At 46.2% G+C, this 144,179-nt stretch overlaps 2 long non-coding RNA genes across 2 annotated transcripts; both read right to left on the minus strand.

Moving 5' to 3' along the window:
- Positions 1 to 299: 299 nt before the first annotated feature.
- LOC138527752 (uncharacterized) lies at positions 300 to 89,630 on the minus strand. Its single transcript, XR_011284032.1, has 3 exons — positions 89,410 to 89,630; positions 37,955 to 38,132; positions 300 to 1,274 (listed from the first exon to the last, which is right to left on the minus strand). It is a non-coding gene; the product is annotated as an uncharacterized lncRNA (long non-coding RNA).
- LOC138527751 (uncharacterized) lies at positions 59,473 to 78,693 on the minus strand. The gene is made up of 2 exons (XR_011284031.1): positions 76,980 to 78,693; positions 59,473 to 61,738 (listed from the first exon to the last, which is right to left on the minus strand). It is a non-coding gene; the product is annotated as an uncharacterized lncRNA (long non-coding RNA).
- Positions 89,631 to 144,179: the final 54,549 nt, after the last annotated feature.

Consider the following 144,179-nt stretch of genomic DNA (forward strand, 5'->3'; position numbering starts at 1 on the left):
AAAAGATGCAAAAGTATAATTTGCCCCATTCGCCAGGCTATTGACTAAAACACTTATTTCCTCTCTATCCCTCACATAATCTTCAGTACAAAGGCCAAGCTCTTATGAATCTTGATCATCATCCCTACCCCTTTTATCACTATGTGAGGAGTGAAACTGCATCACTTCTTTCTCATTTGTTCTTGGGCTTTGAGACGAGTTTCTTGAAGAGCTGCCACTGATACATTTTCTTTTCTCAGCTCACAAAATAGTTGTACTCCATTAGGCTTATTCACCCCCTTAACATTACATGACCAGGCAAGAAATCATATACCTTTATTAGCTATACTCCAATTTGATGGTACATCGATAGGCGTAATCATGTCTTAATAAATCAGTAATGTAACACTTTCACTCAAGAATAGCCAAAGCCAAACCTTCTCCCAACCATATAAATGCATGCATACTACATGTCACAGGGTAATGAAAATACCTTTGCCGCACCCTCCAACTCCAGTGTCCATAAACACACAAACAGTAAAAGATTGTAGTGAAATCCAGGCCCACACACAACCCTCCCACCACTATCTTACACCAGAACGTACAGATTCATAATATGGAGGGTAGATGTAATAGATTCCCTTTCATGACCATAGGGTTCCAAGCCTTCATAGTAATTGCTTGTGCATTCACAGCTACTCAACCAACTAACACCAAATGTTGACCACCCTAATAACATTGCTTTAGGTGGCCTCAATTGATTCAGAGCTACAGTCTTGGCAATGTTCAAAGCATTGTTGGTTATTTCTTTTAGCTCTCTGGAGAAGAGCGCCCTACCACCGAAGAGGTGGTAGTGGAAGCAACCCCCTTGTCTTGTAAAGCAAGATCTCCTTCAAGCTTTGTTGCCCCCTGTTCTAGAGATGATCATCGTAACAATCTTTCCGCTAGAATTGCAGCCCGAAGGGATATGTCCACTTCTAGTTGATATTTATCTTAACCAGCGATTCCTTGATGGGCTTCTTAGTCTTCCATCTCAGCAGTGTGCTCTGTGCCAGGTCTTGAAAGATCATCACTTTACTTGCAAGAAACACGATTCAAGCCATCTTTCCTACCTTGGTCAGGACGACTTCCTTAACTGAATAGTCATGTAATTTCACTAGAATATGACAGGGGGAGCATGTTGCAGATTTCCTTCCACTCCTGCGCAGTGAGCTCTTTCAATGATTAACTCAGAGTGCCACATTTTTCAGAATCTACGGAATTAGTCCTGTCACAGAGTCCAACATACTCTCCAACTGAAAGATAAATCAAATGGCATATCATACATCATTACAAACAAAACATTTTCATTATAGATGATCAAAGTAACAAGGAATAAGTGTTGATTAAAACAACAGTGTTAACTGATAAACCCTCAAGTATTTAGAAAAAATAAGACTAAGGATTACATGTTCCAAATGTTCACACTTCATCAAAATAAGCTATCTTCACATTTAGTTAAGTTATACAGTTGACCAAAAAACCTTGGCATTTGAAGACTGGTATTTGGGGGGCTGTCGAATGCTTCGAGACATGTTTGAGGGGGATAGGCTAAAGGATTTTGAACAGTGTAAATCCGAATTCGGGCTGCGGGAAACCCACAGATATGGGTATATGCAGTTGAGGCATTGGTTGTCCCATCCAGACCAAAAACAGGCAGGCACACGTCCCTTGACTGCGTTTGAGAAATACCTGGATACACACGGGGGAGACAGGGGCCTCATGACAGCCATCTACAAGGCTATTAAAACGGGAGAGGATCTTCCACGCAGAGCATATATGGGGAAATGGGAGGAGGCCACTGGTGTGGCAATAGATGAGGGAGAATGGCAGGAACTGTGGAAACAGATCCCGAAACTGACTAGATCCATCCAGACCCGGGAGATGTGGATGAAGTTAATCCATCAATGGCACCTAACCCCTGTCAGACTCAATAAAATGCTTGAGCGCTCATCTCCGCTCTGTTGGAGGAATTGTGGGGAGCGGGGCTCGTGGGCCCACATATGGTGGGAATGTCCACCGTTGACCACTTTCTGGGGTGTTATCCATCGGGCCATAGAACGGGTACTGGGGCTCAAGCTGAGTGGTAATAGAGGTCTTTCAATGTTGGGCCTAAATCGGACCATGCTAGGTATCCCCACGAAGGCAGGCCGTATAGTATATGTCACCATGATGATGGCTGCAGCAATGACGCTAGCGCGTAGGTGGCAATTGAAGGAACCCCCCTCCCGTGAACATGAGTGGGTAGCAAGATTGTGGTCGATTGTGGCCATGGAATGGCTTTCACACTCCTTGCGGGGTCAACACAGGAAATTTCTGTCTGGGTGAGCTCCTTTGTTGAATTATTTGAAAGAGAGTGCACGCAGGGTTTGGCTCCCTAAAAGCATGGAACTGCTTGGTATCGTACTACCTCAAGAGGACACTGATCCAGAAGCGGACTAGAGACTAATAAAAACACTGCCTGCTCTCGAGCAAGAGCTTAGGGAGTTACCTCTCTTGGCTATTACTCCTCTCCTATAAAGAAGATATGACTTTGTGGGTAATGCTCCTGAGTTTCTGGGGGTAGGGGGACGTGGGGGGAGGGGGGTTTTCTATTCTTATTTTTGTTGATTCTTGATCATTCGATCTTTACTGTTTTTCCTGTTGTGTTTGATCTTTTTTTTTCTCAAAATCTCAATAAAAACTAATTACAAAAAAGATCCAAGTGAAGGGTCAGGTTTTTATTGGGAGACCGGTAGATATTAACTACCAGTAGGTGCACAGTGCAAGAGGAGGAATCAATATCAGTCCCGATTGCCATAAATCCCTGCACAATGTAAGTACATTTCACAACTTTGAAGTTACTATCCAATCGTGCAGCAATGATCAAGCCACCCGATGGTCGACTAAAAAGGCCCCTTATTGCAGGTTCATTAAAACACTCAAAACCATCAAGGATTTATGGGCACAACATCCCGGTTTCCTGAAGACATAGGAGCGAATAAGTAGCAATTCTATCGCATAAATCAGAAGAGTTGGATAAACGGCGATAGCCCAAAGTATTCCATGAAAGGATCGAGATTTCGCTACTATTAAAAGGTAAGATTTTAATTCCTTTAACTGATGAATGGAGTCTCATATGGGACAATGCCAACCAACGCCAACTGGAAATGTCCTCCCCAGATGCCTGAGATCGAACAGGGTCCAGAGGGTGGGTGGGGGGGCTCCCGTGGCATTAGCTTCTCTTGCAGTACACATTATGTTAGTGGTATCCGTTTTAGAAAAACCGGGAGAAAATGACAGCAAGTCATAGCCCATCTTATTAACGACCTCAACTTGCTCTCAAAATGCATCAAACAGATCTTGTATTAAAAACTACCCGAACACAATCAAATCGCTCCGGATGGCGGAAGTCCACCTGCTTTATGTCAGCTGAAGATAAAGTTCTTAATGCTGGAATTTCATTCAATAGTGCGAGTAATCTCTACCTGTTCAAAGAGTCTGGTCCCCCCTCAAACAGATAATATAGAAGGACACTTGGATAGTCAAGATGACACAGCTGCCTCCAAGGAACTGCCCTTAAATCACTGTTATGAACTGTTTTCGGGATGTCAGACCTCCAATCCAATGTAGTACTGCATTTTATAGTGTGGGCACGTTCTTCGGACTGATCCCATATATGTTGTTCATTGTTGTGTGTAGGATTTGCCACCAAAGGCTTGTTTATAAGACTACTAATTTGGTTATCCTTATATATTCCTTCCTTCATGGTTATTTGCTTCAGCAATGGGTTTTCAGCCTGACAACCCACTTCAGTGGTTTTAGACTCCCGCAAACTCAAAGTATTAACCGAAACGGCTTGTTCCAATAGTTCTACGCCTTGTGCATCCACTTCTATAGTTGTAAGATCTTGAACGCCCAGTTCAGGTACTTGCCCCTGACCAGATGAGATTTTAGGTTCATCAGAACAATCAGCCATTATTTCTTTTACTGCCCTCCTAACAATCTTTTCCATTAAGAGGTCAGTACCCAGCTGCAAGCCCGGAGACCCCTGATCTGTTGTAGTCCTGGAGTTATGTGAAGGTTTAATCAGACTGATGCCCTGTGTTGGTGCCAGCTGCATAAGAGCCTTACGTGAAAGATCAGTTAAAGCCACAAATTTCATAGGTGTAACTATTGTGGAAGGGCAAGCCTTGCTTAGCTCTATCTCTTTTATATGCGTACCCACACTTACTTTGTCATGATTTTTCCCTCCGTCTGCATCTATTTTATCTTTAAAATACACAGCAGGCTCCCCGGGGACAACTCGTGCAGCAGCCGGTTTGTCCGTAGCCAGTATCTTGGGAAAATAATTCAGGGGGATACCTTTCTGTTGCTCAAAATTCTTAACATAGGTTTGTCCCTTTATATTTCCAGTTAGACTCTTGTTTTTTGAGGTTTTCTTTTTTTTTTCATATTGTCCGTGATGGTATCAGGAGATAAGACTCCTCTGTCTCGATTGCAAATAACATCACCTTCCTCTGACGTGTCAAGGTAGGACGATCAATCCGGATAGATCAGGTCAGTTTTTATCAAATTACGACATGAGTTTCTAGCAGTCTTATTTGGGCCTTTGTTGTATGTACGTTTACCTTTATTTCTTTTTTACCACTGGGGCCCTGGTTGTTTTTTTGGGAGAAGAGCAAGCTGAGGTACTTTCTTTTGCCCGAGGGCAATTGGACGAAGGTGGCTCGGTACCCTTTGGCTTGGTCACATGAGTTGTCAGTAAACCGGCAGGGGGGGGAGCTTACTAGGGGTATCAATGAAAATGGTACAAGAATCTGTCTGTTTGGAAGCCCATGTTATGACATTTCTCAGTTGTATCACGCTTGTTCGGGTGTCTATCCATTTCTGACGCCCCTAAGGGCGTATGGACTTTTAACTCAGATAAGATGCTCCCAAATATGTGGTCTTCCCAACCCCTCCCTGTAACCTCTGGTCCCCTGTGATCTTCTCTTTGTCTTGACGTTCTTTCCCACACACTCTCCTGACTTTGGGGGTATTGGGAAAGGGACATTAGGGCACTGTGCACGATGTCTCTCGCAACAGAGATGGAAGGTGGTGCTGGAACAGTCCTGATTGCCCTATCGTCATCTTTTAATGGCAAACCTACGTACTCAAGGTGCGGTGCCATGTGACTTTCGTCCAGGGGTCCAGACTTGATTAGTAACGGCGAACATTCGCCAGTCGTTGCAGCAAATAAGACAGTATCGGAAGGGGTGGGAGGAGAAGGAGGTAAAGGCAATGCTAATGCCATTTTCACAGTGCCTTTAACTGGAGTAAAAATAAGCAGGCTGATATAGGTCATCATAGCACCTGGTCCCTGACATGCTTTCTTTCCTGGTGACAGGCCCTGTATGAGTATAAGTGTACCTCTCAATCTTCTACTTGGTCCAAGCACTCCTAGATTTAGAAGGGGACATAGACAATCAAAAAACTGCCCCCATTAGAGAAAAGAAGAAACAGCAAATATGAGATCCAAAACGCCTACCCACTCACTCACCCGTAGGATTACAAGGCACCTGCCTCCCAACAGGGCAATTCTACAGAACGGCCGGAAGGGCTAAAAAATGCAGGATCACCTTCAAAACAGATGAGCAAACTTCAGGCAGAGCACTAAGCTAAATAGAGCAACAGGCTACCATGGATACAATGGCAGGTCTATAGATATCCAAAGAAAAGTAGTTGACTTACAAAGTCGCAGTATATCCGAAAGACAGATTACAACAGGACCATTACCATGCACACCACGCACAGCCAAACGGCCCACTTGCGTGTGCGTACCCTGGGATTTTGTAGGAAGACCAGGTGGGGAAAGGGGTGGCGTTACCTTGTCCCAAAGACGCTGGGGAGAAAGAACAAATACGCAGGTAAGCTGTAGCTGTAGAAGCAAAAACGTCCCATCACAAGTCCCAGCGTGCCAAAATTCACAAGTCCCTGTTGACAGTCACCTGTTCAAAACAGAAAGCGAAGTTCCTCTGTGTTTCCATGCAGCAATGAAGTGGCTCTTCCTCTTGCCGACGCAAGCATCACGAACAGGCAGCAAAGAGCAAGGATCACAGGCGGCCCAACAGCAAACTTGCGGGCCACTTCCGGGTGGGGGCAGTTATATGAGGGAGGATCACATGGGAGAGGACAACTACTGAAGAGAAGATTCAATTGAATGAGACAGTATTCCTCCTTTGTCCCTGTCAAAGACCCTATAATACCCAAGTTCTTGATGGCTTGTTGTTACGCCACTGATCCCTCTGTGAAGGCATCATGAAGTAAGACACAGACAACAGTCTTAAAGTTCAAAATAAAATACTAAGTCAAATATCAGAACAGTAGAATGCCTAACTTGCCCTATGCTAAGGTGGGATTTCCCTACCGGAATGAAACTAACGAAAGTCTGAGTCAAAGAGTTCAACTTGAATGTCTGTCTTTGTCCAAAACCTACACTTGCCCTGACAACTAAACCTAAGCAATGTGCAGGGATGTCAATAACAAAAGAAATAGGGCCTCATTATAAGGCTGACGCTCCCGGAATGAAGGGAGCGCCGATTACGAGCTCCCCATCGCGGGACCCGGATCGCACACCTGGTAAAACCAGGCGTGCTTTCCGGGTCCCGCAAGGAGAAGAGGGAGGCAATAACGGGCCAGATGTAATCTGCCCGTTATTACCTCCCTCCCCATTCCCATTGAGCCCTATGAGGGCTCAAATGGGAATGGGGAATGGTTCCTGCAAGGAGGATTTACCGGGTCCTCCTATGTTGGAGTAGCCCGGTAAGTCCCCATTGAAGGAACCCGGTAATGGAGCCCGGAACGGAGGCAGCCATTGAGCTAATAGCGCCATGGCTACCTCCATTCTCGTAATGAGGCCCATAGTGTTTAATTTAAAGTCCTGAGCTTTTTCCAGCTCCAGGTTCTCTTTCAGCTCCCATTCCCCAAGTGTAAGAAAGTTCCACAAAAAAGTCTCAAGATTACCTTTCTCCAGTTCAAGGCAATACAGTTCCAAACAATCCTGAGGGTTCCCTTCCCCAAGTTCTAAGCAACACAGTTCAAAACACCACCTTTGGTTTCTCAAGTTTCAGGGTTCCCTTCCCCAAGACATTCTTTTCATCACTTATACTTGCTTCAGTCTTTCAAAATGTTTCACCCCACTTAAGGTCCACTTGACCCTTCTTTTGGTTTGCTTCAGTAGTTCACCAACAGTGCTCTTATGGGTTTGTTTCACAATGTCTTTGGTTTTCAGCATTCAGGGTTCACTGGTCTAGGTGCAGTTGTTAGACCGCACAGTCCACCCATCACAGGTCACGCAACCAGGATTCCCTGGGCTCTTCAACCCACAGAGGTTCCTTGGCACTGGTTCCTGTGTACCAAATCACCTGCAGTTTGGTTTCTACTTTATCAGCCTTTGGCTTTATATGCTGCTTTACACTCTTCTGGCTTCCATTTTGTCAGCCTCATGGCTCTGCAATCACGCGTCACACACCTCCTGCCAGTCTTTGGCCTTGCCGCACTGCATTCACTCATAAAGGTTCTCTTTGGGGTTATTTCTGTCATTCACTTTCACGTGGGTGCTTGTGTAGTTCTATTGTATGCTTTGACCATAATGTTTTATTCCATTTAATATTCAATGTTTAGTTTCAAGGTTTTACTCAATTCGTTGTTCAATATGTTGAGTATTCAATATGTACTCATGTTGCTTAATTTAACGTTTCCATTCAGTTCGGTATTGAATAGGCATTGGTTTGGCTTAATCTGACAGACCATTAATTTATTTATGATTTATTTATTGGATATTTGTATGGCACCTATACACAAGTGTTTCCAGACACCACAAGTCATTCATGGGTTGGGGAAGGAGGGGAGAGGGAAAAACCCAACAGTAACGGTCATTCGAGGGCTTGTGACATTCTGACCATGCAAGTGCAGTGACAAAAGTAAAAAGGGAGGGTGAAGGTCAGGGCGGAAGGGCTTGGATGAGGGAAGGGAGGAAGGTGTTAAGACTTGATGGTCGTGTAGATGATGAAACTTCCGTCCCCAAGTACCGCACGGACAAGTATAGAATATAACTGCCTGTGCAATCTTTGGGGCCACAGGTGTGGAGTAGCGTCAGCCTGGAACCAGGGACGCCGGAAGTGAACCCCCTGACCACTGTAAGGCAAGCAACTAGGTTAGAGAAAGCAAGGCAAGACAGTGAATGGTTACAAGGACAAGTCACACTCTTTCTTACCCCAATGGCAGTGGTCAGATACCCTGGGTGAAGTACTGGGCAGGATTCTATTATGGTCGACGGCGGTAGGCAGCAGATGGTAATGTGGCACTCTTGATGGAAAGAAATACCTGATTTTGCCAAGAAACGTGAGCAAAGTACTGTGATGGGAAATCCTTAATCAGTCCAGGATGAAGTCCGTGGTCAGAAAACCGGCCGGTCACGCCAATAACAATGGATGATTCAAAAGCAATTCCGAGGGAAAAACCAAGTTCGTATTTTGATCCAGGAAAGATTGCCAAAGCAAAAGGTACCAAGGAGAAGCAGGGCAGGTCCATGAAGGCAGTCCGTGATCAAGGATTCCAAGAAACAGAAGCAGGGAAAGTGCTCTACAAAACTTGCCGTAAGCAGCTGTGAAGCCACGTGTGAGTGTTCGCTCAAACCTTTTGAAAGGCAAAAAAAAAAGTCATGTGAGCGCATCACGTGTTACGCTCCGTGTCACGCGAGCGTGTCGATGCTTTCCTCCTGATCACATGATGCGTGCTCCTCATCTCGTGTAACGAATTGAGCCTGTCATTTCCTGATCACGTGTCGCTTAACGCGATGGGGCCCAAAACCAATCCGAAGACCATGAAGTGGCGTGGACAGTCTCCATGGTAACCGCCACTGGAGGTAAGGGGCTCGTGTTGGAAAGGAGTTTATCTTGAGTCGTTTGCTATGCCAACATGAGCTGTAGTCCAACCGCCGTCAGGAATTACATGGGGACATGGTGGTAGTGCGATGTGTGACCAGGGACGTGACAGAAGGGGGTTGGGGGGGAGAGTGCCGGAGGCTGGGGCCAAAGGGGCTGAGCAAGTACTAAGGGGAGCCACAGAGGGTAGCTGCGAGGGGAAAGCAAGGGGAAAGGGAAAACAAGTGCGAAGGACAGGGTGGACCAGATTCAGGCTAGTCCAGGAAGGATGCCCGAGGGCAAGTACTGGTTAGGGATGCTTGGGTAGACTGGTTGAGGTGGGCCAACCCCTGTAAGACTCATAAGGTACCAGACACCAGTCTGAGTGGCAGGGGGACATTAGCATGGGAGGGGGAGAGGGAAGGAGGAGGAGAAAAGGAAAGTCTTGAGACATTTCCAGAACTTAAGGACATCTGGCTCAAGTCTGAGGGGGGCAGGGAGGCCATTCCATAGGGAGGCTCTTGCCGAAGGAAGAGATCTACCTCCCACTCTCTGCTTGGAGAAACGTCTGGTCTGCAAAGAGTTGGAGCTAGAGGTCTGAACTCTAGCAGGAAGCTATTTAGAGAGAGAAAGCTGGATGTACCGAGGCCCCAGACAGCCTTGTGGATGACATAAAGGGTCTTGAATTTGATCCTTGCAGACACTGGGAGCCTGTGGAGAGATTTTAGAAGTGAAGAGAGAAGGTGGAAGGTGGAGATCAAATGGGCCAGAGGGGCAAGGTAGATATTGAAGAAAGTCTGATAGGAGCGCCCCGGTATTCAGGCGTCCTCCAAAGACACTCACTGGCTTCAGGGGTCTCCTCATGGTGGCTCCTGCGGCTTCTCTGCACTTCTGAAGCCAGGACATCCACTGCCATGAGCCCAACTCGTCTGCCGGGTGTTTCGCTCTGCACACTGCGGCACCCTGTAGGCCTCTTCCCGGACACAGGCTGCATCCATTCTTCTCCTGGCATCCTCGGAGCTCCTGCTGCTGGCTCAATATCACAGAGGTTCCCAGGCCTGCAGCAATGACATAGCCTGCTCCTTCTGGGTCCCGCAAGTCCTCTGAGATATATGCCGGCATCCTGGCTCCTTTTACAGTACCAACACGGCTGCCACCTTTTCTGAAGAGTCCCCTGCTGGTCTATCCCCTGCAGGACCACCTGTTTCTTTTTGTCTCTCCTTTTATACAACTGAAACCAATCAACAGGTTGAAGGTGTGCTCTTTCAATTGGGTCTGCCCGACTTTGATTAAGAGGACATGCCTGATTCTTACAACACTCTACAGGCATCTTCTCTGTCCCAGTACTAGAGTGGTGAAATGGTATAGTGGTCACTACAGTGTCCGGTCAAAGATTCGAATCCAAAAGGATCGAATGCCATAGGATCGAGTCAATTTGACCTAAAACAAAAGAGTCGAATATTTATTTCTTTTAACATAATTTTTTTGGGGTTTCCGTTTTGGAAAAGAAGTGGTTTTTACCACAAAAAAAGGGAGTTTTTGGGAAGGAGACCCTCCCGCCCCCAAAATAAAAAGTTAAAAAATCCAAAAAAAAATCAACCCTTTTTATTTTAGGTCCTTTTGATTCGACCCTTTTGTCATTCGATCCTTTGCATTCGATTCTTTGACCTATAACCGGTCACTACTCTTCATTGCCCCGTCAACGTCCCAGTACTGTCAAGTGTAACATGAGGGGAACGCCTTTACAGTAACCCATAAAGGCTGGGAGAGGGTTAGGTTGGTCCTCAACAGGAAAAGGGGAATACCATGTCTCGCCTATATGTACCCAACTCTAAATCCTCACAGACCCTCCACCCAGGTGGTCCTCCCTCTCTTCTCTATGCCCAGGGTCGGGATCCGAGATCGATGCCTTTCCCTGGCCACCTGAGAAGAGGTTCCAGTGGTTTTAGAATTGAGAATACCCTCGGGTTTCTCACACCTCCTATTGTTAAAATCCCAAGCCCCATCAGTTGTCACTCTAGACAAAACCCCATGTATACTTCAAGCATTCCTAACATAAAAAACATCTGACATTTCTGTATTTGAAGTTCTTGAACACCAGGATGTTGGAAATCCAATTACATCTATGGATTTAGTTCCCATAAAGCCTCAAGTACTGGGGGGGGGAGGAGGGGGGGAAAGAGTTCATGCAGATTAAGCAAAGACCAACGTGCAGACTAGTTATATTGGCCTTCGATTGCCCGGACATTTAAAAATAGCAACCGTGGCGTTCACAGAAACAGTACAGGAGAGAACTGCAGAGGATAAGAAGGGCACATGTCTGTGGCGGCTCACGAATACGAGCTACAGACACTGGCTTGGCGGGAGAGAAGGGGAAATGCTGCCAGCTTCCCTGAAGGACCGCAGGAGCACTGAGAAGCATGGAGGAGCTCCTGGAGATATGGACACGTCGGGAGACGGCGTTCTTCGGTTCTGGATGCAGTAGGAAGCTTGCCAGTAGACGCAGAGTCGCAGGAACCACTAACGAGATACCTGCAGAGGCACACTGATTTGCAGACACCACAAACCACCGGTGAGTCAGCCAAGTGCCATTGGGGACCCGGGGGTGTACCAAAAAATGAGAAACCAACTGAATGAAGTATGCGAGATTGGCACTCATGACAATACTCAAAACTGATTCAAACACAGGCAAAACCTAATGTTAGATCAAGGTTTAAGAACAAAAAGATGTATTTATTTATTGAACATTTGTATGGCGCCTATACAGAGAAAGTGTTTCCAGGTGCCACAAGACGAAGGGGGGGGAACAGAGGGGGGATAAAAAATATACAGTCCTACTAGGTCTTGTGACCTTCGGATCATGCAAGTGCAACAAGCATGAAGTGCAAGGGGGAGAGGTGCATGTCAGGGCAAATGGGGAGGTGAGGGGGGGAGGGAGGTGGCCCCAGGGGCTGGGTAAAAGCTAGGGGAAGCCAGGAGGGCAAGTGCACTGGGGGAGGGGGTGAGGGTCAAGTGCAAGGAGGGAGGGGGGCAGACTCAGTAGTCTAGTCAAGGAAGGGTACCCGGGGGAAGTGCTGTTAAGGGGGTGCTGAGGCAGACTGGTCGAGGGAGGGCCAAGCCCGTGGATTACTCAGACAGGACCAGAAAGCCAGTCACAGCAGTACGGGAAGGGGGAGAGGGAAGGAGGAGGAAAGGGTTGAGAAGCTTCTGGAATTTAAGGAGATCCGGTTCAAGTCTGAGAGGGGCAGGGATGCCACTCCAGAGGGAGGCTCCTGCCGAAGAAAGAGATCTACCCCCACTCTCTGCTTGGAGAAATGTCTGACCTACAGAGAATTAGAACTAGAGGACCGAAGGACTCTAGCAGGGAGGTTTTTATGGAGAGGAAGTAGGATGTAGCGCGGTCCCAGGCCCCAGAAAGCCTTCTGGGTGATGCAAAGGATCTTGAATTTGATCCTTGCAGCCAGCAGGAGCCAGTGGGGAGATTTTGGGGCTGGATAGATGTGGTCCCTGGGCTTAAGGCCAAGGATAAGTCTAGCAGCCCTATTCTGGATTAGTTGGAGAGGGCGGAGGGAGAAAAGAGGCAGGTTGGGGAAGAGGCATGTTACAGTAGTCCAGCCATGAGGGAGCCAGAGCTTGAAAGACATTACGTTTCTGGGCGAAGGTGAGGAAAAGGAGAATGCCTTTGAGGTGGTGAAGCGGAAAGTGATATCATTAAAAAATAGACCCCTCTGGAATAAAGATTGGTTTTAAGATAACAAACCAAATCTCTATTAATATACCTCCTCGTCAAAACAGGACAGCTGTTCCTGAATTATGGAATTAATCAAAGGCAGACCACCTTCAAAATCTAAAAAGTTTTTTAATCAAAAAATATATTTCTTTAAAAACACATTTTATTCGCAATTGACATGTGCATCCCAAAAGTGACTTGTTCATCAACATCAAGATATAACAGGATCATAAAATGAATGATGGTACATGGCTAACGTTTTTTTGGTTATACAAAACCACTGTATTGTAGTTCATGTATGGAGTTCTTCCAGGGAATTATGCTATCTTCATATAGCCTATAATATTACCATGCTGAGAGTGAGCCTTCTTGGCAAGGTCAGCGATATGAAGTGAGAAGGAGAGAGGAGTTGAATATAACACCAGGTTTTTTGCCTCACAAGATGGTGGGAAGCTTAAAAGGAGAGCCGCGTGTCATGCGCATTACACTGGAAATGAGGAGAGAAGGTAGAGATCAAGGTAAATGTTGAAGAGTCACAATGAGAGGCTAGAGCCCTGAGGGCCACCGCAGGTAGAGAGCGAGGCAGAGGAGAGTAAAAGGCCCAGATGAACCTGGGTCTAGAGGGGAGGATTCAAAAGGAAAGACGTCAGCCTAGCCATTGCCTGGTACGTGATGCCCAGGGTATCATGGAGTCGATTTAAGAGGGTGGCGTGATTGACAGTGTCAGAGGCAGAGGACAGATCAAGGAGGATGAGGACAGAGGGAGTTGAAGTCGAGGTTAGAGAATTCTTCTCAGGAGTTCAGGAGAGCAGTTTCCGTGCCTCTGGCTGCTCTGAAGCCAGAGTGGTGCTCATGGAGACAGCTAACAGATTCAGTGTGGTGGATAAATTTGGAGATGACCAACTTCTCCAAAGGTTTGCCCCAGAAGGGGGTAGTGGTGATAGGGTGTTAGTTGGCAAGCCAGGAAGGGTCCGCAGACAGCTTTTTTATGAGGGCGTGCACAAGGAAGTGCTTGGAAGGTAGTTGGAAGGAGCCAGTGGCAAAAGAGTGGTTACATAACTCAGCCAGAGAGGGAGGGCAGTAATATTGTCCTCGAAAGTTCTGGAGGAGCAGGGGAGCACCCGTTTAGAATAGATTTTCATAGAGCAAACAGTCTTGTGACCTCATCAGGTGCTATTTGTGAGATGGAGGGATGGACAGAGAGAGAGGGGCCAAGGGAGGACTAGGTGAAGGAGGGATGGGAGTAGACGAGAGGGAGGACAGGATGTCCTGAGTATTGTTTGTGAAGTGGGAGGCCAACGCCCTGCAGAAGGCCTGGGAAGGAAGAGGAGAAGTAAATACTGCAGTAGGAATTGGAAAGTTCCTTGCAGATTTTCAAGAGTTTAGCCGTGTTGTTGGTGGCCCCAGAGATGCAGGCTTGAATATGGGCTCACTGCTTGGACCGGATGGACTCTGTAATTTGCAAAAGTGCAACAACGAAATCTGAATAATTACATATGTGAGAAATGTCAATATGGGGGAGAGTTGAAGCAAGTGTTACCCTCAGCAAATATATTGGACAGAACAAATGCAGATGCTAATTTGACTTATTGAAAGTAACAGAAAAACTAATAGAGAAGTCCTGGTAGGGAGAAGACACCAGGCAGCATTGTATGCCAGGGGAATCTGTAATACCTCCATTGAAAAGACTACCAGTGTGAAAGGATTCCTGCTAGGGGAGTACACCAGGGGATACTCTTGAAACACTTGTATATAGGCGTGTTATAAATGCCATATCCAAGAAGGCCATAAATAGAGGTCCTGGAAATCAAATATACCAGGCTTCTGAAAACTGTATAAATAACTTTAACACTTGGGGGAAGATACCTGGCAGAGAAGTATACTAGGGTATCTGAAGAAGACTTCTGGCAAAGGAGTATACCACATAGTCCTCTAAAGAAGAGATACACACACAAGGTGCCCTGGCAGTCAAAACTACTAGGCATTTTCCGAATTGTGGGAAGATACCTGGCAGGGAATTATACCAGGGGATCTGAAGAACCCAGGAGAGGATTCCTGGCAGAGGAGTATGCTGGGTAATCCAACAGAAGTTGTAAAGAAAAGCTTAATAGTGATACCAAATACCTGGCAAGGAGGTTAACCAGGAAGTCTGAAAATTACACCACCTAAATCTTTAAGTTTATATAACGAGAACATTGTGAAGTCAATACAAAGACATCAACTTTCTGAATCCAGGAAAAAAGCATTAAGGAACTATTGTTTAAAGAGAAGCACTTTTCGGTGACCTCGAGGAACTCTTTTAAAGAGAGACATTTTTGCCATCCTACTACAAATCCAGGGGAAGGGAACTATCCTCTGGTTTTCAAGGATTTCTCTGTTTAAGTAGGGAACCTCCTTCCTTAGGATAGGGCTACAGAGGCGTTTTTGCAACCCTTTTATTTTTAATAAAATGTCTGACAATGAGAATACTGCAACTTTGTGTCCACCTCTCATTACGACCCCTCACAGAGGCCCGTTTAAAATTTTCTAATTATCTTGCCTCACACGGTTTGCAAGATCTTCACATTTAAGCTTAAGTGTTGCATTAGAGCCCCTTAATTCTTTGTGACCCTGGACATCTTAGGAACTGCACTCTTGATAAGCCAAGAGTGGTCTCCATTATGGTCAAGTCTTTCAACCATGGAAGAGATTTCTACCCAATTTTCCACTATTGCGGAGTTCAACTCAGCGCTAGGTGTGGAAATCTCACTTGTTATAGTATCGTCATCCTTCAACGACCGAAGTGTGGTAATCAGAAGTGCTGTCTTTTAGATACTGTTACTCTCTCTTTATCCATCTTTGAGGCCATGTCATTTGATACTGGTACCTTCTTAGCGGCATGCAAAATGTTGTAAATGGAGTGTCTAGTCATGGTGAGGTGGAAGGAGAGCTGCTGAAATGGAAGCAACTCCGTCCAAGTGGTGGGCCTAGTGCCAAGGTCCCCAATCCAAGATGCCAGACACGCCCGCAGAGCCCCGACAGTCCCTGTAGATGCCTGTTGCCTTCCTCACTCTGTGCCTGTGAGATTCCCCAAGGGATGACCAACTAAGCTGCTCCCTCATCTCAAAGTCTGGCTGCTCCAAAAATGGGGATGCATCAGGGAGTTTCTTGAAGGTTAATGTCCGGCACTCCAGAGCAACAACCACAGTACCCCGGGGAGTGTCCAGCTCAATGAATGGCATTGCCACACTTTGGTGGCCGGCGTCCCTCCCCCACACAACTCCTCCGGAAGGCGCTGCCCACCCCAGTCAAAGCTGTACCCACACAGTCATAGGTAGCCTCTTGCTGTTCACATCCCACACCAGAACGTTCAGCAGTAGTCAGTCCACTCCACAAGGCCCCACCAGAACTCCATCTCACTCCCCGGCCCAGGGGTCGGCAGTAGATTAGCGGTGCAGTAATCACTGCCGGAATCATCCAGGATGCACACACCATCCTGCAAAGCCTTCAGGCGGCAGCGGTCTCCCATTCGCAGGACCAGTGATGTTTGTTTGGGCATCAAAAAAGTCTACTACCCCCTTACAAGAATGCACAGGTTTTCCTGACAATACGTGAGAAGATCGGGATTCAAGAGACCAAAACACAACTATGTGTCATGAAGGAGCTAAACCAAAGCCCAAAAGGTATTCCTGCCCAAATAAGCACCTAGGACAGCGCCTCTCATCGCTGTTTCACTGCCCATTCACAATGTGGAAAAAAGTGCATGTTGCCCTTGGAAGGAACAGCAGTCCATTTGGCCCTGGCTGGATTCCAATTTGCCCTTTGTCTAAGAGGAATGCTTAAATTGGGAGCCATCATCCTGGGTGAGTATAGAGATAATAAGGGTGACTGGTGGTGAAGGAAAGTGGGGTTTCTGGAAGGTGTTTAAAATGACACATTGTAGGGTGGAACGGCGCAGTAGTGCATGATGAAAGGTCAGTCGAGGAAGCAGGAGTGGGGGTCAGGGAAAGTTTGAAGAGAAAGAACGGGTGGAGGGAACGGTGGGGGAAATGTTTAGTGAAAGGCAATTGAGAGGTGGAGGGAAAGGGTAAGTAAACATGTGTAAATGCCAAGAAGTAGTGGCTAAAAGGAAGAAGACAGGATAAAGGTAAGAAGAGGCTGGAAAGGCAGATGGCGGGAAAATGAAGGAGGTGGAGGCGTGAGGTTGGAGCAGCATACTTTGGAAATCTGGTGGGGTGAGATGGAGTTAGATGAGGTAGGGGTATTTATGGGTTTAATGGAGAGGGTAGGAGACTAGTGGTAAAGAAGAAATACTTAAAGGGGGTGGAAGGTGGCAAACTTGTGGGAATGGAACAGGAAAGACTAATTGAAGGAGAAGTTACTTTGGTGAGGTTTAGTAGTCTCATTGCAATTGGAAATATAAAGAAAAGAAAACGAGCAAAAAGTTAATTGAAAATTGGGTAAAATGGCTTGGGTGCAGTGGGTGGCAGTATCAGCTTGGGGGGGAGAGTGACGTAATTAGGTCACTATTTCTGTTGCATAATAGCTTGTCAGTCCAGAAAAAAGTAGACACCCCCCAATCATAAGGCCATGTACTATACTGGCCGAAGACCAACCGCCTCATGTGTTTAGTATTAGAAATATATAGCCATAAACTTGGCTAAAGTGCGGCCATTTTAAGGTGACTGAAATCGCCATTTTGTTTTCTCTCTAACGTTTGCTTTTTGTCTTGTGTTAAACTGCTTTGCTGAAATATTATTCTGCTCTACTTGTGCATAACGCAAGGCCGCGAGAGACATGTTGAAACATAACGTAGCAACCCAGACAGAAATGCACAGTCTCCTCCCTCGCATATCCTTGGAAGTAAGCAGCAAGGCATCCCAATCAGTCCAAAGGTGCCAGTTAGTCTCAAAAACACAGTAGAAATGCTAGAAGCGAACATTAAATGACTTGAATTATGCTCTTCTTTGCGGCCCCCCTTTCCTGAGCCCTGTAGAGCCCTGGAGAGCAAGTTGACCCCCAGTACACGAATAGAAATTAGGAGATAGCAAGGCCTGGAATGTGTCTCTCCCCTGCATGCAGCTTGCTTGAAAGAACAGAAGCATTGTGTTCTTTTAAACAAAGACTTGTGTCTGTAAGCTCGTGAAAATTGCAAACTGTTGCTAAATGAATGTTCGAAGGTGTCATACTCATCATCATTGTCAATCATCGTGCCCAATTCAAAGGAAATGTATTAGGGGCGGTATTGGATGTGTCACTACTGATTACAAGATGCTTGATTTGTATATATGTAACTGTTGTACAATTCTCTCTGCTCTTGCGTCCCCCAAGGTCTGGAAACGCACGTCGCGGGGCGTGGGACCCAGTTGGCCAACTGAGACTATTTGCTTTGCAATAAACCCTAGACTTTGGGAATACAACCTTGTGTCTGGCGTATCAGTTTGTGTGGTGATTTTGCCTTGTTTCCATATGCGAGGGTCCCTCAGGGGCCCCTTCAAGCTAAATCATTGGGTGTGTTTAGAGAGGGACAAGTGAGTGGAGAGGATCGCAGAGTAGCAGGGCAGGAGATGGTAGATTAGGGTCAGACCTATGATGAGATTGACGGGTGATTTGGGTAAAGAGGGATGTTTAAGGGGGGGGTCTTTGGGTTGATTGGGTGGGGTGGTAGAGAGATACATTAGTGTAGAAGGTGAGGAGAACAAGAGTAACAGGATAGTTGGCTGGCTGTAGTAATAGATGGCATGAAAAAGAGAGGATCTATGCAGAGAGGGTGTCGTTTTTAGGGACATACATTTGTATATGGACTTGCAGCGATGACAGTTGTCTCCTCCATTTCCTAGAGAGATATGTAAAGGACAGCCAGGTTTTAAAATCACCAAAAATTGGACAGAATGCAGTTATCTTTTGGGAGAGTTCAATTGATTCAAAGGAACGCATGTCCTTCACTGTACACTGCACATTAGGTGATGCAAAGCGTACTGAAGAGGAGTCAGTGGCTGATAGGTAACCAGTGCAGGGCTGTGGGCCTAGGTGAGGTAAGAACCTAGTGGCAGTGTGGTGGATTCACTGTTGTCTTGCAGGGAGTAGGTTGGAGTGGAGCGAGATGAGGGTAGGGACCCTATCTGAGATCAATCGGAGAACGAAACAGAGAGCCAGAAGAATACACTGTGCCAGTTTCCAAGCTGACTAGAGTAAGTGATTTGCGTCACATTTTGCTGTCCGTTCAGCATCTTCCCATTTAATCGGGTCAAGTCAGATTAAAACTCAGATTGTGCCTCTGCAGGGTCTTTAACATGCCGGGATCGCATAGAGTAAGTTGTGGTATTCAACATGCTAGAGGGAGCCTGAACTATTAGCCGGTTTTGCAGTGAAACTACAGTTGGTAGTTCGTCAGTAGGTTGGATTGGAAGGGGCTATGGTCGGTTTCAGGGTAAGGTGCTTAGGAAATGAAATTTCCTGCAGGACAATCCCTGCAGAGTGGATGAAAATTGTGCAGACTATGGCCACTGTCAAGGTGGCTGAACACTCAAAGGCAAAGGTCAGCCGCAGAGCCTGCTGTCCTGCTCAAATTCCATCAACTTTCCAGCTTAAAGCCCAGGTGGTTGATAGATTACAACAAAGTGCCCTCCAACAGCTACTCTCGCTCACAGCCCAAAAAAGCAGGACTACAAATTCAAGTTCTATTCTTCTCTCTGGAATAACACATTTCTACAGCATTGGGTTGACCCTAAACCCACTTCAATACGCTCTGCGTAAACAGAAGGAGAGATGGCAGTACAGCTGGAAAAAAGGGTAGGCAGGAATAGGTAGCTCGAAACCTTCAAAGGCCACAAGTCAAGTCAAATATACTTTATTTCAGAAAACATTCCATAAAAGAACATTTTAAAAACAGCAATACATCACACATTGGTTATTCACATAACATTAAAAAAGATGTGGGGGTTCCAAGATTGCGGCCGGCGCAGGAGGATGTGCTTGAGTGTCTCTCCCCACCGGGCCGGTTGGTGGTCAACTTATGGTCATAAACAGGGACAACTAAGTCGCCATCAAAGCACAGAGTCACCTCGAACGTGGCATGATCATTAACATTTCCCTCCCCTATTTGAAATCTTGAACAACTCTGAAAGATGTTTCTGGAGGCAAATAGATAGTCGATTGTTGAGAAAGATGTTCCCCTGTGCCAAGTCGGTACACTCAGAATGTTCTGCCAAATGTTACCATTGAACAAATAAAGATCCCAATCCCGCATGAAATCAACCGAGGTTGTGCCATTACTGGTTTTAGGACGAACATTTCCTTTAGATGGATCATTTATGGAGATACACTGAGTTTAAATCAGCAGCTATAATAATTTCATCTGCTGGATATTTAGAGGAGCACTCAACCAGACAGTCAGAGAGATTGCAGGCATAGGCGTAATTTTAGGGGGGGGCGGGGTGTTTGTCCCCCCCCAACTTTATTGGCACATTATGTTGTCCCCATTCATTTGAATGGGGCACCTTTTCTTCAGAGGTCATGTCCCCCCCAACATTTTCAGCAAAGTTTCTCCACTGATTGCAGGTACTCATTAAGGGGGTAAGCATGGGGGTTCCAATACAAGTTTAGAACTATCCAGCTTGATCCCAATTTACTGCTTCTTTTCGTTACCCTTGCTATCAAGATGCCCTCTCTTTCATTAGATAGTATACCAGAAACATTAAAGGCATCATTGTTACAAGCCATAAACAATCCCCCCCATTGGTATGCCACCCACCGAGCCCTGTGCCAGCTGTTGAAAGGAAGAAACCCCATCAATCCCCACCAGACAAGTTAACCAAGTCTCCTGAAACAGAATTAAATCAAAGGTCTTAAATATTTGAGTGTTTCTAGCCTCTTGAGAAAAAGAGGCATATCCTCTGGTATTCCATGAGAATACATTAATCTGGGTCTTTACTAGAGCTTCTGCTGAGTCATGCCCATTTTTAGGAAGACTTGCGAGATTATCTTGGGTACCATTTCCCACATATTCAGTGGGACCGGTGCATTGCCCTCCTTACTTTGCGTAGACAATGATGGATCCTGGCTTTAGAGATTCATCGATTGTACATTTGTTGATAAATCAGGAAAGGCTAAGTAAAAAATGAGAGGCCAAGAAACAGAGAAAGTATCAAAAGGAGGGACTTGCCCATATTGGGTAACCCTACCCAGGGAAAAGAGAAACAGTTTAATTGATATAGAAATTCGAAAGGAAAACAAGAAAAGAACAGAAATCTATAACCAAAGAGAAGAGAGAGGAAAGTCCCAGAAAGTACTAAATGAACTGTGTGAATTGATAAATGCAGTCACCAGAGACTATTTGAAGATAACCTATTGAAGTTCACAAGAAACAAATACACTTGGAGAAGGGAGTCATTCTCCTGTCCTTAATTATTAGGTTAGTGGTAGGGTCAGATAGGGTTAGTTTGGAAAGTGGAAAGATGCTTTTAAGACTTTCACTGACAAGCACCTTAGTTAGCTTTGTTACATAGGGATGCCTCGTAATTTAGGGAAAGATAAACATGTATCCTTTTCTTTAATAAAAAAGCCAGTGAAATGAATCATCAGAGTCCACATCTTTCTGACCCACCACAGACCACAGGTAGAGTAGTTGTCGGATCAATAATTGCAAAATCAGATTGAGGCCTCAGTTTGGGAAAAGACTGTGGATAATTACCTAATTCACAGGCCGTACCAAACTTTTTGTGACTATCTTTTGAACCTGCCATTGAAGAGTTGATTGCTCCTGCAGATGTCGAGAGGTTTTGGATGCAAACAGCTATAGGTTTCTTGCTTTATCTGTGCTAACCACCACATCACAGAGACCACAATGTTCAGGTGTGTTGTGTAACAATTAGCTTGTCCGATTGCAGGGGGTCTGAGGGAAGGGGACCACATGGGCTAGACACCATCACAATAATACTTCTGGCTCTTACAGAATGCTCAAAATATAGAAAGAGACATTGCTGGTAATACTAGCTCTGTGGGCTGTTTACCACATTCCCTGTGGTGGAGAAACATTTATTTTCCTCAATCAAAATGTAATTCCCAAATAATAACTACATCTCTCATCGGTATTCAAATAGGCATGCGGTTCTCCAGTGGCAGTGGAGCAGCACTGGCTCTGTCTGCTCAGCATGGATCTCTGATGCTTCCACAAATATCAGAGTATTCAACATGGCAGATCAGCGTGGAGGAAAGATTCAGATACATACAAATGAATGCCTAAAAGAATGTTGAAGCGGAAATGTAATTGTAAATGAATTTAAATATAAGTGGAAGACGAACCAATTACTTACCTCTGGTAATGTTCTTTCTGATGGATGTTCCTCACAGAGAAGCCTCTTTTTTTGATATATTTGTATCCTGTTTTGCAGTTTCGGAAAGGGTTGCTGTGTCGCATCGTCGTCGTTGATGATAGTATAAATATCACATACTGGGCCCACTGCCTCAGGCCATCATTTTGTTTTCCTGTTTCTGCTCAACCGCCTTGAGGAATAAATAACCTGCATGGGCATTGAAAGAGTAATAATACAAAATGCACCCACAGTCAGAGGGGTGGGCTGGGAGGGTGATAAGGAACATCCATCAGAAAGAACATTACCAGAGGTAAGTAATTTGTTCTTCAAATGAATTGCGTCCTCCACGGATTCCTCACAAAGCAATTTCGGAGATGGAGGTGGGAGAAGTGGATTTTTTGTGGAATTCTTATTAACACATAATATTGTGCAGAACACTTTTCCAAAGCAAGCACCCTCACCCAATAGGGTGTCTAAGCAGTAATGCTTTGAGAATGCATGGAGTGAAGACCAAGTTGCAGCATTGCAAATGTCCGGCACTGGTACACCTCTCTTAAGAGCCAAAGTGGTTGACACTCCCCTGTTGGAATGGGATCTTAGAGTTTCAGGGACATCTTTTCCAGCAATAGAGTAGCACTCTGAAATGCATAGAATGATTCAACGTGATTGAGTTTGTTTGGTTACGGCTTGATCCAACTCATGGCCAGTATAGTCGATAGATGGATGGTAATCCTGTCAGACATTTGACATTCTTGAAAAGTAAAGGTTTAGAGCCATTTTCGGGTCAAGCATGTGTAACCGCTCTTCTTCCTTAAAAGGGGGAGGGGGACAAAAGCTGGCAGTGCGAGCTTCTGTGTTAGATGAAACTCAGAGACCAACTTGTTGAGGAAGGAGGGACGAACAATCAAAACTACCTTCTCCTTACAGAATACAGTGAAAGGTGGTTTGCATGATAGAGCTTGTGCCTCAATCACTCAAGGAACAGATGTAAACGGAACCAAAAAAGGGACCAGTGGGAATGTATTCGTCAGTCTGTTCAATAAGTGTATCAAAATAGGTTTCTTAAAGCAATAACCTTGTTCTGGTGATCGTTTAAAAATGGATAACGCCGCAAAGTACCCCTTAACACTAGCCACCTGCAGCCTCCGATGGGCTAGGTGCAGCAAAAAAAGATTGCACTGCAGGTGTATTGGTGTATTGCAAGAGAATGGATCTACATCTTTAGCTCTTCACCAGCTGCAAACTGTGCTCTAGTGGCTGCAGTATAATGCTATAGTTGCAGGTCTTCTGGCCGAAAGCAACACCTCCATAACGTCTTCCGGGAGGTCGCAATCTTGATATCTTAGCTTCTCAGAAACCAGACGTGAAGGTTCAGTGTTCCTATTCCTAGGTGAAGAAGTCTGCCTCCCTCTTCCGAGAGTAGGTCCGCTCTCTGCAGAAGATGGGACAGAGGGCAGATGGAAAGGTCCTCATCCAGATTAATTAGCATCATGGATTTCCTAAACTTTCTCAGCCTCCTGATGACATGAGGCATGACTGGGACTGGTGGGAACGCGTACGGGAGTGGACATTCCCAGTACACTGCGAACACGTCCCCCAGACCACCTCTCTGAGGGAATTACCTGGTCGCACTTCCTGTTGATACTGGATGCCAACAGATCCACTTGAGGGGTTCCCCCAAATGGCAAAGATCTCTAAAAGGACATCCTGAGCAAACTTCCACTTGTGGGTGATCGTGCTCTGCCTGCTCGGAGCATTCACCTTTGTATTCTTTTCCCTGGTTAGGTGAACAGCTGACAGGAGCCAAAACCGGAGCTGCGTTGCCCCCCTGCACAGTGGTAGTGGCCCTACACCTCCTCTCTTGTTTAGGTAATGCATGGCCACTGTGTTGTCCATCATTATCAAGACATTCTTTCCCTGGATGGAAGGCAAAAAACCCATCAGTGCCAGTCTGATCACCCTCAGCTTGACAAAGTTTATGTGTAGCCTTGATTTTGAAGGGGACCAGAGTCTACTCATGTGAGCTCCCCATCCCTTTAGGGAAACATCTGTGACTACAGTTATCTCTGGCCAGGGCTGCCAAAAAGGTTCCCCTATCAAGTTTTCCTTGCAGGCCCACCACAGGTGATCCTGTGCGACCTTGCTGAGGACTTGAAGGTCTGTTATCCTGCCTGAGAACAGTGACCATTGGGATCTGAGGGCCCCACTGGAGGGACCTCATCCTCAGGCAGGTCTCTGGCACCAGGAAAATACAGGATTGCTTAAGGCCCAGCAACCTCAGAAAGTCTAATGCCGGTAGAGACGGAGCGTTCTGAAATCCCGTTAGCATCTGCAAGATACGTTAAGTCCTCAACTCGGGAGGCAAAGCTTTCCCCGGGGACGTATCCTGGAAAGCTCCAATAAATTGAAGCTTCCGAGAAAGTGTCATCTGGAAATTCTTGAAATTGAGGGCTAGGCCCAGTTTAGGGAGGGAGTGGCAGGTGTGTAGAGATGTTCCAGAGCCTGTTAGGGGGAACAAGCTCTGATCAGCCAATTGTCTAGGCAGGTTAAGATGCGACTCCCTCCCCTCCTGAGATTTGCTGCCACCACCACCATAAATTTGGTAAAGACCCTCAGGGCAGAGGTGAGCCCAAAATGAAGAAATCAAAATTGATAGCGAGAACTGACAAGGGCGAACCTCAGGTATTTTCTGTGTCTAGGACGCATAGGCACATGAAAACAAGCATCCTGAATAAAGAGTGACACCATCCAGCCCTGGATTTAAAGGGCCTGGAGGATCTACAAAAGAGTGACCATCTTGAATTTATCCTTACTGAAGATGTTGTTTAAGCGCCTCAGGTCCAGGATGGGTTGCAGTCCTCTGAATTTCTTGGGAAAAAGCAAATAGGTGGAGTACCAACCCTGGTTTTGTTCCGCCACAGGTACCTCTTCTCCACAGCACCTTTCTCCAAAAGGGAAAGACTCTCCTGTAGAAGGAGCAATTATGGTTCCAGAAGAGATTGTTCGTTTGGGGGACAATCCGGGGGTCTTTGCAGAAATGGGAGACATTACCTTTGGGTCACTGTCTGTAGGGCCCATGCATCTCAAGTAATAAGATGCTATTTTTGCAGATGCTGGGTCAACCTGCATCCCACTGGGGTTCTGTGAGCAAAGCACTTTGAGGTTTTGGGGCTGTGGCAGAGGGCAATGAGGAGGTTGTTGACTGAACAATGTTTCCACCAGGGCCCATAGGGCCATGTGCGAATCGTCTTTGTCCTTGTTTCTGGGTAGTCTGACACTTCCCCTATGGCCAAAGAAGCAGTCATCTCAAAAAGACTGTCCTCCCAAGTCCTGCGAAGGCGGGTGTTGTTGCAGTTGGCAAATGGCTGCCCCCAAAGATTTTGCTGCAGCCTTTGAAGCCTGTAACCTCTCTAGGCTCTCGTCAGCATTTGGGCCGAGTAGGTTGACCCATCAAAGGGCATATCTAGGAGATGTAGGGGTACACGTTCAGCTCCCATGGCCTCCTTAACTATTTTGGCTGTGGAAAATATATTAGTACACAGGAAAATAAGGAGATGGCAAATGTATTAATCTTATAGTAGTTATAGAAGCAGAGGTAGGCGCATATATAGGGCACAGGTGATTGTGTATAGCAATAGTGTAATATGATGTGTAACTACAATGCAGATACAGGGCTAAGGTGCAGGAGATACTGAAGCACCGACATGTTACAAGTAAGGCCTAGCACTGTGCATTGTCTAACGAAGGTGTAGCAGCATAGCAAGGAAAAGCCTGAATCAGTCCTCCTTTCCCAAGCCCCAGCAGTGGAACTGAGAGCAGAGGCCTTCAGGCAAATGAGATAAACATATAATTGTATCAAAAAGTAGGTCTGCAAAACCAAATAGGAAAGTAAATGGCCAAGCACAGGCAGGGCTGAGCCTGTCCTGAAGGACAAACTCATGGGAGCAGGGGCAGACATCTTGAGCTGCCAAAATGCCCAGCCTAGATTTAGGGCACTAGTGCCCACCCTACAATAATGGCAATCCCATTTGAAATAAAATGCCTAAATCCATCAGAACTTGGTTGATTAGTGTGGTACTAGAGAGGCAGCTGACAAGGGGGGGGGGAGAAAGGAGTGAAGCATCTCATGATATATGAGGAGCAAGAGGTGACGTCAACAAATTTAGTCCTGCGTCAGGGAGACACGGTTGGGACGCCCGCAAGTCTGGTTTCGGGAGAATCATACCATTATTCCAAGGAGCCAATTTGATCCTGGAGTTATCCGCTGAGCTCATGTTAACAACCAGGTGCACACCACGTGACTAAGGCAATGGGCAGGGTAACATTCCAGGTACCTCGCCAATCAGGTAGCAGAGAACCAAGATGACAGAGTAGGGGGAACCACGTGTTCGAGGGTAGATGAGGATGTGGCCAATCGGTCAAGGGACCATAGGGAACTAGTAGTATGTGTATAGGTGGTAGCCAAAGAGGGTGGGTATGAACACTGTTTATCGTGTGCATCATTGATGGCAATAGCTTTCCTTATAAACTTGTGTTTACTTTGAACTAACAGAGAGCTCTGTGGCAGTCTGGTTCTACTGGACATTTTATCACACTTTTCCTTACAAAATAAATCTTGTTTTCCTTGCAAAGAGGTGCACCAAACCTTTTTTCCTTAGAAGGGTTTTTTCTTGTACGGTTGTCTGGCCTTACACATTTCGTGACCTCAACGTGATCTGAGACCCTCCCGATGATGGGGAATTCCCTGGCCACACATCCAGAGGGGCTGTGCCCACCTGCATTGACCAGTCACTGAGCACAAACTGGAGAGACTTACAGGATCCATGTTGCCTGAATTCCTGTCTGCTCCGGAGGGGGTGCAACTCCCAGATTTGTGCAGGCCGTTGATGGGACCCCGGGATGAAGGAACTCGGGAGAGCGTGAACATGTAAGTGCTTCTTTGGCGGGAGAAAACAACACGGGTGCGGGGACTAAGAGTGTTGAGGGTGAAGTGTATGTGGAGTAGAAAGACCACATGTCACTATATATTTTGATTTGTATTATATGAGGATAAAGGACTAACAGGATTCTCTACTATGGGGGGGGAGGGTGCAGCACTGTACCATTAACAAGGAAAAGAGGATTAAGGGAAGAGACCCCGTATATTGAGAGGTCCTGGGACCCCTCCACTCAATATAAAGGGGGTGTGAGGATGAACAGTCAGTGTTTGTGTTTTATTGGTGTTTTTATTGTGGTGGTGTGGTCCGGTTTTGTTGTGTGTATTGTGGTAGAGTGAGACTAAGGTGTTTATGGCTAGTGTGGAGTGTGAGGTAGCAGTGAAGGGTGTGCATGAAGAGTGATGAAGGGAGCGTTAAGACACAGCTGGACCGGAGCCTGGATTAACAAAGTAGGTCATAATTGAGAAAGGGACGTTAAAATGGAGCCTTCAGCCCATTGGAGTATATGTGTACAGCCCTCCCATTGTAACGGAAGAAAATAATGAAATATCATCAGGAGTGGGTGGCTGAGAAGAGGGGAGGGGGATGTTTGTTTGTTTGTTTATTTATAGTGCGCTCCAAACCTGAGGGTATCTGGGCGCATGTATAAACCATGGCCAGAAAAGGGAACAAACACCAAGGAGGATTTGGGTCACATGTATATGTTTTAAATTAAAGAACAGAAAGGAAGTGTTAGAACTATGGCAGATAGTGGAGGATTTAGAAGACGCCCCCCCCAGCTCCTAACCCTGCAAAAGACAGCAAGTGGGCCACCTGCAATGTGTCCCGGCCCCGCGCACACACCCCAAACGTCCAGCGGTACCACGCCCCACTGACCACAGCCCAAGCAGCACAGCCTCTCCCAAGCAGGGTGCTACCCCACACGCCCCACATCAGGGTACACAAATCCCACCTATATCCCGTTGCCTGCCACCACTCATCCTCCTTCAACATTGGCAAAGTATGAAAATATCCCAAACCTCATAGCATCTGCAGCTGCTCGAGCAGTGAAGAGAATGACGCCACAGGAGTAGTTAGGTGGCATTAAATAGGACAGAAGAAGAGTCAGCAAGACTGAAGTTAGATGGAGAAGATGGGCAGTGAGCACCTATCGGAACAGATGAGTGGACATTTTGTTTAGAATTGACAGAATGGCAATCAGGGATGTGCATGTGGAAAAAGACGGTAATGGACAGTATTCTGTAGGGTAGTATCATAGGAGAAGGCGCAGGTCGGAAGATTGGATTATGGGTCGGTTCGATCTGACGCGGATATTGGCACAGTTGCAGAAGAGGAAGAATGGGATACAGAGGATGAGTAGGGGGAGGAGACCCTGACCATAATATTGCAGCGGGTGGAGAGTTTGTGGGGGACCAGGTTGAGAGCATGCCATGGATGCATGGCAGAAGTGAAGGGAAAGCAGGGGGGGAGGAAGGTGGGAAGGCTGGTGCAGGCAGTTTCATTGTTACACAAGGGTCATTGGAGGCCACTATATGTATCCTGGCCACATATGTACAGAAATAATGTATTAAACGCATCACTATACCTCACCATGGGCAAGTGGATATACGCATTCGAGAAACAGACAGCAGGCATTAATTAGCCTGGTTGTGGGCACCATGAAGAGTTTGTTTGCTGCAGTGTTAGAGACCAGGCAGACAACATCTGGGTCATGGCAGGGTATCCCAGGGTGCGGATGGAGGATGACAGCCATGACAGGTCCGATTTAATGATTGTAGGGGCAGAGTGTGGACAGCACAGGTACCCTGACACACCTGATCTCCTGTCGATTATGGCACAAACTATGCAGAATGATGAGGACCCAGCCTAGTACACATCACAGATACAGGAGATATGGAAGGCAGAAACAGGGGTCCCTAGTATGTTTCTACTTGATGGTTAAGAAAGGCCTCTCTCAGGAAGTTCAGAAGGGGCTTGATAAGGTAGTGGGGATTAAAGCGAAGGGGTGGGCGGTGATACAATCTATCATTGTAAACAGTTGAGAGAGAAAGCAAAGGAAATGGTAGAGAGTCCAGACTGAGGAAGCAAAACTAGCGCAGAAGAAGCTAGCAAAATTGACGGTGGGGAGAGCTGTAGTAGCTGAGCCACAAGGAGGGCAGATGACGAAGAGGACGATATTGGTAGAGATACGATTGGAATGCTGCATACCAGGGACAGTATCAAGGGGTACCCTAGAAGGAGGGAAGGATTTGCAGGATTTCAAGGAAATAGAGGAGGATTTGGAGGGATGGGCCCAAGTGGGGGAATATTGTGCAATGTTGATTTGTGGGAAAATGTGTAATTTCTCACGGGAGTGTAAAAGCAGACAAGCGGCTGCATATAACCCTCAAATGCCCCCATATGCACAAGGCGCACCCGCCCCTTTCCCGCAGCCTGATGCTATGGCACCACCACCAATGGCCTCCCTGTACCTCCACCCCAGTTCCCACAGCTACCTTAAGAGAAGAGTTCAGAGGATATTTGCATCAGTTAACAAGATGCATACGTTATTTCTCAACCGATCTCTCAGAGAAGAGCAGCAGTGGAAGACAGCACAGCGCCAGAAAGTGACAGCTCATCACCACTATGGCTACTGCCTCGAACACCACCTACATTCACAATTTTGTCCGCAGATGGAGGGAGCAGCGCTTCAGCAGCCCTTACAGTGTGGTATTTGCCACTCCGTTTGCAGTTACAGTTAAGGAGTTGCAGTATTGGGTACAACTTTCTGATGTTCGGAAGGCACCCCATACAGCTCCCCCTTTGCCTGATTCACAGCACTCGTTAGAATAGAGCTTTCAGTAATATATTAAAGCAGCCAGCTGTTACTATTTCTGTACTTTGAGTTCAGTGAATGAGACGTTTTCCTTTCAGGACGATCTTTATCCAGTGGTATACAGCACTTATTTTCATCTTGGGTAACATGAAAAGTAATTGTTGCATGGTTGTCATGTTCTCACCCCCTGCAGATTTCTCATCACAAGCATCACCTCATAATGTCTATATTATACATGTTTAGGATTTATTGTAAGATTATGCATATATTTGTTAAGTAGGTTCATATGGTGGGGACATAAGGTGCTGTGTTATTATATGGTATGCAGAACGGTTTATAGTGACATTTTCGAATGCCTTTTCTCGAATGAAAAATGCTGGAAAAAAATGTCAAAATATATATATATATTTTTTTTAATGCGGGGGTTCCCCGAAACCGTTTTTTTTTTTATTGACCACTTTTTTTTACTAACTAAACCAAAAAAAATATATATAAAATAAAAATAATAATATTCCAATTTTTTTTTTCAACATTTTTTTTCCGACATAAAGGCATTCGAAAATGTGCATGACAATGTAAATGTTAATTTTTAGAATGAACTGGCCAATGTAGAGAGAACCCAAATTAGTGAGAACATCACATGGTTTTGGAAACCACACGTTGAGAGGGGTTGAAGAGGAGAAGGAGTACAATCAATATAAAGGGGTAGCGTTTGACACAATGACCAATGTGCACTATCCAGAATTCAGTAACTTATGGTAAAGTCACATGCGCTCGTTGGGGAAGCAGAGGTCAACTGAGAACGGTTATGTTTGCTCTCTCATCTGCTTCTCATCCCACATGCGTCAGGGGCACCCAAAATGTTAGTACCCAAAGAAATGCCACCTTTGGAAGCCCAGTGTTTGGTGCCTTTGTCAATGTGTCGGATACACAGCATGTTCCAAGGGCACGCTGCATGTTCTGTATTGATGGACAAAGGCAAGGAAAAATGTGCAAAGTATACTCTCTGCAAAGCACGACCGTTGCTCAAAATTCAGGGAGTACGGTTTGTATCCAACAGATGGGAGGAGGAAGTAGTAAGCTATGCAGCAGGGGGGTTGGCGGGGTTCAATGAAGAAATCATATGCAACATAAAAACAAGAACTGTCTGACCACATGGGCTACGTATGTGTCGAAGTTAACGTGGATCCAAGCAAAAGAAACTCCAGTGAAGGTACAAGCAGCGGATGAATATGCATTCTGCTTCCAAGGGCATGCCAGGTTCCTCTGAGCACTAACAGCAAGTACAACAAGACCATATTAATTTCTGACCTTAGCAAAATTACAGCTGCTCTCATGGACATCTATTGGGTGCGTGGCCAGCAAGCGTATATGCATCTCCAGCCATCATGGAGAGGAACTTGTTAAGTTACGAACCTGCATTCAGCTCTTCAGTAGTTTGAGGCCCACCTGTCAATAGTAAACATGTCAAGAACAGAACCACAGCAGCCCCAAACCTCGCAGGTTAGAGGAAGAAGCGTTCAATAGGGGGAAATCAACAAAGGCAGACAGATTACCTGTCTCCAAACTGTTGAAAGCAATTCCAGACAAATATCTTCCTTACACCAGTTTAGCATCACCCCACCGAACTCAGAAAATTATATAGAGTACTGGGTCGACCTGGCAGGAGATGGAGACTGCCTTTTTCTCCCCTGTACCCTGGAAAAGTATGCCCAGTATGGGGGAAGTCTACATCGCAAATGTAGGACCTGGGTGCCCAAAGATGATAATAGAAGAGAAACAGCTGGATTAGCTAATGAACTCTGGGGCACTTGTAAATTGTTTTTTTATTTCCCTGGTGTGCTGAGTGAGCGCCGTTATGCTCGTGGTCTCCCTACCGGTTCCTCTCCCTTCCATGTTGCCTGGCCTCTCCCCTTGTCCTGCCCCTCCCCCATTGGCGGATTGTGCTTTGTGTGTTTGAGTGAGGACCTAGTCCTGCACTCGCCTGCCTCGCGGTCGCCACTTGGCATCCAGGCACCCCAGGAAGGCATCCACTGCATCCTGCTTATTGTTTAACTCTGGGGCACTTGTAAATTGTTTATTTCCCTGGTGTGCTGAGTGAGCGCCGTTATGCTCGTGGTCTCTCTGCCGGTTCCCCTTTCTTCTGTGTTGCCTGGCCTCTCCCCTTGTCCCGCCCTCTTCCCCCCCATTGGCTAATTGTGCTTTTTGTGCTCGAGTGAGGACCTAGTCCTGCACTCGCCTGCCTCACAGTCGCCAATTGGCATCCAGGCACCCAAGACCGCCCACCCCCTTCGATTGGTGGCTGGTTGGTCATCGCTGCCCTCCCCAGGGCAGTCCCCTTTGGCAAAGGGCCCCAAGGCAAAGGGCGCTCCAACAGAGGCGGTTCCAGAAAATGTCAGCAGTTGTTCGCAGGGGAAGCCAGTGAACTGTGGTTCAGTTGAACTTAGAAAGTGTGAATAATCTAACCCTATTGGTATAGTTCAACTTAGAAGGTATGAATAATATCATCCCGTGGCATAGCTGAACCTAGAAAATGTGAATAATCTCACCCAGTGGTATAATTGAACTTCGAAAGTGTGAATTATATCATCCTGTAGTTCAGTTGAACTTAGAAAGTGTACCTAACGGCGGTATGGGGAAACTTAGAAAGTGTGACTAACAACATCCTGTGGTATAGGTAAATTTAGAAAGTGTGATTAATCATCCTGTGGTGTAACTGAACTTAGAAAGTGTGAATAATATCATTCTGTGGTATAGTTGAACTTGGAAAGTGTGAACAAAGCATCCTACACCAACTATAGCATAGTTCAAACTTAGCCACGCCATAGGTCCACCAGGCCCACCGTGGTCTGCCAAAAGAGACCCACTTGTGCCTGCCTCCCTTCCCCCTCTCCCTACTTCCCTTCCCCTCTCCCCAAACCTTCCCGCCCTCCACCACATCCTCAGCCCACTCCCTATCCAACTCCCAAGACAGAAGAACCAACCCTGCCACCACATTCTCAGCCCACTCACTGTCCACTATGCCCCCTACCCAAACCCCAAGCCAGAGAAGCCCGATGGCGAGCCGACCATCCTAAGACCCCTGCTCTTCCCATCCCCTCCACCCACCCGCCCACTAGCATCCTGCCTGCACCCCCTGCCCCGCCAACTAATGGCCAACCCAGCCTCCCAGACAAACCCAGCCCCTCCACCACCCCCTCCCCCGCATCAACTCCCCTAAACATCCTCCCCCGACCCCACTCCTTCCCCTCTCTAAATTCTGCATGTCTCGCCCTGACAAGAACAGTAGCCGCATCCCTTTCACACTCCGACCCCCCCTACCCTCTCACACTCCAACTGCAGCAAAAACCATGAAAAGAAAATGTACCTGGTCTCCCTCAATCTCTCATTAGTCCTCGCCACTCCTGTCTCGACCTACCACCTCAATCTCCCAATCTCGATCACCACCACCCTCCCCCACTTCCTCACCCTGCCTTAAACGCCTCTCCCTTGAATTCTCACCAAACACAACCGGAACTCCTAACCCACCCACACCCCACCTTAAAATCCCTTGACCCAAATCCAACCCCCCCCCCCCCCCACAATCACCACCTCGACCGCCCGCCTACTCTTCCCCATCAACCACCCCCCTCTCACCCGTTTCCACTCTCTCCCCTCACAACCCCGTCCAGCCACCCACACCACCCCCCAACACACTTCTCCCCTCCCAAACCCCACCCCTGCAACCTCCACATCACCCTCCTGCACCGAAGTAAAATGCATCCTTTTTAATGCCCGATCTGTAGCAAGAAACAGACGCAGCATCCTTGACCTCCTCACATCAGACAAACCAGACAGTCTTTACCACAGAAACCTGGTTCTCCAACGACTTTGCCCCTGTCGCCAATGAAGCCTTCTCCCAGACTACTCCCTCATCCCACTTAACAGACCCTCTAGAGGAGGAAGAGTAGCAATCGCCTTCAAGTCACACTTCTCTGCCTCAATCATCGACAGCCAGCCAGCCAACTATCCCTTCCTGCGAATCGCTTCTCGTCAAACTATCCTTCCCCCCCAACGTTCTCCCACAGCTTCCTAATCATCTACAGACCTCCTGGCTACAACAGACAATTCTCAAGCAACCTCTGCGATTCGACAGCCACCATCCAATTAAACCATCCCACCCTCACTCTTCTAGGGACTTCAATATCTGTCTTGACATCCCCACCAACCCAATAACCCACTCTGTGGTCGACTGCCTAGACGTGATTAACCTATGTACCCACATAAACGGGCCAACTCACTGTCAAGGACACACCCTTGATGCCATTTTCAGCTCGCACAACCAGATATATCTAAACCCCCCCCCTCCACCCCTATCATCTGGTCCGATCAATTCATTGTCCCTTTCAACATTCGCTCGCCAGCCTCCTCCCCCCCTACCCGAAGGACTTAGAGACGTTGTCAGAGTCGAGAGTGCATCCATGTTTTTTTTTAGGTTGTCGGGGGGGTTGCCCATGGATGATGGCCAGGGTAGAGGGTGCGGAAGAAGTTCGGTGTTGCCACACACCATGATTTCAGATTTTGTGGGGTTTAAAAGCAGGTGATTTGCAGTCATCCAGTGATCAATGTCAAGGAGGCAGGCAGCCAGGTCGGGCTGGCAGTTGGGTTTTGAGTTAAGGAGTTTTAGGATTAGTTGGGTGTCGTCGGCGTAGTTGTAGCACAGGATATTGTGCGAGCGGATTATTCGTGGGAGGGTGGACATATAGAGGTTGAACAGGAGGGCTGATAGGCACACCCCTTGTGGAACTCCTGTGTTGACTGGTCAGGCAGCGGAGACAAAGGAGGAAAGTGGATGGAACGGATGAAGTGGATAGGAACAGATGAGCCGGATGGAGTAGATGAAATGAAAAGTAGATTGAATGCGTAGAAAGGATGGAACGGATCGATAAAGTGGATAAAAGAATGAAATGGATGGAAAGGGAGAACGAATTGAGCGTAGGGAGTAGATAGAACAAAAGGAGTGGACAGAACGAATGCAATAGATGGAACGGATAGAGTGAATGAAACAGATCGAACAGAGAGCTTGTTGGACTGAATCTACTTGTCAGAACGAACAGACGGAGTGGATGCAGCAAACGAAACAGATGGAACGGAGTGAACGTACTGGTTGGAATGAAGAGGACGGATGGTATAGATGGAACAAAAGGAATATATGGGACAAATGGAAGTTGGAATCAGATGGAGCAAATGGAAACAGAAGAAATGGATGAAGTGGATAGAACGGATGAAATGGATGGAACGGATGCATTAAAGAAAAAATGGACGGAATGGTTCAAACATGAGAGTGGATGGAACGGATGGAGTGGATGGAACGGATGGAGTGGATGGAACGGATGGAGTGGATGGAACGGGAAGAGCGGATGGAACGGGAAGAGCGGATGGAACGGGAAGAGCGGATGGAACGGGAAGAGCGGATGGAACGGGAGGAGTAGACGGGAACGGGAGGAGTGGATGGAACAAAGAGTGGAAAGAACAGACGGAGTAGATGGTAGGGAGGGAACGAATAGTACGGATGAGTGGATTGAACGGATGTTACGAACGAGCAGATTGAGCGGATGAAAAAGATGAGTAGTTTTAACGAATGAAACAGATGGAATGAATCGAGTGGATGAAACGGACACAGTAGACTGAACTGATGGAGTGGATGGAACAGATGGAATGGGTGGAACACACGGATCTGATCGAATGAATAGGAAGGATGAAACGGATAGAACACATTAAACGGATGGGAAGGATGAAATGGGTCTACGGAATGGATGCAGTAGACTATGTGGACAATGGGTTGAGTGCATGGAATGTTGGAAGAACTAATAGATTAAATGGATGAAACAAATGAAATGGATGAACAGACGAAGTGGAATGAACGGACAGAGTAAATAAAACGGATAGAACAGATGGTACAGATGGAATGCTCGATCTCAAGCCCCTTACTGATAACCACCATATCACACTACCACACTTACTCTCTCCTGTACACCAACACTCAACTAGAACACAGCGATACTATGACAAATTCGGTATAGCTGTTCTCATACTAACATCCGCCACATTCTCCTCACCATCCTAATTAAACACAGCTAGCTCAGCACACACCGCTATCCTAAGCGTCTCCTCAGGCTTAACACAGCCACAAATCAGTCCGGGTGTCATCCCGCCATAATTAACACATATACCTGACCTCCCAACCACCACACTTACTGCTAAGAAGCAGCTATCAGGCAACTGCCACACAGGCTGGATACATATCCGGTGCACCCACGCACCTTATGACTCTTTCTCTCTACTGACTTGAACTACGTTTTCCGAGGGCATTCAACCTATCAGTGCTTTGAGATCATACCAATGATACATAAGGCGCTATATAAATGCCAAGTAACTTAACATTAACCAAGTGGGGAATGTTGGGATGCACGTTCAGCTCCTATGCCCTCCCTAAAGATTTAGGCTGCAGAAAATATGTTAGTGCACTGGAAAATGAGAATCATAAGAGGCGTAGCAAATGTATTATTATATAGTAGTTAAAGAAGCAGAGGTAACCCCACATGTAGGGCACAGGTGATTGTGTACAGCAATAGTGTATTATATGTAATAATGCAGATATAGGGCGAGGGTGCGGGAGATACTGAAGCACCACCATGTTACAAGTAAGGCCTAGCACTGTGTATTTTCCAATTAAGGTGTAGCAGCAGAGCAATGAAAAGCTGTAATTGTTCTTCCTTTCCCAAGCCCCAGCAGTGGAACCGAGAGCAGAGGCCTTCAGGCAAACGAGATAAACATCATTGAATCGAACAGTCGGTCTTTGAAACCAGATAGGAATGTGACTGGCCAGACATGGCTGAGCCTGCTCCGAAGGACAAACTCATGGGAGCCGGAGACAGGTCGTGAGCTGACAATATGCCCAGCCTAGATTTAGGGCACTAGCGCCCCCAGAATAAGGGCTATCCCAGTTGAACTGCCAGATGACCATGAAAATACTTGCAACGGGGAGGCACCCGCATGTCTAGTATCAAGAGAAGTGTAACATTATTCTAAGTAGCCAATTTGACCTTGGAGTTATCCATGGGGCTCATGTTAACAACCAGGTGCACACCAAGTGACTAAGCCAATGGGGAGTCTAACATTCTATGTGCTTTGCCAAACAGAAAGCAGAGAAACAAGGCGATAAGAGTAGGGGGACCACATGTTAGCAGGGCAGGGGTAGATGAGCATGTGGTCCATCGGTCAAGGGATTATAGGGGACTGGTGGTATGTGTATAGGTGGTAGCCAATGAGCGTGGGGATGAACACTGTATATTGTGTGCATCATTGATGACGATTTCTTTCCTTGTAAACTTGTGGTTGCTTTGAACTGAAAGATTGGTTCTACAGGACCTTCGGTCACCTTTTTCTTTTTTGTGTACAAAATAAATCTTGTTTTCTTTAAAAAGGGGTGCACAGAGCCTCTTTCCTTTGGAGCAGTGTGTTTTACTGTCTGGAGGTCTCACCTTACAGAGCACACCGGGTGCAAACCCACTTACGTAGCCAAGCAAATCTCCCAATTACTGTGCTAGCCCATACATCTGCCATCGCAGTCCGATACATATTGGACAGACTAAAGGGATTGACAAGAGGCCCGTTTACTATCATTAATGAGGTTGTTGATGCCACCTCACATCTCACCTTCAGGAATGTTTTCTGCGGCTTGCGCAACTGCATAGTACAAAAGATGTATTAATGGCTTTTAATGTCATGCTTCCACTGGAAAATACTTTTTTTTGCAAGAGTGTCAGATTTCTTGCTGTCCTTATCTGGAGAGATGGTCGGATAAGCTGCAGTCTTTGAAATTGCTGCATGTACACCCATGCTCTCTGAAGTTGGGTGCATCAAGATGAAATTAGGATTCACAGAAGGAGGCCTATACTGCACCAAATCTTTGTTAACAGCCAGAGCGGTGTCTGGTTTTTGCCAGGTTTCCATGTGCTCCGAAATCGGCATCATAGGTCCCTTCAACTTCGACTCCGAGGAAGTTACAGAAGCTTTGTTGTTATCTCATCAGTCAACGTCACTCGAGGCATCGGAGCATTTGGGCACATAGGTCAAGGCCTTACTTGCCCGGTCTTTGAAGACGCAGTGGGATTATTACCCTTTTTTGGATCTTTCAAGGGAACATGAGGGGCCACCTTCGAGAACACTTCCATAATTTTCTCACAAAGATTTTCTGATTCTACCGCCGGAGCAATCTTTTGGGGGAAACGTACCTGATGTTTGTCAGATGAGGAATCTGAAGATAATGAACGACAGCTTAGTTCCTTGACGACGAAGAGTGACGGGAATCACTCTTGGATCTCGATCGCTTTGAATGTTTGGAGCATTTTTCTGGGCCTTTCTGAAGACAGATTTAGAAACCGACCGACAACCATGTTCTTTGCCAAGGCACTAGAGAAAAATCATGTGCGGATTAGTGATCAATATCTTGAAGATATTGTTCTAAATCACAAAGTATTACATTAGTCAAAGAGAATCACTGAGGCAAGTCATACTGTCCCAAGATCATGCCGTGCATGCAGAAATACAATTGCATATTATTTATACGATCATCAACCTCACGTCCGGACACGTGAATGGTTACCGTCAAGGAACATAGACGATGATGCTGCCCAGCAACCCCTGTCGAACGTTTTACAAGACTGCAAAGCAGCATACAAAAATATCAAAGATGAGGGATCCGCAGAGGACACAATCCATTAGTATACTTTGAGAAGGAGGAGTCTCTACATTTTAAAGTAAATCTAATGTAGCTTAGATTTTCCATTTTTAATTGTAGAACTGGCCAACTAATGTGGTTTGCTCATGCATTTGTATCCTGATGGCTTTGCATTGTTATTTAGAAATATCCTTACACTGCCAAAAATGCATCCATGTTTCTGAAACACAAATTACTTCAAACGAATACTGATAGAGGATTGAGTATTAATGGTACACACCTTTGTTGGTCATCTCTTGAAGATGACATCATTGACCTTGAGTGTCTAGGTTTGCTTGGCTCCTCATAGAGGATCAGTGTACTAATTGGCAAGGCTGAAACCCTCCTTAGTGAGGCAATACAATCCTCCATTCTTTGCAGTGAAGTCAACGTGCTGAGCATGTTAGAAAGCAGATGAGGGGGTAGGGTAACATAGCTTGGGACAGTTTGGGGCTCGTGTGCTGCCTATTCCCACCCTTTCAGTACTGCTATTAAAGATTAACCAAACCAAAAAAAACTTGCCTCGCAATTTGAGTCCCATGTTTGTTTTCCACAACAATTTTGTGTTCAGATTCATTAGCTGAAAGGCACCACAGAGGAATCGAGGACAAACCCATAAGTGATGCCCTGGGCCCATGAAGGTAGGGAAGGTTCTTTGTCATAATGGGAATCTGACAGGGGGAAGCTTCTGTGGGCTGGGAGCCTCTGATCAACTGAAGAATAATGCCGTTTAATTTAGCAGACCGCTTGGTAAATATTTACGAGAATAGTCGTTTTGTCTCTGTAAACTGTTATTCTGGGTCTCTTAGAAAGAGTACTCTTAAAAGTAATTTCAAAAATCATCTAGAGACAGTCAACTATCAATAGTAAAAATCACTTCCATCTATCCACCATGTTTCAGAGAGGTTCATCCACCCATTCCAAACCAGATTTATTTGTGCAGCCATAGAGCCAATGCTTTTTTTTTTCTTTACATGTGTGGCTTTGGTGAATACTTTATTTCCGTCAAGTCATCTCAGTTCTGGTGTTCTCTATTGTGCGTACCACTGACAAGGACATCCATTTGGGCCACCCCAGTTCCGTCAGCTTTCATAATGGAGACAGTAATGACGGTCACTGAACTGATGCTCTTCTATTTCTATTCTTTCCATAGTAGCAACACAATCTGTTAGGCTCATCTAGCTTCGCCTTTATGTGACTTTGTCACAAAGCAATTCCCTAAGGAAGGTACAGTTGATCTTGAGAAGACTGTAGGATCTTTGGGAACAAAAGTTCCCCAAACACGAGGGCATTGCTTTGATTGGTAGAGGCCACTTCAAAGTGCTCTTAATGCAGGACCAGCGCTCTGAAAGATGGCAAGTGAACACTCCAACAGCAGCTGAAAGAGCAAAAAGGTAGAGAATGCCAATTCAGAAAACAGAAAAGATTACAATAGAATCTTTGGCGAAACTCTGGGGGAAAAAAACTCCAGAAGCTACTTAATACTCATAAATGCTGCTATATCGAATCAAATCCATCACACACCCCATCAATCTCCTCTCCCCCAAGCAGCCACACTTTCCCCACCATCTTCAAAATTTGGGGTGGCAGGTTCAGAGCCCACATTCACTCTTCGTTGAACCGCCAGCATATAGTCAATCCACTCCTATACTCACTGGGAGACTCCACACCACAGTCACTTTCAGCTGAGGCATTGCTCTATACTTGGCCAGCCCCAAATCTTTTTTACTCTTCATATGCTCTTATATGGCATTTGTATAGCACCTAATGCCATTGGTATTGCCTCAAAGTACTGTGGAGTGAAAGCCCTTGGAAGACCAAAGTCAAAGGTATGAAAAACTAGGAGGATTTTGGAAATGCGTGTGCGCATTTGAGCCAGCATGAAGGCAAGGAGGGAGTGGTAGCGAAGTCCCTGCTAGCAACCCATGGAAATCTGGCTAGTAATAGACTGTCAGGAGAGAAGGAGAGTCAAGGAGACTGATTAGGTACCCAGCTGGACCTCATTTTATTTCATAGGACTTGGCTGCATCTTAATGGCAGAAGTGAAGTGCATTATGAAGTCAAGTAGTCCGTTTTTTGCAGGTGTATTCTCCCCTCCGTCCCCCCAATGAGGAATACAGCTATGATCCATTGAACAGGAGAGCTATACATACAAGAACCAGTGCAGATATCTAGTTGCAACAAGTGTATGCAGATCATATCATACGGGTCAGTTGGAAGCCTTTTCAGCACTGGCTTGTTATCTCTTCAAGCCACTCATTAGTGCCCCCCACCTACCTGTCTGATGGGTGATCGTTCACCCAGGAGGTGGACTAGGTCAGTCAAGAGGCAGGAGGGAAGACCCAGGTACTGATAGCCTTTTGTAAGGCGAGGGGAATTCTATGCAGCAGATGCTAAATGGATACAGTCCCAGGTAGGAGGCGCTTTGACAGCATAAGAAAAGATGCCCCTAGTTTAGTCGATTTTGCAACTGGGCTGGCAAGGAGGAGAGCTGTGCCTGATCTCAGGTTTCTAGTGGGCCTGAGCTTGTGTTGTAGAGATTCTGGTCCAGTGTTGTGCAGAGCTCAGTGGGAGATGCACATTGCCTTCAAGGTGGATTGTCAGAGGATTGGCAGCCAGTGAAGGAAACAGATTGCAGGTGCAATGTGGTCTCTGTGGCCTAGGGCAAGCAGAAGCCTTGCTGCAGTGTTTTGAACCCTTTGGAGTTTTCCCGTCATGATTCAGGGGCACCCAGGTATAGGGCATTATCATAGTCTTTGCATGAGAGGACAATAGCCATGATCGCTGCAATTCTGAGGGAAGGGCAGGTAGGTATGGAAAGATGCATCAGAACATGTAGCTGTAGAGTGGTCAATTTCTGAGGCATGATGCAAGTTCAGGGGTGGTGTTTGAAGGGTCCTTTGGGATCTTGAAGATGATTTGGGTATCATCTGCATATTTGTAGCAGGACAGGCCATGTGAGCAGATAGCAGAGAAGGGGCTCAAGTAGAGGTTAAAGAGCTACAAGGCAAGAGGCACGCTGTGGAACTCCATAAGTAACAGGGCTGGGAGTCAAGGACGCATGTGTGTTATTTGAAATCTGTTGGACAGAGATCACTTCAAGGCTGCAGCTCAAAGATCCTAGAGATCCTCCTCATTGGAACTCCTGCTCCCGCTTTGCCTCTGGCCGCTCTCCTTGCACCTTGCTGTGAGGCAAAAAACTTCGGGGTCAGCTACAACTCCACTCTCCTCACATCACAGAGCTCTCAAAGTAGTGCCCCTAGCAGCAGCACCTCCTCAGAGGTATTTCTTCCATTTTCTCACTTTCCCCCAGAAGCTCAACCTGCCTGCCTCTACTCTCCGTCCACTGCAACTCATCCAGAACAGGGCTGCAAGATTTGTCTATGGCCTCTAGCACAGGGATTGTATCCTTCCAATCTTTAAATCCCTCCGCTGGCCCCCGGTGGTTGCCAGGATCAATTTCAAGGGACAGCACTACATCCAACTCTCCCTTCCTAAACATCTTCCATCTCAAGCCCTTCACTTGGCTACCTCTTAACTCTCTGATGGTCAGGCACTTCTCCAGGCAGATAGGGAGGTAGATCTCTCCTCTGCAGGGGCCTCGAGCAAGACCACCATAGGTTCCAGAAGCAGCTCAAGACCTTCCTTATCGCTTCTGCTTCCTCTCCCTTGCAGACCCACCCATCTGTTGCGTTGACAGTCACCTGGCTACCGTATGGGCACCAGGCTCCTCCATGACCTGCAGGCACCTGTACTGCCTCCAGGCCCTGGCCACTTAGGGGCTGTAGCTATTACCCTAGTCCCCCCACGCACTAGTCAGAGCTGGCTGCACTTACTCAGAACAATCGCTGCCCTAACCACCCCCCGCTATTCCCCCACCTCCTGCACAATCTGAATGACACAAGGCGTTGTATTCAAACCCCCCCCCCCCCCATCTTCCTACCTTGTCTTGTCACTTGTGTACAAGCACAATATAAATGACTCATATCTCTGATGCCCAGACAGCAGTCAATCCATGAGGGTGCAGTGGTCAAAGGCAACACAAAGATCAATGATTAGTGTGGCAGAGCCATCAGAGGTTCCTTTGAGATCATCCCACATGGAGACTAGGCACAACTGAATTCCTAATAAATGTCAGTTAAAAAAGTATGAGACCAAATTCCCGTAAAACACCTATAAAGTATACATGGTTCATTAACAATAACGAGATACTTGGGATTTCCCATCTTTGGTAAAAATTTGAAACAATACTATCAACAATGTGTAAAAGAGAAGCTTCAAGGCATGATGCGCAAAATCGAAATAAAGTATGGGAAATTTTCATTAATTCCCACATTGCAGTTCAATATGTTAAAAGTGTTACCGGAAATTGCCTACGGTCTCAAATTATTTCCTGAATGCTATCATGGACAATTTAAAAAGTCGAAAATATGGAAAAGTGTCTTATACTGCTTGCCGAGATGTCCATCTCAGCGATAAGATATGAATTGGTCCTCCAGTCATTAGAAATTGTTACTTGGCGATGCCGGTCTCTTTTTAGAAAGCTGCTTTTAAGCAGCAGTCAACCCCTTTACTATCTATTGGGCACGAATCTTAAAAAACAGAAGTACAAGATCAGTTGTGCTATTGAAAGTGGAGCACTTTTGCTTGTCTGAATTAGCGTTGCTGGGTTTAACTATTGATTCCCTTATAATAACCCCACACGTGTTAAGAAATGTATTCAATACGCTGATTGGGAAGGGACTATGCAAACAGTGGGGAATTCGACATTATTTCACCATCTAATTTCTTCCTCTAGGTACCTGTGATAAGGTGGAAGAAGAGAAGGGAAATCAGAGCCAAATCAAGTCCCCTTTTGTTGATCATCAAAGCAGGGAGAGTTAACGAGTGATGTCATGAAGGGTGGGTCTGCTGTATCCTGAAAGACACTTGGATGATCCAATGAGAGATAATGCTTTGTCCATGGGAGGTGCTTTTCTGATGATGGACTTCGTTTTGTTTTAAAAAGGGACCGGAATTAGGGTCTCGTGAAGAGGAAGGTTTATACAAGTGGGCTTATTAAGAAAACTGACGCCGTGAAAGAGAAGCCAACGAAGTGCGCCTTTTGTGCGGTATAAGAAGGACCCTGTTGGCCTGGTTTGCGGCCAAGTTGAAGCGTTATTGTTGAAGTTAGCGTGGGGGAACACGCGCCGCCCAGCTGAAGCAGAGAAAAAGCTTTTCAACCTACTGCGACAGCTGCAGCTGTGTCCGCGACGCCACTCATAGCCCCACCTTCACAGAGGAGGAGTCACGGCTAATCACTTCCCTGAGCGTTGGCCGTATAGAAAAGGGGGGCCCAACCGGCACGGCCTGCCTATCAACATCGAGGAGGTCGTATGAGACAAGACAGCTGATCGGCTCTGACGGTTATACGTCAGTGGGGCCGGAGCCATCATGAGACGAACAGAAGCCAGGAGAAACAAAGCAACAAGCGATTGAAGCAGGTGAGCGACCAAAGGCTCAAATGGTAGCCGCTGGGGGGGGGGGGGAAGGGGGGGTAAAGAAAGAATCGGAACGCGGGGAACGTATAGACTGTTATGAGAGCTGGAAGCAGAGTGGCATGTTATAGCGAGATGGAAGCATTAATGGAACCTTATTAGACACATAAGCAGTAAGAATGTGAAACAAGACTCATTAAACCTGAACTATATTAAACAAAGAGAGCTAATAAGGAGGTAGTGGAACATCAGAATTCAAGTCCTTATCCCTTCTGAAGTATAACACAGAATTCTTCTAAGGTTGCACACAGACTGTCAGACCACTACCACATTATTTCTATGTGTGCACAAGCGAGAAAAGAGAGAGGGCCAACAACAACTGAGCCAAGGAGCCCCTCAGTAACCTATTCTTTTCTTTATTTGTAATTTATGATAGATCTGTGGAAAATACTAATTTGACTGAAATAAAGCCAGTTCTGAGTTACAAGTTTGACAAGGGGTCTGTCCCCAACCACACTGGTAACAATCGGTACCCCAGAACCGAATCTTGTTAAATTTCCGGATAAGGCTGTATGTAATAGGTACATGCGGTTCAGATTTAATGTGCAACTTACAGGAGCGATAATGGAAATGCACAGGGGATTCCGGAAGTCTGCTCCCTCATGTAGATTTTGTGCATGTACAAGTGAGAAAGAAACATTAAAACATCTATTGGATTGTGAGGCTCTTAAGCCAAAGCATGGGTTATACTTCAAAGATTTGTAATGGACACGGAGTCAACCTTGCTGGAAGATGCTTTCTTCAGTGCATGGTCTGGACCATAACGGCTCAGGATCTAGTTAACCCTGGCTTCTTGCCCCACTATGCTATCGCAATCTGAATTACTGTTTTCTTTTTCTCATATTTTACTGAAGAATGTTTGTTCGGACAATGTTAATGTTAAAGGTCATTTGTACCGCGCACTATCACCACCGAAGTGGTCCCCTGGCGCTCTGGCGGCTCTGAAAAGGGGAGGAGGGGGGGTGGGTTAGTAGGAATAAGCTGGAAAAGTGCAAGAGAGCAGTGATGTGCTGTTGGCAGCCTCAGCCCGGTGGGTCCGTCGGCTGGGCTTGGGGTGTTTTATGGTCCGTAGTCGTCGTGTGCTGTTGTGCAAGTCTATGTGTGGTTTGTTTTGTTGTTGCATTGTTGTGAAGTTTGTGCGGATTGCTGCGTTTAAGGCTTGTGGTTGTGTTTGGTTATAGTTTGAGAGGTGTATGCAGAGGGATGGAATTGTTAGTTAGTTGGTTAGTTGGCATTGCTGTCCATGCAATTGTGGGATTCCATCTAGGTCCGGTACATGCTAACAGTCACATTTCTATCTAGATGTCGCGCAAGCTAGGTTCATAATTCTAAGTGTGGTGCATGCTAAGAGTCACATATGCTAATAGTCACATTTCTGAAATTCTATCTAGGTGTGGTATTTGCTAACAATCATATTTCTATTTAGATGCAACGCGGGCTAAGTTTGAGAATTCCGTCCAAGTGTGGCACATGCCAACAATCATGTTACTGCCTAGATTTGGCGCAAACTAAGCTTGAGAATTCCATCTAGGTGTGGCATATGCTAACAGTCACATTTCTGAAATCCCATCTAAGTGTGGCATATGCTAACAGTCACATTTCTGAAATTCCATCTAAGTGTGGCATATGCTAACAATCACATTTCTGAAATTCCATCTAAGTGTGGCATATGCTAACAGTCATATTTCTGTCTAGATTTGGCGCAGACTAAACTTGAGAAATTCCATCTAAATGCGGCATATGCTAACCATCGTATTTCTATCTGGATGCGACGCGGGCTAAGCTTGAGAATTCCATGCAAGTGTGGCACCTGTTAACAATCACATTTCTGTCTAGATTTGGCGCAGACTAAACTTGAGAAATTCCATCTAAGTGTGGTATATGCTAACCATCGTATTTCTATCTAGATGCGACGCAGGCTAAGCTTGAGGATTCCATGCAAGTGTGGCACATGTTAACAATCACATTTCTGTCTAGATTTGGCGCAGACTAAACTTGAGAAATTTCATCTGAGTGTGGCATATGCTAACCATCGTATTTCTATCTAGATCCGACGCGGGCTAAGCTTGAGAAATTCCATCTAAGTGTGGCACATGCCAACAGTCACATTTGGTGCTTCTATCTAAGAGTGGACATGCTAACATTTAAAGTTCTATAAAGAGTGGATGTGTTAACAATCACAATTCTATAAAGAGTGGACATGTAAGTATTATGGCAGTCTATGTTCTTGGTAGGTAAGATAGAGTGGCGGGGGTTTTCTGGAGTAGAGTGATTGCTCCATACCACACTCACGGTTTTTGTTGGTGTCTGTTGGCTGCTGGCTTCCTTGGCGTCCCCTGCAGACACATCTTGGAGCCGCCAATGTCGGAGCCGCCCTTGGCCTTGGGGCCCTTAGCCGCAGGGGCTGCCCTGGAGTGTTCCTTATGGCCGCGCAGAGCACCAATCCGGTCGCGGGGGCGGTGCGGGAGGCGGGCACAGGGAGTCAGGAAGCGGTGGGGCTTGCTGGGACAAGCAGTCGCCGAGTGCGCTGCACGTGCTTTTTAAAGCACAGGTAAAATAAAGATGGGATGCTCTGGGGGCCTGGGCCTACTCACCACGCCAGGGGAATTCGCAAATGGCGCGGGTGCGGCGAGCCAGCAGGGTTTGTATACTTTATGACACTATTTTTTTTAATTATATAGAGATTGAATTTTGGATATATCTATCATTAAATGTTATGGATACTTTCATTTTCTTTTGTACTCGAGTACATTTCTTTTCTATTCAATCTATTGTTTTTAATTCAGTGTGAAATTTTAGATCGTTATATTGTAAAGGTGTTTTTCCTTTTTTTAAAACCACTTACAAATAAAGAAAATGACATTAGAAGTCTGAAGCCAGATTGGGTGAAGGCGGCAGTTGGTTTCTTATTGTAGGCTGTTCAGTCCATTAGTTTAGCTATGAAACAGTCGGTAGTTGGCCTGTAGAAGGGGGCTGGGATGGTGCCTGAAGTAAAATTAATCGAGTTAATCAATCTAGTGGGGCTGCCAGTGCAGGTTGAGGATGGGATTTATTTTAGAAGAGGGCAGGTGTCTCCTGAGGGTGAGCTGTTGGCTTTAGAAATTCCGGGAAGGAGAGAGCAGGTCTGGGCATTGAGCAACGCTATTTTGGTACCAATTACAACACTTTGTCCTAGGCCTATGTTGTGGAAGCAGTCAAATGGTGGGTGCAGTGAAGTAGAATAGGGCAGGAATTTATGTTGGGAGACAAGTGCCTAAATCCCAGCAGAAACTAAATGCACGTTTACAACCCTACCCCTGAGAAGAAGCACAAATCAGTGACAAAAATTGCAGGCTTATAGCCCTATCACAGTACCAAATGCAATTTGATGGGTTGCCCAGTGTAACCTTTAAGAGATTCCTGTGACAGGTAATGCAGTAAGGACTGTGTATGCACCATGGAGCTCCATTGATCTTATTTAAAATTGTGCAAATATTTTCCAAAATCTGAAGACCTTGTTAATAAGAACAATTGCAAGTTATTGTTGGTGAGCAGCACACATAGCATTGTAACAATCATCTCTAAGAGACGCCATTCTTCCAACACGTTTAATTTATTGAAGCGAAAGTGTGGGTGCAGATAATGTATGCCTTTATGATTGGGCCATGTGGAGTTCAGTTCACTCAATGCCAAGGTTTTCTTTCTCAGTAACAGTACACTTTCCAGCACTTTGTTCGATTGCATCTAAAAATGACCATTAATGTTAGTTTGGTGCCCATGTTGCATTTCTCTGCAATGTGCAGATGATAAAGGGAGGAGGCATGAAAGGCAGGGTTAATCAACTCCTTTAAGCAGAAGCAACTGTCATGTTACTGATTTGATGGTCATCAAATTCAATGATAGACTACTAGGTAAAGGCGTTATGGGGTGAGAGACCCTTTCCTACCAAACAAACCTAAAAGTTTCAATTCTAGAAGATTCTTGTTAAATTTGTTTTGTCAAGGGATCGTGCGGTCTGGAGGGCAGGTTATTGCAGTTTGTCCAGTAGATGCAGATAATTGTTTTTCAAGACAAATAAGCTCTCCATTGATAAGTGTGAAACGTATTTCTCTGACAATTCAGCACTGTGCATCAGCTTGCTCACACTCTCCTGGACCAGTGCTAACTTACAAACCACATTTCCAAACCACTTCTGGTGCGCCTAAGAGGTACACACCCCCCTTTCAAAATTCCAGCAGCATGGTCAGGAGGAGACCGAAAATGGGGCTGAGGGTTTTCAGGTCTGGAGAGTGATCACCCTTAGCTCCAAAAAGGTTGTGCCCGTCAAAATGTCAGCAGCAAAACCAGACACCTGAAGTCCCAAACTGCAACAGACCAACCTGCTGGCCACAGACCTGTCCAGATCACAGTATCTACTATGGCACCTCCTTGCCAATCCAAGATAAAGGCCAGAAACCCATCCATCATCTCTTCCTCTGGGATGTACTCCACCGCATTTGTTAGACAACGAAAGGCCAAAAGAAACGGTACATTAAGTGTTCACAGCCCGCAGTGAGACTGCCAGACAACGGAAACACCTTCTTGCCTCACACCCCCTCTCCGGTAGCAGGGACAGAAAAGCAGGTCTTCAGGATCACTGAAGCAGCATGAACAGGAGCAGGACGCTGCCTCTTCACCAGGTCCCTGTCCATTGCTAAAAAAGATGCAGGTTTTCCCCCCACACTTCCAATACCAAAACCTTAAGACAGGAGGGTCTGTGGTGCATCATCCAGAATGCCAGAGATTGTATTGAACTCTGGACCTTGACGGAGCAGACGAGAAATGATCAACCCTTAAATAGCCTACCTCCAGCAAGCTTTGATTGGGCAATCTCGTTGCTAAACAGCGAGCACCATGGTACCCGGCAGAAATTGCCAGCCCCCTTCCAAGGCCCACATTTAAGGCCATCTGATTCATTCCATCTGGCCACGATAGGCCATTTGCCAAATGCTCTGGTTACGCAACAATGGCAGCTACTTCCCCCAAACACTTTCCTCCCAAAAATGCAACATATATAGCATGCAATATCACACCCTCGATTTATCAACCGAAAGCATGCACCGCCCCCCTTCCAGTATCCCCACAAATGCGGAGGCCAAATTGGTCTATATCCATCTGGCCCCTACCAAACTGTGTACAAATACATCTAGGAATAAACACCTAGCATCAAGGCTAAACAGTTGCCACCAGAACAAATTAACCACAACCCCTAGTCTCTGGATGAGACACATACACCTGGGAACAAGAATACCCCTCACCGCAATTCAGAAACGCTGCTCCCCCATGGTCCAGAACTCAATTCGATTGCATCCTTTCCTCACAACAAGCTCCCCAGACCTTAACCAAAAATCCTCCGATTGCATTAGACATGCAGGTTTAAAAACACGATCCCAGCAGTCTAATCCAGCCACAATTCACTTGCCCAACAGCCTGGCAATGTATTCCACCCTTATCAACTATCCTTCGAAGGTCCTTAACTGTAAGGCAAACGTTATTTACACAAGAGTCTTTTGCAACTCCAAGGCCACTGCCCTCAATTTTACTGATGCTAACAGCTTCTGAATCAATCCCTACCTTTGCAAATGCTGTCGCCCCAGGTATTAATGATGCCAATTGTAACTTGAATACCAATAACAGCTTTACTGTTGCGAATTGTAATTTGTATGCTACCTTCCCAGGTTCTACTGTTGCCAACTGCAACTTGAAGGATACTGCTCTTGGTCTCACTAATGCCAATGCAAACTTCAATGCCATTGCCCCTAGTTTCATCAAACGTAAAGGCTGCAATACTCACATGCCAAGGCCCACTATACCAGCTCTAGCCAGGACTACTGCCACCTCAAACTCATTAGCCCCTGCACACTCCATCAGGCACCATGCACAATCATGCCCTTACAGGTAGCAGAGGCTCAAGGGAGCACTTATTACTGCTAGATCACTCCTAGCACATGCATTACATATTGCAGACCTTATCACTACGAACAGCCTAGGCTTCTAAGCCATCACAAAAGCATGGCTCCATGCAGCAGCTGGCCCGCTCTCTTGCCATCGCAGATAGTTACATAATCTTCAGGACAGACAGGTTGCCAAAGGAAGTGGCGCAACATTCATTGCTAAGAACCAATCCCTCATAAGAGAAATCTCCAACCAAACATTCCAATCAGGTGATCTACAAGTCACCTTGACCCTCCACCTGATCTACAGACATTGCACAACTACTCAAAGAATACCAAGCCACACTCCAGAATCTCCTGTGAGATTTAAGTTTGGGACTAAACGACCCTACCAATGTCACTGCCCTCGCCAACAACAGCCAACGCTCTAGGTTTCACCCATCGTATCACTAACTCCACACACAAAGGAATTAACACTCATTTGATTGGCAGACATCGACTGCAATACCAACATCCCATCTAACCTACCGTCATCTTCACTACCCCCAAAGAACACCCATACAGCTACTAGACCCCCCCCCCCCCCCTCCCATCTCAGGCACCAGCTGCCCTTTCTAGAAATACTCATTACAGCATAGAAACTACTCCCGTTGATGCAACCTCTTAGTGAGTACTCAGAATGATTTTACCAATGACCCCTCCAACATGGTAGTTCTATAACCAAACGCTCCTAGCCACCATCGACAAAGTAGCGCCGCAGAACATGCGTGAACCTAAACCTCTAGCCCACCTAAACTCCTGGTACACCCCAAACTTTAAACATTGCACTGCACTAAGAGAATTGCTGAGAACCCCCCACAGAATCTAACAAAGAAATCTTTACTGATGCTTGAAGACGAAGTAGACATCGCCACGAACAGGTCTTTACAAAAAAAACCAAAAAAAAAACGAACAGGTTCAACGAACCGAGAAGAAAAAAGCAAACTCCAAAGAGTCGATGCGTACCGAGATTCATGAAGCGAACACGTTCGCGGAAAAAACGGAACTGAGGCTATGGGCGTCGTGCATCGTACTTATCACATCGGATGACGTCGGCCGTCGGAGGTCCTCGGGGATGGCGCATCGACGCAGGAGCTCAAGATTTTCCGAAGCAGCACAGCTGTGGACATTACCGGTCATAGATATGGAATACGTCAGAGGACCCAATCCCCTCAAAATTATAAACACACCATACTGCAAACCAAAAGTGAGAGAATTGTTGAAGCTAACTCTGGCACTAGGGATCTCTTCACTATTCTGCGAGAAATTAAAATCACCAGTGCCACCCCTGGTGTACAAAGGCTCTGCTCTCCTCGACAAAATCAGATCACTACAAACGAAAATGTAATCTATAACACCCTGCCAACTGCATTAGGTCTATATACATATACCCCAGCGAGCATTGTTCCAGCTATGCTTGGATCCTCCCACTACTGAAGAAACCTATTCCTACCAAATACCACCCCCATTGCGACAGCACCTTTTCTCCTCAAAATATTGGACAAAGCAGCTTATCTGCAAATACAAAACCACCTGGAATCTAATAACCTCCTAGGCCTACTCCAATCGGCCTTCCACCCAGGTCACGGAACTGAATCAGCTATCCTGGATCTAAAATAAAAATGGCTAAGATCAAAGATAACAGCAATCTACCTCTCATAGGAGGGCCTTACTCTCTGCAGCTGCACCTCCTGTCTGTTACTTGCAGAGTTCCCCAAAACACATGCATCTCCACAATCTCTTTACAAAGCCACTCTTCTACCTACTCGATGACCAGAGTACCACCAATACCAATTATGCAAATTATCCCAATTACAGGTTCATATGACACCAACTCCAAATCGCCAAGTAAAACTGACCAAACCATCCAGGCTTGGATGGTTCACCATGGCCTTTGCTTAAATTACAACAAAAAAAACAAGTTACCCCTCACAGGCTCACAAAACCAAAAACAAACTTGCAATTCCTTCAAATCCCATTATTGATGGGATCACTAGTGATCTCTCCAAGGAAGTAAAAACCATAGGGATTTGCCTGGATTCAGCACCAACCATAACTGCATCAGTAGCAGTTTACATCTCAAAACGTTATCAATGCTAGCACTTTGCTGACAGACAGTTGCATTAGGCTTGCCAGAGCTCTTCTATCCAGGATAGACTGCAATGCCCTCCACCAGGATCAAACCACATCATCAATAAACTTCAGGTGATTCAAAATAATGCTTTAAGAGCATCTCTCAAAATACCACAAAAAACATCTCTATGGCTAAACAGAATGTCCACTAGCTTCCAGTTCACAAACCGATCTTGTTCAAACCCCTCTGCTTGACACACAAATATCTGTCAACACAGCCCACAAGTACCTATCCAGCCGTCAGCCCATTCACACCTACTCACTCTACTCAGATTCAAATGGCAGAATGCAGGAGGTTGTAGTTTCCCAGCAGTAGGTGCCAAACATTGGAACACCCTTGCACTACCATGAAGATCAGAAGCCTGCTTTGGGTCCTTCTGCAAAAGTCATAATAAAAAGGAGGAATCTTGGGCAGAAAATAATTCATTACAACCTCCCTTACTGGCAGGAAAGTAGCCTGGAGGGACTGCCCTGTGCCTGTTGTAAGTGAACATGCACCAAAGACCCATTCCCAACCCATGCTGGGAGAGCAGTCCTTTCTAGAGTCCTCCAGTTGTAAGAATGTAGGAGTTCCATGGCAGAGCAGAGCTGGGTTCCCACAAACATCCCCAGGGACCACTGGTGTGGTCTGTTGTTGGGGGGCTGGCATAGAGGCAGGTCCTGTTCCAACATGCAGAAGCCCAAGAACACTGACCCATCATTTCCCAGATCCCCTATATTGGGAGTCTGAGCCCACAGACTGGAATGGTGGTTCACAGCACTTCCATCAAAGCCTGTAGACAACCCACATGCACAACATCAGCTGTCATTTCCCCTGCTTAATCCATAGCCTACGACTTCCAAGACCCACTTGCGACAGGGATGTCCATGCCTATGTTAATTAGACAAACGTATTCTTGAGAAAGCACTTTCTTGAACAGTATAAGGGGGTTTATATGCTAGGCTGATCGTTACCTGGGTGCCCCACAATGTGCAACTAATATTGTTTAGTATTTTTAGAGTGCACCAAGCCCGGGGGAATCTGGGCACTTGCAGGATTGCACAGTTGCATAGGAGGGTTTGAGTTACATAACATTTATAATAGGTTCCGTTGGTCAACTTCACCAATGTCCCATTCAATATCCCTCCTTCATTCTTCAGAGACATTAACAAACTTTGCAGAAGATTCTTCTGGCAGGGGGGCAGACATAGGGTGGCATTGGAGACACTACAGAGACCCCACGACAAGGGAGGAATGAAAGTTCCCAACTTTGAACTATACTACCTGGCAAGTTAGCCGAGGCATGTGGTGCGTTGGATGGCCGACGAGACTACAGACACCGACTCCTCCAGCCAGCTCTGCCTCGGCTGTTACTCAGGGACCTACTTTGGGTCAAGGCGGGGATACTACAAAACAGTCCATACCTGACCAAGTTGGGGACCCAGATTTGGAAGCGCGCATGCAGGGCAGTGGCGATAGTGGACCCGTATTCCCCACAAATCCCCATAGCAGCAATCATGGCGAACAGTTCATGGGGACAAATGGAAACACGCACCCAATGAGAGCCCTACGGTGTGGCTACACTGGGAGACCTGGTTCAGGAACATGAGATCTTAACGTTCGCCAAACTCAGTGAGGCTACAGGGCTACCTGCTGGTCAGTTCTTACTCCACAGGGCTGTGGTGCGGGGGATAAAGGACAGATGGCCTGGGGTCACCAACCCAACAACAGAGCAAGAAATCATAGAGACAATGTTAAACACAGCCGAAGGGGGGCCACAAAACCTCACGACTTACGAAGCATTGATGCAGGGTACGACCAGAAATGAGCTCAAATGTAGAGCAAAGTGGGAAAACTAACTGGGCCTCGAATTTGAAGACAAAGAATGGGGAAAAATAACCCACTATCACAATAAAACTCTAGAAGTGCTCACCTACAACTTATCCAACTTTGCATCACCCACAGAGCATACCTCACACCAGAAGCCGTATCTAAGTTCAAGGGCGCAGGAATCCAAGTATGCCCCAAATGCAACAAGCTCAGGGCAGGAATGACCCATATGTTCTGGGGATACCCAGTGATACATCTCGGGAGGATAGCTCAGCGGCAACATGCTCGCCTTTGACATGGAGCCACACAGAAACCTATGGGTATTAAGCGCGTTATAAATAACCTATTATTATAACAAGGTTTTTGGGCTCAGATGGAGGCAAGAGTGGCGAGAGCAGGCATTGAAGTGGAAGTGCGAACGTCGGCGGCCTGCATCTTGGGCAGATACAAACGCAGCAGAAAAAACAAACCTCTAAACAGGCTTAAGGACCTAATATATATAACAGCGAAGAGACGTATAGCCTTGGGATGGAAGAGCGCCAAAAACTTAAGCGAGGCACAGTGGTGGGGGGACCTCACAAGGTGGATTGCAGCTGAGACTGGAGCATGGGAAACCGCAATTCAAGAACAGAGGCTAGATATCAGCGAGGACCTACACCGATGGATAGCGCTAACAGTGCCATTGCTGCACCCCAGGGCGTCAGGCGCTACCTCCGACGAAGCGAATAGCCCAGGCTCGAAAGCTGGCACGAAGAGAACTGATATGGAGACTGTGAGGGGAAGGGAATGCACGTTGCACTGACAAGGTTATAAGTTTGATTACAATTGTTAAAACTAATATAGAAATACAAAAATAAATAGGTTCCGTTGGGTGTGAAGCTATGACTAAAATAGATATGATACAGGTAGTCAGTTTGAGGGTAGGCAAGGTCACAGGGAAATGCTACTTTCTTGTAAGTGCAGCCACATCTTTAAATTCTTTCTGAACAAGTGGTCAGATGGTTCAGATCTTAATGATAATTCCCCCCGCTCTCTGTAGATTAAACCTGGGGATTTTGAGGCAGTGTGTCCAGACAGATCTAGTTGGACGAGTAGTTATGTTACGCGATAGACTATTGGACAGATATTTGGGTGCCATGTTACCAAGGCACTTATGTGTGAGTGACAATATTTTCAGTGTGATTCTTTGCTTGACAGATAGCCAGTTTAGGTTACATCTGGTTCCAGAAATGTGTTGTGATCGCGGTATGTTTAGTGGTGACCTGATGGCATTATTTTGTATGACTTGCATCCTATTTAGGCTCTGTTGGGTGGTTCCTAAATATAGTGCATTACAATAAAGTTTGGACATGACTAGAGCTCGGTCTATTGTGATGCAGTCAGTGGTAGTGATGAATGGTCTGCAGGCGGTGATTAATGTGTAGGCTGAGGAGGCAATTGCATTGGTTTGTCGGGTAAGAGGCAAGTCAATGTTGAAGCTTAAGGTTTTTACATTCCTAGATATTTTGATTTTATTGCTGTTAGTTGAAGGTTTGCTGGGGTTCCTAGGAACAACTCTGTCTTGTCATCATTTAGACTTGAGTGCATGCCTGCCCAGGCTTGTATGATGATATATGAGCATTTGGGTGTCATCTGCGTAGTTGGTATAGGTGACACCCAAATAGTCAAGGTCACCAAATAGAGCTTTGTGTTATACAGTGTAGGAGACATGCATAACCCTTGGGGGACCCCACACTTGAAAGGTGATGGCTCTGCCGAGGGTGATAGTGCAAAGACCCTCATAGATGTGCTAAGAAAGGACTGGATCCAAGTGTTGGTTTTGTCCGAGAAGTGTGCAGCAGAGATGGTTGCATAATATTTTGTGGATTACTAGATCGAACGCTGCGACAGGTCTAACAGGAGGAATACAAGTGTGCCTTTGTCTTGGATTTGAGTTTTAAGATCTATGCAGATAAGCTGCTCGATCCAACATTTTCAGAAGACAGGGTACTGTGGTTGTGGGTCTATTTGGAGGGGTTATTTGGGTCGAGGTTTCCTTAAGATTGTTGGGAACAATGCTGGAGTGGAATGATGCGACATCCCTTAGGTGCCTCCTTTATAATGGGGGTGGGGCAGATATCTCCTTTAGTAGTTGTTGTTTGGTGGGTGTGTGTGATTGCTGCATTGGAGAGGTTGAGTTTTTTCGATTCTATTTAGATTTTGTCCTGTAATGCCTTCTGTGGTGGTGTGGTCAGGGATTAGAGCTCTTGAGTATGTTTTAATGAGTTTGTTGGTGCTATATTTTGCATTGGTGATAGTCGCAATTTTCTTTTTAGCCTGGACAATAGCCGTTTTGTAGTTGAGAGAGGATGTTAAATAGTTATTCTTTTTTGTATGCTGAGGGTATTGTATTTTGTTATTTATATGGTGCTCTTTCCCCAATTGTGTAACCGCAATGCACTTTTTTGTTGGTTGAAACGCCGCTGGTGACCGTAGTCGAAGTGGTTAGAGGTTCTAGGGGAATTAGCTTAGATGCGTGTGTGCAGGTTTGCCATTTTAAGACTTGAGTGGCTAAGCAGCCCAGTAGAGGTCGAACACATGGGTGGGTGCTCTTTGAGGTTGAGAGATTGCTATTGTCAAGAGAGTCTATGTGAGCCCAGCTATACCATGCTTTCGGGGGTGGTCGCTGAATGCTAGTGGCAGTGCTGATTTGGAGGTGTGGGGGGGGGGGGGGGGGTTCGGGTCTGTATGGGTGCATGCTTGAGTGTGTGCCGAGTTGGGGGTTTGGGTCTTTATGGGTGCTTGTTTGAGAGTGCTGATTTGGGGGTTGGGGGTTCGGGTCTGTATGGGTGCATGTTTGAGAGTGTGCTGATTTGGGGGGGTTCAGGTCTGTATGGGTGCATGCTTGAGTGTGTGTGCAGAGTTGGGGGTTTGGGTCTTTATGGGTGCATGTTTGTGTGTGCTGAGTTGGGGGTGGGGGTTCGGGTCTGTATGGGCGCTTGTTTGAGACTGTGCTGATTTGGGGGTGTGGGGGGTTCGGGTCTGTATGGGTGCGTTTGTGTGTGCTGCGTTGGGGGTTCAGGTCTGTATTGGTGCTGGTTTGTGTGTGCTGATTTGGGGGTTGGGGGCGAGGAGGCCATGGGGCATAGTGTTTGGTTGGGGGTGAGGGGGCCATGGGGCATAGTGTTTGGTTGGGGGTGAGGAGGCCATGGGGCATAGTGTTGCACTCCTAGGGTGAACCCAATAATAAAGCTAAAACAGGCACAGTTAAGAGATGTTCATCTTTGGCTTTTGAGGAAACCTGACTCAACGAAGGCCATACTCCTCTTGGGCAACCCAAATAGCAAACTGTAGCAGTCCAAAATAACAGCATGTCCAATCTAGGGTCATTAAAATAATAAGTTAATTAAACAGGCAAGATACAATAACTAAATAGAAATAAATTATAACAATGGAAAATGTGTCGTACAAAATGTAAGTTTGAAATGCAAATAAAACATTCTTTTTCCATGTGTTTAGTACAAATTGGGGGTTAAAAAAGCCTCCTGCCACACCCCGCCTACCACCCTACCCACATTTACTTTTCGGCCCACTATAGCCCTCATGTAAGGTACTTTAGGCCCTCTGTCAAAATCAGTTGTGCACCCCTGGTCTAGAGCATGGGCTGGCAATGATCTGGCATTAATGAGGGCCCCTGCGATCAGAGAAGGGGTGTTGTCCAATTTGCATTTCAATTGCGATTTACTTCCTCTAGGTGTGGGACCTGATGTCTTTGGGGAACCAATTACATTAGGTGTGTTTGATATTAGGGTGTGTATGTAGGCTGAAATGTAGATCGGAGTCCAAGATTTCTATGTTATAATGGGAAATGGGTGTAGAAGAGGGTGGATTATATCTGGGCATTTGTGTGGGGTTGATCAATTATATGGGGGGCAGACGCACTGTATCAGGTGTGGTGTAGGCAAGGTGGGCTTGGTAGGTGCGATTTTTAGATGCATTTTGAAGGCAAGGCAGGAGGAAGCCTGAAGGCATGATGTGGTCTGGTGGGCGTAGACCCGGAAGACATGGCTACTCGGACGCATGGTGATCTAGAGGAAGGAAAAACATCCAACACGTTTAACCGTGGAAGTTTGCTTCTATAGGGGATAGTTGGAACAGTTAATTCCATGATTGCAATGAGGATGTGGAAATACGCTAGAAGAGGGAGTGGCATACACATGACCGTAAACATTGTTCTAGGGTCGGTGGTGCGATCTGGTTTCTAAATCCGCAGAGGGACTGCTTATAATAACGTCCAGGTAGCAACTATTGGTTTTTGTAGCACAAGCAGGTGTACTTAATCAAATGGTCAAAGATAAGAGTTGCCCGGCTTTGCAAATAAGTATGGTAGATTACAAAACACATGCAATCTGGACCTAGTGGAAAGCAATTGGTACTAAACTGATTATCATTAATAAGCAAGTCATTTTAACTAACAGGCAAACTGGCAGAACAGACATTAGTGCCGAGTTACTGGTGCACAATATAGAATGCCACTTGTATTGGAAGTGCACGGCAGGCTATCGGGATGAGATGAGTAATAACCTGGTCATTCAACTAGCAGTACTGGCAGTGCACATGGTTACAAACTTGTATGGACAAATGCGGATAATCGTGCGGGTGCGTCAGGATGCAAATAAGAATGCACATGTAAGCAGAATGCTAACAGTGCAAAATACAGTTGACAACGCAGGTATAGGCAGAGAGAGCAATCCGTTCCTTAGCCAACATTGGCTAAAGGCACTGTAATATTATCGTCCAGAGAATACAGGCAAATTTGCCTTAAAGCAAATTGCGGGGTACGGGGCATATCTTCAGATACCACAGGTAATGGTGTTCACTTTGACCGATGTGGTATATAGAAGCGTTTGTTGCAGGGTACGGGTAGAGCAGTTGGTACAAACTGAGAGTCATGTGGGTTCAGAGTTGTGCGGACAGATTGTGTTTTTTTTGTTGTGACAGGCTAGCGGCTAGCTCATGGAGCTGGGAAGTTCAGTGCAGATATTGGTCACGGTGGTCAGTCTGTGGGGAAGATATTATATGGGCGGCAGTTTGCTTACCCTACAGCAGGTCCAGATGGAGTAGCAGCATCATGGCTGGCCCCTGGTACCATTACGGCCGGATTTGGCCTTTGGGGGGGGGGGCCTTACGGTGAGGGCCAGCTTTCACCTGCCCGCGCAGCTGATTGGAGTAAATGGGAAAAACAGGCCAATCAGTGTGTGCTGCAAGGTGTCGAGGAGTTGCTTTGCAACAGAGCTCAAGGCTTCAGCCATTTTTTAGAATGGCCGATTCGTGCCGAGTAAAGGCAAGCACAGCATATGAACTGCTTTAAAGGCTGCGCAGAGGCACTATTCTTGCAGGTGTGTGTACCACAGATAACATGAACAAGGCAGATAATGGCAGAGGAGAGTTGGAATTGAATGAAGAAGTTCTGTGTCCATACATCTGGAGGAAGAATCAGCCTAACTTGACAGATGCAGTTAAAAAAAGCAACTCGTACTCAGTGGAAATTCAACTGTTTTATACCCAGAGACCACAGAAATGTCAGCAGGTCATGGTATATATCAAACACACCAGGGAAGGGGAAGAAAAGGAAAAAACACTTTCTGGGCCTTGGTGTTACTAAGGAGTAGTATACACTTCTGTAATAAATAGGATTATACCAAAGCAGAGATGCCCACAAATACCAGTTACAGATCAGTTCAAGTGGTTATTCAAACCACATGCACAGCTTTAGAAGGGCCATCCAATACATTTATTGCATTTGATTACACGCCCAACCGTGGGGTATCACAGCCTAGGTTACATAGTTAGTGAAACTTTCTGGTTACAGGGTAAATTGAACATTACTAAGTTGGAAACATTCTCCAATTGCTCCAGCGTACCTGTTCTGTTGTAATATTACCCCTAGTCACAATGCATTTTTACATATCAGACTTTAAGAAGAAGAAAAGTGTTACACACAACATTGTCCACACTAGACAGAAATTACCTGTGTTAAAGCTTATTGCATTTCAAACAGACACTTTGTTAGAAACACAGGTTTCCTTTATTAAAATGTTTTACTCAGATCAACTCATTTATACGCGTACCGTTGCAGCAGAGCACTTTAAATGGCAGGTCCAAGATCTTTTCGAACTGAGCCATAGCAGTCAGTCTGGGAGGACTTCCCTGATTAAGTGAAATTTGTTCCAGGAGTCCAAACAGGGTGGCAGGTTGGTGATTGGTGACAACAGCTGATTTTGTCACATATGACAATGAACGCTCACAAGATTGGTGACATTATTCGTTTTCAGAAGACGACTTGCGAGTGCTCCATACCGTGTTACAAGGAGGGTAGTACCTTGCAGACAGGTCAGTGGTGCTAACACATTGCATGGGTGTAAACGCACATCCCAGACTGAGATATACATATAGGAGCATGGGTGAAAACGTACTTGTTCACTTCAATAGGTGTATGTATATGAAGCGACATGGAATCACATTTAAATATCTATACCACAACAGGTCCTATACACAGAGCTCACCAAACTTTAAAATAATACGTTATGCACTAGTTTACAATTGCCTCTGGATTCTGATTTTTGACATCTAATTTTATTTTCTATGTTTTTCTTTATACGTCACTTCTCTTATATGTTGTTCTCAAACATGTTCAAATGGTGCACAATGTCATTCAAAATGTTGTGTGTATTAAGAAAAGCCTGGGCTCTGATTAAGGATTGTATCTGAAATGCATTGGTCATACAGTCATTGTTTGCTGCAAACCTTAAAGTTATTTCGGTGAAGAATAACCAGACTCAGGAATAAAATGACAGTTTGAAAAATTACATCACAGGTTTCAAGTCCTGATTTAAAAAACAAACTTGAAGATTAACACCCCCCCCCCCCCCAGTGGGAAATACGGGTGTGCGGCCCACACCAAAGGCTATTTAGCCTAGGTCTCTTTCTCTCAGGTTGGTGTTCCCACCCAGCATTTACACATATTCACAGTAGACTCCTTTCTGATATCCAGTCACGTAAACTCAGAAGACTCGGACATCAAAGGAGCTAAAAGCAGCCACGGTGCGCTTAGGATGAATCAGTGACCAAGTGATCGCTGGGGAATGAGGAGTGAGGGCATATGCTTATACAAATGTAACTTCCACATAAGATAAGTTAGCAGTGTCCATTATTTTATTTATAGTGCCAAGTCACATAGGTGTGTTCAATAGACATTGCCTTGGGTAGCCAAAAGAAGCTGTTGGTGTCAAAGCAACCAGGCTCTTCTAGGCTACAACCAGGAGCTAAATAGTTGATGTCCCCTCAAATTCAAACCCAGCAGACGACTGTTTTTGTACACGCTCAGCCATAGAAGGCAGATTAGCCCTAGTAACTGCACAACCAACTGTCTGTATTCCATTAATGGCACACGACGTATCCTGGATTTACTGGTTCCCCCAAACTGATGGTTACCAACACACTTCCATCAACCTGAAAAATATACTCAAAGTCCATTATGCTTTATTGCAACTTCAGTACTACAACAACAAGGATGCGTGACTCGAGAACAAGATGGACATTGTGTATTTATTACTGAGTCTTGGCTCACAGATCACTAGGCATCCTAAATAGCCACAAAACACTGAAGCAAATGAATGTCAGTACAGTCACATGGATTATGTGTCAGCTGACAACCCCCCCAATCCAGGTTCTGTTAACCAGCATGAAGCATAATATTTGGTGGCTTTAAAAGAATGGTACAATTTTATTTGCAAAATGTAATATTGGTGTCATCTTGAAAAACCTAAATAACAAAAACACACAGGGGACTTTAACCCCGGCATTCTTCAGCTGAGGCTACATCAGATCTGAAATTAAACAAAAGGCCACAATGTATTAATGCACCAACTAAAATTGACATTTATATTTAGGTCCAACTCTTGCAGTTGTGTGGGAAATCCGAACTAGAAACTTGATGTCAATTGGTGGATTTACAATCTACTTCGTAATGGAAAAACACAACATAGCACCATTTACTTTTGGACAAGAGTATGACTTTGTGACCGATGTCTGACTTTGTGACAGAGTGGAAAAACTGAGGGAAATTGCTCCTGCAATAAGGAACAACCAGGGATGACGCCAATGTTGTAAAATAGTATTCATGATACCAGGCTTCTCACTCAAGTCTGACCTCTCTAGTGGCCAATACGATTTAGCACTGGGGTGTGGCGCCAGATTCAACTGTACATGCCCAACGATCAGCACCAACCCTACTCGGTCAGTTGGCTCAGCACAACCAGATTACCTTTGCTTTTGTCTGGCAAAATTCAATGATTACCTGGCATGTAAACATCAACACTTCAATGGCAGCAAACAAAGCTAAACAACCACACGTTTGAAAACAAACCACTACCCTGTAGCGTTGCTTTACAGGTTAAAAGTTGTGTACTGCACAGCACCGTCAAAGATTTTGTTCTCTGGCAGCTCTGCAAACTAAAATAAGGGGTGAGGGGGGGGGGGGAGGAGTTGGTAGTAGTGGTGGTTATTAGGGTTGAGTCTTGCACCGAGCTTGGGTGCAAATATCAGATCGATGCAAGACCCTGTGTACTGTTGGTGTGGCTTATGTGTTGATGGATTGATGTTGCACTGTGGTGCTCTGCGAGAGGGTGGTTGTGTGGATTTTTAGGTGCAATAAGTATGCAGAAGTTTGAGTTAGTGGGTTATTTACAAACCCTGGTTCCCTTCCTCACTACTCCTAGTCTGAGATCCATTGCCACTTCCGTTCACTTTGCAGGCCAAGATATTATCGACACATCATCCTTCCCCTCCCATCCTGATCTCTCCCTGCTCGTTATCTGGTAAGATTCTAGCTTTCAATTGGCTGAGTTTACTTATCTGGCCCAAAAACCAATAATATTATGGCCTGCTGAGTAAAGGTTTAAGTTAGTGGTTTATTTACAGCCCCTGGTTACCTTCCCATCTATTCCTGGTCTGTGATCTATTGCTGCCTGTGTTTACTTTTGTAAGCCTCGATACTATTATCGCCTCAACTGCAAATCCATGGTCATAACCTAACAGCAAGCCCAAAAACCAACATCACATTCATCCTGGTGTACAGACCTACAATTTATGACGCATCCTTCGTCGACAACTTCATAGAAGCCATCAACCACGAACACCTAATCATCCTGGGGGACCAACATCTGGTTCGACGCCAACTCACTGATGAACAACTCACCACCAAGCAACACTCAGCAGGCCTCACTCTAGACGCAATTTTCACAGAGGAAAAACTCATCACCACCAATACAAATACTGTGGAGCGACCATCTCATCATCCCATTTGTAATCATCCTGCCTACTTAAGTTAGCATCCAACCCCCTAAACTCTGAACCACCACAAAAAGAAACTGGAAAGACGTCAAAGAAGAAACAAGTTACTTACTTGTAACTGTTGTTCTCCAGCATGGGTCTGGCATGGATTCACATGCTCATGAATATTCCCCGTTGTCAGGCTGGGAATCCTCAGTAAAGAAAAAATCAGTATCAGTTTAGTTTCTGATCTGTCTTTCGTAGTAGTAACCAATCACTGATCTCTGCGTCATACTGACCACAGCCAATGACTGCCCTCTACCTAAGCCCCACCTCTGGCAGCCATCTTCAGATTTGGTAGCACGTGAAGTTGCAGTATGACCAAGTGAAGAGCCGCTGAGGGGTAGGCGGGAGGGTTCGCATGTGAATCCATGCCAGACCCATGCTGGAGAACAACAGTTACAGGTAAGTAACTTGTTCCTTCTCCAGCATGGGGTCTGGCATGGATTCACATGAATAAAGAATACATATCAGTACACATGCACAACCACGGGAGGTGGCAAAGGCTCAACATTAAGCATTACATCAAACTCAACATTAAGCAATTCTTACCTTCTCACCAGGCTCACCTTAGGCGAACAGGTTGCGCAGCACTGCTTGGCCGACCCTGGACTCCTCCCTGGAATCCCGATCGACGCAGTAGAATTTCGTGAAGGTGTGCGTCGACCTCCACGTAGCAGGCCTGCAGATGTCCAGCAAGGGCACACCAGATAGGAACGCTGTGGTAGCTGCGATCGCTCTGGTGGAATGGGCTCTCGGACAGCCAGGCAGCGGTCGGTTTGCCAACCGATGACAGTACATGATACAGCCAGAGAGCCATCTGGAAATGGAAGCCTTCGAGAGAGCCTTCCCCTGATTGACAGGTCCAAAGTTCACAAAGAGTTGTGACGTCTTCCGAAAACACTGTGCGGTCCACGTAGAACTTCAGCGCTCTAGCCACATCCAGCGAGTGCAAAGTCCTTTCAGCCGGCGACGAAGGCGACGGGAAGAAAACAGGAAACACCAAGGGTTCGTTGAGGTGGAAGTCCACCTTGGGCATGAAGGAGGGGTGCGTCCTGAGCACTACCCTGGTGTCGTGAAAAGTCAAGTACGGGGCCTTGCAGGAAAGGGCCTGGATCTCTCCCACCCATCGTGCGGAGGTGATGGCCACAAGAAACGCTGTTTTCCACGACAAGAACTTCAACGAAGCCGAGTGCAAAGGCTCGAACGGAGGTCCCATGAGCTTGGTCAGCACCACGTTGAGCTCCCACGCCGGGGCCGGAGCCTTCACCGGCGGGAACGATCTTTCACCAGACGATGAGACCACAAAGACGTCCGCCCCGCGGTTCTGGTGTATCGGGAGATCGCAGCAAGATGAATCTTGGACGCCTGCGCCAGTCCAGCTTTGGCCAGTGTCAGTAGGTACGGCAGTACTTGAGGAGCCGTAATCCATAGAGGGTTAATCTTCTGTGCGTGGCACGAGACAGAGAACCTCTTCCTTTTGTGTCCGTAGCATTTAAGAGTTGAGGACGCCCTGGCCTTTGCAAGAACCTCTCTGCAGTCGGCCGGTATGTCGTATCCTCCAAACTCCAACGCTGCAGGAGCCAGGCCTGCAAGTTCAGCGACTTCGGGTCGTGATGGAGGATGGCGCCTCCTTCCCTGGAGAGAAGATCCGCGTCCACTGGCAGCTTGATTGACGGGGACGCTGACAAGTCCAGGAACCATATCTGCCTCGGCCACGCAGGTGCGACGAGGATCATCCTGCACCGTGACCTCTTGAGATGGTTGATAAGCCGGATCAGCAATGGCAGGAACGCGTATAGAAAAAGGCCCTCCCAGGGGAACGAGAAAGCATCGCCCATGCTCCTCGGCTGGGGAAACCTGCTGGCGAACCTCCGGCACTTGGAGTTCGTCGCGAACAGATCGAACTGGGGTGTGCCCCACCGTCGGAAGAGGCGGTCCACTAGATCCTGTCGTAGTTCCCACTCGTGGCACGAGCGCAGCTCCCTGCTGAGTGAGTCGGCGATGGTGTTTTTTATCCCTGCCAGATGAAACGACATCAGAAACATCCCTTGGGCGACGGCCCAATGCCACAGATCCTGCGCCTCCATGGACAGGGCTGGGGACCTGGTTCCGCCCTGTTTCCTGATGTAGAACATGGTGGTGGTGTTGTCGGTGAAGATCCTCACCACCTTGCCCTTTAGGGACGGAAGAAAGGACCTGAGGGCCCAAAACACTGCACGGAGTTCCAGGACGTTGATATGGAGGGACTTCTCCATCGTGAGCCAAATTTGTTCAGTCGTCGTAGGTCCAGGATGGGACGCCATCCTCCCGTCTTCTTCTTCACAAGGAAGTATCTTGAGTAAACTCCGGAGCCCCGAAGCCTCTTTGGGACGAGCTCGATGGCGCCCTTCTTGAGCATCGCCTTTACCTCCAAGAGAAGTTGAGGGACGTGATGTTCTTTCCTGGCCACAGGGGGGGGAAGGGGGGGATGCGCGGGCACCTCTTTAGAAACTCGAGCACGTGACCCTGAGTTAGGGCGTCCAGCACCCAACAGTCAGTGGAGATGGACTCCCACACGTTGACAAAGCTCGCCAGCCGGCCTCCCACCGGGGGTGCTTCGGTGGGGGCCCGACCCCACGGCCGGTTCAGTCCTGCTTCGACAAGGCTTTGCCACCTTGTCCTCCTTGGCGACGACGGCGGGGTCCGCCTGACTTGCCTCGTCCCCTGTAAGCTTCCTGCGACGACGAACGGGCCACTTGACGGTAGGTGGAAAATCCGCCGCCGGAACCTTTGGAGGCACCCTGTTTGCCTCCGCCGCTCCGAAAGGGCGGCCGCCGTTGCTGGAGAACCCCAAGAGCCCAGGCCGTCTCCGTGTCTGCCCTGATGGCTTGAAGGGAATCGTCCACTGTTTTCCCAAACAGGTTGTTTCCGTCGAATGGCATGTCCAAGACTCTGGTCTGCACGGCCTGACGGAAGTCAGTAGCCTGGAGCCATCCACGCCGCCTAAGGCACACGCTGTTGCAATGGCGTGGTCCGACGCCACCTCTCCTTCCTGCAAGATCTCTAGGGCTTCCGCCATCTTGTCGCCCGGTAGGAAGTTCAGCAGGGGGGCCAGTTTGTACCACAACTCCCTGTCGTAGCAGGCTATGATAGCCAAGGCGTTGGCCGCCTTAATCGTCGTCGCTGCAGACAAGATGACTGCGTCCCATCGTATCTAATTTCTTTCACTCGCCGTCCGGCGGGGAGGTCGACGTAGAGGCCGTGCCCCCCGCTTTCTTCCTGGCCACCGCAGAGACGACCGAGTCCGGGGTCAGCTGTGCCCAAAGGCACAAGGGGGCCGCGTCCAGGACCCGGTACTTCTTCTCGTACCGAACCCTTCTAGTCAGACCTTCCAGGATTTTGCGGCATGAAATGGCAAATTTTGCGGCATGAAATGGCAAATTTTGCGGCACAAACCTTTATTTATTGCGGCATTTTTGCGGGACATTTTGTATTAACTGGAGGGTGTAAGATTGCCACATTGCAGGAAATAGGTAGAGTGCAAGGCTAGAAGAGAGCCAGGGTATCATTATTATGTGTCTTTTGTATTAATTTAATAGGAAGAGTCCCAGATGTCTCTGGCTTGGCAGAACAGTGTTTGATTTGGCTACATTTCTGGTTTAATGTTCATGCTTATTTAATAGTATTAACTAAATTGATCATTATCAATTGTAATGCTGAAAATATTCCCCTTCTATGTTCTCCAATCCCCCAAACACCCACAAACATCTCACCAACTCTCCATCATAACTTACATTCCTTAACCTCTCACTCTGTCATACAAATACTCACGTGCTATGTCACACTGTCAAGTCACAATCTGCACTGCCCAGCCCCTGCCACACTCCAAATCATGCTCCCAACTCACACCTTACACTCTACAATTCCTCCCTCAATATACAGTCCTTCATTCTTCTGTGCTGCTTCTGCATCTTGCATCTTTTCTCCCATTCTATCACATTCTTCCCTCATCCTTTTTCCCAATCTGCAGCTCACTGCCTCTTTCTGGCCAACCGCTTCCTCTACTTTCTGTACCTCTGCTCGCTCTCAGATTTCTGGCCCACCGCATCACTGCTTCCTCTGCTCTCTTGTGCAGCACTTCCTCCTCTGACCCACTGCTCTTCCTCTGCTTTCTTGCCCATCACTTCACATCTCACCCATCACTCTCCCTCTCTCTTAGTGTAACTATTTTTTTTTTTTTTTTTAAATGTAGATTTTGTCCCAGTTCCTCAAATGAGGGGGCATTTAAAAAAAGAACGGAGGATATGCTATTTTTAGACAACCCATTTTTGGAAATGAGCAGGTCACCTTATTCTCAAAGGTGACCGGCGCATTTCCACAGGCTTGAGCTGTAGCGCAAATTGTGCGCTGGCAGCTGCCTTGAATGGTGTTCTGGGTTGTTTGACCGAAGTGTAATTATTTGCGGCGGAATTGACCGTAGTCAATTTTGCTGCAAATTGATTTGCACTTCAGCCAAACAACCCAAAATGTACCTTTCACCACCACCCGACCCCCTCCCCTACTTAACCGCTTGGTCGCTGCAGCTTCCCCTGCAACCCTGCGGTGCCAGATCCGTCCCTCTAACGCGGGTCGGATCCGTCCCTCTAACGCGGGTCGGATCCGACTCTGCAGGGTCCTTTTTTCGTTATTTTCCTTTTTTTTCTGTCCCCGCCTCCAATTTTGAGGAAAAAGGGGAAAACACTTCTGCAACCACCCTAGACCAAAAATACTAAACAAGGGGAGCGGGTGACACCCCCGCAACACATGTTCAGTATTTATAAAAATCGATCGAATAGTACTGCACGTAATTGGTCAAATTGTAACATTCGATAGATTTTTGTCATCAAAATGGGGAGTACTTTGAATAGAATCGCTCTCCCGACAGTGTTCTGCAAGCTCCCAGCGCCTTTCACAGGGACAGGCACTCTAGGTGCCTGCCGCTGTAAAATGTGACCCAAAAAATGCATTTTTATCCTGTTTGAGGAACAGAAATGCAAGCGACTCAGCAGCGGTTCATACCTTAAAAGAAATGCATGACAGGGTCAGGAAAGACCCTGTCATGCAGTGGCAGCCCCACATCCCGTGCGCGTAGGGTTGCCTACAATTTCTGCACATTTAAAAGTGCATCTTGCTTGGAAATGAGGGATGTGCTTTTAAATTGACAGAAACGCCACTTTATTTGATCAAGGAGGTGAAAAAGGCCATCTGAATGGGCGCGCATATAAAATGTGCCCATTCATGTGTCCCTTGTGGATTGGGCTGCAATTTTTGGGGCGCAAGTGATTTCATTTCTTGTGTAAATAAAAACAAAAAAAAAAAAGTTGAGCACCTGGCACCCTGAGGATTCTTTTTTTCAAAACAGTAATTTTTGCAGATTACTAAAAAAAAAAAAAAAAAAAAATTTTTAAAAGATGCTGTTTTTGCACAAAACGGCCATTTTTGCGGCATTTTGCGCAAAACGGCCGTTTTCGCGGCATTTTGCGGGATCGCAAAATCGCAATAAGCTGGAGGGTCTGTCTAGTCGGCGTCGTGGATGGGTTCTTGAGGAGGGCGAGGCCCTCATCCCAAATATCGTCCAGTAGAGGTACAGAGAGGACCGTCTTCCTCTTGGCCTCGCGCCGTTGATAAAGGAAACCTTCCTTCTTCTCTTCTGGGCAGAGCTGGAAAAGCTCAGATGCCCTGGCGATCATGGAGTGAAACGATCCAATCTCGTCGGGCGGGGAAGCCCGGGTGGGAGGTGACGACGGCAAATCCTCGTCGTCCGTACCCGTCGCGGCCTTGTCAGTCCCTGTATCATCCCCACGAGTCATGGACGGGGAGGAGGGCTGAACAGGGTGCGATGGCTGAAAAGGAGGTGGAGGATGAATCCTTCTCTTAGGGGGAGGGCTCCCAGAAGGGCCTGGCTCCGGGTCCCCCGTCAGGAGTGGTTCCTCCGCTGGTGGTGGTAACGGCAGTCTTGTCCTTATCTCCGAGCATAAGGACTGTATAGCCAACAAATGGCCGCCGAGTTGTCTTGCGGCACTGGTTGAGGGGAGTCCGACGGGCGGGCAGGGGCCCTGTCGGCACCCTCGGCGTTATCGTCGTCTCCTACGTCGGGGTCCCTCCCAACGGGCTGGTCTTCTTCCACGCCAACGCCATGGCTTAAGACTTCGATCAGCTCTTCCTCAGAGGTTGAGGCCGAATCCACGACGACCTCCTGCCCCTCCCCCTTTCTTCTCCGTCGGAGGTTTCACGGGGGTCCTGTCGATGGGCATAAAAGAGGACTCCCTCTGCGGTGGCAGGGAGACTCTGAGCCCCGAGGTCGCCACCACTTGTGTACCCTCCACAGGCTGAGCCAGGGCTGCCGCGACTGTCTCGATTGAGGCCTTGGCCGGATGGATTAAGGCATTCACCACCTTAGGTGCGCTCACCGCCTTCTCCTTGGGGGGAGGGTCACTGCCTCGCTCCCCCTCCGATGGGGCCTTCAAGCTCAACCGGGGTCTCTCCAGGAGCTTCGCCGGGTGCTCGGCCATCCTCTTACCCGAACCAGAGCGTTGGCTCATGGTTGATGGCGCCGGGGAGGATGCGCCCTGCCTGGCACCCGTAGAGCCCAACCGTTCGGCGCTCCCAGTGCCAGCGGACCCGCGGTGCTTGTCCTTGTGTTGGACCCCCGTCGCCGAGGCGTCCTCAAAGGTCTTAGAAGACCGCTCGGACTTCTTCTTCTCGCCCGACGGGCTCTTCCCTTCCAGCCAGTTGGCGAGACGTTGATGGCGGTCCTTCATGGTCCGCTCCGACATATTGCCGCAAAACGCACAGTCCTTCTCCACGTGCGTCTTGTCCTCATGTAGGCAGTAAAGACAAAAGGGAGTGTTCGTCCTCCTTAAAGACATTCTGAAGCTGGCATCCAGGGCAGACCCTGAACAGCTTTCCGGGCGTCGAGCTTCCCTTCTCCTGGGCCATGTCCGAGATGGGCCTGAGAAACTTCTGGAGTCCTCCAAAAGCGTGGCTCGACGAAATCTTCACCCTTGAGGGGCGTAGACGAATCCGACACGGGTCCCCGTTGATCGGATGAAGAAACGGTGGAGCTTGAGGCTCTTTTGACCAAAAAATAGAAGTTTGAGAAAAAATGTGAAAAAAATAGCACTAACGCTCGAGAGCAATAGCACGAGGATCCCAACACTTGAACGTGCGGCAAAAATCTGAAGATGGCTGCCAGAGGCGGGGCTTAGGTAGAGGGCAGTCATTGGCTGTGGTCAGTATGACGCAGAGATCTGTGATTGGTTACTACTATCAAGGACAGATCAGAAACGAAACTGATTTTTTCTTTACCGAGGATTCCCAGCCTGACGACGGGGAATATTCATGAGCATGTGAATCCATGCCAGACCCCATGCTGGAGAAAGCAAGTTAACCAAACCCCTCAACCACAGATCTAGAGCTGGCTGATCTAGACAGGAAAGCAGAGATATTACACAAATGGATCGCAGATACAATTGGCAAGATAGCCCCAGAAAAAACATTTACACCATCAAAAAAGATAGCCATTGCTAAATGGTTTACCCCATTATTTAGCACCATGAAAAAGAAAAGCAAAAAGATAATGGAGAAAAGATACAACCAAGACAAAAACAAACTGTTGGAAGCAAATCCGTGCATACAAGAAGGAAATTCTAAAGGCAAAGAGAAGGCACTATCATGACAGAATCACAAAGGCCATCAACACACAAAAAGAAATGTTTCACATCATTAAAGAAATGAGAAACCCACCAGGCTATGACAACACCCCCTCCCCGCCCCCCCGGAGAAACTCTGCAATGACCTTGCAGACCACTTCAAAAAAAAAAAATGACATCCGACAAACCATCCAGAGGCCAACCAACAGCAACATACAACCAAACGAACCCATCTCAGAACCGCAGCACAAACTCAATAACTTCACTGAAATATCAGCAGAGGCATTCACAATGCTGGTAAAACACAGCAAGAAAGCAGCAAGAAAGTGGGTCATACTGCTAAAACAGATTGCAGCACTGTGCGATTGTCATCCTAACAGAGCTGAAGGATGAAACATGGCAAAAGAGGCCAAACTGACTAACACCTCTGATGTAAGGAACATGAAAGCTGCCCACATCAGGGTCAGATGGTGGCTACATCTACTGCAAAAATCATCTTCCCATGCCAGTCTAAGGCAGCAGCTGTCTTCTGCTGAACTGCAACCTCAGTCCACCACGGGACCCCCTCGGCCCTCACGAGGGCAGGACTGCACTGGATTCAATGCAATCCCTCTACCTGCAAAGATGGCCACAGCCTTAAGTACAGCTGCACTCAGCAACATATCCAGATCCTATATTGCTGCCGCATGTAAATGTCAAAGGTAAGCCAAATGCCATGCCTGGAAAAATTTCACACGGTTCTGGACATTGTCCGAATCATCCCGGCCCCCACCAGCTTCTTGCCTTTTGCCCACATTGCTCCTACCATTAGTTCACCCACCTTGTCAGTGACCACTGCATGCTTATCATGTGCAACGAAATACATGCACAGACTGCTTGCAACCACGGCACCTCCGCCTGAGCACATCAGTACGCTTACCGAGGCTCAGTCTGCGCCCCACATCAAGTTACCTGTTTCGCAGCCCACCACACAGATAGAGTAGACACGTCCAAAGTCACAGGCAACAGTCTAGCACACGCTCAGTAGTTCTACCCAGCAAACATCGAGAGGATAGCTCAATGCAACGTGCTCGCCTTGGAAGCAAAACATAGGTTCAATCCATGTTGCAAGAAACCTCTGGGTATTAAGCACGTTCAAATAGCCAATCGTATCAAAGCCCCTCCAGTGCTACAGAGCATACTGCGCACTATTGCCTCGGCTGCCACCACAGAAGGTGATCGTTCCCCTCAGTATACATCACCCTTCACCACCATGAAAGGTGGAAGACTATCCGCTAGCGGAGACTGCCGGAGACCCATTACCCCAAGACCCACATTTAGCAGAAATGCTATGCTCAGATGTAGGTCCCAAGCAGGCACCTGTAAACATCCGCCTACCCCTGCAACACTCACCACCCCCCCCACGATGAAAGGGCCAACAGGCCTTACCCAGATCAAACCAAGCCAGGAACAAACCCACTCCCATTCAAACAGCGGGAACACACAACCCCCACACCACCTCTGAAGACCCATTTACCCCCACCAGTTCCACTCAACCATACCCTCGTCAACGCAAGATCCCTCATAGCCCACGCCCTAGACATCCCATGACTTGCTACTAACCAAAAACTGGATCTTGTGATAACAGACATGGTTACACCAAGCCTCCGGCCTGCTACTACCCCTAGCTACCCCTCCCCCCACTGCTTAGGAAAGCTAAACCAGTCAAACATGCCAATGCCTGGTCCATCTGCAAGCCCTACGCACGCACACAAAAAAACCCAAAAAAGTAATTAAAAAACAGCAGAGGGGGTCTGGAGAAAGAACCAGACAACCCAACTAAAAGCCGCCTTCACTCCTTATCCAAAGATTACAAACGAACTACTATTGCCACCAAATCAACAGAACGTAACTCTAGAAATCACCAATACTAGCTCTAGCCCTAGAGAGATCCCTTCAAAGCCTTGGAGAACTGGAATCCCCCCCCCCCATCGCCAAAGACTAAATATGGTGCAAATACATTCAGAGCCTTATGCACACAAAAAACTCCCGGAAAATAATTTCAAAAACAAGCCCTCATCTCCACACCCCCATTCCAATTCAAAAGTATCAGACAGCATAAAATAAATATCGATAGACAGGGCAGAGGTCTCCAAAGGCAAAGCAGACATCTGCCCTGCCCAGTTTCATCAACTCATCCTTCACCTCAAACGCAGTCCCCAATACACTGAAAGAATCCTGGATGTACCGTCTGCTGAAGAGGCAGACACTAGACCCCTCAATCCCCAATAACTACCGTCCTATCACCACTGTACCATTCCAACTGAAATCTTGGATAGGAGCAGCCTATGCCCAAATTCAGTCATTCCAGAAACAAACCATATACTAGGCTTAACACCAATCAGGTTTCTGGCTAGGACATGGTACTGACTCCACTCTACTAGACCGACAAAAATCAGCTTGATGCCTTCACAGATGAAGGCAAACCAGCCCTTCTCCTAGATCTCTCCACCACCTTTGATCTGGTCAATGACTCAACCCTCAAGGAATCTGTCAACTTCTCCCTCAAAGCCTCGACCTGGGCAGCCTCCTGCTCAGAGGGTAGCTGCATGCGAGTCTTCTCGGAAACAATGTGCGCTTCCCTAATCCCAGCAGAGTGCCTCAAGGATCGTGTATATCATATTCCCCTCCTTTTATAACATCTTCATAAAACCCTTATTCGACATCCAGGACTCCATGAGCATAACATATCCAAACTATGCAGTTGACATCCAAATCCTACTCCCACTGTCTGGGTGCTTCAACAAAGACTACCATGATCAACAATATTAGCCTCCAACCACACATGTCTCAATGATAAAACCGAGATCCTCATCGCGGGTCCAACAGCCATGCTTTATTTAAAATAATAATAAAAAAAAAAAGGCTCAATCCTAAATTCAAACAATTCACAATAGACAACATCCAAATTCCTGTACTAACCAAAGTTAAAACTAGGGTGTTTACTTGGGACGCATCCTTCTCCCCATCCAGAAAAGTGCACGCAAGAGCAGAGGATCAAGAACTGAGGCTTGCGGCGACTACTGGGATTGGTTGGGTCAGAGGTTTTGTGAGTACCAGGAGATTTTGAATTCCAGGCTACACCAGTATTGTGAGCATGGGGAGGAGTGGTTGATGGTGTCAAAGCAGCACAAGGCCAAGAATATGGAAAAATAAGAATGTTAAAGTAGAAGCCGCACAAATGCAGTCTCTGCAGGGTTTACTACAGAAGTCTGATTGAAGGGTTTTATATACGAATTGATCGTTTTACAACTGCTCGAATGACAATTGACCTTTTCACAATTGACCGAATTGTGAAGGTCAATTGTACCATATATGTGGGGAAAACCCCCCCACAACATATATATATATATATATATATATATATATATATATATATATATATATATATATATATATATATATATATATGGTCAATTGTGAAAAGGTCAATTGTGACCCTTTAAATTCAGTCAATTGTTCATTCGAACAATTGTAAACGACCAATTTGGGTAATACCCGATTGAAGAGGATCGCCAAGGCAATTATCCTCAAGGTAATCAGATCTGATCGACATTTGAATATAGATTGAGAGCAAACCGGGCGATAGCTACCAAGTCAGTTAGGTCAGCAGAGGGCTTCTTCTTAAGGGTGAACCAGAAGTGAGGGTGGTTAAAACACTCAGATTAGGCTGGTGATCTAATGTTTAAGGAGCAAACTGGCCAATAGGAGGGCAAGATTGGTTGGAACTGATAATTGCTAATTACGTAGACGATATGAGGGCTTCTGGTAGAGCGTTGAGGAGGGCAGTGATGGTCACACATTTGAGAAAAAGCAGAGCAAAGCCATTAGCAGAGGATATAGGCAATTAGCGTGGGATGTTTGAGAAGAGCTTGAGGGCAGATGAACGTTGATATGGGTGATTGTGAAGTAGGAGGAGTTGATAGGGTCCAGTGCAGGAGATTTGTGTATGCTAGGAATGAGGTGGAGGTCCACGTTGAGGGCCTGGATACCAAAGACTATCCAGGACTGAGGATGGGGAGGTGCGATATGTGCCTAGTACAGTACTGGTCAAAAATACAAATAGAAAGACATTTAAAAAAAAACCAAAACTAACAAACGTAAAATTAACTCATGGCCAAAGGAAGTGAAGACTCTACTCCTAAGAGCAAAGAATCTGGCTTGAATTTCCTTTTGGTTACTGGAGGGACTGAGATGTTAAAGACAACGGAGGGAATCAGAGAGGGAAGCATGATGCAAAGGTCGTAGGGAGGAAGAAGCTGAAAGTTCACACCAGAGTGGGTAGGCCGTTTGAAAGAGTGGTCAGATAGTTGCTAAGGTTTAAAATCGATGCGCAATGAGGGTGTCTGCGAGTAATGCCCCAAGAGAGATTATTCAGGTTGAGGGTTCAAAAATAAAAAGGGGGGGGGAGAACGGGGACATTATGCTTGAGAGAAGGCTGGTGGGCAGTGATGGCCTTTTTGAAAAATAACTCACCACTCTTCCAAACAGGTCAGAGTGTGAGAGAAGGGAGCAGAGCCAATGCCGAGAGCCGCTAGTGTAGCAGTGCAAGGACTGGGAGGGAATATCCAGGTATTTTAAAGTGAAAAGTTTTGTGATAAAGAGTAAAATGCTGGACACAAATACCTTTTGCAGAGCGATTTTGCACCTCAGGGGCCAAATGAAAGCGATATGCAGCGGGAAAGTGGAGCAGGCGATGTGTGGTAGGCGAGGTTTGCCATAAGGAGCGACTGGTTTTAAGCATGCAGGGGGGAGTGAGGAGGAGATGTTAATGTTAAAGGATATTTGTACCACGCACTATAACCACCGGAGTGGTCCCCTGGCTCTCTGAAAAAGGGAACGCGGGGGCCAGTTTCCACTCTTTCCAACTCCTAGCCCCCCTGCATTGGAACTCCCTTCCTCTTGCAATCCGCTCTACCCCCACCTTCTCCTCATTCTGCACTTCCCCTTAAATATCTCCTTCTCCTTGAAACTCCTTCCCCCTTTCAGCATTCCCTCCCTCATCTTTCCCCTTGACTATCTCCCTCCCCTACTTCCCCACCCTCACCTTTCCCCTCCTCCTAATCACCACCCCTCCTTCACTATTCTCCCTCAGTAAATTGCTCTTCTCACTGTTGTTGATTCATATTGTAATTTTGCTTCTACCATTATATGTTTTCATGTATTAAGTTGTTCAATTTGACAGCGCTTTGGTGTAAAGCGCTCTATAAATCAATAAATACAAATACGAGGCAGGCTAGTGATCACGATTCCCTGGGAGTGTGGCACATGCTAACATTCACAATCCCACCTAGGTGTGCAGGCTAAAGATAAGCATTCCATCTAAGTCCAAGTGTTGCACATGCCAACATTCCCCTCACCCACCCTCACCATGCTAGTGCTGCGCAAGGATTGTAGAGGGAAACAGAATGAAGGTGGCCTCTCCTGAAGTAACATGAAGAGATCAGGGAGTGCCTCACGAAAAAGGAAGGGGCTCATCATGCAAAACCGAGACGTGAACCTGGGTAAAGTGAGGCAGAAGTTAAAAGTTGTGGCCGATGGCTACAAGCAATGGGGAGAAGAGTACAAGGAGGACGGGAGCCAAGTCAAGTTGCATGACAGCGTAAAATAACTAAGTAAATGAATACAGCAGCGAAAGGGTGCAGCAGGATGAGCGAGGGGGCAATGAATGGAGGGGGGTAGGCATTGACAGGGAAAAAACAGGTACGAGTAGGCTACAAAAGGACTAAAGGCAACCAAAAACAGACCCAGAACAGGTATGCCTGCTAGTTCAAGGCAATAATAAATAGCTCCACCAATCTGTGAAAGAAGGAAGTGAAGGGCAAGCTCAGTGAAGTATTCTTTGCTGCAGCAATACAAAATTAAATCACCAGGATTCTGTTAAGGCACCAAAGAAAGTATAGCCCAAATGTAATTGCATTTATGGAAAGGGGGGGGGGGACCCACAACAAATCGGATTGCGAACAGATTAGTGTAAAGAGTTATTCACCACTGGCCCTTATGATTAATATTTTCTGAAACTCACGGTATAGGCGCAATGTAGAGATGTTCCATCTGTTGGCAAGGTATTCCAAAACACGAAGAATGTCCAGGACCACACGTTTCACGGGGAAAGGAATACAAAAAAAACACGACAAACATGTCCTGCATGATTCCAAATATGGCAAGTGAAATTTGAACAGCTAATAAGCGAAGAAAAAAAAAAATCATAGCCCACTAAGACAGATTTAAAAATGTATCTATTCCACCTTGCAAACACTGGAAATGATATCACATTAAACACCGATGGTGCATGACCGCAGAAGTACACGATAGCCCTTAACTTATCATACACGTAAAGAAAAGTAATTCAGTTTCAATGATTAGAATAGCACAAAAATATAAAATAAACTGTGGCATGCATTCCCTTAATAAGCAAATATCCGGTAGCAAAAATGGTAGGGCATTCAGTGTTGCATTGATATGAAAGGACTGCACAACTCGCCCCCGACATAACTTCCTTACATTTCAAACATGTAACTTTCCATTAACAAATATGCGATCATACCAAGAGCAGAATGAGGCGACAAACTGCAACCTCTTCTTTGAAAACAGTGCATTTATAAACATTAGTCGGTACAACATGACAACATTCCAAGATCAGTCTGTCTACGGGTGGCCGAGGCAGAGAGGGGGAACAATTGTAAATTTAGAACGAAACTTTGTTACAGACAACGTTACCATAATCAATACGCAATACCAGATGCCATTTATTATACAAGAGCCTCAGTGTCCTACTACATTAGAAAATATAATACGCAGGGATCAAATGACGTCCTGAATTTCGAGCACACATTTAACTTCGCCAAATGGATCAAACAAAAAATATGTAAAACGTAAGGCGGGGGGGGGGGTTATTAACAAAAATTACAGTGAAGTTCGCGTGGTCACATGGTGTAGAATCGTGCAAGGTGGTGTGCGTTGGGGGGGGGAACAAAAGGAAACTTCTGGAGAAAAAAAAAAAAAAAAAAAAATTGTATTGTACAATGCAGTTAGGCATCAAGTCATAATTTTGCCACCAACTTGGAAGCCTAGAGGAATAAGCTTATTTGCCAAAAGACACCCATTTTAGGGCGACACGATATTTTCAGTTAAGTCATTTCAGCTATATAAAGCTTTAATAAAAGCACACGAAATTCACAAACGGGAAACCGCGTGCATGCAAGCGGTAATGGCACCACCAACCCTGCAAAAACTTACAAAATCAGTACCACATAGTTTGACATCTTATACACACATGTTCCTCTGACATCACCTTTACATGAAGCATTTATGTTATTTATATTCTTGGGTTCATGATGAATTTGTTACTCACGCCTCAATCCCCGCTATCCTCTACAGGCCGGGACAAGTGCAATACCACAAAGAAACACAGCATTGCAACCGCTCCCAACCTGCGTAGAAAGGGGCATTACTGTAACGAGATGCTCATTGACTGCCGCTGCTAAAGTCAGTTTTGCATGGATTTGCACAGCAGGAGTAGGTCACAGCTGGATGCAAATCTGCAAAACTAACCCGAGATCAGCGATTCATTGGGTCGTTGAATGAACAAGCGCACCATATTTTGAAGTGTCACAGCTAGCGGTACTTGAAGTGCTCATAATACAGTAGATTGCATCAACACTACATGCACTATAAGCACTTTAGTGCTACTGAAGCCAAACGTATGTAAATATCCAGTTCTTTGTGGGGCCAGTCGCCTTTTGATGACGGCACAGGACACCATCAGTTTTGCATAGATTTGCACAACTACATTTTTCTTGTAGTGCAACAATGCAAAACTAACAGTGAACTGCAGGGTGCAGAGCAGGCTGATGTACAGTGGGCGGCGGAAGATGAAGTGTGATGGACTTCAGGACGATGAAATCAAAACTGGACCCAAGGTATTTTGATGTTGCAGCTTCTTGGTTGCGTCCCTGCAAAGGATGAGACACTGCGTTTTATGCCAGAAGGAGCACTTAGGGCAGTAGATACTAATCTACGTCACTATCTGCACTAGATGCACCTTAGAATAAAAAGCACTACAGCAAATGTAGACATCACAAGCACAGCCCCAGGTGCGATAGTCAATATAATGCTACAAGTGCCTCCACTGCAGTAGGTCATGAATCACTACCTGCACTGTAAGCACTTTGACATTAACTTAACGTGGCCAGAATGGGCTTCCACCTATTACAAGAACAGAAAAACAAACAAAGGTTAGTCATTGTAACAAAACATTAATGAATTACAAGCACAAATGTAACTAATTGGACTAAATCATATAAACCACAAGTGCAATGAGATACGCGTACACACATGAACAAATACCAAAATGCAGCAAACAGAACAAGAGCACAATGCAGCATTTCTAGATTATGTCAACCTGTGAGGGACATGGCAGAGTACAGGGGTCTGCAACGTTTTGCTCCCCAGATGTTACGATTACAACTCCCAGCCTCAACATGAAAGATATGGGAGTCGGTCAAAACATCTGGAGCGCCACCGGTTGCAGACCCCTGGTCTAGTGTTATATGCCATGTATACCATGCACTGCTCCCATCCGGTGGCTTTCAATGCACTCATTGAGCAAACTCAATGATATCCAAGTCAACATGGCAAATCAGAAAAAACGCTTGTTGTCAAGCAGGTATACAATGCTTAACCCTTAAAGCTCGTTGCTGCAACTGTCCCTCAGTAAGTGTTAGCCAGCTTGATTCAAATGGTAGACCGGTCCAACTGATGGACTATTTAGTGACAAGCAGAGACCAACTTATAAGATGAGGGCTGGGAGTAAAAGGATGGTGGTGGGGGGCCAAAATCTGATAGGGGTGCCAGTTCGGGTGCATGCATTATAGGGGGGTGGGGGGCGAGGCAGGTTTAGGCCAAGCATCCTCACTGGACAGGATACCACCAACCTATACTAGTCTTGGTCTGCCTGCATTTCTAACCAACGCATCAGGCCATTATTTCCGTGCCAGTACATAGTAATGCACCCATATGTATTCGTTTTGAAGAGATTTAAACACACTTCACAAAAAAATGGGCAAATCAAGTATATGAACTTGAGTGCTGCAGACACCTCCGCACTCCCAATGAAAAAAACAAGTCACTTCAATTTACTTTCGCACCCACGAAAGACTCCAGACAAACTGAGCACTAGTGCTGTGGAGAAAAATTAAAAAAAAAAAATAAACGTCCCAACCATATATAGAAAAGGCATAGACAAACCAACACAAGGCTTCATGTACGAACAGGAAGAAGAACCAATGTTGTTGCCAACAGTCATTCTGCAGGTAGTGGTAGGTGACGACACCTCAGCTTCCATCCAGGAGGTGCAATTCCTAACTTGGCGCTTGCTCTCTCTATCTGAATGTCTTAACACCTTACACCGTCCGTTACATTACTGACACTCATTCTATTGTACAAACGCTGGAATACCATACTAAGCTCATTCTTCCATGGTATTTTCTGTACCTGGTTCTGGATTTACTAAAGCTCAGCAACACAACCACACTGTACATTTTCACACCCTTCAACTGTGTGGGCACACCCTAACGCGTTTATCACCTGCTTGCTGCACCCTACACTGGAGCCCAATTGGATGCAGGACCACCATCAAATTCCTATTCATTACCCACCGAGGAGTGCACAAAGCAAGTCCCAAATTCCTACAAACATTACACCTTATCACCCAACTCGCACCCCTCAACCCTGGCGCCAACTTTGTGGAACTTACTGCCTCAAGAAGCCATGCAGTGCCCTACGAGTCCATCTGTCAATGGCAAGAATGCATAGTGGTGCGTCATACTGCAGGGCTCAAAAGTAGATTTGTTGGGTATCTGGCATCACCCGTTAGGCAGGAGAGCTAGTAAATGCCGTGCAGCAAATATAACTTGTGTGCAAGAGGAAAAATACCTCTGAGGAGGTGCAGCTGTTAGTGTGCCTTCTTGCAAAAATATGATGTGGGGAGAGAAGGCAAGAGTGGAATCAAGAGGACACCAAAGTTTTTAGCCTCACAGGAAGGTGAAGGCGGCGGCTAGAGAGGGAAAGGATATCCATCATATTGCCATTAAGGCAAAGGTAGTTGAGGCACATCAATCCTAAAATGACAGTTACAGTCCTGAATGAGAGACCCGATACGTGATGCCCAGGTTCTCATGAAGTCGCTCGACCAGGATGGCATGCCCGTTAAGCCAGACTGATGGTCATGGAGAACGCAAACAGATTCAGTGTGGAGTGTAAGCTGGGAGATGGCCAGCTTTTCCAGGAGTTTGCCCAGGAAAGGAGTGGGAGATTCGGCAACTTTGCCAGAAGGAGGGGGTAGACAAGGGAGTGTTTGAGGAGAGTGATGCAGTGATGAAGGAGTGATTACAGAAATCAGCCAAGGCTAGAGCGAGGTGTTCCTTGATGGATCTGGAGGAGCAGGGGAGCACCGCTTTGGACACTTGCATAGATCAGACTTGTCTAGAAACATCATGAGAAAGAGGAGTATGCCTGCATAGGAATAAGAGGCGGGCACCCACCGAGAAAAAAAATGAAAAATATATACATCAGAGCTTCTCCACCTCAGGAAAGATCAGAGCTTCCAGGTCAGTTAGTTCTGGACCCGGAGGATTTTGTAGACATCAGGGAGTGTTAATACTCATGACAGAGCTGGTCGTGAACCAAGTCTTGTGAGACTGATGACACCCTATCGAATAGGGACCAATCGTCAATTACTTATCAGGCAGGAAAAGGTAAAGGGACAAGGGGAGCGCACTTGCTACCTGGCAGGAGAAGATGGCGCCCCCCCCCCCACTCCGAAGAGGTCTTTCCCAGTGTGGTAAAGAGACAGCTGTGGGGGGCCACCACAAACGCCTTGCCAGATTCGAATTAAAATTAGATAGGATAACCTTAAATAACTGCATAACAATTCATCAGCGGTGCTCACCAGAGCCATTTAATGGGCTGCTATTAAGAACAAAACACATTTCTAAAATAAAAAGGATGGTGGTTAAAAATTCAAACAGGCCCCTGAAGTTTAATTTGTTTCCAGCTCAGCAAATTACCTTTTCAGCCAAAACAAGGACTTCAACGTTGTGGTATAAGAGGGCACACACTGCTCAAGCAATGCAGAGTCATGGTACAGTAACGTAAGGGTTGTGAGCTAGAATATAAATTGCAAATGAGTCATTATGTCCCTCAGATAAACCCGGGTAGAGATTACCGGTATTCTGTGCACTTGCTGCATGAGTTGCCAGAGCCAAGTATATAATATATCAATTCACGTACAAACTGTTATCCCTTCATAGTAGACCACCATGCACCCCACCCAGCCCCCTTAGGTCATGAAAGCGATGCAATTTAACACATGCGAACTATGTAACGGGTTTGATAACTCGCTGACTCTTAGAAACCCAAGAGACAAGAGAAACATTCCCTACTTGGTGTCCCAGCAACTTCTACTATTAGAGAAAATGCAAATACTATAAGACTACGAGGAGAGTAATGTTCCTTTTGTAGTGGAGTACCAACGGTATTTATGAACATATGTACAGTAATGTCAAAAATGGCAAAGACCACTGTACATGGTAGGTGTAATTTGTTGAACACGGAGGGCCACACAAATTAATGTGTCGCTTACCAAGACACGACAGCACAGCGAGCCTCTGTTGCAGTAGTGGGGTCAAACTTTGAACAAAGTTATGCTGTACCACTTAAGCCTACAATCCATGCTGTACCACTTAAACCTACAATCCCAGCCTGCGATGGCCAATTTACTCTAAATAATCCGCAAAAACAGTAGCTAGTGGAGTCCCAAGTACCGCCTCATGGTCATTTACACCCGCCAAAGCAGAATATGGAGAACCGTTTTCCGTAGTGGGTATTTGCACATTTTAAATGTTTTCCTCACGACAGTTTGCAAACAGCAACATTACCAGAGAGCAGACATGTTGAGCTACTATTATAACTAGCAAACAGTCTTGGGCAAGTACACCAAAAGAAAATGAAAAAAAATGTAAAAAAAATAATCACTTGGTCCAGAAAAATACCATACTCGCAACTAGATGTGTGATGTTGACGTTCCTTCCTGTGGAACTACTGGCCGAAGAGCTCCATGCGTGTAAAAGCAGGGGATGGGGCGCCCAAGTTACTGTGTACGTTTCCTATTTTTTGTTGGGGATGTGTTCTCTCCATTTTCTTTTTTTGGAAGTATATGCCAGTTGTATAGGGCATTAAAAGGGGAATAGAATCGGAGGAATATTTTCATGCCTATTGAGGGATGTGAAGTGCCAAGGGTGGGCGACTTTAGTTGGGTATTGTGTTGGAACCTAAAATGTCAGCCTTTTGGTGTATGGAGAGGTCAGTGGAGACCTATGAGCAGCATTTGCACATGCCAATGGCCTGGTACCTCTCTGGTAGTGTTGTGAGAAGACCCGAAACTACTGCAGTAGGCTGGCCTTTCTTAGCATCTAGCCCTAAATAATTTCACACTGGGGCGGGACGAGAAGAGTGATCGCGCACCACCCATCAACCTTCAATAGTAATAGCATTATCATTAAACCAAAAAACCCCGTCTCTTCCCTGTGCAGATTCAATTGATAATGCTTTATAAAAAGGATGTTTAGTGTAGGGCAGGCTGCTAATGCGGAAAATCCAATGTCCTCGATTGACACCTTTGTGCTTCTGCCATACCCCTTGTCTGCCTCCCCTTTACCTTTTGGGTGGGGTAGTAGCAGAATCAGATAAATGATAAGCAATGACATTGTATCACTCCACCATGCTCCAGGGTAGGGGTATCTGGAGCCTAACAAGGGCACATATGCATTTATTTGGAAAGCAAACAGAACCGCTCTGGGGGCTCAAACTTCTTGCAAATAGTACAAAACACTTCCTACTGTAGTTCCCATCTTCCAGAGGGGACCAAGGGGCCATCTGTTTGCCATATCCAACCCCTGCCCACCACCCATATGAACTCTAGGAGTTCTTCTGACCAGTCTCCCAGTTCCTGAGCTAGAAGACATCTCTGGAGAAACCCCCATGCCACCTGTTTGATATAAAACAGAGGTAGCGTCTGCCCAGAATAAGACTTTCTCCCAGATGGATGGCTAGCTAAATTGCTGGGCTTATGTGCGGCTATATAACAGGTGGCGGCCTGTGCCGTCCACTACTCTTGGTGAGCAAAACGCATCACTGCTCTCCAGCATGTTGTACTGGCATCTGTGGTCAGAGGAAACTCCTTCAAGAGACTGTTCAACTGCAGCCACCATTGCAACTATTGTCAGGGCTAGGGTTGCTGGAATCAAACCCTCAAAAGTATTGGGATCCCTCGTTCCAGAACATGTAATGGTGTAGCAACAAATGTCTTGCAGAGGCAAGCCCAGCAGACCAAATGCACACAACGTCAAGTGTCACTGAATCTTTAGGGAGTCTCTTGCAAATCCTGGACAGAAATTCATTTACGCCTCTCCAACCCCCGGGGCTTATCACGGTCCTCCGGTAGCTTCTTTTTCCATCCAGAATCTTGCTCAGACCTACTGGAGATCATGTGACTGGACGAGCTGGCACTTGGTCCAGTCGATACAGAAACTCATAGCTTCTAGTGCCTTTATCAGCAACAACCGTGATGGGGCTGAATAGCTTCGAGTATGGAGTACTCAAATGTTCTTTTCTGGCCGAGTGAGCCTATAAAGCAGACACAAGGTACCCATTTCAAGACAAATGAGAGGTTGCGAACTAAGTGATCATTGCCTAAAGCGAACCGCATGTTCGAATCTCATGAAGATTTTGGGATGCCATCAAGTCCTAGTCCCCAATCAAGACGTGGCACCTTTAAATCGAATCTCCGCAGTAGGCCAAAAAAAAAAAACCAAACACTGCAAGGTTTTCAGATCTAAAATCTGCTTCACACTGGAACAATCTCCCATTGCACATCCCTCCCCCCTCATGGCCCTTCTTCCAAAGAAGTTCTCGATAGCCTTGAAGGGATGGAGACTGGCTGGCAGGACTAGCTTTGTGGCCCAGACATCACCAGAGTATCACCCATAGAGCCATCTGAAGAAATCTCCCACTGGCCTGCCATTAGGACTGCTGTACTTGGCAGGTGATCAAGCAGGATTGAATAATAACACTTCAGCAAAGTATTACAGAATCTTAATTAACCAAGTATCAGTCATGTCAATTATCAGAAATAACCAAACAGTCTAAAATTGCAAATACACGCCAACGGAGGGATCTAGGAGCCTTCACTTTTAGTAAACGGCAGCACCATAGAGCCAAAAAGATTAAATTGACAAAATGTTAAATTAGTTCCAAAGCAGTACCTAGTCGCTTTATCACATAGAATGCAAAATTAGTTTAGGTTCATCCTCAGACGAAAAGGAAGAGCCCCCTGCTCTGATCCAAAACAGATCCATTGCTACACTGGTACCTATTGTTGCCCGTTGGTTGTATTTTTACACCTTGTTTTAATGTTGGAATATTTTCTCGGTTTCATGGAGTTAAGAGGCTGGTAATCCCCTTCTCTGTAAGGCTGAGTCCGAGACCATACGTAGGGCTTAGAGACCCATATGAATGTAAACCATTGGTGTTACGTTTCACATAGCATGCCACAAACAAAGTAGCGCCAGCAAAGCTCTGAACCAATAACATCCAATTCATGTAGGTACCATCGCGTTGTTAGGGTGGCTACACAACACACTAATAGTTTAACATTAGCAAAAACCTCTGCAGTGATCACCTGACTAGAGACTATTCTTTTATGGCAACCTTATGTAACCATAACAAGAACTAGTTCACAATCAACATAGCACCTCAAAACTTAGAGCTCTACTAGCTCAAAAGGCCCACAACTCACCAAGAACAGCTGGGGGTTCTGAATTTCCCTTAACAAAGTTGATCCTCAAAGTGCAATTTAGGGAATAGCAGTCAGTCAAAGATGAGAAGCCACCCAATGGCTCACAGGCTGTTCCCCCAAAACCTGGTCATGTAGCTCCTGGGTGTCAAGACCCCCCCCCCACAACTGCTGCATGTACACCAATGCAACTTCGTCTCATTGATGTACTGCTCAACCGTGCATGCTGTCGCTCAGTTTCTGTTGTGCTTTAAATGTATTCAGTTTACATTCTCTTTACTTTACCTTCAATTTCTTTTAAATGTGGCAGTTCATCAGCCTCGCTGCTACACCAGTCTTTACCGCTACATCGTAACCATGCAACTACATCTTAACTTATGAATCTTTGTTACTGTCCTTACTGCCATATTTTTTTTATTAATCTCGGCTGGCACCCCATTATGCGATGTGACCACTCCCGATCTACTGTATAATGAAGCACTAATACAAAACATGCAACTAATGGAACTTCCAAACGAGAAGCAATTGTAACTTTCTGTCCATAGGACCATGGGGGGGGAGGGAGGGGATAGCTCCTGGCGGAACGGTAACCAGGCTCTTCTAGGCCGGATCCAGGAGCTAAATATCAGCAAAAGGGCTTTTGTGGCTGCCAAAACAATCAAAATTGCATTTGCCCATATAAACATCTCACAACTAACATCGACCAGAACCATTACACCAAGCAGTCTCAAACATTACATATACAGAGACTGTTCGGTCTAAATGACCACACACTCAGACTTACCCCAAAAGGGGTTCAGTTGCGCAACATGTGGGTCCCACAAACCAAACACCCCCCATCCCATTACACGCGTAAGTGTCCAACAAAGCATGGATACATGTTCAAAGCTGTGTTATATAACCCAAACATGAGCTTCCACCCCTGGAAAAACAACCCTCACCAACGCATGTGTATAAATAACGATGCTTCCATCTAATGAATAATGAAACAATGCAGCCAGATCATTCTATTGAAATCAATTCACTTAAATCTCCCCAGGGTTCGAAATTGCTGGCGGCCATTTATATCCTGCTTCTACCCTAGGAGAGCCTGGTTAGCTTAAAACCCAACAGCCACCAAGAACAATTGGCACCCATGCAACTGGTTCCTGAAGAACATGCACGCGTGATATTACCTCCAAGTCTTTGAGACTACAAATAAAAAAGGAAATAGAAGACCTTCAAACATTATGGGGGAAAAAAAATTATGTACGTTACGTGGCAGTTCGATGTGAAGCGTGCCATGTACTTCGATTCACTGGTGTTTGATCCTGATACCAAACTACCAGATTATAGACTTATGGGCACAATATTAGCATCATCATTTGGAAATTTCAGACAAGAGGTATGCAAGCGAAATGCGCACAGTAGGCCAAGTCATTTGGAGCTCGACATGAAGATTGGATAAGAAGGAGCTAGAAGCAGCTGCTGGGTATGCAGTATTAACGAGTGGCCAGGGGCAACGACTTGGAAAAAGGAGCCAATGGTGGCGGTTCTGCACATCTATTCTACATAACAGAGAAACAATTTTAATTTTTGTTCACGGCTCTTTATGCTTTTAAATGTCATAGGTGTGCCCTGATGTTCAAGCAGATTAAGTTAAGTTGGCCATCAGTTGGCCTGAGGAGCCAAAAAGAGCTCCTGATAGCTGTTGGGTGTCAAACTAACCAGGTTCTTCTAGGCTTCAAGCATGAATTAAAAAGCTCTCAGCACCCTCGCCATTGTGTTCAGTCTAGTAACCCCGAGCTTCGCTTGGTTATTCTATGAACCGCATCAAGTAACTAACGGCTGTATTATTTCTTGCTACCAACAGCTGTAAACTCCTCTTAAAACACGATTGATACACGTTGACTTAGGACAGAACTAACAACCGGATTAAGGCCACTTAGAAGGGCGTAACAAGTATTTTAAAGAAAAAAAGGAAATGAACGGGTCGGTTAAGTTTGATTATGCAAAACATTCCTGCACAGCGCAATTAACTAGTCACCTAAAAGTCAAATACGACTGCCCCAAAAACCACATGCGGGCAGTTTTGCTAAGGCAAAAAAGTCACGTCTCTGTTCGGATTCCACGCACTTCTACCGAAAAAGACTACGACACGTGGCCAACAAATATAACATATCGCAGTGTTGTGTGTAACGCCATGCACAAAGTTCGAGTGCATACTGGCAGCGGTAACGGGAGATAAAAACCTTCAAACGGGCATCGATAAATTGGAGGGACCAATGTTGTTCAAATCCAAATGGCCAGTTTAAAACAAAACCGCGTGTTACAAGCTTCCCGTACTTGAGAGGCCTTTAACCTCATGGCGTACAACTCAAAACATTGGATAGGAGTATTCATTTAAAAATAAAAATTATCAAATCCACCAGTCACGTCCACTCATAGTATGTAATTTCCTTAATCGGGAGTAAAAGTTTCCGATAAACTCCGCAAATTAAAGAGAAGAGTTAGGCGTGACAAGTACACGGGAGCACACAAAAAGGTCCGAGGAACTAAGACGCGCGAAATACTCAAAAACATAGCATTCTTGACAGGTGGGCGCAGCAAACCGGTTCCAGGCACAGCACTATCAGCACGCGGCCTGCTGCGCTGTGCCCACGGCCTCGTGGCGACGCCGCATTGAGCGGGGGAGGGGCAGCGCGCGCCGCCCGCCCAGGCCCAGCCCAACCGCGGTACAAGGGCCGAACTACGTAACAGTCGGGGCCACCACTTACTTTGCCCCTACAGCGTTACCACAACGGGGAGAACCGTGCTGCGGCGCCAGTTGAGAGGCGGACCGGGTCTCCCAGTGGCCGCCCCTCCCCCTCTCTGCGCTAGCCCCTGCTCTTCAAACATGGCGGAGGCCGCGCAGCCTACACAACATCACCCCAACCTCGCGCGCAGTGCCCCTAGCAAAGCCAGGCCCCTTAGCGACCCCCCCCCCCCCTCCAAAAAGGAAACAAAAACACAGGAGAGCGAGTGCGGGCTACACGAGCTTATTCTACACTGGCGGCGCATAAAGCTACAACACAAAGGCCCGGAACAGGCGGGAGAGCGCCGCCCATACCCCGAGCAGAGGAACATCGCACAACCCTTTCCCACCCTCCCTCATGGCCGCTGATCGCGTGCAGCGACACTGCGCAGCACCTTTCAAATCTCCCTCACTAGCACCCACAGGGCAGCAAGTACAGTGCCAGGTCCACTCCCTGCACCACAAACCCAGCCGCGCCGACACCTGGTCCCAGCACATCACAAAAGAGCAGCCAGGCAGCGGGAAACCCAGAATACTACCCAAGCCTTCACGCATAAACAAAGCGGGCACGAACAATGTGCACACTCCGGCATAACACTACCCGCCACGAACGCGCCGCGACCTGCTGCACCTAAAGGCGGGCGCGTGTTGTACAAAAAGCCCGCACATCCCCCAAAATGAAACCAACGCATCAGTTTCCAAAACAAGTACTAGGTAAACGGCTCACTCACACAATTCCCCCCATTTAAAAGAAGCGGCGCACAGGCCGCCTGGCGAAGCGGTCACAACAGGTCTCATGTCAACAACACACGCCGCGCCGACACTCACCACTCAGCAGCCTCCATCTTCCTCCCGCCCGCGCCCCCTCCCTTTTACTATCAGCGGTCCGGCAGTCAGAGGAGGCTGTGGAAGCGGGGAAATAAGCCCAGGGGTGGCGATGCGGGGCGTATAGTAAAAAGAGCTGAAGTGGCGCCAATGCGACCATGTGGGTGAATGAAGGGCGTCTCCCGCCTGAACGTAAATATCTAGAAGCTCCAACTACTTCATTAGCATAAAAAACAAAGTACTTCCGACCCTGAGAGCAGCCAATCCCAGACAGACCTGCATCCGGAGGAAGAGCCCCCTCTACACCTCCGCCCTCACAAGCACACCATGCACCGATAACAACACTTCGTAGGACACATCGTAAACAGATTAAAAAAAAACACCGTCCTTTTTTCGCTTTGTACAGTTCCTTCTAACGTGGGACACACGGTAACCGGGGAGCCACGGCAGTACCCCCAGTTTGCCCAGCTGCCGCCACAGCCAAAAGGGCAACCTTTGTACACACGTGCCAGATGGTAGCAAAAAAACGCTACGAACCGAAGCGCAGTTCTCAAGGCAGCTACTGGCCTAGAGCAGAAAATGCAAATTGCAGCGTGCTGTAATGATGCAGTTCACAATAATTCTAGAGTCATCCACTTTTATTTCTAGGAAACTCAACTCCCTGTCGTCTCTCGACATGCTCATGCAAATTTGCCCATGTGCTAAAATAGCCCGTTCGGGTTTGCTTCTGTTCTGCTGAGAACTGCAAGCTCCCCGGGCATCGGCTGAGACATTATTTATTTTGAGGTTTTTGGTTTATTCAAACCTTTCACAGTTGATAACAAATGCCAACAATTATGTTGTTAACTTTAGCCACATTCCGTCAATAAAATGTACAATCTTTAACAAGAGTTTATAAAAAAATGGTGCTTGTATTTTCTCACCAGCAGGGGAAACGTGGTGTTGGCGAGTTTCCTGCACACGGACAAAGCACTTCTGGTGAGGAATTGCACTTGTAAATCAGTGAGCATACAATCTGTGTAAATTCGTGTACAATTGATAGTCTCAACTTGCTAGGTGTTCACTTGCAGCATCCAGGGCTACCCTTAGCTCTGGCAGCGCCCGGGGGATAAAGCAAAATTTGGTGTCCCGCCCCCCTTTCCCCCCGTCAATGCAGGGGTGGTGGGATAGTGCCAAATCTGGGGTTGCTCTGCTAAATAGACCGCCTCATGCCATGCTGGTTTAGCAGCCGTCTATTGAAATAAAAATAACCCTGCTTCCGTGCTTGAGCGCCCAGCGCCATCACGTGCCTGGGGCGCATTTCACTTCAATAGGGTACCTTCAGCTCGAGGGAGACCTTGGAGGACCCCCGAGCTGGCATGGCAAGGAGGGCTAATGTGGCGAAACCCGGGTCGCCATTGCCTAACAAGGGCCCTGGCAGTATCCATGGCGCTGTGCTCAAAAGTTCAGTGTTCTATCAACCCCTTTAATAGGAGGTGTCTCTTATTGATCCTGTTTACTCTTGTCTTGACTTGATTAATTCCTTGGGTTGGGTTGTTCTCAGTGGTCGAAGTGAGCATGAGCGGTGCTCCTACTTTTTATTACGTTTTACTGTTCCTATACTTTTATTTTAAAATGAAACCGTTCTGGAATGGTTTTGTTTAAAAATAAAAGTGTTGGAAGCAGTTGAAACTTGTACTTTCAATGCATTGCACTGAACGTTCCCTTAAGCAGCAGGTGCATGTGTTTGGGGGTTTGTGCGTGGGACGGGTGTTGGCAATGGGCTTTTTGGAGAGCTGGGGCAGGTCATTATGGAACATTGTTCCACTACTTCTTTTCGTACGCTTCAACCACTGGTTGCTATTCAAAATGTAATTTTTCTGTGGCTGTTTGTTCTGAGTATATTTGTGTTTCTGAGTGTGTAGAGGGGACGAGTGCGCAGGGGGGATGAGTGCGTAGAGGGGATGAGTGCGTAGAAGGGGTGAATGCATAGTATGTGTGAGGGCATAAAATGGATGAGTGCCTGTAGCGAACGAGTGCCCAGAGTGAACGGACACGTTGTGTAGAGCGGACGAGTACATAGAATGAACGAGCACAGATTGCATCCAGTACTGATGAGTGCGAAGAATAGATGAGTACGTAGAAGTGCTGAATGCGTAGAGCATGGGGCAGACAGTAGTCCATGCGTGGGGCAGACAGGAGTCCATGTGTGGGGCAGTCAAGAGTCCATGCGTAGGGCAGACAAGAGTGCATGCGTGGAGCAAACAAGAATGCATGCATCGGCCGGACAAGAATGCATGCGTGGAGCAAACAAGAATGCATGCGTGGGGCAGACTCGAGCACACAGGGCGGACTGGAGCGCACAGGGCGGGCTGAAATGCAGGAGTGCGTGGAGCGAACCGAGTGTATGTAGCGGACTGGGGTGCATGGAGCCGATAGGAGTGCATGGAACGGACTGGAGAGCATAGAATTGCGTGACGCATTTAGTATGGTTTGGAATGCAGAGAACGTTTGAAAGAGCATATAACCCATCATACCACACCACCACGCTTACTCTCTCCTTTACATCACCACCCAACTAGAACACAGGGATACTATGACACCATTCGGTATAACTGTTCTCATACCAACATCCGCCGCTCTCTCCACATCATTCTAAGTAAACACTGCTGGTTACACACCGCCCAGCCAGGCGTTCTCCTCAGGCCTAATGCAGCCACAGCCGATCTGGATAATTCCTGCCAGAAGGAACACATACTCCTGATCTCTCAGCCACCACACCTACCGTTAAGAAGCAGCTATTACACAAATACCGCACGAGCTGCACACATACCCGGTGTTCACACGCACCTTTGATTCCATCTACTCTCTCTACTGATCTGAACTTCGGTTCCTAAGGGCGTTCAACCTACCAGTGCCTTCAGACCATACCAATGGTATATAAGGTGCTATATAAATGCAAAATAACATAACATAACATAGTTGTAGAGCAGGTGCCTGTCATGGGGCATTCTTTCCAGAGTCTATTGTTTCCCTCCCTCAGTTTAGTTTATTTGCTTATATAGCGCGCTGAACCCAGGGGTAGCTAGGTGCTTAGTCTTGAGTGAAGGTTGCATATATGTGAGGTTGCTTAATTACAGGAATTTACTGTTACATAATATACAAGCGAGGTTACATAATTAAAGGAGTTTACAGTTACATAGTATATAATATACAGAGGTGATTATAGTGGTTATTGATGTTAATTACAGACAGGATTAATATGCAGTAAATAAAGTAATTTTACGAAATTGAGTAGTAGGAACAATTATCCCTGGCTGGGACAGGCACAATATACATGTATTTACAAGTTGAACCTGGATGAAGTAGGTATGAAGTTATGTGCAAGGGATTGTGGATAGAAGCCATGCTTTGACTTTGAAGCGGAAGGCTGGGAAGCGATGTTCGTCTCTCAGTGATGGGGGCATGGAATCCAATGTTTTTGCTGCTAAGACTGGGAAGCTCGTGCTGCCTGATTTCTGGAGTCTGTATTTGGGAATGTTGAGGCAGTGCGCATAGTTGGTTCTGGTGGGTCTGGAGGATGTCCTGGTACAGAATTTGTCGACAAGGTATTTTGGGGCTGTGTTAAGGCATTTGTGTGTGATCATGAGGGTCCTGAATGTGATTCAGTCTTTTATGGGGAGCCAGTTGGCAGTCTGTCTTGTGTGGGTGATGTGGTCAGTACGTGGGATGTTGAGGGCTGCCCTAAGGGCGTTATATTGTAAGATTTGAAGTCTGTGAATATTTTGCTTGCTAGTGCCTAGGTATAGTGAGTTGCAGTAATCGAGTTTGGAGAGTATCGGGGCTCTTGCCAGGATGATACAACAGTGAGTAGATAGAAAAGGTCTGCAGGGCGTTATAAGTTTAGTGGTGTAGGCTGATGCGGAAGCAGTGGCATTAACCTGTATTGATAGTGTCAGTGTGGAATCTAGGTAGACACTGAGTGTTTTGACATTATTGGAGACCTTGATATGGTTTCCGTCGATGTTGAATGTGTTATATTTTGGGTTGAGTTTGAGGTGTTGTTTAGAGCCGATGAGTAAGAGCTCGGTTTTGTCATTGTTTAGACAAAGCCCATGCTTAGTCATCCAGTCTTGGATCTTGCTGTAGATTTCATTGAGAAGGGCTGAGTCTTTTTCATGTGACCCTGTGAGCGTGATGAGGACCTGTCTATCATCTGTGTAGTTGGTGTATAGGACATTCATGTCATCAAGGAGGTCAAATAACATCTTAGTAAAGATGTTATAGAGGGTGGGGGAGACACAAGAGCCTTGGGGAACTCCGCACGTGATAGGTGCGGGTTCTGCAGATGCGTTGTCTGAGAAGACCCTCATGGATCTTTCGGATAGGAAGGATTGGATCCATTTGGCTGCATTGGGTGAGAAGGAGGCAGAGGTGGTTAGCAGTGCAGTAAGGATGTTATGGTCGACCAGGTCGAAGGCCGCAGAGAGGCCAAGTAGTAGAAGGAGGGAGGGGTGGCCTTTGTTTTTAGCCTCATCCATTTGGATTTTCAGATCTAGAAGGGCTGTCTCTGTGCCGTGTCTAGGTCTGAAGCCGGATTGGCGGAGGCCCAGACAGAAGGTTGTGCATTTCTAGATGGTTCTGGATTTGGATATAGGCTGCTTTGTCAAGGATGTTTAGCAGGAATGGCACGGTGGTGATGGGATGGTAGTTGGTGGGGTATTAGGGTCTAGGGTGTTTTTTTTAGCAGTGGTTTGACCCAAGCGTCTTTGAGATTCTTGGGTACAGTGCATGATGCGAAAGAAGAGTTTATGAGCGTGGTGATGAATGGTGCAAAGTCTTTAACTCCTTCTTTAATGAAGGGTGCGGGGCAAATGTCCCCTTGACATTTTGAGGGTTTGAGGCTGGAAATTATCGCTTCAACCTGAGCGATGGTGACTGGGGCAAATTCGAATAGTTCTGTGTTATTAGGTTGAGGTTTGTGGGTTTGGTTGGTGTTTTTATCTTTGGTGGATAGGAGGAGTCTTCTGGCTTATATTTTTGTTTGGAGTAGGGCTATTTTATCTAATAGTGCCTTTTGGATTTTGGCGCACCATGTGGCGTCTTTGACACATGTGGATTGAGGGTGAGGGGGGGTGGCTGGGAGCTTCCAGTTCTCTGAGAATGGTGAAGAGCTCTTTCACATTAGGTTTGGTGTTTTGTATTCTGTTGTTAAAAGTGTCATTTTTGGTGCTGATAATAGCTTTTTTGTAGGAGGTGGCAGCTATCTTGAAGAGATCTTTGTTGTGGGGTGAGTTTTTTTTTTAACAATGTGGATTCTGCAGCTCTTTTAGTTTTCCTCAGTGCTTTTAGTTCAGGTGTGAACAGTTGTTGAGGTGGTTGGGTTGTTTAGCTTTTCTGGGTTTGATGGGGGCGATTTGGTCTAGCGCATGTTGTAGGTTTTTATTTAAGGTGTTCACTAGAGCTTCTGGGTCGAGTAAAGGGGTGTGAGGTGGATTGATTATGGGTTGGATGAGTGGGCGGATAGCGTCCAAGGTGATGGCCTTGTTGTTCCTAGTCAAAGCTGGGTGGTCACTGGGGGGATGTGAGTTGAGTCAAGCTCGAAGTGAATAATGTGATGGTCGGACCATGGACATGGCTTATTAGAAATTAGGTTCAAATTGCAGTTTATGTTGGCCACCCAGTCTAGGGTTCTGCCGTGGCAGTCAGTGGGTCCTGACATGTGTTGTTTGAAGCCTAGCTCGAGTAGGGGTTGTTCTACTGTTATGATGTGGGAGTCTAGGGAGTCTTTGAACCCAAAGTTCAAGTCTCCTAGTGGTAGGATTTTTGAAGTAGGTTTGGTGTTGTGGGAGAGTAGGTTGGAGATGTCTTCTTCAAATGTGGAGGTGGGGCCTGGAAATCTAGAGATCAGGTGAATAAGGAGTGTGCTTTTGGCAGAGAGTGGTAATTTTGAGGATATAAGTTCTCCAGAGGGGAATGGGAGGCAATTCCTCCCCCTTTGCTGGATGTTCTATCGGCTTTGGTGATGGTGTAGTCTTTTGGGACTGCAAGCATAAGTGCAGGTCCTGCTGCTGGATGTAACCAGGTTTCAGTTATTGCGAGTATATCCAGGTTGTTGGCTGTGATGAGATCTGAAATCTCAAGGGCGTGTGCAAAAAGGGACCTGGTGTTTATAAGGGCGCAGTTGAGTTTGATGTTGGTGGGTGTTGGCGAGTCTTTAGGGCATTTAGATTGGTCATGAGGTGTGGTGGATGTGTTCTTGTGACGGCTTCTGAGTGTGTTAGCGTGTGTCATTATTTGTGATTTGCGGCTGAGTTTAATCGCCAGGGGTTCATGCCATTGGTTCATTGTTGGAGATTGCGTTCCACCCCAGGTCATTGCCACACATCTCTTAGCCAGAAGTAGAAGCAGCCCCACTAGTTTCCGCATACTCCCCAGGATTGCTTTTGCATAGCCCAGTAGTATTATCTGTGAGTTCAGGTTCAGTTTCGCCCCCATTATCTCGTAAAGTGTCCCAAACACCTCTACCCAGAAAACAGATTTGTGGGCATTTCCACGCCATGTGCTGATGCGTTATGGCATCTTGCACATCTGCCGAGGTGTCAGGGAAAAGTCGATGCACCCAGGCTGGTGTATGATAGAACTGGTGCAGATATTTAAAGTGGATCAATTTATATCTAACATTGAGGGCTAATTTTCCTCGTACCTTCACAACAATACCGCCAGGTTTTACTTGTTATTGCCTATCTCCATGAAATTTCCCATTTCTCATGGTGGGTGGTACCTTTTCCTCTCTTGGTAGGAAGGCAACTAGCATGCATAGCTCAGACCACTCTCTCCTTGCAGCCACCGTTGAGTACTTTATCGAGTATTGGGCCCACTTCTGGTTGCCTAGGAAAGGCCAGGAACAACTGCTTTATAGAGTTTCGTAACCTGAAGTACAAAAACACATCCAGGTTGGAGAGCTCCCCTCTGCCCCGCAGTTCTGCCAGCGTTATAAAATTCCCATTTGGAAACAAATCCCGGAAGCAAATTGATTCCAGACATTTTGTAAAGGTAACATAGCATTTCTCACTAGTGAGGGGAATCCCAGGGATATAAATGATCGGTAATTCTGGGGAATAGATGGTCTCACTGCCGGATTTATGTTCAATTCAGGACCAGACTCTACAGGTCAGTTCCACCATACACTTTGCTCTAGACCCGCATCGAGTGCTGTCAGGAACCATACACTTTGCTCTAGACCCGCATCGAGTGCTGTCAGGATAATGGACCATAAGAGAAATGGCGATGCCACCGTTCTTTCCACTTCCACATGTTCCCTGTCCCCCCCGGTCCCAGAACCACTTTAGGAGGAACCTGCCTGAGCCGCGTTGTAGTAAGTCTCTAACTCAGCTAGTGCCAATTCCCCCTTATACAGCAGGGCCACCAGCTTGTCCTATGAAACCCTAGCCTGTTTCCCTGCCCAGGTGAACCTCAGCTTAGCAGATCTTAGGTCCTTAAAGTATTCTCTTGATAATGCCAGAGGGACTTTTAAAAACATGTATCGAAACCTAGGTAGTAACGCCATTTTTACCAGGGAGACCCTACCATAGAGATTGAGAGGTAAATTCATCCACTTGTCCATTGCAGATTTGGCCTGTTCCAATACTCTTTGATAGTTATATTTATAAAGGGCAGTCGGGCCTGTTCAACGCTGTCTGTCATTGGGAAGGGGACCAACTTCATCGGATTTATTTTGAGCCCTAAAAAGTCTCCAAACTTCAGTACATCCCACATAATTGGGTCAAGATTGTGCTTGGGGTCAGATAAGAAAAGTACCATGTCGTCCGCATAGAGAGATATTACCACCCTATGTTTACACAACTGAACTCCTCTATGCAGGTGACTCACCCTGATCACCTATGCCAGCCGCTTTATTGCCAGTGCAAACAACAGTGGTGACAGAGGGCAACCCTGTCGGGTGCCTCTTTCCAGCATTATATCAGGGGTAAGCTGACCATTCACCTTGATCTTAGGTAGTGTGTACATCAACGACACCAGTGCGATACATTGCTCCTCAACCCCATCTTGCGTAGTGCTGCAAATAGGAAGGGCCACTCTACCGAATCAAATGTCTTCATTGCGTCCAAAAGTGCTGCTATTATTGATTTGTTCTGCTGCACCGCAGACATCAGTCCAAACATTCTACGAAGACCATGGGATGTGGAGCGACCATCTATAAACCCAGACTGGTCTGCCTTCACCATTCTCTGCATATGGGACGCTAATCTGGATGGCAGCATTTTGGCTAGGATTTTATTATCTAAGTTGATGAGGAATATGGGTCGATAAGAGGAGCAATCAGTCTGAGCCTTATCTGGCTTGGGCAGCACCTCCACCACTGCATCTCTCAGGGATTCTGACAATTGGTCGTCCCTCGGGCATTGATGGAACATTTGCAGCAGATAGGTGGCAAGGTTTTCTGCATGTTGCTTGTAAAACTCTGCTGTTAATCCGTCTTGCCCAGAGATTTCACAGATGGGAGGGAACACTTAGTTCCTCCAGGAACAGTGGATGACCCAGCCATTCTCATTCCTCATCTGTACACCAATACAAGGCCACCTGTTCCAGATATTCCATCACAGTGCTTTGAGAGACCTGAACCTGAGAGGAGTATAATCGACCATGAAACCGACAGAATTCCCTGACTATCTCTAGGTCCGCGAACCTCTCTGCTCCCTGTGCATCTTTTATGGACAACACACGATCCCTGGAGCCATCCAGTTTTGCAGCTCTAGCCAGTAGCCTATCTGGCCTCTGTCCCTCCCCATATTGTTGTACAGCAGCGTTCCCCCAGAGAAACCTTTAAAAAATATATATATATTTTATTTATTTTCAACATATAACCATACATATTTAAACACCATTGTTCGCCATAAGCTTACACATACAGTTATATGCTTCTTGTATATCTTCCCCTGCCCGTAACACCTCCCTGCCCACGGCCTACATGGCACTGCGCCAGTCTGTTCCTACTCCATCAGGCCATATTCGCAATTACGCCCCACCTCCTGGACTAACTTCTAACCAGACTGGCTTGGTCCGATATAGTCAGAGCAGCCACTGATTGTCTCCAAGCTTCCAATCCCCCCTCCTCTGAATCCTCATTCCTTTCCCTGGCTTCTTGCCAAACCACTGTTTCCACATTCACCCATTTCGTTAGATCTCGCCACCATACTTGTGCAGACGGTCTTGTTTGTACTTTCCAGCTCATCGCTATTCTGCGTTTAGCCAGTATGAACGCTAGGTCCTTTAGCTTGCTCACATGCTTAGCTCTACGAGGCCATGGGAACCCTCCCAAAAGACATGCCCAGGGCGTACTCACGTCTAGGTTAATCTACACTTTAGCCATTATTTGAGCCAATTCTTCCCAAAATCTGCCTATCTCTGCACATGCCCAGAACATATGCACCAACCCTGCTTCCACCACCCCACACTTCGGGCATGATTGAACTTTGCAATTTTTTCAGGGATTAATTATGCCCTGTCGGTTACATATAAATGAATCTTTTGCAACCGCACATTTCTCAATAGCTTTTTGTAATACCCTGGCACTCTGCTCCACAAATCATCCGACATTGGTCCCCAACATACTCCTCCCACTTTAGTCTCGTCTGGACTATCTCTTTCCCTATCTTAGTCATCAGCAACTCATACATACAGGAAACCTCATGTCCTCCTTCTTACACATCATAAAATGTTTCTATTACCGCATCCGGTTGTAGGCCCATTTCGGTTTCAGGCCACGTACTCTTTATGATCTTCAGAAGTCAAGAGTATGTAATGTGTTGTCCACGATGTAATCCTGTGTCTTCCACCAACCTTTCAAAATCCCTGGGCTTCCCGTCTACCCATACTTCGCCCACCGTCGCTATCCCAACCGGTTCACACATCCTTCTAATGTTCAGCCGAACCTGTACATCCACTCGTTCCAGCGCCACCAGTGGTATCTGCGAGGAGCACAGAGCAGGATTGTTTATAAATTGACAAGCCCTATGCCAGATCTCACCTCCCAGTCTCAACAACCGGCTATCCATGGCTTCTCGTTTTCTCGGTAGCCATATTATCTTCTTTAGGAAGTATGGGGTTCTCATGACACTTAGTTGTCTAGATTCCGGTTTCTGCTCTTCTGATTGCCATTTCACCACAGATTGGAACTGGGTAGCCAAGTTTTATAATTCAAAATTAGGCAGTTTAATGCCTCCTTGTTCATGTGGGTCCTGCAATTTCCACAATGCTACTCTTTCTTGATTTATGCCAGATAAAGCTCCTGCACATACTCTGTACTTTCAGACCCTTTGGGTATTGCGTGTGGGATATTTGCAAAATAGTGTAGTAGTCTGGGCAGCACAACCATCTTCAGCAATGCTGCGTGACACATCATGGACAATGGAAATTTGGTCCAGAATGCCGTACTGTTCTTGATTTTGGACAAACACATTTTCTGTGTTCTGTCTGTGTTCCACCTCAGGGTTGTGATTTATATCTATACCTAGGTATCTAAACGTCTCAATTTTCCAGTCTATCGGTAGCACCGGCAGATTGTGTATGGGTGTCGCTACGTACGCTCCCATGGGGTATATACTTGATTTCTTCGGGGTAACAGTTATACACGACAATACTGCATACCGTGACATTACCTCTAGAATATACTGTAGGTTCTCTTGTGGATATTGCAGGTATAAGAGCATATCATCAGCATACATTGATATCAGGTGTTGTCCTCCCTTAGTACTGATTCCTACTTCCCCATATACCTCCCTCAGGTACACCGCTAAGGGTTCCAACGCTAAAATGAAGAGCATCAGAGACCACAGGCATCCTTGTCTGGTACCCTCACCCAGTTGCCATTGTTTGGAAATAGTGGAGCCCGTCTTCACCCTTGCCACCGGCTCACTGTACAATAACCGCACCCATTTCAGGTATGTGTGCCCGATCCCTTATTCTTCTAGGACCGCTAGCAGCCACAGCCTTTTGACAGAATCTAACACTTTCACTGTGTCAAGTGAAATTATTGCCATTTCCTGCAAAGTCCCTTGTGTATGATCAACTATATGATGTAATCTCCTCAAATTGTTAATTATTTTCCTGCGTGGAACATAAACAGTCTGATCTGGGTGTATGTTTTTGTCTTTAACTGGTCTCAACCTGTTTGCCATAACTGTTAGAATCTTTCCATCCTGATTAAGTAGTGAGAGGGGTCTGTAGGATACGCATTCTGTGTCCAGCTGATCGGGCTTGAGGAGCGGGATGATAATCGCCTCTCGCAGAGTTTCAGGCAGTTTGCCTGTACTGAGTGCCTCATTTAACATCGCTCGTAGTGGGGGAAGTATTTCTGACCTGTATGCTTTATAGAATTCGCTAGAGAGTCTGTCTGCCCCTGGTGCCTTGCTGGTTGGCAGTTGCTTTATCACCTGCTCTAACTCTTCTATCGTTATAGGAATTTAAAGGCTCTCTCCCTCTGCTTTGTGCAATTTGGGGAGCGTGATCTCTGTTGGTGTCTAACCTATATCTATCACTTCCCCCTCCTCAGAGTCTTCTTATAGCTGCTTGTAATATTCATAGAAGTTTTCGCTCACTCACTCTTGGGTTTCCTGCACCTGTCCATCCTTCCCCCTGCACCGGCCTGATGGTTAGCCTGGATGTCTCACTTTTATATAACCAGGCTAACAGTATGCCTGGTTTGTCTCCCCCAGCATGTTGTCTCTCGATATATTTCTTATAGCTTAGGTTGCCTAGCCTTTCCCAGTGGCCTCTGGACTCCTGTTGCAATGGAGGTATGGTCATGGTCACCTCCAGGGATTTTGTGCCCTCTTGCATAATCGTTTCTAACTTCTTTTCTGCACTTTGTAGCTCCGGCGTTATAACATGTTGCAAACCCTTAGATTTGGCCATAGCAGCCCCTCTCACCACCACTTTAAACGCTTCCCATAACACCACTGAATCTACACTACCAGTATTGTGTTTAAAATACTCCTTCACCTTCACCCTCAAGTCCTCTTGGAAACCTGTATCCTTTAGTGCCTCTGCCCTGAGTCTCCATGTCGGGATCCTGGCACGGGGAGGTAGGATCTGCCAAGTCACGACCAGAGGGGTATGATCTGACAGGACCATGGCTTTGTATTCTGCATGTGTCACCTCATTTATCGATTCCGTTCCAGTGAACACATAGTGTAGCCTGGTGTATAGGTTCTGTGGGGACGAATAATGTGAGTACCCCCGGTCTTGTGGGTGTTTCACCCTCCACACATCCACTAACCGAAAGGCCTGCAACAGTGTGTTCAGAGCTTTAGCTGACGGGGTCAGACGGACTAGCTTTTTGTCCGATCTGTCCATTGTCGGGTCCAGGGTACAGTTAAAATCTCCCCCCCAGACTACTAACCTATTTATATAAGGACTGATCTTTGTGTATATAGATCTGAAATAAACTGCAGTGTCCTGGTTCGGGGCATACACATTGATTATACACATTTCTTTGCTTTCCACCAAACCCCGTATCAGTAACATCCTGCCATCCTTGTCTAGGGTGGACTGTAGTAGCTTGAATGGGACATGAGGCGCTATCCATATCATGACTCCTCTAGCATACACTGAGTAGGTTGCCCCCAAGGTCATCCCTTTCCATTTCCTCATGATCATGTTTTGTTTCTCTTTAGTCAGATGGATTTCTTGCATCAGTGCTATGTCTATTTTCTGCCGCCTCAAATGTGTCATAACCCTATTCCATTTAATGTAGCTGTTTAGCCCCCTCACATTCCAGGTTGCTATCTTGAGTGCACCCGTCATTCCCAGTTTTCTTCCCCCTATCCGTGCACCAGTTCTTCTTCCCTTGTTTCGTAGTGCATGTCTGTAGGCCAACCCCGTAATAACTTCCCCCAACTTCCCTCCTCCCACCCCAATCAACCACAACAATTGCCCAGCTCCAAAACTGAATCTCAGGCATCCCCGCTTCTCCCGCCTTTCCCGGCTCATTGCCCGTACTCGGAGCGCAGCAGGTGGATACTGTGCTACCAGTATCCTAACTAACTAACCTATTGAGGTGTAAGAGTGATTCTTGCGCCGCCCTTGCCCGTGCAGCGCGCGTTACTCCTGTGTTTTGCTAATATTAATAGGACTCAAACATGGTTACATAATAGTCAGAGTGTCTCTATCACCACAGCCTATGTCAACTCCCCCCACCCCTGGAATGTGCCCGAGTATCCCCATCGGCGTGTCACTTATCACTTCCTTCTGCGTTCTGGTCACACTGCTCCAATGGCATATTCTGCAAGTCCATCCAATTGTAAACGTCTTCCGGGGTTTCAGAGAACAAAGCGCAGTCTTTATGCAGCACCTTCATCTTCACCGGATACAGTAACATAAACTTGAGGCTGGCTGCTCGCAGTCTTCTTTTCACCGGTCCATAGCTCATCCTTTGTTTTTGTACCAGAAAAGTGTAGTCTGGGTATGCTGTGATAGATGCTGATCCAGGATCTTCTCTCTGTCCTTATAATTCAGTATCTTGGCAATTATTGGTTGTGGCGGGGCGCCGTGCTGTGGTCTTCTCGTTAGGGCTCTATGCGCCCTCTCGACTGTGAATCCCTGGGTGAGCCCCTATTTCTTGTAGGAGCATGTCCTTGATATAGTTGGTCGGGTTTTGGCCTTCCTCGCCTTCCGGAAGTCCGACGATTCGCACATTGTTTTGCTTAGCTCGGCCTTATGCTTCATCCGCCCTATTTTCCAGGTTCTGTACTTGTTGTTTCAAGGTAGAGACGTCCAGGGAGTTGTCTTTGCAGCTGTTAGTGTTGGCCTTGACCTCTTATTCCAGTGCCCCAGTGCGCTCCGACAGTGTTCTGATGTCTTATCTCAAGAGGTTCATATCTATTTGCATTGCATCTATCTTGAACTCCAAAGACGCTTTCAGTTCCGCTATGGCGACCAATATGTGCTTGTCCATCCTTCCTTGTGTATCTCTTTCACTTGCTTCATGCGGTTGTGACTGGGCTCCTTCCATCGTTTGAGTAGCCCTGGCAAACGTGTCTAAGGACGACTGCTTCACCTTACTGTTATTTGCTTGGGCTGCCATTGTTATTGCCTTCTCCCTGGAGCTCTTTGTTCTCCCTGGCATCCATGGTGATACCACCTGTTGGCACCATGCCTAATGGGGGGGGGGGGGTGCGCACTGTTGCACGTTTACTAGTACTTACAGTGTGCCTCCCTTACAGTGTCTCTTCCCTCGCACATAGGCCGCCCTTCAATTCCTTTTGTTTTCTCTCTGTTATCTATGCAGCTTGGGGCTTGTTGTATATATACAGCACATGCCTTTCACTCCTCCGTGATGTCTTTTTTTCCTTTCACACACTGTCTGGTTACAGCAAGAGGTCTTCTGCAGCTCCTTACGATAGTTTACCTCTTATATTATTCATAGTCATCCACTTGCATCTCTTAGTGTCTGTTCTGCGTTTAATTGAGCAGATTTTCTTGAGCAGTCTACAGGGGCCAGTATGTCTTCTCTAGCACCTTTTATCTTTCCCAGGTGCATACAGCCCTTTGGATCCACAGGATGTTGCCAGCCTCCATGCCCTTTGCTCTCAATTGCTGCTGATCTTGGCTCCCCTAACGTTTGGGGATGCTTGAAGATCTGTGTCTATGATGTTTGCTTGCTGCTAGTAGGTGTCTGCGCTGGCATGTAGTCTTTGCGCACTGTATGGTGGAGGAGCCCGCCTCGGGTCTTAAGTCCAGGTCTGGTTTGCACCTTTCAGGTTTCGCGTCTTCAATCCTGTGACGGTCACTCAGGCCGGCCTCTGTTCGCCTACTTCGGGGCTGCGTCTTGTTTACACTTGCACAGTTGGGGCTTACAACCCCTCTTCATCACTTTTCTCCTCACTGCGTTTCAGTGCCTGTAATACGCCGAAATTGCCTCCGATAGCCGGGTTCCTCTGCATGTCACTTCAGTCCTCGTTGCGCGTCTTTTGTCCTGTGATTAATGACTGTCTGCCAGCTCCCTCCTTAATGCTGGCAGGCGTCTTTCACAGCGGTGCTCTCCCCACCTCAGCGCTTCGGTTACTGTTTGGCGCAGGAACCGCTTCTTGTCCGCGGTCTCACTGGTCCAATCCTTCGTACTGTAATCAGCGTTCTCTTGTGTCTCGCGTGCCTTAGTGCCGTTGACGGGGCTCTTTTGGGTCCCGATTGCAATTAATGTTAGTGCCAGTCCCGCTAGCCTCGCTTTATATCCTCTGCTCTCCTGGAGTTATATGCAGCAGCCCAGAGGTCACCCGTTTCCTTACGGCCTCACTGCAGACAGCTTTGAAATGTGTTCACTTTGCGGCTGGCCACTGTTGTACTCGCATTCGCCCGGTGACACAATGTATTTGCTGGTCAATGCGTTCCACACTCCCGCTGACCACCTTCTGCTCGTCAATTACTCTGCATCACCGTGGTTACTACTTTCTACGGACCCTTTTCTTATGCACTGGTTCTGCGCTCCGTGACAATCAGAGCCCCGTTTCATTTCACCAGCGTTGCTGTGATTAGCCTTTGTCTTTGTTCCCGGATGGGCCCCATTTTGGTTCCTGCAAACTTCTCTGCCTCCGAATTTCTTTCTGCAATAGCGTTTCGTTTCGGACTTCTCACTGCTGCATGCCCACAATGGTCATAAAGCTGTAGCTTCAAATCTAAATCTTACAGCAAGCTTAAAGCATCTATTTTTGGCCGGATCACTGTCGAATCAGCAGGAGCACACATAATGCATGTCTTAGTCCGTGGCCAAGTAGCCACGCCCCCTCTCCCAGAGAAACTTAACCTCTCTGTGCGCCAGTACGTTAAACTGTAGATGTTTCCTAATCTCTGCTTGTTCCGGGGGTGCTGGTGAGGGCGTTCCCATTTGTAGTCTTCGAATATGGGCTTCAGCATCCATCATTTCCCTTCTAATTTGTTTTATACCCCAGATTCTCTCGAGATACACTCTCCTCTAACTACACATTTAAAACCCTCCCATAGGGTCACAGCGGACTCTACCGATCCAGCTCAGCTAAAGAACTATCATGACAGGGATGTGGCCCTTCGGAAGGCCAGAGGAAAGGCTCCCTGAGATGCCAGGACGCACAGATCCGCATTTTTCCAGACTTTTCGGATAAAGTACAACCAACCAGGAAGGCTTTTATTGATGTGAAAAGAAGACTCAGGGAAAAAGGGCATTAAATGTGCAATGTTGTTCCCGTCTAAATTTAGTATTGAATACGGTGGAAGGGCATGGTTCTTCAACACTCCAGAGGAGGTGAGCTCCTTCCTTGGGCCTCATCAGAAGTTGGGTGGTAGCCTTAAATGCAGCGGTAACACTATTGCTACTGCATTTAAGGGGGTAAATGCGCCAGTTTAACGCCCATTTTTCGGGCGCAATTAGCGTGCGCTATTAGCATGTGCTAATTGTGCCGAAAATGCCCCATTGGGTCCGATGGACCCAATGGGGAATGGGGAAAACCCATTACCGCCCAACCCTTGATCCGGTGCTAATAGCGCTGGACCGGGTGGCAGTAACGCTATTAGCTCGGGCAGTATCCTGGCGGTAATACCACCCGGATACTGGCCAACTCGTGATGAGGCCCCTTGAGTCCCTACCAAGGGCTCCACGCGACAGAGGCAACAACGACTGAGCGGGAATCTCTCCGAATGGTCCATGTGGTGCACCGTCAGAGCAAGAAACGGAGTGACCTGTGATATCTCATGACAGCTGAGACATTATCCATGGACTGGGTGTCTGGGATGACTGGGTCCTGGTGAGCCCCCAAGCGTGAGCATATGTGTGTTATGAGGGCGGAGTGGCAAGGTGGGAACTAGCAGTTTGGGGTTGCTGGTGGGGATTGATTGATTGATTGTTTATTTGTATAGCGCCTATACTCAAGGGGGAGTTAACAGTTGAGGTTTTAAGGTGGTTCGTGCAGTGTGGCCTGAACCCGGGTCACCTCTTTGAATATCGGATGATTAAACTGTCACTACCTAGCTGATTCCCAATCTGGGAGGAGAGGGGAACAGGTGGGCCAGAGAGATTGGAGTGATTGGGGAGATGTTCATTGTAGAGGTTATGGGTTCAGGGGTACAAGAGAATGGGGGCTATTGTGTTTCATTGGATTACAAGGCATCACGTTAATGTACACACTGCAAAATGAACAATACATGGGGGAAATACTGATATGGAATAGTGATGTTCCCTAGTGCATTTCCAAGGTGTTGGAGGGGCTGTATAGATAGAGGGGATTGGGCCCATATTTGGTGGAAATGTCCAGTGATCAATCCTTACTGAGCATCAGTTATCACTAATATAGTGGAGATATTTAAGCCTAAGTTTGCATTCGAAATGGAGGAATGCTTATTGGGGTGTTGTAAAGATCCAGGTTCAACGCTGCCAAAGGGGGGCGCATGTACCAGTTGCACAAGTAACGTGGTGATGTCAACAGTGACATGGTGGGTGACATCCGCGGTGGGGATGTCATTGAATGCGGTACTGCGTGCATAAGGTGACACAAAAGTAGGCACAGCGCAAGATGTCCCAAGGTGGAACTCAAAGAGGGGTGGGTGCTTTGGGTGTAGTCAGTGGCGTCGCCAGGGTGGGGCCCAGGGGTGCCTGGGCACTCCTCTGAAATCCTGCCCCGTGAGTGCTACCTCCGCCCAGGGATCTCGCGAACGCTCTTCGGCCTGATGTTGATCTAAGCAAGAACAGCATGGCTAGTGGATCCCATTTGAGCAGATTAATATTTTTGAATACACAGTCGCACAATTTGGTTAGTGCTGAAAAAACCCTCCACCAAACTGGTGGCTTAAACCTTGAATGGTTAAATTCAGAAATGGTTCGAGAATATAGTTAAGAATGTTAACATTTATTTGCGTGAAGTAAGCATTGCTTGGTGAGAGGACATTGGAGGATGCGAGAGTGCAGGCTAGGATAAAAAAAAATGTATTCTCAATGAAAGCAGCAACTGTCCAGTGGCACAATAGTGTGTGAGACACGGTCGATGTAGAGTGATTTTTTAGCCAATTGCAGTTTGTATAACGGGACTATTAGGTGCTCACGTTACTAATTTAAATGTTAAACTACAAATCCCATAATGCAAATTAGAATAAAATACCGGGCTGGTTAAAGGTGTCAACATGCGTCGGGTGCTAGAGAGCCCAGTAAAAATGGCAGTGGGCCTGTGAGCTCTCGTCTAACCCTACACTATCCGGTCTGTATCCTGCCCCAGCTGAGCTGCATGGAGCTGCACAGCGCTCTGTAGCTGTGTGACTGTTTGAAGCACACTCAGAAGAAATCTGGAAGCCTGCAGTGTTCAGAGAACAGAGATTGGAGGTGTAGGAGAAGCCAGAGGTGAGGGACAGCAGGCCGGCACAGCTGGCACAAAAGTGGTATCCTCCTGTTCCAATTGTGACTTAGCTTACCCTCCCACACCTTTAGTAGGATATTGTTGTCCACATCCTTTCCCCTTGAAATCCGACCAAGAGCTGAGAAGAGGATGACAACCCCTAAAGCCAAGCAGATTAGACATAGAAAACAACACTTAAGTACTGGGATGAAGAAGAGGGGTCCTGACGACTACAGAGCTGCAGGTCAGGCGTGTCCCAATAATTAGTTTAATTGGAGTCAGACAAGTCAGGCAGAGAAGACCAAGGACTCACGCCTGAAACCCTTGATAGGGCCCAGGTGTATAAAAGGTGGAGCACACAACAGAGAGTTAGTCGGCAGTAAGGAGAGCAACAGGAAGGCTGCATGGCTGAGTCCTGCAGAGGATCCCTTTTTGTGTGAAGGCAACCGTGTTGGGCATTGGACCAGAGCCAAGTAGCTGGCAGAGACATGTGGGGCCCAAGGTAAGTGGGCCAAATTGTGGTCACAGGTGTAGGAACCTCCAGCACAGTGAGCTGAAGAGAAAGGTGAAAGCAGCAGAAAGGTCAGCACAACCTCAGAGAAAATGGAAGAGAAACGGGATGCTGAGACTGTGGAGGAAGACATACTGTAGCAGAGTGCCTTTGCGTGGCGAGGGAGCTGTGTCTCCAGGGAGCCGGAGAGCTAGGGAGAAGGAAGCCTTGGAAGCAGGCTGTCCCTTTTCTGTGACCAATGATAAAGAAAAAAATCAGGATGGGAGATCAAGACAGCACATTTATGGATTAATTTATTTAATCTCAAAATAGTAGCAAAATAATAGGTTTTTACTTTATCACAAAACAACAGTGAGCAGACAGGTTTTTCACTTAACAATGGGGGGTACTGCTAAGTACTAACCTCTTCAATATCGATGGTATTTAACCTCACATTAGTGCACAGTCTCTAGTAAAACTGTCATGAACCATCGGACGCGTCCTTTCTGGACTTCCTGGTCCCTGACCCATAGGGGCTTGCACTCAGCAGTACTCCCAACATGGCCGCCAAACGCGGAATACTGTTAACCAGTTTCCGCGCCATACGCATTACGTTCTATAAAGCGGACACGCCCCAGCGGTCCTGCGCATCTCAACGCTACCGCTTGCCATGGCTAGACGTGTGCTGCCGTAGTTCGCTTGTGTTTTTCCTTTGATTCTTGGTTCCCGGTACACCTATATTCCTCCTCCTTCATTCCCCCTCCTTTTTGTCCTCCTTCCATCCCGGATCTCCGTGCACTCGTCTTTTGTTTTCTGGATTTCCTCGGACTTCCCGGACATCTGAACATTCCCAGGACTCGGAACGCTGAACGCATGCTGGAACCCGAGGACCTGCACGCTGGGTTATACAAGACCCAAACTCTACGAAAGAAGACTCCATCGAAGAACTCCAACAAACAACAAAGACAGGTGAGAAGGGGGGAAACCTGTGACAGATTGAGACGCCAACAAACTGATACAGATACGGACATGGAGGCTGCAGTTCAAGACCTCATGCGCGGCATGCAAGAGTTAACCACAGAAGTTCAGAATCTCAAAGCTGAGAATGCCGCATTAAAACAACAAGTCCTGTCATGTGATTTCGCGACCAAGGAAAGCGTATTGCTGGGCGGAGTAGTGGATAAATATGATGGCTCCTCAAAGAACCTTTGTGGCTTCCTTGATTCATGTTTAGTGCACTTTACCTTTAAGCCCTACTACTTTTCCACCCCCAGGGAAAAGGTGGGCTTTATGATTTCGCATCTCTCCGGGAATGCGTTAACCTGGGCTATTCCCTTAGTTAATTCTGGAGATGCCCTCTTGGATGATTATGATGGGTTTGTACGGGCTCTAAAGACCATGTTTGACTTCCCAGAATAGGTTTACAGTGCCCAAGAACGTCTATTGGATTTCCAACAAGGGTCCCAGAACATGCTTACATATGTAACACGCTTTAAGAAACTGGCCAAGGAAGCAGATTGTTCCCCAGAGGCCTGTTTTACTCTATTCCGGAGAGGATTAAACGAAGAAATAAAAGATGAGCTAGCCAGGGTTGCTCGCCCAGGTTCCTTCCAGGCCCTTATGGACCTCTCTTTACAAATAGACTTTTGAATCCAGGAAAGGAAGGCAGAAAAGAAGAAAACAAAGATGCCTTACCAAAAGACCTCTATAGAATCTCCCTCTAAACCCGAGCCCACTCCTGCCCCGACCACAGACCCTGAACCCATGCAACTGGGGGCCTTCGCGGACCCATATCCCCGCAAGAAAGATTGCGACGGATCCACACCGGGCTGTGTATGTACTGTGCCTTAGCTAAATATCTTGTGAGAGAATGTCCTTTGGCCCCTCTACGGCATTCGGGAAATGCCAGCTCCCGATCCTAGATGGAGCACAGCTTCGGGAGAGAGATGTTTGCTCCACATCTATTCCATCCTTGAACTCTCCTGGACAAAACAACCTTGTGATCTTGCAGGCCTTTCTATCGCCGTCCAAGAAAGAAACTTACCCCATTCTCCCACCACATTCCATATGAAACTCGAGATATCATGCAACCTGTAGAGGCCACCGATTGACAACCTCTCTCTTCAGGACCAATCGCCCTGCAAACCAAAGAGATCCAGCTCTCGATAAACCATCATCAAGAGATGATCAAGGTTGACATCATAAAGTCTGCCCATTATCCAATGGTACTGGGTATGCCCTGGTTACAGAAGCACAACCCATACATCAACTGGGCAGCAGGATCCTTGTTTCTTGGCTCCGAACATTGCATGTCTCACTGCCTATCCCTGGATTCCTCGTCAAGATCCTCTGAAGGTACACTGACAGATCAGCAAGGCCCACTCACGCACGGTCTCACATATTATCCAGGTCCCCAGAGCCTATCAGGACTACACTGATGTGTTTTCAACTGCCATAGTTCAAGCCCTACCCCATCACAGACCTGAAGACTGCGCTATTGATACTGAACCCTCGGCAGTGATTCCTTTTGGAAGGATGTTCATCCTATCGGAACCTGAGAAAAGGGCCCTCCGAGAATACTTGGATACCAACCTAGAAAATGGCACCATACGACCATCCAAATCCCCAGCGGGAGCTTTGTTGTTTTTCGTTCCCAAGAAAGATACTAAGGAGCTTAGGCCTTGTCTTGATTATTGTGGTCTTAATCAATGCACCCTCAAGGACCGCTACCCATTGCCCTTAATCTCAGATATCCTGGAAGCGGTGAGAGGAGCCGTAATCTTCACGAAATTGGATCTCAGAGGTGCCTACCATTTGATCCGTATAATGGAAGGCGACAAATGGGAAACGGCCTTTAGAACACCCTTTGGTCACTTTGAATACCTGGTCATGCCCTTGGGACTCGCCAATGCCCCAGCGGTCTTCCAACATTTTATGGACCGGGTGTTCTCCGATATGCTGTTCCTCTTCGTCAAAGTTTACCTGGACGACATACTGATATACTCCAAGGACCATTTTACCATCTTAAGCATGAAGAGCATGTCAAGGCAGTCTTACAACGGCTATGTGAACATAAACTCCTGGCTAAACCCGAGAAATGCCTTTTTCATGTCTCTACTGTTCACTATCTCAGATTTGTCCTTAGTCCAGAAGGAATGGGAATGGACCACTCAAAAGTAAATTCCATACTATCCTGGCCTGTTCCAACTACTGTGAAACAGATTCAATCCTTCCTGGGGCTTACCTACTTCTACCGGAAATTCATACCTTCCTTTTCGGAGATAGTTCAACCGATCATTACATTGTTGAAGAAGGATACTCCCTTCCTCTGGACCGCAGCCCAAGATGAAGCGTTCCAATGTTTTAAGTCGGAGTTTAACAAGCCCCCATCTTGGCTCAACCTGACCTTGATCGACCTTTCCTAGTGGAGACTGATGCCTCTAACTACACCATCGGAGCAGTCTTAAAGAAGGAATTCGAGGACAAGTTAGAACACCTCATTGCTTATCTCTCGCGAACTCTAACTCTTAGCGAGACCCATTATTCTGTTCTGGAAATGGAATTGTTGGCCATCCGTCAAGCCTTCACAGAGTGAAGTCATCTACTCCTGGGAGCTAAACAATCTGTTCAGGTCCGTACGGATCATCGGGATCTCCAAGTCCTACAATCCAGGGAATGTAGGAATAGTCGTCAAGCCCATTGGGCCTTCTTCTTTGCCCAGTACCAGTTCCAAATCCATCATGTACCTGGAACACACAACATAACTGCTGATGCCTCATCCCGACGTCCCGACTACGAAACTCTTGAAGATCGATCAAGCAATCACTCTCCTGGAAGACATTCGGATTCAAACCCAGTCCTCTGAGATCTGGAAGGAATTTACTGGGAAGAATCGATGGAATCTTAAAACCAAGGACGGGTATTTGTTCAAGAACAATGGCCTGGTCATTCCCACACAGAGATTGCGTCAAAAGATTACAAGCCTCTGTCATGATACCCTTCTCATTCAGGACATTGTGGCATTACCAACACTCTCTGTTTAATACAAAGACAGTTTTGGTGGCCAAAAATGAAACATGACGTCCAGCAGTACATCCAAGCCTGTGCAGTTTGCAATCAAAACAAGCATGATAACAAGAGGCCGGCGGGTCTCCTACTCCAACCAAAGCTACCAACAAGGACCTGGGAATTTATTGCTACAGACTTTATTGTGGAACTACCACCTTCCAGGGGATACACAACTATCATGGTTACCATTGATTTATTCACTCACATGGCTCATTTTACACCCTTGTATAAATTACCATCTTCCTCAGAACTTGCTGGAATCTTCCTGGAACACATATTCCGACTTCCTGGGCTCCCTTCCAAGATCATATCAGACAGAAGTCCACAATACATATCTCAATTCTGGAAACACTTATGCCGTATACTAGGAATCCAACATGCCCTCTCCTCAGGTTATCATCCACAGACCAACAGAGCTACAGAACGTGTGAACCAAACCCTGCAGCAGTATCTTCGTTGTTTCACCACCAAGGTCCAGGACGATTGGTCTCTTTTAATACCTGTGGCTGAATTCGCCTACAACAATTCGGGTAACTCGGCTGTCAAGACCAGCCCCTTCTTCTGCAGCCAAGGATTCCACCCTTCGGTTCTACCATCCCTTCCCCCACATCCTACACCAGTTCCTACAGTCGACTCCTGGATTGAAACCCTCATCAACGTACACAAGGAAGCCAAAGAACACCTCGAAATGGCCCAAGCTAACACCAAGCACTATGCGGCCTCCAAAAGAAGACCAGGACCTTCCTATGCAGTGGGTGATAAAGTCTGGCTATCCTCGAAACTACTGCCTCGACACTTGCGACCTAATAAGTTGGCTCCTCGGTACTATGGCCCTTTTTCCATAAAGGAAATCATTAACCCAGTAGCCTTCCAACTCAAATTACCAGACTCCTGGAAGAAGATCCACCCAGTGTTTCACACATCTCTAATGAAACCATACATCCAGACCTCCCGGTCTGCTCCAAGATCTACCCCTGTGGTTGTCGACTACCAGCTAGAATAGTGTCCTGAATATGTGACTCCAGGTACAGACGTGGTAAGCTACAGTTTCTGGTGGAGTGGAAAGGCTATCCACCCAGTGAACGCACCTGGGAACCGGTCTCAAACCTAAACGCCCCCAGGCTACTTCAAAGGTACCACCTCATACACCTGGGCAAACCCGGAGGAACAGGCCTTCGGAGGAGGCATGCTGTCATGAACCATCGGACGCGTCCTTTCTGGACTTCCTGGTCCCTGACCCATAGGGGCTTGCACTCAGCAGTACTCCCAACATGGCCGCCGAACGTGGAATACCGTTTACCAGTTTCTGCGCCGTACGCATTACGTTCTATAAAGCGGACACGCCCCCGCGGCCCTGCGCATCTCAACGCTATTGCTTGCCATGGTTGTATGTGTGTTGCCGTAGTTCGCTTGTGTTTTTCCTTTGATTCTTGGTTCCCGGTACCCCTATATTCCTCCTCCATTCCCCCTCCTTTTTGTCCTCCTTGCATACCGGATCTCCGTGCACTCGTCTTCCGTGTGCACTCTTAGCTGTTTCCTGGATTTCCTTGGACTTCCCAGACATCTGAACGTTCCCAGGACTCGGAACGCTGAACACACGCTGGAACCCGAGGACCTGCACGCTGGGTTATACAAGACCCGAACTCTATGAAAGAAGACTCCATCGAAGAACTCCAACAAACAACAAAGACAGGTGAGAAGGGGGGAAACCTGTGACAAAAACATTCAAACATTTTAATACAATAAACAGTAAGTGCTGCCCAGGACTACTAAGAGTCCACAGGTTTTTTAAAACATAACACACAACAACATGTATAAACAGAGAAGTAGGACAAGGCATTGTGTCACAGATCGGCACTGTAGTGTTTCTGCCAACTGTAGCAGTTGATTGGAGCTAGTTGTTGGGGTGGCCTTCTTCAGGATGGGGGTGAAGGGTCACACTGTCCATGTGGTATCATCAAAAGAGCGATGTGGAGGTAAAGCTTCTACACCGTGTCTCTCAGCTTGGCATCATGGAGACTATTGGAGCCGTGTGATGAATATACTGCTCAAGAACATACAAGAGTGTGACAATCACTCTGGGGATCTTGGGTATAATTACTTGGCCAGGGTGTGGCGGCGCCTACAAGTGGCGTGTTGAATCCACAGGATTGTTTGGACTGAAAAAAGTATGGATCTCGCTGCGCGAACGTTACCTGATAATCTTCTGAGCAGTACCCCCCATTGTTAAGTGAAAAACCTGTCCGCTCACTGTTGTTTTGTGAAAAAGTAAAAACTTATTATTTTGCTACTATTTTGAGATTAAATAAATGAATCCACAAATTTGCTGTCTTGATCTCCAATCCTGATTTTTTTCTTTATCATTAATTACCCCCCTGGGCATTTCAGGACACAGCCAGGCGCCCTTTATTATATATTTTGACCTTTTCTGTGACCGACAGATGCTCGTTCCCCTGCCTGGAAGCAACAGTCTAGGGGTGTCTGCACGGCAGACGCAGCAAGGAATCGAGAACGACGGAACGCTGCTACCCGTGAGTTTCTAAGTCTAAGAGAAACCTGGTGCGCATGTTAAAGGAACTATTACACAGTAGCGAAGTGGTTGCGTGGAGGTGCCACGTTTTCGAAAGCCCCCGAACACAGAAAAACAATGAAAGAAGTGAATAAGAATCCTGAGGGGAGCCAGTGAAAAGTGAGTAAAATGAAAAGTGAACAGAGTGAAAAGTGAGCAAAATGCTGAATGGGCAATATTGACAAGAAGAAGTGAAAGCTGGCAAATTGAAAGCTGTCAAGGAGTAAGAATTTACAGCTTTGTTGTGAAAGTGTCAAGACGGCAAGAGGTCGAAAGAGAGCAACTGGTTGTGTGACCTGTAGTGGGTGGGACGGGCAGCCTGTTAACTTTGCCTAGAACAGGAAGCCCCAACCAAGTTAAGAGAATGGTGAAAGCAAGATAAAGACTGAATATTGTGACATACCACAGTGCTTGAAACTTGGGGAAGGGAAACCATGAGCTTCCTTGAGAACCTTATTTTATGCAACAGTGCTTGAGGAAGGGAAATCCTGAGTTCCTTTTTGAACATTGATTTTTGTGTCAGAATAGTTGATGCTTGGGGAAGGGATCCCCTGAATTTCTGTGGAATATTGTTTCATAACCTGATACTTTGGGAAGGAATATTTGAAAAGCTGAAATCGAGAAAGGACTGTGTCCTGAACTTTCAAAAGGAGGCTAGAGATATCTCCAGAATTTAAGTTGAACACTATTTTAGTTGAACCATCCCTACACTACATTTATATATTAGAAGTGAGGGAAAACATAGGTTTTTTGACACAGACAGCATTTTGTTTTGAAATGACAAGACCAGGACGTTCCTTAATATTATTAAGGTAGGGAACATTTGCTCCTTAGAATTCGGAAAAGATAGGAGTTACACCACATGACATTCAAATAAAGGTTTTTAAAACTGCATTTCTATTGCCGGTGTCTTGAAAACATGCTTATTTCAGGCGCAATGCCATTGTGTCATAACCTTATTGCACATTTTCTGCAACTGGATGGCCCTGGTAAGTTTTGGCATTCTGACAAATCCTTGGATGTCGTCCCTTCTCCCCTAGGGGAGCCCCTTCCCATGAGGCCAGGGTGGTGAGGCCGCTACCCAATAGTCCCCCTGGGGGTGATACTCACTGCATGGAGCTCATGTGGAGGGATTCCCCCTATTCGCACTCTGAAACACTCATGTACTAGCGCGATAGAAATAAAATATCAATATCAATATGGGACTAGGGACAACTATCCATGGAGAACGCGGTATATCCAAACTATACCACAACCTCCTCCATCCTCCCACCCCATAATGGGTGTCATAGTTTCCCACGCTTCCACATACTTGTATAAGGTAGATCATCCAACCTCCTTAAGAAGTACTGAGACGAGGAAGAATAGGGACTACCTATGGGAGTCATTTGTAAAGACTGGAACGAAGAAGAATCCAAGTAACCCAGTTGAGAATGATAACATAAGTACCAAGAGGAAGAAGAGGCACAAAGTAATGAGCGCTCTGCAGAACCAAAACCAGCATTCTAGTCAATATGGACAATATGTGAGCAACTGGAACATAAAAAGGGATGAAGAACTGAAGATGGAGTTCAGCCCACCCTCGAGGAGCTACAAGCAGTTTGGCAGTGCGGCGAAAGGAAACCTGGGGTACCGCGAGGCAAGAAGGTGAAGCCTCCGAAAAGGGTCGGAACAGGAAGGACCCTTCTCCCAACTGGAAGCAGGCTGGCGATACCGAAGGAAGATCCAGGACCATGTGTTCCATGTCAGGAAAGCAGGCAAGAGGGGAAAAGCATCTTCGGAGACTCTGTAGCAGGAGCTTGCTAGAGCTAGAATGCTGCCTACATCCATTGTTCACCATTATATGACTTTGCTTGTGTAAACGAAAAGGCCATTTACTCGCGTTGTAAAAAGAATGCTGCCTACATCCATTGTTCACCATTATACGACTTATACTATTTGAAGGAGTGGTCGCGTGTCGCCAATTAAAGAAAGTGAACGTTGCAAAGACCATTACTGTGTACCTAATCTTATCCATTGTTAAAATTTAAACTCTGACAACAAGGAGTGGTTGCATGTGCCTAGTTAAGATCTCCAAAGAAAGACTGTATTCTAATCTTTACTTTAACAAGGCATAACTTTCTTGCATGAGAAGTTAAAGTGTATAAATCACTGAAGCAGAGAACAAGCATTGCTCAAGCCAAGAGTCATCCCCTATTAACTGCCATATCAACTTGAAGTATTTCTTGAAGTGAGAAAACAATCTAACTGTACTAGAAAGTTACTAACCGTTAATTGACACAGGTTACACATGTGCAAGCATTACCTGAAGCTAAGGGAGTGGCACCAAGGCTTCTGGGAAATTACTTTGGCTTATAACTGGCAAAAAGATACAGGTAAAGCTGGGGAAGGGGAACAGGCTGCTTGTAAGGGCTATTTTGAAGTTGACACAACCTGTAGTGCCAAAGACTGTGGGAGGGAGAAAGAAGCAAGTCTTAAAGGCAAATACAGGTTTCTATTGTGGCAGACAGACAAGAGAGGCAAAGAGGCTACCCCTTTTGAAAGGAGATATTCAGAGGAAGAGTGCCTTGCCTACCAGAAGGTGTTGAAGTACTTAATAAGTATATCTTGTCAAAGCCATGTTAAGGGCTGCAGCATTGGAGTAGACTGAATTGGGTAAAGTACTGTGAGACAAGAGGTATTTGTCCTCACAGTAAAATAAGTAGACGTGTGGTTGTGGAAGTGGAAATAGCAACACTGGAAAGCCATCCTGACAAAAATACCATTGTGAATGCTAAAACTTGTAACTCAAGAAGTTCTAACTGTTGACTGTTGACCAAGAACAGTATATTGCTGACAGTGTGGACCTTGCCTTTTCTTTTGTACTGTGGCACATCTTCCTAAAGAGGTGATAAAGTAGGTGTGCAGTTATAATGTCGACTGCAAAAAGTCGAAAACAAAAATGTAAAAAAAAATAAGAAATGTCGAATAAAAGAAATCGGATGTGTTTTTTTTATTTGTATGTTTTTTTGGGTTTAGCTATTAAAAAGAAACAGAAAGTTGGGGGGAACCCCCCCATTAAAAAAAAATGTTAAAATCAAAATTTTTTTCAACATTTTTGTTTTCGACATTTCACTATAAACCGATAAAGTATCATAACCAGGATTAGCATTGGTGCTATTTTTGCTTGACATGGAAATGGGATATTTCACCCAGGAGAAGCAATTTGTTATTAGTGCAACTTTGTTTAATAAACTTTTACTTTGACTTTTGAAGGAACACCAAGAACAGGTTCAAGACATTTTCTTTTTTTGATTTAACATTTGCAGAAGTGACTTTGAATCCAGGGGAAAGGAGATTACCCAGGAAATTTGGAGGTCATTTAAGAACTGTGAATCATATTCATGTCATGCTGTATGGCCATATATTGTCTTTGTATGTTTGTTGTTTGGTATGAGGGCCAGTATTCCTGTGTTAGAGTGTATTCCCTTAGCTTTAGTTAGGCATGGAATTCCTCAGCAGAGAAGGGTCAGTGAGGGAATTTTGAATATTATTTTAAGAATAAAATGGCATACTTGGATAAATCATCAAACAGTTGTTCACCTCGCATTATTGACCCATCAGATATGGTGTCAGTGTGGGATCGGACCCAATTGATACAAATTGGGGAACCCTGCAGTTTGAGAAGCTTAGTAATAGAGCTTCTAACCCCACTACAGCTCCTGAACATTTCATTGGGTTTGACATTTGTAACAGTAGAGGAGAATTAATCCAACCAGGGTAAAAAGCTTTGATCCCCATGGATTTGATCCTTATTCCCCCTAAGGGTATTTATATCCACCTTGCCTCTAAGTCAGGCCTAGCCTGGAGGTATGGCCTGGACATTTCGGCATGGGTGACTGATCTGGACTATAGAGGTAATGTAAACATCTTAATGCACAATAATGGGAAAAAAGGCATATCAAATCAAACCTTGGGAATGGGTAGCACAAGGTATATGGAATGTGCTATGTTCCCAAAGCTTAAAGGAATTAAGAATTGCAATCCGATAGGAAGAGGAACTCAAGGGTTTGGGGAAGCAGACTGTGAAACCAAACTTCCAGTACCCCTAGATAAGGGAGAAGAAATTATTCCTGACTTGGCTTTCGCCCAGCATAATGATCCTTTGCTAACAGAACCCTTTAATCAGGCAACAACTGAAGAGGAAGGAAGAAAGAAAATCTGTCAATTCATTTCCCCAAAAGAATGGGTTATTGCATAGGAGAGATGCAGACCCTTCTGGTAAACCCCGATCTCAGATTGTGATACCTATAAGTCATAAAGACATTGTAATGGAGATGGCTCATGTTCATGTGACATTAGAGGGTGTTCAATCAGTAAGACCCAAGCCCAAATTGTGAACAGATTTTATTGGCCTGGTATTTTTGTTGGTATCAGCACGTTTATCAATATCTGTGAGCTTTGTCAGAAGACCAGTACCCAGATGCCTCCTCCTGCTCATGTACAACCTTTGCCTATTATTGATGTTCCTTTTTCCTGAATAGGTCCATTAGAAACATCGAAATTGGGTAATAAATACATCCTGGTCATTTTAGATTATGCTACCAGGTATCCCGAAGCATTCCCTTTAAGAAACAATACTTCTCAGTAAATCCTGAAGCATCTATTACCATTCTTTTCCAGAATTGGTTTTCCAAAAGAAATCGTGAATGACCAAGGTTCTACTTTTATGAGTAAACTCATGGCTGAGGGCAAATACATTCTTCAAATTAAAACTCTAAGGACCTCAATTTATCATCCCCAAACTGATGGATTAGTTGAAAGATTCAACCAGACTCTGAAGCATATTGTAAAGAAATTTGTTGAAGCAGATGGGAAGACCTGTGATCTTATGATACCTTGGGCACTGTTTACCATCAGAACAACTCATTAATCCTCTACGGCAGTGTCTCCCTTTGAATTGTTATGTGGAAGGGAACCCTGAGATGTGTTCAACATGTTACGAGAGACCTGGAAGGAGAGGGAAAAAGCCACTAGTCCTTTCTAACAAACTGCTCAAAAGTTGAAAAAACACAGGGCGTGACTTGGAGGCTGACGGCAGTGTGATCCTTTTGAGCTCTGCAGTCCTTAGAATCGTGAGCAATTATAGCAGCCTCATAATACTCAGATTTAAGCTCACGGAACCGCGCATGTGGATCTAACTACCTGGTCCAGTGGCAGCTCGAGTCTCAGGTTTTGGGAAGCTGTTTTTTGCCCCAAACTGGGCATAGGCCTGGAGAGCCTACGAGCAGGGAAAATGTCAACCGCTGGGAGAGCCGCGAGGAGAGTCCTGGCATGCGTGGCATCCACTGATGGTCCTGTGGCCCCAGAGGCGCAGGCAGGGGTGAGCATAACATAGGGAAGGGACCAATTGCAGAGTGTCGCTGCTGGAGAAGTGTGAAGCGGAAAGCAGACCCCCACCACTACAAGGACCTGAGCACAGTGAAGAGTGCTGGCCGGTCACCGAGGAGGGACACAGGTGGCTGCCGATCCAACTTGATCTGCTCTGCACCCCCTTCGCAATGGGAGGGAGCCTGAGGCTGTGAGCGACTACCGGTGAGGAGGACGACTTGTCACACCGCGAGCCAAGGCAAGCCACGCACAGGGTCGGGAGCGTATGTGGAGGAGAGGCAGCTGCGACACCTCCGACCGTGAGGTGGGAAAGGATGTCTCCCGGAGCTATGCAGCTTCCGCTATGAGCAGCACAGAGGAGACCCCATTGGATCGAGGAGCCCTGGTGTCGGAGGTCTGAACTGTTTGCACCAACTCCATCAGCTACAGTGATGGGCCCTTTCATCTACTTGGCAGACCGTTCTGAGGATTCTTTTTTCAAGGAGGATTTTCCCTACACAGGTGGTTTGACCTGATCTGTTTTTGTTCTAACTTTTCTTTTTTTCTTCTCTTTCTTCTGTTGTTATTGTTTGTAGTGCAGTGTGCAGGGTGTTTGAAGCATGGGCGTAGATTCTCTAGCAGGCTGAAACTGGAAATGGGCTTCACTGACAGGATGGATGGAGGAGCGGAATAGCCGATTTGGATGTTATTGTGTGATTGTGGGGAAACTAGGAGACAGCTAAAACACTGCTCTGGCTGATGTGCGACTCATATCACTAAATGTCCAGGGGTTAAACACCCAGAGGAGTTAGCAGATCTTAAGGCTCATATAGCCCTGCTCCAGGAGACCCATCTCCTGCAGAGGGACTGGCGACCAATATTTTGCCTTTTCCTCTCACAAAAAGGCATAGGTCACAGGGGAGCATGGTAAAAAATGCCTGCGATAGATTTTTTGGGCTGAATATACGTTTAGCGGGTAGGGCTGTCACCCTGGTATCTGTGTACGGGCCTAATCAGCAACAGGACCAATTTTATGCACACTTATTCCCACGAATAGCCCATCTTCAGAGGGTGATTGGTGGGGATTTTAATGCAGTGCTAGATGGGGCAAATACAGATGTGGCCCGTCAACTCCTGCTGAAGTAACTAAGACAGCTTTCTTTAAGAGGGCTATGGCAGAAATGCAATTGGTAGATGTATGGAAAGCCTTTACCCTCAACATCACGACTGTTCACATTTCTCGCATGCCCACCGCAGCTACTCCAGAATCTACCATTTTTTAGTATCCCAGCCCCTATTAGCAGGGATAACCTTAGCCACTATGGAGCTGGCATTGGTCTTAAACCATTCCCCTATCACCCTGCAGTTGGATGGTTATGGACTAAGGGGAAGTAAATCCATGGAGTGGAAATTTAACGATTCTTTACTGGCAGATTCAGCAATATGCACAACCATTTCCGAGAGGATTACCCAGTATTTCCAGGAAAATCTCACAGGGGAGGTCTCTGTGGCGGGAGTATGGGAGGCTCTCAAGCACACTTTAAGGGGGAGTTCATTAGCTAAACTGCAGCCTGGAAGAGGATCCTCACCATCCATTGAGCCCGAGCTGAGGAAAGAGTTTGGGGGTGGGAAACCCAGTATTAGAGGGTTGGGGCTAGAAGAACCTATAGACAACTGCAGGTAGCAAGGGTGGAACTAAAAGCACTGTAGGCAGATGACATTTCCCATAAATTGCTCTTTATGAAGCATTTTTACAATAGCACATCCATTAAGGCATCACAGATGCAGGCATATAAACATCAGGCCCAGTGGAATAGTGCTGTGATTGGTGGGCTGAGAGAGGGTCAAGGTCTATTGCGGGACAATGAGCCTGCAAAAATGCAAATATTGTCAAAATATTACACAGATCTATTCACAACATACTCTCTCGATAGTTTGTAGCAGAATGCATTTATCCAAGAGGCCCGGTTTCCCTTTATATCTGCAGACAATAAACACAAATTACATAACCACTTGGACTCCTTTTGAGAGGCTAGTCTGTCAGGCGACACTTGGTTTCGTTGATCCCCCTACTTTTTGTATTACTGTTAGTCCATATATTCTGTCGTGTCTAATCTGAGTTAGGCGGAAAGGAGTCAGCTCAACCACCTTGCAAATAACATTTAATCTACAAACTCAGAATACAAGAACTGCGCCAGACTCATGTAGTTGTGTTACTCAAGTTTTAATTAATTCCCTATAGTGATGACACATGTTTCGGCCACTGAAGGCCTTCTTCAAATCATGGCTAGTAGTACTATCATAAATAATCACATGTACGACAGTGAATGAAAAGAACAATGGTCGCAATCAAAAATTAAAAGGAGAAATGCCACAAAAGACAGCGAAAAGAAATTGAAAAATTCAAAAAACCAAAGTAAAACACCAAAATAAAACACAGAGATTTGGGGTTGGAGAAGGGTCGGATTGCCAGGTAGTTTTTAAAGTTTTTGGGAGAGACAGCACAAAAGACAAAAAACAGATTGTAAGATTCAGGTTACCACAATGCAAATAATAATAGAATAGCAGTCCATATCATTCTCATATGGAAATGTATAGAAATGGTGTTCCGCGTTACCTTTGCTGCGTTGTTAAGGTAACAAACGTTGTTGTTTGTGTACCAATTTAAATGGTCCGATCCCTGCGGATAAATATCAAAGTTTTGCATTTAATTTCTCGTACCTGTCGTCGCCAGATTGTTTGATTAGATTCCGCATTACAGTTTTATCTGCTTTTTGTAAATTGCACCTTTTCATCTTAATTGAATTCCATTTTCAATATATACGCAATTTGTCTTCCCATCCTTACCTTATTATCTATTCCGTATCTCCCATAGTTCAATTGATCTAGTTCATTATTTGTTTATTTGGGCTGCTCATTTTTAGATTATCCACTGTAGACATGCCTGTCCTTTGTTCCCTCTAGTTACGTTTACCGGAATCACCCGCCTTTGCACCACTATCTTACCTCTTCAATCCATGTACAGCTGGTTTCTTACGCGTACCATTGCATATCCCTATAGCTACTTTAGCCAATGTGCCGATCATGGTGCGCTTCTATTTTGGACTCCTGGGATTGCTCTGTGTATTCTAAATTCATTACATTACATCAACGGTCTCTTACCTACATAACGCGCCCTTTGGCTCAATGCTACAGCTCGCGGTCTAGCGAGGACACTACTAAAGAGCATTCGAATTCTGCTCGGGCAACGGTGGATACCTGTGTCCTTCCTTTGTGTTTACTGATGTGGACGGCGTATTACGGCGGCCATCTTTTGGGAAAGTTCTTCCCTTGTATTCAATTCCAACCCATAGGTCCTAGTTACATATTCACCAATGATGATAAATTATGTGTTTGGAACCAATGTATACTTCAATTAATAGTTAACGTGGTATTATGCCCCATATTTACATTTGTGCAGAACTTATAATCTCAAAAGATGAGCGAGTTGAAAATGTACCGTTGCGCCTACTCTAGAATGCTAGTATTACTTACGTCATATATTGTAACATTGTATAAATATACCACTCATTAGTATTCTTATGGTTCATTCTATAGTTATACCCCATTATGTTGTGTAGGGTTGATGGAATCTAGTCATTTTAGCATGTTTTCAGGGTTCACATTGTGCATATTAAATGGTTAATTTACAATTGCCACTTTTCTTACATCGTAGATCTCAATACTATCCATTCAGCCAGCAGTTTGTGCATTAAAGTACATTATTCAAAGAAATGACACCATCTCATTATCAGAGTTCAATCCAGTTACAGTGCTGTTAAGTACACAAATAGTTCTAGCTTCTGCCTGGCGCAGTGCTTTTTCTCTATCTCCTCCTCTTTTGCCCAATTGGACATATTGTAAGCCAATGAATTTGAGGTCACTCTTCTTCTCCATTTGATGGCATTTCTGCCAATGTGCTGCTAAAGGCGAACAAATATCTTGGCTCCCAATTTTTGAAAGGTGTTCCCTTATTCGGATTCTCAACTCTCGAATTGTACTGCCTATATTATATATCATATTGCATACACATAGTATGCCATATACTACATATTTAGTGCGGCAGTAAATGGCTTGTTTAATTTTGATTTCTTTGCCATTTCGATCCTTGAATGTGTCAGTGGGTTCGCTCGCAAACTTGCACATTGTACAGTTACCACATTTTCTGAATCACTTGATGGGTGCTGGTATCCATGTCCCGGTATTGCTCTTTTTGACATCTGGTAGAAGTGATGGACTTAGTTTAGTCTTTAAGGTATCTGCTTTCTTGAAAATAATTCTCGGTTTGTCCCCCACTTGTGGTCTAATGTGTTCATCTAGTTTCAAAAGATGCCAATGTTTGTGGAATATCTTATTAATCTTGTGGCTTTCCTTATTATATTTTGTTAGGAACCCAACTTGCCATTGTGTCTCAGAGTCCTTGGCTGTGTTTTCCGGGATAAGTGTTTGTTCCTGGGTCCACTTTTTTGGTTCTATTATAAGCTCTCATCACACACTTCCCTGGATAGCCACGTTCTCGGAATCTGGTCTTTAGCAAGGTGCATTCTTATTTAAATGTGTTATGACCACAGAAGTTCCTCCTCGCTCTAACATATTCCCCCATGGGGATATTGAGTATTGTAGATTGCCGGTGGCAGCTGCTTGCATGCAAGGTTGAGTTGACTTCTGTGCCAATCTCTCACTCAATAGAGCTTTCAACTTCGCAAACCTATTCAGTTCCCTCCCTGCCAAATGAAACCTCCTCTGCAACTCCTCGAATGACAATATACGGCCATCACGCACCACATCCCTGATACATAAAATCCCTTTCGAGACCCAACTTCTCCAACAAAAGGGTTTATTGGCAAATTGCAAGCTCGGATTAAGCCAAATAGATGCTCCATAGTGCAAGTACAAGTTCCCCTGAAAGAGACTCAACCACCACACCAAAACCTCTTTTGTCACCGTAATAGTCGGAAGCCTACTAGCCCTTCCAGGTAGATGCCCCATAGAGGTAATAGCATGCAACGGAAAACTATTCAATTTATACCTTTCAATTAGCACCCACAAGGGCTCTAACCCACTCCCCACTGAAAAATAATATGCTGCCCTTTTCAAAATAAACCCTTTATAGTAGCGTTCCAAATCTGGGTATCCAAAACCTCTGCTTTTAGTACTACGCATCAAAATAAACTTTGGAATCTTTGGTCTCTTTTTATCCCCTCACAAAAAGTTTTGTAAAACACGATCGATACTAGCCAGCATCTTTTTCGAAAATTTCAAAGGCAAAGGTTGTACAACATAAAGTACCTTTGGCAAAAGAGTCATCTTAATAGCGTTGACTTTAGCCCAAATCCCCATTGGTAATCGTTCCCATCTTCTAATATCCTTACTCAAGGTAGCAACCAATTTTCCCTACATTGAATTCCACCATTTATTTGATCTCCTTAGTCAGATAAACACCCAAATATTTCACATGAGACGTATTCCATTTACAACGCCAATCCAAAAAATAATCACGCACACAACTACCAGCGATTGGAAACACCTCCGTTTTGTCCCAATTAATTTTATGTCCCGACAACTTACTCACCCTATCAAAGATACTTTTCAGAACTACACTACCTCGCTCAGGTCTAGCCAGATTTTCTATTTATTAAAATAAGTGTAATGGCTGTGATCAAGTCTAATATGTTTGCTTGTTTTGCATTCCAACAGCGGAGTACACGAAAAATAATGCGATTTCTCTTAAATTGTTGTGCAAAGTGGTGACACCTGACCTTTTGTTGTCTCAATGCCACTGCAGAATCTAAGTAGGGTAAAAACTGACTACTGACTTAGCGCTCATGTCTTATGGGAAATGTAGTCTCTAGTTGGCTCCTGCTGCTTACTTGTGAGATAACCTTGTTTAAATGTTGGTTGCAGCTTGTTAATACTGCAGGTAATAATTTGAAAACGCAAAATGCTTACTGATGCACGTAAGGCTATATAAAACTTATGTGATGTTTCCCAAAGTCAATTGATCTACTATTAGTAAGCATACATTGGAAACCAAAACATGATGGTGGTGTATCAAACTTAACAATAAGTATTGTTGGCTCTTTGCACATAAACCATGATTATTGATAAATATTATTACAATGTCTTGAAATATATCTGGTAGGTTATAGGCCCTCTTGGGGCTAGAATATTTTGGGATGTCTCATAGAAAGTATGCCATTTCATTCATTCTCTGTGTTGAAACCTGCTTCCACACTTCTGAAGCTGCAAATGTGTCTTGCCTCTGCTTGGCGTAGAAGAGTTCTTGATTTCTGCCCCTCCGTCCCAAGGTTACCTTTTTTAGGCCAATAAATTTGATTTCTTTTTTGGCATTTATTTTTATTTGTATTAATTAGGTTTATATAGCTCTTTACGCCAGAGCGCTGCACATGTTAACAACATGGTACATTTAATGATAACAAAATAACAGTAAGAGTAGAAGCAAATAACAATTTAGAATCAGACCAACAAAACAGTATGTAGAGCAATTGAGAGAGGGGGAGGGGAGAGTGGAGGAGTAGAATTGGGAGCAAGAGGGAGGGATAGAGGGGGGGAGAAGAGGAAATTTAGCTGATGTAAGGTCTGCCAATGGTCAGCTAGAGGTAGGTTCTTGTCTTGGCTGCCAATTGCTGAAAGATGTTCCCTAATTCTTGTCCGTAGTTCTCGGATTGTGCTGCCAATGTAGATCTGTTTACAGATGCATATGATTGCACATACCACATATTTGGTCCGACAGTTAATTTGTTCCTGTATTTTCATTTGCACACCATTTGAGTCTTTGAAGGTATCTATGCTGGCTATCGCATACTTGCACATGGAGCAGGTACCACATCTTCTGAAACCTGGCTTGGGTTCATCTAGCCAGGTCCTTGTTTTTCCTTTGGTCATTTCTGGTAGTAGGGAAGGACTTAAACTTGTTCGAAGTGTTCTAGCTCTTCTGTAGATTATGGATGGGTGGTCATAAATAAATTCTCCTATGTGCGGATCTAGCTTGAGCCGGTACCAACTTCTGCAGTGGCTTTGAGACAACAAAAGGTCACGTGTCACCACTTTGCACAACATTTTAAGAGAAATCACATTATTTTTTTCGTGTACTCCACTGTTGGAATGCAAAACAAACAAACATATTAGACTTGATCACAGCCGTTACGCTTATTTTAATAAATGAAACATATGGCTGAAAACATTTCAAACGGAGCTGCTTCAACAATCGCAGCACGGCGATCATTATTCTGCAAAATCTTAAACAATTAGTAAATTATCAATAATTTACGAAACATCGTGTTATTTTGGTCCCTTACACAGCTTCCCATATCATTTACATTAGAGCTACCCAAAATATGGCTGACAATTCTAAACACTCACCATGGAAACGAAGGTAGGACCACCCGGTTCCCATGGCAATGATAATACACAATAGAAGACCGGGGTCCGACCGCCATTTTCATACCGACGGGGGACGCAAGAGCATTATTCTTTACAGGTAAACCCTTAGGGTCTCAGGCAGTCAGCAAGCATTCTGTCCAATCCCAGCAGGATCCGTGTGTCCGCACGGGACCTTGCTCACAATATAACACAGCGTCATGATTGTAAATAAATACAAGAATATTAGTTGCATGTAGACGAATATTAGCGCAAACTATTTTCACCAACAATATGATGTTGTATCCTATTTATTCGTAATGATAAGCAATTCACAATCACTATATTGATCACAGCATGAGTTGACATTTCCCATACGGGACAGTACGAGCAAACGGGCATGCACAACTGCACTTTGCCTATAACGTGGTTTTCAAAAAGATTAAAATGGGCTAAACAACAGTCACCTACAATGGTTTTCCATACCAAAATGTAATGCGACCACAATTCGCAACATGTAGGTTTTACCTAATTAATTTATTGTATACCAGAAAATTACGTTAAGGAAATAACAAAAAGAATGCACATAAATAAATGCAAGGAATGAAACGCTGGACTACATATATGACAACTCATCTACACAATCCCCTTTCTTTTTCCTTCCTTCTCATGTTCCAGATGGGATTTAACCTGGTAACATTCAACATTTTCTAGCTACCATAGCGTTTAAGACTGATGGCACAGGGTAAGACAATTTCCCTTTGCAATCTGCTTAATAACAATAGCATCAATTTCGGAATTGACTAACGTTCTTATGTAAATCTTTTCTCTTTTCATTTTTTACCTAACTTACCTCCCTCATCCCCTACCCTGAATCTATGTCTCCTTATTTAAACACCTTTTTTTATTTTGGTTTTACCCAATTTTCGATTTCTGTAGGTTTTAAATGTAATGTTTGTGTGCTTATATTATACCATATTGCATATATTGGTATTTTTCAACACATATGCTACGCATGGTGGAATTGGCAATTGACTGTTATTCCCAACTGCAATTGGATACATGTATACATTGATAAGTTTTCTTTCTTCTATGATGATTTTTATATTCTTTTGAACATGATGCTTATTGTCTATTGTCCAATTGAATGTGTACACTTTTTGGTATAATATGTTTTTAAACATAAAGATATGCCCTGATTTGAGAAAGGCATTTATAATGCCAAAACACGTGTTATCACAAAGGGCCACCAATAAATACTAATTAATCAGGTACCGAATAACACTTTGCATTCTTCTTTTGGTGCAGTAATAAGGTGTGATCAAAGCACTTTCTTTTCACTTTGACAAACGGAGTAGGGGAGCTAAAGGTCTCTCTTCTCTTTGACACACCAATGCGACATTGCAATTTGCAAAAAAGAGGTTGCAGGGGTCACTAAGTACTGAAAAGTTCCCTGAGCATTTTCCTCATAGAAATAGGGCAAGATATGACTTTTCTTTTCTTTTGTCTTCATTTGTCTTTGCCAACAAACGTACCACCGCTGTGTCAGACATGGTAAGTTATCAAAATGGAAGGAATTTTGTGTAGAATTGGTTTCTATGCCCTCTGTAAACCTCCATTTTGTCTTACAGGCTCACACCACCAGTTTGATGTATTCTAGTAGTAAGGAGCAATGGCAGCTCCAGTGACAGACCGTGAGAGCTGAAGAGAGGTTTCCTGGAATGCCCCTCCCCAACCCCATGAGCATGATGGCCTGAAGAGTCAAAAACGCACAAAGCCACTCACTATTCGGACAACCCCCAAGGGGGCCAGTGACATCCACGTATGTGGAACAATATTCTCTTAGCCGTTCAAACTGTATCCAATCAATGGGCCTCATTACAAGGTTGCCGGTCCTGTAACAACGGTACCGGTAAGCTTGCCGGTACCATTGTTACCGGACCTGCAAACCACAAGGTCTGCTCGTGGGTGCCGGTCAGCGCAGCAAGTCTAACCTGCCGGGCAGAATGGCACCCGCGAGCAGACTTACACTGTAGCGCCGGCACCTTTGTTAACGGTGCCGACGCTACCGGCATCCCCATTCCCATTGAGTCCTATTGGACTCAATGGGAATGGGGAGTCATTTTTACCGGCACCCGGCAAAGCGGAATTACCGGGTCTGCCGGGGCTGGAATGCCCTGGTACATCCCCATTGCTGGTTGCCTGTAAAAAAAAGAATTTGGCGGCAGCCGTGCCTGTATTTACCGGCACGGGTACCGCCACCCTTATAATGAGGCCCAATGGATACAGGTACAGGTACTTCAACATTGGTCATGAACCCAAATGCCTTGAAGGATGACGTTGATTAATGCAGAGAAACCAATGTGCTGACGTAATGAGTGACACCACGACATAGTAACGTTAGTCACAAAGTACAGTCACAGCCATGCACAACGTTACACAAACACACACGTGAACACACAAAGAACATACAAAGAACATGCTTACACAGTTCTGTAGATAGAGGACAGATACATATTAATACTGTCAAAAGCATTTATTATTTTTCTCATTTGTTAAGTGCAGAAATGCTGAACGCAAGGCAACCAAGAGATGCAGAGCAAGCTTGCAGATTCTTACGGCAACTAACCTATAGAACTACAGGATCACACAAGGAGACTGGAAGGACCAAACACGACTAACCTTTGGAAAAGATAGTATGGTATAGATATGTAGAAATCATATTATAGGTACGATGAGGATTACATGAGGCCACAAGCCGCAGGATGAGAGACAAGGGAAAGCAGAACCAGGCTGCACAGAACAGCAGGCTAGGGTTTGCAGCCAAGGTCAGAGACAAGCAACACATTCCAAACCTAAAACGACAAAGGGACATCTGCGGAAAAACAGAATGAATCTTCATAAATTGCAGACCAGAAGAGCTCGATTTCGTGGTCCTCAATCACATGATTCAGCCGAGCTAGACAATGGTCATTCACCCGCGGTGGGAAGACAAGTGGTTCTCAGCAACACATACATGAAGTGAAACACTGACTTGTTAACAAGGTTGCAACATTGAGGGCACTTTCACAGGCAAAAGTGGTACTGCTAACAGATACATTGGGAAAACATAGTCATTCTCATAACCTTGAAGGGGTTCACAGAGCGCTGAGAACAGAGCTGGGTCCCAGGCCTGAGGAGACCAGTTCCAGCCAATCAGGCAACGGAAATACAGGGGTGGAGGGCAGAGAGCAAGGGCCAATGGTAATCCTGCAACCCTTCAACAATGTAATAGATAATTTCTTGGGTAAGGGGCAGGCCAGTCACCTGACATGCGAGGGCCAATCAACTATGATCTATAGGGGTTATCCATACAGGATACCACTCCGATCACCCAACCAAAAAGAGTGATATTGGTATCCCCTGTTAGGAGGCAGGAAGACAGCTGTGGGTTCATGGTGGGGTTGTGTAAATGTGTGTAACAGGACATTAGCTTTGTTAGCGTTGTAAGTGATCTCTAGAGCTCCCTTGTTTAGTGAAGTGGTGACATCACCCATCAGGTCTGTGCATAAGACTCGAAGAGCACGAGGAGTTAAAGAGTTGGTGTTGAGAAACTTGAAATTGACAGAGAAGACTGTTCGGTGGCGGTGCATGCAAGGTGCATGCGTAAGATTGGTGGGTGTGCCTGAGGAGGCACAGAGTTGTGAAGGCGGATCATGCCTGACAGGTTGTTTTAGAGCCAGAGAGGCTCGAGAAGAATTGTTGAGAACTTGTTGAGAACTTGTATTTGTGAAATTAATAAATCTGAGTTGAAAGTATTCATTGTGCTTGTGTAATAACAGGAGTATCGAAAGCCTTGACTTGAGGTCAAGTGAGTATAAAAGCAATGTATCAAGGGAAGTGCGGGGGGGATATGCTCCAACATCACCTATGTAAGGCCCTTCCGCGATATAAGGACAAGATTTGTAAATATAGCATGGAATTTATGAAAAGCACAGAGGGTAAACTGACTAAGCCATGGCCACAATGCAGAAGTTTCTCCAAAAATGTGCAGCAACTATTACGGACACACATACAAGACACTTATAAGGGGAAGAAGTTGGCCAATCGTATGGTGATATTGAAATTCTGGGAAATGTTCCAGGAGGATGAAGGAGAAGTAGCGAGGCATCAATGGATGCTGAACCAGCAGGAGACACTAGGCGCAGCGCCCTAAGCACCCGCTCCCCCACCTCCTCCTGAACATAACCAAGAAGGGGCAGTAGCAGAAGCACAGGGGTTATATCCTATAAGGGAGCTAAGGGCAGCGGAGGGGTACACAAATCCAACATTTCAACCTCCACCATACACCAAGGTGGAGGGCAGAAAGAGGTCGGACAGACAAACGGTGGGAGAGGAGCGTGCAGCGAGACCCAGACAAACACTAAAGAGGTGCTAGAGGGCATAGCATTGAACAAATGGGTAGGTGGGCAGATACTTCTGAAATTGGATGGGAAGACATTGGGAGAATCAGCAGGGGCGAGTAAAGAAATAGAGGGTCCTACGGGGAGCAGCAAAGCATGAGACTGGGCAGAGATAATAATGGAAGAAGTAGAAAGAAAGGAGAAGGAAGAAGAGGAGGGACGAGAGAGAGTGCGAAGAGAAAAGCAGAGGAAAGATGAGAAAGAGCGGGAGCAACGAAAGATGAAGAGTAGGATGGAGCTCTAAGAGTTAGAGAGGCGAAGGAGGAGGACGAGGTAGGCAAATGGAGCAAGACAGCGGCACCACACAGGGCAGGACTGCCACTCCATGAGACAGGACAGATGTGGGATCTCACAGGAGAAGGGTTAACAGGAACTTGATTGACTTTGAAGGAAAGCTCAGCGAAGGCACGACCTCCAGGAGGCTAAGCTTTGCGCATGCGTTCGACAGTGACATGGGGGACAGCGACTCAGACCGGGATGCAGAGGGAAGCGAGGACGGGTGAAGGGGACGACCCAGTCGTTGATCGACAGGGAGACGCACAGATAGAAGCGTGACATGGGAAGTAGGAAAAGACACAGGGGGATCTAGGGGTGACAAGGACGATAGATCACAGCAGTCCAGGGACGCATCACACAGTATGGATGACATAGTCCCATACGTCCAGAGGCTTAGGGACCTTCCAGGACGAAGGAAGGGAGAACCAGCAAAGGCATGTACTGACATTAAGGACGCTGAAGGATCAGATAGGCAGATCAGGCTGACACAAGACGTGAATGGGGAGATCGGGTTTACACAGTTGCCCTTAGTGGAAAAGGGAGGGGGCGACCTCAATACATACCATGGAAGCATATAGACAAGGAAAATGTGAGGTGTAGGCTACCCTTGTTAACCGTGGGTGATGTGAAATGGAAGTGTCAAATTGAAATATGACAGCGGGACAGAAATTAGCAGTGTGAGACGTAGAGGGGCTGCTAGTGGCGATCCTCAGGGAAGCCGCTGAGGAAGTATGGACAAGTGTGGGGTACCCAGGAGTAACCACCCAGGACTTGGCGCATGATGGCAAGCCATTTGCTAACTGCCAAGCAGCCGTATGGTAAGCTCTACGGACACAGTACCCAGACACGTCAGACATTAGTGCGATAATGGCATGCAAAATGGGGGAAGACGAACTACATTCAGACGATTCAAGTGCTTTGGCACCTTGAAATGCGAGAGAGAACCGTGGGACAAAACAATGGCATTATTCTACGTATACTATGCCAAGGGTGGCCAGAACAGGTGCAAAGGCAACTAAAGGGGTTTGTGGGGATGGAAGCAAAGCCGTGGTCAGAGATACAACTCACGATAGTACATGATCATAGGTTAATGCAAGAGAATGCGGGGAAAAAGTGCGAGGAAAGAAAGCAGGAGGAGGCAAAGTTAGTACAGAAGAAACTAAACATGCCATGGAAGGGGCAGTATTAAAAAGCATGGGAGGACAAGGGGCACCACAGATGCAGTATGTACCGCCAACCACGGGAGGTGGGTTCATGGTGCAGGGGGATGCGCAACATGGGTTCAGCTGAAGCGGGGGGGGGCACCTAGAGGACGTGGGTACGGGATCAGATGCAGGAGAACCATAGGGGATTCCCATGGGGGTTTCAAGGCTATAAGCAGCAAACACAGCAGGGCCCAGAGGGGTTTTCTGAGGGGTTCCAGAATCAGGTGAGAGAACCAACCCAGTGTTGGGTGTGTGGACAGATCGGGCATACCTCAAGGGTGTGCAGAAGCAGGTGAGGTGCGCAACAAAATGGGGGAATGCAATACCAGCCAGCATATCAGGGGGAACAGAACGAGTATTAATCTCAGGACCAGACACAACAAGGACAGACAGTGAATGCATACCCACAGACGCACCAACCCATGACACAGGCACCACAAATGCAAGTGCCTTTGCAGCAGTATTTGCAGGCACTTCAGATACCACACATGCAGGGTAACACACAAGACACATACACGGCAGATATTGCAGGTGCAGAACAGCACACAACCAAATGACGGTACAGTGGCACACACTGACTCTATAAAAATGATTCCCATTAGGAAACTGGGGTGGGTCCTAGGGAACGGAATGTCATTATACCCTCAATAGGACAGCCCACAGACGGACTTGACATGTTCTATCTTATCGATTACACCCAACCCTGCAGAGGAACCAGGTAAAGGGGTGACGATAGGTAACAATACCTTTTCCTTTCTTGTAGGCACAGGGGCAACTAAATTCTGCATCCAGGAAAGGAAATATAGTATGTCAGGCGATGCCATGAATGCTCAAGGATTCTCAGGGGCAACGGAAGTGGTTCCTTTTGCAGAAGATATTGTACTTTCTATAGGAGAGCACAATCTATCCTTGCCCCAACTCTATTCTCAACAGACATCTGTAAATATGCTGGGGAGAGACATTATGAGCAGACTTAACATGACCATTTCATTCATTGAAAAGGGAATACTGTGCTCCACATCAGGGATACACCTTCTAAATGTGAGGGAAATTATTCAAGCCTATTGTGGACAAAGGGTACAGAGGAGAGGTGCAAGTGGATGAGGAACTGTTCCAATATATGACAGAAGTAATAATAGCATGGCTCCCAGGGATTAAGGGGAAAATATGGCACCTTCCAAATGAGCACCTATTCAGGTCAGAGATACCATCAGATGAGAAGGAAGGGACAATAGTGCCACTAGGATTAGAGGCAGTGATCATGGTGAACAAGTGCACGGGACAGATGACACTGTCAAATCTCTGAGAGTCTTCCAATACCACATTGAGGAGCTTTGTCACAGAATCACTAACCTGGTCAGCAGAGGCGTACAAGAAGATTGTGAGAATCCCCTCGAGGTCCCTACCGTTCCCAGCCTACCAAAGGGGAGGAACTGGGCTCTGCAGGAATCGCAGGGAAACTCTCTGGGGTAGGAAACCCTGTTGCTGCTCTTCAGGAGACTGGTGGAGTGTCTTCCTCGAAACGTGGAGTCCTGAAGGTTTACTGGGTTGAGTCTGGTAATGCGGACGACAGGCGCGAAGGCTGGAGTCTAATGTTTGTAAAAGAAACAGGTTAGAAATGGGAAAGATGGAGTAAGCAGCAGGTTGGAGGTTTCTAGAGAGAACGTAGTATACCTGAATAGGAACCCAGAGGAGATCACAGTTTCGTTCCGTAGCTCCGAGGGTGGAACTGGAGGATGGAAACCACGGGAGGAAGGAGGTGAAGTCTAAGGGCAGAATGAAAGAGGGTTGAGTAGGAAGCAGGTTATAGCTGCAAAGCCCCCGGAGTGTTTCCTACCGTTGCGGGGCAGAGTACTGTCCTGGATCGCGTTGATTCGCCGAGAGGAAGAAACAGCGGCTGACCGCTGAACGCGGTAACGGATTCACACGAAGAGCGGGGATGGTAGAAGTGTTTGCAGGTAAGATTTCTGAAACGATACAAGGTATAGGTAGTAGGCAGAAAAGAAAGCACATAGAGCTAGGAGGCTGCATGAAGAGGTTTTTAGTTGTGAATTTACGGAGCGTCTGTATACGAAGTAGCGACGCAATGCTGGGATTGCGTTCCTGCCTGAAATACGGTCACCTGACCGTTCGGGGGCGGAGGCTCCTCCGCAGTAGACACTGTAGGAGGCTGGTTCGGTACAGGTCCGTAAGGTTCCGCCATCTTGGGAGGATCTTGTACAACATAAGCCCCTGAATGGATGCAACGGACACTCACATATCGCCGCCGATTCCTCCGCCACCACGACCACCTGGATAGCAGAGTCATGACAGTATGCCCCCCCCTTCAAAGGCGGAGAACCCGGTTTGCCCGGATGGATCCGATAAAAGCGGCAGATCAATCGGGGGGCATGGACCCCAGAGGCCGGTTCCCAAGACCTGTCAGCCGGGGAGTAACCTTTCCAGTCCACCAAGAATTGCAATTTCCCTCTGTAGTAACGTGAATCACAGATCCCAGAAACTTCGAATTCAGGTCCAGTAAACATGACCACCGGTGGAGGACATGGAATAGCAGACCTTGAGAACCGGTCTGAGACATGTTGCTTAATCTGTGAAATATGAAAGACTGGATGGATACGGGACCACGAGGGAGGTAAGTGAAGGCGCACAGCAGCCTCACCCACCAGATGGGTGACCAGGAAAGGGCCAAAATACTTCGGGGATAGTTCAGAAGGCACCAGGTGCCGGGGTAGAAATTTAGATGATAACCATACACGATCACCTATTGTCAGTAGAGGTGCAGCTCTTCGTCTACGGTCTGCACAGCGTTTGACTCTTTCCTTGGCCTCTAATAAGGCTGTCCGTGCCAGTCTCTGACTTCGATGTATGCCCTCAATCAAAGCATCCACCCCAGGAAATCGTGATGATGAAGGGGAAGCAATAGGCAGAAATGACGGATGAAACCCATAGGAACAGTAGAAAGGGCTTGAGTTCAGGGCCGTATGAATGGAATTATTATACGCAAATTCCGCTAAGGGTAATAACTCCACCCAGTCATCTTGCGCAGCAGTCACGAAACATCGCAAATAACCTTCCAGGGTTTGGTTTAGGCGTTCAGTCTGCCCATTTGTTTGGGGATGATATCCAGAGCTTAAGGATCTTTGGATCTGAAGAATGGAGCACATCTTCTTCCAAAATTGTGAAACATATTGTGTTCCCCTGTCCGAAACAATTCTTTCCGGGAGTCCGTGATGAGAGAAGATTTCAGAAATGAAAATACGGGCCATCTGAGAAGCCGAAGGGATCCCAGGAAGAGCTGAAAAATGGGCTAGCTTAGTGAAGTAATCAATAGTTACCATGATAGCTGTATTATTTTCAGAAGCAGGTAGTTCCACTATGAAATCGGTTGATATGATTTGCCAAGGTTTGGTAGGTACAGTCATCCATGAAAGAAGGCCCATAGGAACTTGATGAGATGGTTTAGATTGAAAACAAGTAGTGCAAGCGGTTACGTAATCCCGCACATCTATGGACACCGAAGGCCACCAGAATTGCCTTTCGACGAGGTCCAGTGTTTTTCTGATTCCTCGATGTCCAGGTGCCTTCGAATCATGACACATAAAAAGTACCTTCTTTTGAAGATCTACTGAAGGAACCAGGACTCTTTCCTCCTTGAAGTACAGACCCTGATCCAGAGTTAGATAATGTGCATGTTTCAAGCTTTGGCAAAACTCTTGGTTTTCAATAGTAGATTGACGGATCTCTTGTAGGAAGTCGGTCACCACTTGCACAAAAACTGCCTTTGGAAATATCTGGTCTGCCTGGAATAGAACCTTAGGGGAATCTCTTCGAGATAAGGCATCTGCCCGGAGATTTTGGTTTCCGGGTAAAAATGTAAAAAGGATTCGGTACGGAGAAAAGAAGTAAGCCCACCGTGGTTGGCGGCTATTAACTGTTTGGGCATATTGTAATACTTTCAAGTTTTGATGGTCTGTGCGCACCTCAATAGGATGGGAGGAACCCAGTAACAGATGTCTCCACTCTTCGAAGGAGAGCTTGATGGCCAAAAGTTCCTTCTCTAGTACTGAGTAATTAAGTTCTGAGGGCCCAAAGGTCTTGGAGAGGAATGCTACAGGTCTTTCGGTGCCCTCCGAGTCCTACTGAAGGAGTACGGATCCCATTGCATGATGTGAGGCATCGGTTTCCAAAATGAATCTCTTTGATTGATCCGGAGTTAGCAGTATGGGTGCAATGGTAAAAAGCTTTTTTAATAATTTGAAGGCTTCTTGGGCCTGTGAGTTCCAGATGAAGGGAACATTCTTTCGTAGAAGTCTGGTAAAGGGAAGAACGATCTCAGAAAAGCAGGGGATGAACTTTCTGTAAAAGTTTGCAAAACCCAAAAACCTCTGGATTTCCTTAACATTACTCGGAGTAGGCCAATTTATCACTCCGGTCACTTTCTGAGGATCCATAGAGATTCCATTGGCGAAGAGAACAAACCCTAAATATGTCACTTGAGGCTGATGGAAAATACATTTGTCCGCCTTACAAAACAACTGGTTAGCTTGTAATCTCTCCAAAACAAGATTGACATGACGTATATGTTGATCCTTATCGGATGAAAAAATCAAAATGTCGTCCAAATAGATAACTACAGAATGTAATAGTAGGTCAGCAAACAGATGGTCGATAAACCGCTGGAAGACTGCGGGGGCGTTTGAAAGGCCGAAGGGCATTACGTGATACTCGTAATGTCCGAAGGGTGTTCGGAATGCAGTCTTTCACTCGTCTCCCGGGGCAATTCGAATGAGATGGTAGGCCCCTCGAAGATCCAACTTAGTGTATATTTTAGCTCCTCTTACTGCTTCTAAAATATCTGGTATAAGTGGCATCGGATATTTATCCGGAATAGTGATCTTGTTCAATGGTCGGTAGTCAATACACGGGCGTAACTCGTCCGAGTCTTTTTTGGGGATGAAAAATAATGATGCCCCTGCCGGTGATTTGGATTCGGTTATAAGACCATTCTCTAAGTTGGTTTGTAGATATTCTTTCAGAACCTTCTTTTCTTTTTGGGAAAGCATATACATTCGACCAAATGGAATGGGATGATCCGGTGTAAGTTCAATATGGCAATCATCTCTACGATGGGGTGGAAGAGATGAGAACTGTGGGTGGTCAAAAACGGGGAGAAACATCATGTGGCATTCTGGGATGTGGCATAGACTGCCAACCGTTGTGAGCGGCTCGGTTTCAGACTCCTGGGAAGTGACTGGAACTGGGTTTGAACTCTGTGGAAAACAGTGAGAGACGCAATATTCCGAGCCCATGAAAAGGGTTCCAGCCGTCCAATTTATGTATGGGTTATGAGTCCGTAACCACGGCAATCCTAAGATAATAGGGAAATGAGCCGCCTTGATTAAGTCAAAGCTCAGTCTTTCTTGATGAGTGGAGATCTGGCATAGTAGTGGATATGCTTGCTCCCTTATAGGTCCGGAGCTGAGAGGATTGCCATCGACCCCTTGGATGGGAACAGCTAAGGTCTTGGTGAATCGTCTAATCCCCATGTCTTTGGCCCATTGATCATCAAGGAAACATCCCGCTGCCCCACTATCCACGAAGGCGGGTGCCTCACAAACCCCTTGATCTTCCCGATAGAGTTTTACCAGAACGATGACCATAGAGGTATTAGAAGGACAGGTATTTTGAAGTAGAGGTAAATTCTGGGAACCATCCCGTACCACCTGAGCCGAGGTTCCCCTTATGACTGGGTGCGGGAGTTTCCCGACTTCTTGTTCACCCATCTTCGGGGTGGAGTTTTTGGGCAGTCCTTGACTACATGACTGGACTATCCGCAGTACATGCACAGACCTCCAGAACGTCTCCGTTCTCGTTCCTCCGGTGATAGAGGTCCTCTAGTGACCCCTAGTTGCATGGGTTCATCTTCGGAGGATTCCCCTTTAGAACAAACACTGGTTCCTTCCATTCTTGATTTAGGATTTCTGGTATTCCGACTCCTCCTACGTTTAGACTGCCTTTCCTGAATTCGGTAGTCGATCTGTAATGCCACCGTGATCATATCGGCTAAATTAGGTGGTCTAGGTACTTTTGACAACTCATCCTTCAATTCCTCTGTAAATCCTCTACGGAACAAAGTCACCAATGCACTATCTGACCAGTCGGCGTCGGCGGAAAGTTGCTTAAACTTAGTCACATATTGTAGTAAGTCTTGGGAGCCTTGACGTAAATCGAGTAATTGTTCTTGAGAGGAAATTGAAATCTCTTGCCTACTAAACATGGACTTAAGAGCATTGGCAAATGCAGGATAAGAGTCCAGAATAGCATTTCCTGAGGCACTGCAGGAATCCCAGGGAAACCCTCTGGGGTAGAAAACCCTGTTGCTGCTCTTCAGGAGACTGGTGGAGCGTCTTCCTCGAAACGTGTCCTGAAGGTTTACTGGGTTGAGTCTGGTAATGCGGACGACAGGCATGAAGTCTAATGTATGTAAAAGAAACAGGTTAGAAATGGGAAAGATGGAGTAAGCAACAGGTTGGAGGTTTCTAGAGAGAACATAGTGTACCTGAATAGGAACCCAGAGGAGATCACGATTTCGTTCCGTAGCTCCGAGGGTGGAACTGGAGGATGGAAACCACGGGAGGAAGGAGGTGAAGTCTAAGGGCAGAATGAAAGAGGGTTGAGTAGGAAGCAGGTTATAGCCGCGAACCCCCCGGAGTGCTTCCTACCGTTGCGGGGCAGAGTACTGTCTTGGATCGCGTTGATTCTCCGAGAGGAAGAAACACGGCTGACCGCTGAACGCGGTAACGGATTCACACGAAGAGCGGGGATGGTAGAAGTGTTTGCAGGTAAGATTTCTGAAACGATACAAGGTATAGGTAGTAGGCAGAAAAGAAAGCACATAGAGCTAGGAGGCTGCACGAAGAGGTTCTTAGTTGCGAACTTACGGAGCGTCTGTATACGAAGTAGCGACGCAATGCTGGGATTGCGTTCCTGCCTGAAATACGGTCACCTGACCGTTCGGGGGCAGAGGCTCCTCCGCAGTAGATACTGTAGGAGGCTGGTTCGGTACAGGTCCGTAAGGTTCAGCCATCTTGGGAGGATCCTGTGCAACATAAGCCCCTGAATGGATGCAGCGGACACTCACATATCGCCGCCGATTCCTCCGCCACCACGACCACCTGGATAGCGGAGTCATGACAGACACAGGGTAACCATGGCGAGCAGTAATCGCCATAGCATAAGGGTAAAGGTTGACAACAGTTACAGATGAAGAACTATTCAAGGACAACAGATCAGACCACGAGATGGTGTTCACAATAAGCATCACATATTGGGTGAGGATACATTACAGCGAGGTACCACAGAGAATGGCGATGGCGCTGAAAGCACTGCCAATCTTTCTAGAGGAGGCTTTGGCAAAGGTTCCCGGCATTTTATGGACCACAAGTCCCTATGATGTGGGGCTCCTGAAGGGGATAGGAGTAGTGAAAATAAAGCTGAAGTCAGGAGCAATTGTACCACGAGTTAAGCAATACCCATTTTCAAGAGAGGCAGACAAAGGCATTTATGAGACCATTGTAGCACTAGTGAAGCAGGGCATCCTAGTACCATCAGAATCACCATGCTGTGTACCCTGTCAAAAAGGCAACTGGGGGGGGTCATGGCCTTTTATATGGGACGTGCGTCCTCTTAACCATATTGTAGAAGCAGAATATCCTTTAGTTCCGAATCCGGCGACAATTTTGTGTAGCATCCCCACGGAAGTTGCCTACTTCATGGTCATAGATTTGAAGAATGCATTCTTGTCTATACCACTACACCTAGACTCACAGGATTTAACTTTTTTTCTATATAGAAATAAGAAGTGGAAACATACAAGACATCCTCAAGGGTACCTTCCATATTCAACAGGGCACTCCAAATGGACTTAGGCAATGTACAGATGGAGAGCACAGTTATACAGTACGTAGATGACATACTGATTTGCAGCAAGACTGAAGGACAGTCTAGGAATGACTCAGTACACATGCTGACAGTACTAGCAGAAAAGGGGTACACAGTGTACAAGGCCAAACTACAATATTGCCAGACAGAAGTGTTATACATTGGACGATGATCTCCCAAACCAAAATGACAGACGAGTGAAACCAGAGAGGGCAGAGGCAATACACAGGACAGCAAAACTCACAAAAGTCAGAAAGATGCTGCAGTTTTTAGGACTATGTAATTACTGCAGGGCATGGGTATTCGATTACAGCTCTTACACTAGGCCTTTATTGAGCACACTGTAGGAAGCACAAACAGGGGAGAAGACAATACAATGGACAACAGAAATGACAGAGGCATTTAACGAGCTGAAGGAAGCAATATGCACAGCTACAGTGTTAGGGATCCCAGATTATCAAAAGGAATTCTTCCTATTCTCATACTCTGACAGAGTGGTTATGACCGCAGTACTGACACAGAAGAGGAGCATGGGGCACAACACTCTAGCCCAGAGGTCTTCAAAATGTGGGACATGCCGGGGGGGAGGGGAATAAATTGTTTGGGGTTTTTGTTGCTTTTTTTTTGTAAGGGAGAAATTAAAAAGGGGGAAACGTACCCAGGGTCGGACTGGGGCCTAAAAGTGTCTTGGCCACCAATGAAAAAGTGTCTCACAGTTGCAAATGGCAATTCATTCCTTTTGTGACAGACTGTAGTGCGAAAGGGGGAGGTTTTTGATGAAATGTGATGCAAATTGTGCATTTTAAAGAATATTTATTCAGTAACATGGGTCAAAACTACTAGCTGAATGCTGAAGTAACTTATCAAACTAGCCCAAAAAAGTGGCTAATTTTGACCCAAAAAGTTGGCCCACCCTAGTATTTTGTGTTTTGGTTTTGGGGTTTGCCCTATTGTCCAATAGGCCAGTCAGAGTTTGAACATACCAAAAATTGTGGCGACATTACATATACTGCGCCCTTGCACAGAACAAAAATCTTGACTATCAGTATGCGAATAAGGACAGAGGAGCTTGCGGGGGTGTCTCCAACTTCGGGAAGGGACAACAAAGGAAAAAAAGGAAAAAGAAAAGGAAAAAAAGAGAAAAGGGACCCTGCAGCGCCAGTTCTGACCCACATTAGTGAGAGAGAACTGACACTGCAGGGATAGAGAAGAGAGTAGGGAGGCGGGTAGGGGGATGCTGGGCACAGTGAGCTATGCCGTGCTGTAATGGAAGTCGACCATTTGCAAGTCGACATTATGGGCGGCGCAGGGCTCACATAGGTCCATGAAAAAGCGGGGCAGTAGGCAGGCCTGGGCAGGTGTTGCTTGTCCATGGGTGAGGGGGCGACGACCCAGTGGCTCCCTCACCCATTATGGAGGAGCTGAGCAGCCAGCCAAGTGAAACACTGCACGCTCCCTCAGCTGCTTTTTCCAGCTGAGGGAGTGCTGCTGGGCTGGCTGAACTGTCAAAGGCAAACACTGTTTCCCTTTAGCAGTTCAATTCCCTAGCCGCACATGCTTAATGAACCATGCAAGGCTGGGGGCATTTGGCTTCGCCAGACCTGTACAGCTCACTGGACATGCTGGCTGGGGAACTGCATGTCTGTATGTGTGAGGATGAGCTCCTGTGCCTCCTCGAACATTCGGACACAGCAGCCTGGAGCGGGGCATTTCAGCACCCATGCGCAGGCCCCTGCATGCATATGCAGGAACCAGGAAGCTCTTGCTTCGCGATTCATGTTCATGATGCAGGAGCTGGAGTGCTGAGGAGAGAACTTCAGGACCAGGGCAGAAGGTACATATATGTTAATTTATTTTTCATTTAAATATGTGAATGGATGCATGTATGCTTGTGTTATGAGTGAGTGTATGATGATGGGTGCTTGTGTGAATGATAAAGTGCTTGCTGTGTGAATGCTGTGTGAATGTGTGTGTTTGTGTTGGTCAGTGGAGCTAATTTTGACAAGTGGGGAAGGGTTGTTCAACAAAGGCATTTAAAAAATGCCTTTGTTGCATAATCTCCCTACCCACCTGTCAAAATCAGCTCTTGTTCTGAGGTGCTGTGGAACCCAGGGGACAGGGATGGTATTTATTTACTGGTATTTATTGACTGGTCGTCCACCATAGATGTCCAGTAAAAAGCACCATGGCTGCCTCCTGGGCCCCAATTGCAAACTGGTTGTTTTTTTGTCTCGGGAGGATAGCTCAGGGGCAACGTGCTCACCTTGGAAGCAAGACGACACGGAGGGACACAGGTTTGATCCCCGGGTCTGTGCTTAGAAACCTCTGGGTATTAAGCGCGTTATAAATAACCAATTACAATTTACCCAATGTTTTTTTTTAAAGTGTGCTCTAAAATGCAACATTTTAACCTATTATTTAAAAACAATTCCGGGGGGAGAACCCTCCAGAACCCTCCTTGATTGGCTCAGACTCCCTGGCTATACTCAGTTGCTATGGCATATCTGGGGAAAATATTTATGCCCCTCCACCTAAAGAATTCACCAGCCGCCACTGGCCCTGTGACTATTCTGGGAGTGGGGTGGGGTGAGCCCAGGGACTGTGGTGTGAGCAGGATGGGAGGGGGGGCATGGCATAGTGGTGAGAGCAGAGTGGGGAGAG

This window comes from Ambystoma mexicanum, chromosome 7q (genome assembly GCF_040938575.1).
Source record: "Ambystoma mexicanum isolate Mex_15411 chromosome 7q, UKY_AmexF1_1, whole genome shotgun sequence".
NCBI lineage: Eukaryota > Metazoa > Chordata > Amphibia > Caudata > Ambystomatidae > Ambystoma > Ambystoma mexicanum.